The 144,179-nt window shown below is 35.0% G+C and overlaps 1 protein-coding gene across 1 annotated transcript; it reads left to right on the top strand.

The window, feature by feature from the left end:
• The first annotated feature begins 38,320 nt into the window (after positions 1 to 38,320).
• LOC141680674 (uncharacterized) lies at positions 38,321 to 39,127 on the top strand. The gene has a single exon (XM_074486837.1). The coding sequence runs from the start codon at positions 38,321 to 38,323 to the stop codon at positions 39,125 to 39,127; it is 807 nt and encodes a 268-aa protein (XP_074342938.1).
• Positions 39,128 to 144,179: the final 105,052 nt, after the last annotated feature.

The raw sequence follows: 144,179 nt of genomic DNA, 5'->3' as shown, positions 1-144,179 counted from the left end.
GGCACTGTGCAGTGGCTCATCCCGCACTACCCAGCGTCGTCCCTGCTTATGTGATATAACTGACATAATGAGATGTGTAATTATGTGTGTAATGTATGGAAGAAGTTAGGTGGTGGAAAAGGATATACATAAGAATGATGATTGCTTTAAATATTTATATAGATAAATATTTATGTAAATATGGTGGAGTGGTGGTGGGGATATATTGATATACAAGGGTATGCTCAGTTACAAATGAAAATTGTACTACTAGATCCTATCCATTACATGAATAAATCTTTTCGATATCATCGTAGACCTATAATTCTAATGAAACAATTTTCTTGATATGTATACAAGTTTATTTATTAATATTTTTTTATCGGACATAATATTAATATAGTATATTTTGGCCTCATAACTTGTGTTGTGGCCATAAAACATAACTCTGGTTTTGGTTGACAATGTTTGTATTGACATAGTTGGCGGATTAAGAGGATGGGCTATGGTGAAAATGATTGTCTTGTTGAATTTCGAAGCAACCATGGTTCCCTTCCATGTGTCAAACATCCTGCTATAAAGAACATAATTATTCCATATATTAATTTAGTAGTAAATGTATGTTTTGTAAACATAGGTGCAGAGTAACGACAAAATAATATAATTGAGGGTCCTCTGCGAAATTTAAAATTGAACATTTAATCTTTAATTTAATAAGAAATTTAAATAACGGTTTCTAAATAAAATTAAATATTAAAAATACATTATAAACACAAATACATTTCGATATATTCACTTAAAAATATTATTTAACCATTTTTACCACATAATTGTTCGTAAATAAAATTTCTACAACTTGAGTTTGAAAAAACTTTTTTCTATAAGTGCAATTGTAACATGAATAATTATTTAAATTATATATATAATATTAATATTATAAAAGTGAGAAAATCTTTTTAAGAACTTTACTGAATCTAATTCTCCTATTTTATCCAAATTTCATATATTTTTTAAGAAAAATTTGACCTATTTTTTTTAATAACTAAATTTATATTACTATTTAATTTTTAATACGAAAATTCGGAGCCCTGTAATTTCGAAGGGTTGTGTGGTTGCTCATCCCGCGCTACTCCAGTCTCCCCCCTGCTTATATGATATAACTTGTGAGATGTGTAAGTATGTGTGTAATGTGTGGAAGAATTGAAATGGTGGAAGAGAGTATATAATATATATATAAGGGTCGTAGGTGTTTTAAATATTTATATAAATATGATGGGGTGGTGGTGGGGATATATATATATATATATATATATATTATCCCGTAATTTTTTTGAATAATTTTAATAAAAGGATAATAGAAAAAAAGATTAAAATTGAATCAAGATTAGGATTTTAAAATTTGATCTAGACTAATGGATCTAAAATTTGGATAAGATTCTAATATGGATAACTTGTAGGTTAAGATATAGGTTTTTGTATTGTCATAAATACAGCATATTCGTCTTACTTGATTTTATTCATAAAAAACGTAGGCCTTGTTCTCTAAAAAATCAGTAATCTAGTAAAATTCGTAGAAAATTCATCGTAATTCAGAATTTGTTGATTCTGGACTTTTCGGAAAGGTGTTTTCGTTATCTTCAACTTTCGTAATTTGAGTTTTTCAAGAAAATGTAGTTTAGAGGGTCAAAAAGAGTAAATTCAGATCTGATCAGGTTTAGAGATAAGTTTTCGATCGATTTTACTAGTGTTTTCAAATTTTATGTTATGTGTTTATATTTGATTATCAAAATATGGGCTAAATGATGATATATTTGAAAATATTATGTGTTATAATATATGTTTATTGTATATATGTCTAGACAATAATTTTGGATCTCTAATTTATGCTATGGTTTGTGAAAATATCGAATAAGAACTTAGGACCGTAATCACCGGATTATAGTGACAGTTTTCTGAAATTTAGGACCGTTATCATCGGGTTGTAGTGGTCTTGGTTTGGATTATGAGTTTTGAATTATTGTTGATTATGTGTTATTTGTATTGTATGTATCGAATAAGAATAGGAATAGGTATAAAAAAGAGTTTGTTCTGTATATCGTATCGTATAGATTATCGTTATTTATATGTGTATGTGTTAAGTGGCCTGCTAGTTGGATCGATTATTTTCTTGCTGAGCTATATGGCTCATTACTTACAATTTCAAGTTTTGTGTAAGATTCGAGTTGGATAACATTGGAGTTCGAGCACTTAGAATTTGAGTAGATTGACTTTTGGACTTCCGCTTTTAGCTGCGCTTTCGTAATAGTACCTTTGTAATAAGATTTTTGAACAATAAATATATTTATTTTATTTTTGATTTTAAAATTAATTGTCCGGAAGTGAGGACTGTTACAATATATAAAGGTATGCTAGGTACAAATGAAAATGGTATTACTAGCTACTATCCATTACATGAATAAATCTTTTTAATGTCATCGTAGACATTGAACACCTATAATTCTAATAAAACAATTTTCTTGATATGTATGCAAGTTTATTTATCATATTATTTCTTTCTTATTTCTTTCTATGTACATTACTATTCTTATTATGCCTTGTCAATAAAAATTTAATCCTTTTATTTAAAGATTTAATTTTTATGATGTGAAATGTATTTTAGAGTTTGTATTTCATTTCTGCAAATTAATGGGTATGATTGATATCTTTAGAGACTCGACTTTCTTGATTAATCCCCAAATTAATCTCACTTAGGGTAATTTTGATAGACCTAATTGTTGTTCTTTCGAAAGAAATCAGAATATTAGTTGGATTTCTGGTATGTCATCTACTGTGCCAATGAATGTGGAATAGAAGCACCACTTGACTGGGGATTGGATGCCATATTTTTAAATTATTTGTGGTTAACTACTTGACACCACCTAATTACAGACGATAAGTCCAAGAAAGATAATGAAGTATCAAAGCTTATGCTTCCAATACTTAATCTGGGTCTTGGGAAAACTGATAAAAAGTTCAATTAATTAATGAACACCCAATGAACAGTATTTATATTATGTCACACGACAACACTCTCCTACCTTATCACACCAATAGCTTGTATTGATTAGTACTACAGTACTGCTGCTACTCTACTACTGAATGAACAACCCTCTGCTAGGCTGCCACACTTCAACCACAAATGATTATACACCAATATATATTGTATTCATTTCATGTTTCCTATAAATGTAACAATCCTATAGAGAATCATACTCCATAAAAGAGCCTTAAATGTGATATAAGATGCTCAGCAGGTTATACAGCTCATGTGATTTCATGTGTTAGAATTTCAAACTCTTCACCGCCCTAGTAAATATTTCAAACCTAAATACTAAATACTAAACACCAAAATAAAGAAACAAACACACCATGTTGCCTTATTAGAGCAACAAGCACGACATTAGTAACTAAAACCAAGCACCATCCATTCGATCACATATCACCTACCCCCATCCTACTGAATCCTTCCAATCACCTACCCAACCTTATGAAAGATCTTGTGCTACTTGAACTGCTAGCATCTGATATGAACTTCTCTTCTATGAGAGACTTCAAGGGTCACACGTTGTCAAAGAATACATTTCTCCTTAGTTCCTTGTCAAGAAACTTGATATGAATAACAAATTTCATCTGGGACAATGGAACATGGATAAGTTTTATGTCTTTTCGGCTGGATACTCCATTGCAAAGTTGAGTCCTTACACTTGAAAGCTGAACTTCATCCAGGTATTTCTTTTCCAATGCCAACTACACACTTCCTTCGGGCATAGATGCCTGCATCAGTTTAAAAGCAATTTTGAACGATTCTTCTTTCTTATAAAGAAGATCGTTCAATGGTTCCGTAACCATCACTTCAGTTGCTTCTTTGTACGATCCGGCTTGAAGCATGATTATAAAACTATTCTCATTGATGATTGAGGCTCCCAAGCATCCAAAAGAAAGTCCCATTTGATGATTGAAAAAAGATAAATCCTCGGTAAACATGGAATCAGGATTGATAAACAACTCATATGAACAAATGGACCCATCAAATGACGTGTATGGATTTCTATAACAGTGAGCAAAATTAGTTACAGGTTGTTGCCTTCTTAATTCATGTTGAGTTGTTGGAGAAAAATCGAATGTTAAATCTGAGTCTGTGTCTGTACAGATTTGAAGAAATAGTATCTCCGACATCATATTAATATAGCATATTTCGGCCCCATAACGTGTGTTTTCTCCATAAAACATAACTAAAATTTTGGTTGACAAGGTTTGTACTGACATAGTTGGCAGATTGGGAGGATGATCTATGGTGAATATGATTGTTTTGCTGGATTTCGAAGCAACCACGGTTTCCGTCCATGGTTTCAAACATCCTTCTATAAAGACTATAGCTACTCCATTGCGCAATTTAGTAGTGTATGTGGGTTTTGTAAACTTAGGTGATATAACTGACATAGTGAGATGTGTAAGCATGTGTGTAATGTGTAGAAGATGTGGGGTGGTGCAAGAGGCCATATATTGTGAATACAATCTGCGATTAATACATATAAATCAAATAAGTGTGTGCGTGAGTAAACGAAATCAAATAGAGAAAGGAAGAATATAACCAAATGGAAATCCTCGAGTCCAGTTGAAACTGTCTCCTTAAAGCTATTTCACCTCTCACCGTATGTGCGAGTCGATAGCCTCCCAGGATAAAACGAGATATCAGTATAATCGATAGATCGAATATACTCTCAGCGAACTTGAACTAAGCCCGAGAACTATCACCGGAGTATTGGAAAATTTAAGACTAAAGAGACCGAGAATGAAAGAGAGGACTCTTATTCCCTTGACTTAATAAAACTGATGCCCTAAAACTCTATTTATAAAGAGAGGCTTGAAAGAACTTGTTTTTCTTTTCGATGTGGTAAATGGTATTTATAAGAAAAACTAAGGAATAGGTTTGTGCTACTCTCGATGTGGTACAAAACCACTTTTCATATTAAAAGGTAAAACTTTGGAACATCAGTTCTCATTCACCTTTTACTCATTTTGAGCGTGTAAATATGCGTTGGAATCCCCTCGAAGAGGAGAATACGTTCCAATAAATACACACCACTAACACATAATGCGTCTCACTCATATAGAGTCTCAAAATGATTCACAACTTAGTCTAAAATACTAAGTTTGTCCAACAATCCCCCACAAATGAGATTGATGGTCCAGTAGCACGCACCACATAGACAGACAGACGCGGAGCTTGACTTGGTGATAGTTCCGGCGGTCAGATATAGCATACGATAGGTAGAGAATGCTCCTTGAACCTTCGCTCGAATAAGTATATCGACTTTACTGGTAGACAGTATGACGCGATGTCCTTGAACTGTTCGACCGTTTGTGTAAACGATGACATACTCATCACTTTATCTTTCCTGACTCATTCAGTTCTCATGATTATGTCCATTTTGGCCATGGAACATCGTCCTTGTTCTGCAGGAGTTTTTAAAGAATTGTGCCTCGCAATTCTCCTTTGAAGCGGCCCCACTTCTCTCCCACATAGGTGATCTTTATCTTATAGAGTAACCCACATTTACTCAACTGAATTCCATGCGTTCACTCCTGAACTCCATGTATTCATCAAAGATTATTAAAAGCTCAAAGCTTAACCTCGTACCTTACGGGTCTCACTGTTTCCTCATCATAGGAACAGGCCAGGGGTTACCCCCACAGTGATTTGGTCATCATGATTTAGTTGTCCCATTGAACCAAGTTCTTGGGATCTCCAGTCAGGAATGGTTGGGTGTCCACCATGATGCCGTTAAGCAATAGGCTTAAGGCCCATCCCTCTCGATGATTTCTCAACCACTTCTTTTGATAACCTTTTGGTTAGTGGATCCACGATATTATCTTTTGACGGTATATAGTCAATAGTGATAATTCCGGTTGAGATCAATTGTCTAATGGAACTGTGTCGTCGTCGTATATGACGAGACTTTCCATTATACATCGTGCTCTGCGCTCTGCCAATAGCGGATTGACTATCACAATGAATCCCTATTGCAGTTATAGGCTTTGGCCATCTTGGAATATCCTCCAGAAACTGACGTAGATATTCAGCCTCTTCGGCGCATTTATCTAGTGCCACAAACTCAGCTTCCATCGTGGAATGAGTTATCACCGTTTGTTTTGAGGATTTCCATGATATTACCGCTCCAGCTAATGTAAACACATAGCCGCTCGTAGACTTAAGTGCTTTCTTGCTAGATATCCAATTTGCGTCAGTATATCCTTCTAATACTGCTGGGTATCTGCCATAGTGCAGTCCATAGTCTCGAGTTCCCCTCAAGTACCTTAGTACCCTTATGATCGCTTTCCAGTGATCAGCTCCCGGATTACTCGTAAACCTACTCAACTTGCTAATTGAGTATGCAATGTCTGGTCTTGTACAGCTCATGAGGTACATCAGACTACCAATTATCCTCGAGTATTCCAATTGGGAAACAGCTACACCTTTGTTCTTGAATAGGTGCAAAGTCATATCCACAGGTGTCCTAGCTTTCTTAAAGTCATCCTTAAGAAACTTCTCAAGGATCTTGTCAATATAATGTGGTTGACTTAATGCGAGACCCTCTGATGTTCTAGAAATTTGAATTCCCAGAATTACATTTGCTAGTCCCATGTCTTTCATGTCGAATCTTGATTTCAACATGTCCTTGGTAGATTTGATCACTTTATCATTGCTTCCGGCAATAAGTAGATCATCTACATATAGCGTCATCATGACATAGCCACTCTCGTTATCCTTGTAATAGGCACAGCTATCACATTCATTGATTTTGAAGCCATTAGCCAGCACGACCTCGTCAATTTTTTTATGCCATTTCATAGGCGCTTGCTTCAAACCATATAATGATTTCACCAATCTACAAACTTTCCTTTCTTGTCCTAGGACAACAAACCCTTCGGGTTGTTCCATATAGATTTCCTCATCTATGTCCCCATTTAGGAAGGCTGTTTTCACATTCATTTGATGTACAGTTAGATTACGCATTGCAGCAATAGCAAACATCATCCTTATGGACGTTATTCTCGTTACAGGAGAATATGTATCAAAATAATCAAGGCCTTTTTGTTGCTTGTATCCTTTAATCACAAGTCTGGCCTTATACTTATCAATAGTGCCATCAGTTTTCAACTTCTTCTTGAAAACCCACTTGCTCCCTAATAGTTTACAACCAGTTGGCAAGTTCACTAGTTCCCAAGTATGATTCTGCATAGTTGAATCAACTTCATTCTTGATGGCCTCTTTCCACATAGGTCCATCAGGTGAGGTAACCGCCTCCTTATAGGTTTTTGGGTCACCTTCTTCGAGCAAATAGGTCATAAAATCAGACCCATAGGATTTCTCCGTTCGTTGTCTTTTGCTCCTTCTCACTACCCCACATTTTCGTCTTCACTTTCGTCACTCTCATTATCGTCATCTACAGACTCATGAGATCGTTTAGACGTCGTAGGTTGTTGGTTTCCTGGATTACAGGGAAATATCATCTCAAAGAATGAGGCATTCCTTGATTTCATAATGGTATTCTTTTGAATATCAGGAATCTTGGATTCATGAACAAGAAACCGATATGCAGTACTATGTGGAGGATATACGATGAAAATACAATCCACAGTCTTAGGACCTATCTTCACCTTCTTCGGTGTAGGGATCAGTACCTTTGCAAGGCACCCCCACACTTTCAGGTGTTGGTAACTTGGTTTCTTTTTCTTCCACATTTCATAAGGACTTACATCCTTATTCTTGCGCATCATAATATTTAAAATATTATTTGCGCTTAAGATGGCTTCTCCCCACATCGATTGTGGAAGCCCAGAGCTTAACAACATCGCATTCATCATTTCTTTCAGAGTGCGATTCTTCCTTTCAGCCACATCATTTGACTGAGGGGAGTACGGTGCAGTGACCTCATGGATTATACCATGTTGTGAACAGAATTCTCCAAATGGTTCAACATATTCACCTCCACGATCACTTCGTATCGTTTTGATTTTCTCAGTCTGTTGTGTCTCAACTTCTTCCTTATAGATTTTAAATTTATCTATAGCTTCGTCTTTGCTTTTGAACAAATATACATAGCAGTATTTTGTACAATCATCAATGAATGTAATAAAATACTTGTTTCCTCCTCTTGTTGGAGCGAATTTTAAATCACATATATCGCTATGTATTAGGTCTAGCACTTTGGTGTTCCTTTCCACACGTTTAAATGATGATCTCGTTAATTTTACCTCAACACAAGTCTCACACTTATGTTTTGAATCGATAGTAAGTTTAGGTTCTTTTGCACTTAAACGTCGTAAAGTGTCATAATTTACATGTCCTAATCTAGCATGCCATAAATTAGGAGACTCAAGCAAGTAAGCAGAAGAATTCTTCATTTTATTATCGTCCTTAATGGACATTACATTGAGCTTAAAAAGCCCATCGGTTAAATAACCCTTGCCTACAAACATGCCACTCTTAGACAAAATTACTTTATCTGACTCTATTACAATGCGAAAGCCATGCTTACTCAACAGAGAACCAGACACAAGGTTCTTGCGAATATCAGGCACATAAAGTACATTCTTCAAAGTCAGATTCTTCCCAGAGGTCATCTTCAGGATCACCGTGCCTTCACCCTTAATGGTAGAAGTTGCTGAATTCCCCATGTAGAGCTTCTCACCAGCATCGGAAGCTTTGAGGCTAGAGAAAATCGCCTTGTCTGAGCAAACATGCCTAGTAGCACCAGTATCAATCCACCATTCACGTGGATTAGAACCGACCAGGTTCACTTCAGAGACCGTAGCATAGAGGTCTATATCACCCATCTCCTTGGAGATATTCTCTACCATGTTTGCTTCTTTCTTCTTGTTGGGCTTCTTGGGCTTCTTGCAGTCAGAAGACCTATGACCAACTTTATCACAGTTGTAGCACTTCCCCTGAAATTTCGACTTCGAAATCCCTCCTTTGGGTGCCAGCTTTGCCCCTTTACTAGAATTAGTCTTCTTGGGCTTGGAGCTTTGAGCATGCTCCACCATGTTTGCCTTCTCAGTGGCAACATTAACTTTCTTCTCGGACCCTCTGTTGTCTTCTTCAATACGAAGTCTAACAATAAGATCCTCCATAGACATCTCCTTTCGCTTGTGCTTAAGGTAGTTCTTGAAATCTTTCCATCCAGGTGGAAGCTTTTCAATAACAACAGCAACTTGGAAAGACTCACTTATGACCATTCCCTCAGCATGAATGTCATGAATGATCACCTGCAGTTCCTGCACCTGACTGACCACAGTCTTAGAGTCTGCCATCTTATAATCAAGAAAGCGGCCAACAATCCACTTCTTTGCCCCAGCGTCCTCGGTTTTATACTTATGGTCAAGTGACTCCCATAAGACCTTAGTTGTTGGCTTCGCACTGTATACGTTATACAACGAGTCAGACAAACAATTTAACATATAGTTCCGACAGATGTAGTCGGAGTGCTTCCAAGCATCAGCAGCATACACAGTCTGCATGTTACTCTCAGCAGTGAACAACGGTGGTTCTTCCTTAAGGAAACGATCCATATACAACGTGGTCAGATAAAAGTGCATCTTTTGTTGCCAACGTTTGAAGTTCGTTCCGTTGAACTTCTCAGGTTTTTCAGCATATGCAGCAGGCACAGTTGGCATAATAGGTGTAGCAGGCACCACAGGTGGAACAGATGGTACGTGCGTCTGTACTACAGGTGTATGCACACCAGTAGGCACCGCAGGTATGATCGGAGGAGTGAATCCTGCCGATATCTGTCCAAGAGGAACACTAAACTGTCCAATGACAGTGTGTCCCACAGGCACATGTCCCGAAGGCACATGTCCAACAGGCGTTTGACCCCCATCAGATCGTACGATCCGTGCGTTAGGGTTAATCGGCTGCTGGTGAACCCCATCAGATCTAGTGATTTGTGTGTTGGGATCAGCCGTCATGTTCATCGGATCGTTCACAGTTTGGTTCTCCATCGATCTGTTACTCAACAAAACAAGCAGATACAGATGTATCAGTCACATATGTATATAAAAAAAATAGCTTTAAGATTGTGAATACAATCTGTGATTAATACATATAAATCAAATAAGTGTGTGCGTGAGTAAACGAAATCAAACAGATAAAGGAAGAATATAACCAAATGGAAATACTCGAGTCCAGTTGAAACTGTCTCCTTAAAGCTATTTCGCCTCTCACCGTATGTGCGAGTCGATAGCCTCCCAGGATAAAACGAGATATCAGTATAATCGATAGATCGAATATACTCTCAGCGAACTTGAACTAAGCCCGAGAACTATCACCGGAGTATTGGAAAATTTAAGACTAAAGAGACCGAGAATGAAGGAGAGGACTCTTATTCCCTTGACTTAATAAAACTGATGCCCTAAGACTCTATTTATAAAGAGAGGCTTGAAAGGACTTGTTTTTCTTTTCGATGTGGTACATGGTATTTATAAGAAAAACTAAGGAATAGGTTTGTGCTACTCTCGATGTGGTACAAAACCACTTTTCATATTAAAAGGTAAAACTTTGGAACATCAGTTCTCATTCACCTTTTACTCATTTTGAGCGTGTAAATATGCGTTGAAATCCCCTCGAAGAGGAGAATACGTTCCAATAAATACACACCACTAACACATAATGTGTCTCACTCATATAGAGTCTCAAAATGATTCACAACTTAGTCTAAAATACTAAGTTTGTCCAACATATATAAGGGTGGTGGGTGCTTTAAATATTTATATAGATAAATATTTATATAAATATGGTGGGGTGGGGTGGTGGTGAGGATATATTTATATACAACGGTATGCTCAGGTACAAATGAAAATGGTACTACTAGCTACAATCGATTACATATATAAATATTTTTAATATCATCGTAGACATTGAACACCTATAATTGTAATGAAATAATTTTCTTGATATGTATACATGTTTATTTATCATTATTTCTTTCGTATTTCTTTTTCTATACATTACTATTCTTATTATGCTTTGTCAAAAAATATTGAATCTTTGTATTTAAGATTTCATTTTCATGATGTGAAATGTATTTAGATAGACCCAATTGTTGTTATTTTGAAAGAAATCAGAAGGCTAGTTGGATATCTTGTATGTAATCTACTGTGCCAATGAATGAGGAACAAAAGCAACATTTGACTGGGGACTGGAAACCATCTTTGTAAATTGTTCGTGGTTAACTACCTGACGCCACCTAATTATAGACGATAAGTCCAAGAAAGATAATGAATTACCTAAGCTTATGTCTCCAAATCTTTGTCTGGGTCTTGTAAAAACTGATAAAGAGTTCAATCAATGAATGAACACATAATGAACAGTATTTATGTTCTGTCACACGCCAACACTCTCTGACCTTATCACACAAATAACGTCTATTGATTAGTACTAGTGTACAGCTGTTACTTAACTACTGAATAAACAACCCTCTGCCAGGCTGCCACACTTCAACCACAAATAACTATACACAAATATACGTTGTATTCTTTTCATGTTTCCTGTAAATATAACAATCCTCTAGAGAATCATACTTCATAAAAGAGCGCTAGATGTGATATAAGATGCTCTTCAGGCTATACAACTCATGTGATTTCATGTTACATTAGGGAAATATCTTGTAATTATTTTTATCAATAAATAATTATGATTATTATGTGAATTTTGGTGAATTATTTGATGATTGATATTAATATTTGGGTGCTTATGTATGATAAAATTAGGATATTTTAATTTTTAATTATCCAGAATAAAATATAGATAATTTTGGTATTTTTCTGGAAATTTTTGGATTGTTATGTGATTTTTATAAGGATTTATAGAATTAATAATGATTATTTTTACGAAATTATAAAATTACTTTTTCGAATCGGAAATCGTCTCACTTCAACCATTTTTTGCATTTTTACAATCCGAAACTCATCGGAAAACTCCTTCAAAACCTAATCTGATGATTCTGAACACTTTCCGTATTTTGACTTTTTCGATCTGGGGTACGGTTTGACCTGCACGAGTCCCGACGTAAAATTTTCGATACGCTAATCATTTTATAGATCGATAAAACCCGTATTCTCGGAAGGCAAGGTATTATTACCTTATTTTCGTATAAAGTGCTTTACAAGCAGCTCTATTTTGATAATTATCCAAATCTGGTATTAAATTGTATCATTTTTATAATTACATAGCGGCTAAGTAATCTATTTTCGGATCCAATATATAAGTATAATCATGAAATTATTAAATAAATAAAATACTTGATGGTTCGGTCAGCTCTGTATTGCTATATTATTAATTATTTGTGATCGGTTGGATACAAAGATTATTTGTATAATTAATTATTGAGTTGTATGGGTTTGTTTTTGCTTTCAAAAGTGATTTAATTAAAGATTTATTTTCATAAATGTTAAAATTATTTCAAAAATTATTTTTATGCTTTTATAATTTCAATGTTTATTTTTAGGAGTTTGTAAAATTCAGAAATCAATATTTTATTAATTATTTATCTTTAAATGATTTTCTGATTGCATTTAATTATAAAATGAGTATTTAATTTTAGAATTCTTCAAAAATTATGAAAATTTTATTTTATTACTTTTTGATTATTTCTAAGATTTTAAAATTATTCCGGCAATTTTCTGACTTTTATGCACCCGCAAGTTCATTCGTTAAATCATTAATTGCAGAAATGTTACGTATTTCAAAAGTATTTTAAAAAGTTCAAAATTCATGTTTTATTTGCTTCACAATATTTATAAAATTTAGAAATTATTTTCATATATTTTTGAAGAGTTCTCGCACGCAACATGTATCGATAAATTTACGATTTGGTGACCGAAATGGGATAATAACGGGAGTAAGATAAAAAAAACATAAACCTAATTCTACCCCCCCTTCAGTCACCGCCTTCTCCCTCTCCTCTCTCGATTGATTTTTCACTCTCTCTCGTGTCTATGCTCTTTCTCTCTCCCGACTCCCTGTTGTTTTTTCAATTAATCTCTCCTCCTTCTCCTACCTTGTTGTCCCGTTGTTTTTCCCGTGTTCCGCCGCTGTTGATTTTCCCGGCCGCCGCTGCTTCATTTTCCGGTAAGCCGCCGCTGGACTTCGGTTCGGCTTGGTGGTTTATTTGTGTGTATATACGTCTGTGTGTGTAACTCGTGCGTGTCTGTGAATCGTGCATGTGCGTGTGTGTTCCGTATGTTGTGTTGTTGCCGCCTCTCGAATTTTTCCGAAAGGAGTGGTGGCGCGTGTTGCTTGTTGCCGCGTTGCCTGTTACTGTGTTGCTTTCATTTTCTCGATTGTCATGTTCTTCCCAGCCGCGCGTGTGCACGTGGGTCGGGGCTGTGGTGAAATTGCTCCCTGTACTTGTCCTGTAACAAAATAATAATAATATTCGAATGAAAATCATTTGATTATTTAATTGAAAATATTTTTCGTGCGGGATTATAATAATTAATCGGTAAAATTCGCGCAGGACGTCCGATAAACGGAAACCCGCAAAAATTTTACCGTCGTCGGCGATGAGCCTCGGCGAGTCGATGGTGGACAATGATGGTTAATTCTGAGTCCTAAATTATAACTAAATAAAATCAGTTATAAAATTAATTTCGAAACGAAAATAAGATATTATTACTATAAGTCGTACCGGTGGTTGGAATTGCGAATTGTGATTGGGTGTTGTTGTTTTGATTGGATTGACGTCGAATTGTTTCGACGGGTAGGCCGATAAACAAAGGAGACGCTGCCCGAATTTTGAGAAATTAATTCCGAAAATAAGGGAACGTAACCTATAATTATAGGAGACATTGAACGAGGAGATATAATTATATTTTACGAACCTAATTATATGTTGTGACATGATATTTTATAAATAATCAATTACCTTACTATTTTCAAACCAACGAGTATACATACTTTCCCAAAACAAACACCGAACCGAGTTTCAAAGATGTGGACCATAATTGCTATGTGTATTTCAATAATACATATATATATGAGTCGGGTTATGAAATCGTATGGGTAGAAGTAATAGTGATACTATGTTAAGCTTAAACGATTATCTGAATTAGGGTATTTCAACCCTGTAGGTCCTAGTCGGAAGACCCGGTGATTGATATCGGACAAGGAATGATCTAGTGGTTAGTCGTCGAGCTCAGCGAGGTTCCAATCGAAGGACCTGAGTGTTGAGATCGTAGCCAGAATAGGGTAGTGGTTTGACGATAAAGACGAACGTTCAAGGCAATCCAAAAATCAATCAATAATAGTGGTTAAAGCTTATCGAGACAAGTATTCCAAACTTTTCTTGTAACATATTGCAAACACTTCATTCCTATTCTAAGTTCAGAATAGTTAACTTTTTTATATTTCGCTGCAATTACTCTTGATTATGCAAGTTCTTTTCATTATTGTTCATATATTATCAATTGATCTCTTGAGCAAATACCTATTCTTTCGGGTTATTTGCGAACCTTGGATTGGGATATTTTTAAATCAAAATGATTTGACATCAAAATACTCTACGGGCTGGATGGTTACTATGAGGGCCAGTGATGATCTGGATCCAATGGGCCGGGGATGGACCGGACCTTTGGGCCATAGTGCCTGGGTACCCGAATAGATCTATACAGGTGGGTATAAATCTACACTATATCCTGACTGATCAGCAGGGTATGAGTGTGAACTAGTGTTTAGTCTAATTTGTTGTTGATCTTCATTAACGACATTCTCTCTTGAAAAGTTTTATGCTAACAAAATCGGACAAAACCTGATTCAGGAGATGAAGTTGGGAATTACGCGTCATTTCTGATTTTATAATTAAATGATGGTAACGGCCAATTGTTATTCGCTCAACTACCTCAAATAAATGAAAATGTTTATAATTTATTTTGTCCGGGAATTTCCTTTAACTTTGATACCTGGAAATCAGTTATATACTTGCTGGGCAATTTTGGCTCACTCTTGCTTTGTAAATTATTATTTCTTTCAGAAACAAATGAGGGTAAAAGTGAATAGATTTTGATAGACAGCAGAATTTAGAGAGATCTCCGCTGCGAGAAGATGAAGATGTTAGAAAATATGAGACAAGGGAATTAGTACAAAGGTATTTACTTTTGTAGTTTAGTTGTTGTGTCTTGTAGAAGATTAGATTCTTGTTTCACACCATAACCTGTAAACGATCCAGATTGAATGAGGTCATTTGTATATTACCTTATGTTACGTAAAGATTGTTTAGTGACACCAAATCTTGACCCCGGATTTGGGTTGTTACAAGTTGGCATCAGAGCAACAGGTTATTGATCCCTGAAATAAGAATATGTGAGAGTAAGATATGAATGATAGGTCGTATAAGATAGGAAAGACCTAGGCATACTCAGTTTAGGTTTGAATTGAGTGCGAATTAGGATTAGCGGATCCGATATGGATTTAGTAAGATAGGGTATTGCTGAGAAAAGTGTAAGGTGGGCATAGCAACGCTATAAATATTTTGAGTTCTCAGATCCTATAATAATGAGGAATCAACGGCTCGATGGAGACTGGGTATGTTACCCTATTTTTCATATGATTTTAAAGAAAATGTGATTAATTCTTGTGAGAACTTCGTGTAAGGGAACGAGGTGAGTGTTAGTACGATTTAACTTAGAATTAGGTAATAGGACAAGTTCCACGCTGGAGGCAATGAGTTGATGGAAGCTGATGAAGAGCCAAAGTTGCAAGTTTCAAAGGCACCACCGTTGCGAGAAGATTCTTATCACTTATTAGGCGCTGCGCAAGGAATGTACTTTACCATATTAGGTATACTTAAGGCTAGCAAGAAGATGCGACCCTATCTACAGGTAGAATGTCAAATTGCATGTGTGGTTGTAAGTATAACGTCAAGGACGACGACGTGAATATCAAAGACGGTGGCAGACGTCAGCATTGGGTTAGGGTTATGAATAAAATGATATACAACGGTAACTTGAAGTTTCATCGACCAATAAATGCGAAAAGAATCTAAGGAAAAATAGGAAATACACCAAAATGGGGAGACCTGTACATGGGCGTTCCTTTAATTAGATATTTCATTAGCAGATTATAAGAATAGCAAGTAACTTATATAGTAATGACGACCAAATATTTGATTTTCAAAATTTTAAAATGAGTTTTCGAAAAAGATTTTTCTTAATAAAATTTCAGAAGATCTTTGCATAAAATGAGTTTCACAATTTGGTTGTCGAATTACTACTTAAGTTCTTGTTATTATAAATAGAAAATGATCTAAAAGGATAATGGATCTAGCCTCAGTGTTGTTAATTCAGAGGATCAAGTAGCCCTATTAGCAGGAAGAAAGTTTAAAGTTTTTCCGTGAAAGACGAATGTAAACTCTGTTTAATAATATCAACAATTGAATCAACATGTTAAAATATTATTTACCCAATTCATGAGATTATTAAAATTTAACAAGATTCATGATTCAAAAAGACAGAGGATAATTGAAGGGAATGGAAGACTCTTCCAGATAATTGGCGAAGTATAATAGTCCTATCGACGAAGTTGAGACGTTGCATGATCGATTGTTATTTTACGCGGCATAGATGAAACCGGAAGCAATTTATAAATTTCATAAGGACACGATGATGATTGAATTATTAGAGTAGTTAATATGAAAGCATTTCCAGATGAAATTCCAAAATTATGAATTGACCTAAATTATGAATCTGTTATTCGAATGATTCCTGAAGATATACGTAAGTGAAGCGTGGACGGTGATAACAATGTCATTCTTTCCTCTAATACGATGGCATATGTTCTTCTTGATTTTTGAATACGTATGAGCTTCTTTTATTGATAAATTATATGAGGCAAAAATGAAAGAAAATTTATTGTGCTCCTTCCGAATTATTTCTCTTCTCAAAATATTGCTTCCTCATTGAGACAAACAGTGTTGTGATATGACGCTTTGTCGGAATGATGAAGAGTCTGGTGGGACGCCACCTAATCATGTGTTGTATGCCATATAGTGCGAAAGACTGGCCATCTTGAGTACGAATATGGTTGTCTCATTCATATCTAAATCCTCACTCATTCTTCTTCCTTCAATTTATTGACTTACAGATTCTCCCAATTGTTTGTTGCATTGTTATTCCTTATCCAGTTTTTCAATCAAAATCATATACACAAAATTCTCCTCTTGCATAGAGTCTATTCTTTGATGATTTTAAAAGAAATGGAATAGTCTCCTGTAGCAGGTAGAATCACATGTCGAGTATAGGTATGATTGTAAGCCAATAAATGGTGGACATCTGCGAGCAGGGAAGAATGGATACACCGATAACGTGGTCGTGGCAAAGACATCAAGTCAGACAGTTGTTCTTGTTATGAGGATCTCATCAGTACGGTAGATTGCGTTAATGCGATGCACTTCAAATCAGAAGATTTTGATGTGAAATGAATAGTTAGTGAACCGTAATAAATAAGTTAATAAAGAAGTAAAGTTGTGTACTTCAGACAAAGCGAACGAGTGTCGGGATGACAACCGAAGATCAAGGAATTCTAAATAATAACTCAGACAGGAAATTAATAAGTGAAGCATCCCTTCATCGCGGGAATATAATTGTTGTGAGGATTCAGGATCGAAGAAATCTTAAATGCAAACAAATTTCAAACGTGTTCTTCACGAAATTGTGAGGTTCTCTAACTTGAGTAAATAAGTTATGGTGAATTTAATACCTATAACCGGGCCAGTGATGAAAGTTCAATACGGGAACATAAGTGGGGATGAAGTAATGGTGATTCGACTATGAAACCTTTTAAGAAATAATGATCTGATGATTGAGTTTTCACCAGATTGTAATAATGATAATTAAGACCGTGTATGATTATTAAAAGATAAACAAATTAGTTAATGAAATTGAGTATGTATCGTCAAAGATGGAGGATTGGTGTGATTAGTTGAAGGATGCGGTATAATTCTTAAAAGTAACTAATGGAAAGAAATAAGTTAAAAGAATCGCGAAATAAAATTGTTGAAAAATAACAAGATAATTTTAAGTTCATTAATAACATTTAATAATATTAAGAAAGAATTGAGGAAAGGTATGGTGATATTAATCATTGTTAGTTTAAGACCTTAGTCCAATTCAAAAGATATATGCTATGCCAGTTAATAGTACAAGTGTTGATCAAAATGATACATATTGAATTATGGTGAATTGATGAGTTTGGTGGATGGTTTGGTTGGTTGATGGTGTCGGCTTGAGTCCGACTGGTAGTCGATAATATAGGGGAAGTGCTGCCTAAATTTTAAGAAATTACCCTACTTTTAAGGATAAAAAGTATACTTTCATATGTTATTGAGATTCCCAGTGGTACTCCAAATGATTGCGATCTCGATTCTTGAGAAAGATTGTTATGAACAAACCGACTTTATATAATTGGTCTTTGATTCCAGTTAGCTAGTCATCACTTGGTTTAATTGATCAATTAAAAGAATTAATTGATTAACTTTACGAACTAATATTCAGTTATATGGAGATCGATTTCAATTAGATTAAGTCAAATTCTGACATGATTTTCAGATCCGAAATCAAAGCAATTAGCAATTTGGAGGAAGTAATGGAATTAGAAGAAATAGGAAATTTAGTAAAATTAGCGTGATGTTATCGCAGGCATGTGCGCGATTTTATCTGGATGAATAGGCCTTTGTAATAAACAAGAAGAACATTTTCAAGAACTGAAGGTTTAAGACAAAACAAAGAGATTTTATCATCTGTAATAGCGTTCCAGGAAGGACTTGAATGCATATTCATATCGAATGACGATTTAATGGAAGATACTATGAAATACTGGGAAACTCACAAATACAAGTATCCGATGTAAGATAGAGACTGACGAAGTCCGCATGTGAACTCAGGAAAAAGAAATGTTAATCAATTGGGGAAAGCCAAATATGCGATCAGTGATGATTTAAGCGAGGTTAAGAAAATAGCTACCGATGTATTTTGATAATTCTGTTAGTAAGAATTTAAATATTATAAATAAAAGCCTTCCTTCCAGTGTTAACTCCAGAAATGGCTTATCTAATAATGAACATATTAGTATTATCAAGAAAATGACTTTCCTTAAGTTCAAAAGAGATAATGAATAATGAGAATGGAGAACTAGTTAAGAAAAGAAGTGGAATCAAAAAAGATGATAAAGAAATTTTATAAAATAGTCCAGGATATAAGCAAGTTGTGAATGTTAGTTGTGCCAGAACTGATATGAGAATGAAGTGAAACGTTGATAATTGGAGATAAGAATTTCATTCAAAGAATATGCGTAAACCGGGAAGATTAATTAAAGGTATTAGTGGCGAACTGTTAGAGAAGAGCGTTACAATGAATCTCATATCGGAATTTTCTAGAATTAAAATGAAGTCCTGAAGGTTCTAACGGATGATTTACCAAGGTTACCTCAGAGCATGAGGTAAAATTTCTCATTGGTTACTGCACAGAGTCGAGCTAGTGTCAAAAGCCCTGTATCGTATGGCCTAGCAGGGGTTAAGTAATTAGTTAAGAAAACTTCAGGATTATGGGATGAAGGAATAATGAGATAAGGAGTATTTCACGTTATGCACAAATGTGGTCATAGAAAAGAAGAATGGAGGTATGAAGTTACGCATTGATTATCAGAAGTTGTAAGCCTGAGGTCACACTAAAGACCGTGTTTAGAGTAAGGTATGGGTATTATGAGTTCTAATAATATTATATACCCATCGTTCTTGAGGATGAAATGAACATAGTGTATAAGGAGTATTTAGATAGTGTAATTATATTTATTGATAACATCCTTGCCAATTCAAGGACTAAGAAAGACCAAGTTGAACGCCTGAAGATATGCCTGCGAAGGGTTGAAAAGTACCAACTGCGTTCTAAGCTTCAAAGGTATGAATTCTGGTCATAATGGATTATGAGCTACGGTTGTGTGGTTAACTCCCAACCAGGCAAGGTCCATTTAGGAACAGATGTCTTGAGTAGAAAAGAAAGATGAATATCATTAAGATTGTTAGGCAGTTGGTAAAGGAATTGGAAAAGTTAGAATTTGAAGTTCAGGTTTTGATTCAGTTTCTGGGTTATGCTGATACTTACTTTGTTGTTAAATATCAAAGGTGGTATTAATATAGATGATTGATGTTGACTTTAGTATGGGATGTTGTGAGCATCAAAGTTCGTATTGATATCTAATTTGATATGACAACAAAATGAATATTAATACCAAGAGTTCGGTTTTGAATAAAGTTATGATTCATCCCATTCCAAATTAATATAATTTCTTTCAGTTAGTAAAAGATTCTCGCTCGATGAATCTACTCGATAGTGATTAAAAAGGAATTGAGGTATACTATTATGTGGTGAGTTAATTGCATTTGTCGAGATTCTCTTTTTAATTTTAAATTTTAGAATTGACTTAAGAAATTTAGATCCTGAAGATGCCAGGAGTTCAGTATATGATTCACAGATGAATGAAAAGTACAGGAGATCGATTAAGGGTTCCCGAATACGATTGAAAACGGTCATAGGTCAGGCTAATTGAACAGAAAGAGATATGAAAAATAAAGCAGAATAACCAGTGAAAATGGAAGGCATTCATGAGCATGAATTATTAGAATTAGAAAGAAAATAAGATTAGTATAAATTAAGTTAGTCCTTTGAGACAATAAGAACGTAGAAAAATTGTGAATGAGTTGGCCTTGTTGTCACAGGTATAACAAGTTCATAAGACGTGTATATGGATGTAACCCGGAAGAGCAATTTAGCTCCATACGTAAAAAAAATAGAGAATTGAGTCGAAATAGGGCATAGCATTCACCAGGGACTCCGGTGAGCTGTTCTTGATTCATCAACTCTATAATTGTTTAAATGGTTTTGCTTATTTGGTATGCGATTAATATGATAGGATACTTAAATATATAGCAATAACTGTTATATGTAAATTGTTATGGATTGTAAAGAAATTATAAAATCATGTTTTATGATTTATATATCTGTATCTGTGTGCCTTCCCTCTTTAGGGTTATCAAATATAGAAAACGATCCCCAATCAATCTTGTATAAAATCATGTTTTATGATTTATATATCTGTATCTGTGTGTCTTCCCTCTTTAGGGTTATCAAATATAGAAAACGATCCCCAATCAATCTGGTATCAGAGCTAGAAAATAGGCCGAGAAGATGAACAATAAATTACTGCAGCAAATAGTAGTAAAGTTTAAAATTTCGGAATGAATAGTAACCAATGAATTATAACCGATGAATAGTAAAAAACGAAATTTCAATATTAAAATATAATAATTAAATGAGACCTCCAGCAAAAATACTAAGAGATAATAATAAAAGTTATAAGTCTAAAATAATAGCAAATCTATTAATTTATTTTATAGTAGAAAATAAAGAAATAAAACAAATGTGTAAGAAAAATCTATATAGACAGTTAATATATTTATATAAATAAAATAAATAAATATTTGATTTATGGAAGATTATAAGTTAGAATGTATTAAAATGATAGCAGATAAAAACTTTACTTTTAATAAAGATATAAATCAACATATTGAAAGTTGTAAAATAAGTATGCAAATAATAAATTAAAAATTAGATATTATAGCTAGGTTACGAATAATGTTGGAAGAAAGAGATGAAAAAATTAGAAGACTGGAAGAAGAAAATCTTTTAATAAAACGAGAAAAATTTATTAAAGAAACTAATTTAGAAATTCAAATAAAAGACTTAAAAGAAGTATTAACTGAACAATATAAATTAATAAATGATTTAAGGCAAAAAATTAAAAAATGAATTGGATAGATCCAAATGCAATAACTAGAAATAATAGAAAAATAAAAGAATTAATAAAAAATCAAGAAAAATTAGAAATAGAACTAGATAAATTGCAAAAAAGAAAAAATGAAATTGAATGGACAAGAGAAAATAGGGATGAAATAATAAGATGTTATCAACGACTTGGAAATATGATAATAACATTTAGAAATAATAAACTAAGAATACAAGGACTTAAAAGAATAATTTTATCAAGTAATATAACTGGATAATAATATAGTTTGAAAAAATGTCATTAGAAAAATCAAGTGAAAAACAATATGTATATTATCAAATGGATGAATACGAAGAAGGAACATCACAAACTCTAAGTTTTAAACCGGAAATATATAATCAAATCCAAAGTGAAACAGAAGAACTAACAATAAAAAAGATATTCAAAACATCATATTTTGAAAGAAATAAAGAAGTTAGATATATAGCTCAAAAACATGAAAATGTAATAGACATAGATACGATAAATAGAAAAGCAAAAATAAATTTAATAACAGATGGTTTGATAAAAAGAGAACTATTTAAATTAAAACAAAAAGAAGCAAATAAACTAAAAAATATTTATTTTGGAGCAATAGAATTTACAATAAAAGCATATTTTCAGAAAAATATTGATACTCCTATACAGATATATGTACTAGACGATAGAATAATAGGAAATATACAAGATTCATTAATAGCAGTAGTAAAAGGAAACTTAATATATCAGAAATTAAAATTTATAATACAGCCTGATTTTAGCATATCATTAAGAGATGAAAATAAAGAAAGATCTTTAACATTACATTATAAATTAGATGGAATAAAAATGCAAAAGGGAAGTAAAGTAATTAGTATAGAAACTAAAATAGTATATGCTATGACCGGAAACCATCATGTAAAGAAACAAACGGAATTAGGAATAATAGTACCAAAATTATATAATGATATATTAGAAAAAATTGAACATAAAGAAGAATCTCAAATAACAATCCCAGAAGAATTTACAATAGACTTTAGTAATAGACAAATAATTCTAACACAAAGAATTAAACCAATATTGGAAGGATCTAGATTAAGTTTTAGAAGAGAACAAAACCCTATAAAATTAGTTAGATCAATGAGTATGACCAGTAGAAAATTAGATTTAATAAAATTACCGTGTTATGAATGAGATAAATTAAGAATAAAAACAATAATATTTAATGGAATATTTGCCAAAGAAGTCATAACAGAAATAAATACTGGAGCAACAAAAAGTCAAATACATATAACTGAAGTTGACTCAAACAAATGTGAGGAAATAGAACCTCAAATAATAATTGAACCAAATAGTTCGACAGAAACAATAATAACAAAAGGTATAAAATTAAGATTAAAAATTTTAGACTTAGAATATAATATAAGTCTAGGAGTGATAGAAAATGACGTTAGTTATCAACTATTATTAGGAATGGATTTCTTAAATGAAATAAAATATAATATAACAAATGAAGGAATAGAAATAAATGATCAGAATAAATTAAGATTTATAGACAGAATATGAACCCTGAAAAGGAGATAAACGAGAAGAAAGATGAAATAGAAACTATTAATAAGATAATAAAAGAAACATTAATTATGTCTCAAGAAAAAGAACTACAATACTTAAAAGAAAAAGAAAAACTAGAGGAAGAAGTAAAAGAATTAGAGAAAATAAAAGGTAAGAAAAGAAAAACAGGGATAATTGAAGGAGAATGGAGAAAACGAGTTTATAAATATGAATAATACTGAAAACCAAATAAAAGATATTTGGAACGAAATATTTATAAAAGAAAGTTTAAACGCTATATTAAAAAAGATGGAAGAAAATCAAGAAATTAATAGAAAAATAATTAAGGAAGAAATAACAGCGTTAAGGAATATGTCAGAAATCCCAATCTTTAAACAAATATTAGATAAGTTAACCATTATACAAAATAGTTTAGAACAAAATAAAGAAAAGAAAATAATTAAAGACGAAACAGAAGAACCAGAAATAGTACCTATAACAGTAATAGGAAGAACTAAAGAACCTATATTAATAGATATAAGCAAATCGAAACCGAAAATGACTATAGGGGTTAAAAGAGCAATAAATGGTTTAGCAGAACTTCATAAATTAGGAAAATTCTAGAAAAATGTCTATAACAGAACATAGTGCTATAACATTTCTTAAAAAACATGGAAAAGAGTTAATGGAAAAAGAAAGACAAAAATATGAACCTATAAAACAAGAAATAAGAAAAGATGAATTAGAAGAATTAAGAAAAGAAAATGCTAAATTAAAAACTAAAACCAATATAGAATGGTTAAATAAATATAAATTTTATAAAAAAAAATATAAAACCCAAAAGAAAGAATTAAAAGAAACAAAGTTAGAAGTAATAAATGTATTAAAAGAAATAGATAATTTAAGAAATGAGATTAATCAATTAAAGATAGAATTACAAGGAAAGGAAATTATTAAGTCTGACGATAGTGATCCAGAAACGAATAAAGAACAAGGTGAGAGTAGTAATACAAGTGAATCGGATAGTAATCTAGGAGAAGAAGGATTAAATTACTTAGAAGAATCAGATAATGAGGAAAAGGAAATAATAATAAAAGAAAATAAAGAAATATTAGAAGCCCTTGGAAAAACCGTAAATGCAATTATAACAAATGAAGGAAAAAGCGATGAAAGTGATTTAGAAGAAAGAGAAACTTCGCATAAACAAACAAATTATGAAACCGAATCATATAATATAATGGATGAAGATGCATACCCAGAAGAAGAAATAGAAGATTATATAATAACTAAAAATAATATTAAAATGCCAGGAAATATACCTATAGGACAACAAAATGAAGTACAAGATTTCATAGGATCAATAAACCAAGGAATAAATATGAATGGATATTTTCTAGATTTAGATAATGTCTACGACGATCAAGAAATAAGTAGAAGAATAAAAGATTGGAATTTAGGGATGTATATAGCCTTAATGAATTCAAAAAATATAGAAGATCTGGATTATGTTTTTGAACTAATATCAAAACAATTGTAGGAAAAGCAGCATTTTGGTTAGAAAATATTATTTATGAATTAAAAGGACAAGTAAGAACGTATGCTAGCAGCTGGAAAGATACGTTAAACGCATTTGATATATTATTAAAAAGAGAATTTCTAGGAGAAAGATGGTTTGTAGCTCAAGAAAATATAACAGTAGAAAGAAAATTAGAGATAATAATGTATCTAAATAATATGAAATGTTGTAGGATTAGTAAATTACCAGAATATACTATAAGTTTTACTAAATTCTTTTATGAAGCTAAGTTTTTACCTAATGAAAGCTTAGTATATCAACAACTGTATTATGAACATTTACCTTCACCTTATGATACTGAAATAACTAAAGAATATAATAATCTAGAACCTAAGGAAAATACATTAGGAGAAAGAATTAGGTTATTAAGAGCATATTTAACTCGAAAATGTGATGAATATAGAATTCAACAGAGAATTAAAAAGGATAAAAAACAAGGATTAAGAGAAATCTGTAATTTCACAGAGAAAAAATTAATATTTGGATGTGATAATCAAAATTATAAAACTAGAAAGAAATATAGGAAATATAGAAAACCAGATTATAATAATTAAAATGAATATTATAAAAAACAAAATAAAACCTATAGACCTTATAAACCATTTAATCGAAGATTTAAAAGAAGAAAATTTAAAAAATATAGAAATACTCCTGAAAATAGAAAGAGATTTAGATATAAGAGAAAGTTTAGAAAAAGAAATAAAACAAAAATAGCAGATTGTAAATGTTGGAACTGTAATGAAAAAGGACATTATGCAAATAAGTGTCCTAAATTACAACAAAAAGGAGTAAAATACATAGATACTACCGAATTAATAATGAAATTAGAATACATAAGAGAAGATAATAATAACTGGTATGATGAAGAAGTATTCTATATAAGTGAAACAGAACCGGAAGAAATAAATTATATAAATGAAAATGATAGTAATGATGGAAGTTTAACTACTGAATAGAATAAAATGGTAGCTATATATATTGAAGCACATGTAGAATATAAACCTACTAAATATATAAAACAAAAGATATTTATAGATAGCGGAGCAGATATCTGTTTAGCTAAAGAAGAAGTATTTACTCAACACAAATGGAAACGTACTAAAAATAGAATAATAGTAACAGGATTCAATAACCATAAAAAAAAGATAGATATAATAGCAGAAAATGTAAGATTTATATTAGAAAAAACAAGGTTTAGGTTACCTATAATATACCAAGAAAATAATATGAAACAACAAATGTTACTAGGAAATAACTTTTTAGATTCTTTTAAAACTCAAATAATAAAACAAGATAGGATAAGTTTGTTAACACCTTGCGAAAAATGGATAGTATTAAAAAGAATAGTACCTGTAAAATCAATAGAAATAAGTAATATTAAAGCAGAAAGAAAAACTAATTTAGAACTATTAAAATAAAAATATTTAAAAGCCTTAGAAATAAATTTTGGAGAACATCCAATGAAGCTATGGGAAAAAGAAAAAATATACGCTGAAATAAAACTGATAAATCCTAATGATATAATTAGAAACAGACCAATAAGATATAGTCCAACAGATCAAAAGGAGTTAGAAGTTCAAATAAAAGAACTATTAAACTTAGGACTAATACAAGAAAGTAAAAATCCGCATAGTAGCCCAGCGTTTTTAGTAAGAAATCATAATGAAGTAAAAAGAGGAAAAGCTAGAATGGTAATAGATTATCGAGAACTAAATAAAAAGACTATATTTGATGAATATTTTTTACCATATAAAAGAAATTTAATAAACCAAACAAGTAATAAAAAATGGTTTAGTAAATTTGATTGTAAAAGCGGATAATGACAAATAAAATTAACAAAGGAATCTAGATGTTTAACAGCATTTAGCGTTCCACAAGGACATTATGAATGTATAGTACTACCATTTGGATTAAGAACAACCCCACAAATATTCCAAAGAAGAATGGATAAAATATTTAGAGAAATGAATGATTTTATTCTAGTATATATAGATGATATATTAATATTTAGTGACAATTTAACAGATCATTCAAAATATCTAGATATATTTATTCAGACTATTAGAAAATATGGAATCCTATTATCAGAAAAGAAATCAGAAATATTTAAACACAAAATAGAATATTTAGGATATATTATAGATTCTGAAGGAATTCAGTTACAAGAACATATATCAACAAAAATAAAGAATTTTAAAGAAACTTTAGAAAATAAAAAAGAAGTACAACAATTCTTAGGAATAGTAAATTACGCTTCAGATTATATAAAAGACTTACCAAAATTAAGAAAACCTTTACAAGACTTAATAAAGAAAAATAAAACTTTTGAGTGGAAAGAAGATCATACAAATGCAATAAGAGTACTAAAAACAAAGGTAGAAAATTTACCTAAACTACGATTATCCAATGATACTAATCAATTAGAATTATTTACAGATGCTAGTGATATAGGATGGGGAGCAGTATTAGTAGCTTTTGAAAAAGATGATATTGATAAAGAAAACCCTTTAATATGTGGATATGCAGCTCGAACTTGGAAACCCAATGAAAAGAATTATCATATTAATGAAAAGGAATTATTAGCGGTAAAATTAGGAATTAAAAGATTTCATTATCATTTACTACCTGTAAAATTTGTTGTAAGAACAGATAACACTCAAGTAAGATCATTTATATTCAATAAAATTGACCCTTTACCAGAATTAAATAAGAGAAGAAATTGGCAAGCATTCTTTACTTATTATGATTTTATTATTAAAAATATATCAGTTACTAAAAATATTCTTGCAGATTTTCTTAGTAGAGAAAATGGACAGGGATAACAAGAATATTCAACCGATAGAAATGATACTAGAAGAAATCAAGAGGAAGAATGAACAAATTGCAACCTTGACCCAAGAAGTCAATAACCTTATAAAAAATCTTGAAGGAGCTATAAAGCTTACCCAAAATATTACACCCCAAACTTTTGTATCAAGACTAGCTACAACTCCTACAATATCAACCCTTACCCAAACAGAAATATCCAAACCAGAACAACCAAAACCTCAAGTTTCTATATCAGACAAAATTAAATATCCAAAAGAGTATATAGAAGCCTTCGAAAAGATAACAAAATTTTATGACTACAAGTCCAATAATACCATCCTCAGAACTGGAAAGTTTAGTAAATATCCAAGGTATATCTGCAAAGAAGACGCTGATCCTAAAGTGGTAGAAAGCTTATTAATGTTGGGATTTATTGATAAAATAATGGTTGATGAAACATTAAGAAGTATATCAAAACTTCCACCAGTAATAGTTGAAAGCGTTAGTGCAATGATGCAATCATATGGACCAGGAGGAATATATGGAGTGCAGTTATTTGATGCTTGTACCGACTTTGTAGGAAAACCAATAATAATATGTTAGATATTCAAGTATGGAAGGAATACTACTATAGAAGGCGATAATACTAGTCTCAAGTCCCCTATGCCATGCACAATAGAAGGATTTCAAGAATGGATGTCAAATAAAAGAGCAATTGGATTATCAGTTCTAAAATCGAAACTTGAAGATCTTATAAAAGGAAGGAAGGCATGCGTATTAGGAACAAGTACGAAGGGAGACGTAGAAGAAATACTAACATTATATTATAATAATGATGTTTTGAAAACAGATACAAATGATTTAGCGGGTATGCATAACAGGATAACAGGTGGAAGTTACAATCATGCACCAAAAATCAAGGAGTTTTTCAAGGATATTATTACAGGACAAAAAAAGAAGACTGTAGTAGTTTTAAAACCCTTAGTAAAGGAAGGAGCATGTTCTAATCCTTTCGAGTAAGATTGTAAAAACTCATGTTATTTCAACATGTAATATTATAGTAATCTTATGGCCCAAACGAAGTTTGGTGACCATAACATATTAGAAAATGTTTTTACGGCCTAATAAAAATTGGTGACTGTAATATATGATTCTACGACCCAATGAAAATTGGTGACTGTAATATATAATTCTACGGCCCAATGAAAATTGGTGACTGTAATATATGATTCTACGGCCCAATAAAAATTGGTGACTGTTATAAAAATAGCCAAAAAATTATGGAATTCTAGACAAAGACAAAAGACAGCTGACATCAAAAGGAGTGGACGAAATCAAAAGAGAAAGCAGAAAGAAAAAGAAGACAAAAGACAAAAGAAGATAGAAGAAAAGGTGGCAAACGTTGAAAAAGAGAGCAGAAGAAGACAGAAGAAAAAGTGGCAAACGTTGAAAAAGAAGGCAAAAGAAAAGAAAAAGAAGACAAAAGACAAAAGAAGATAGAATAAAAGAAAAAAAAGACAAAAGAAAAAGTGGCAAACGTTGAAAAAGAGGGCAAACGTTGAAAAAGAAGACAAAGGAAAGAAAATGGAATATTATGTCGGGAAAGCATATGATGTAAGAGAAATCTCTCCCTCTATAAAAGAGGAAAATTGTAACAAAAGATTATCAGTATTTTTATCAGTTTAAAAAATCCATCACTTGCTTAGTTGTTTTCTCTCTGGGTTTTCTTATACAAATTTTTTTTCTATATACATTAATGGCAAGTTAAAAACCTCACCTCTGCAATCTATAACAAGATAACATACAATTTATATATATATTTAAGCTGAAATTCATATAGATCAAGTACCTAATAAACATCTACTATTATAATAATTATAAAGATGAAGAAGCAAGGAACGGTAGATAGTCCGTTGAGACGCCTGAAGTTGCAGAGCCCAAGATGACAGGAAAGTCGAAATAGGGCATAACATTCACCAGGGACTCCGGTGAACTGTTCTTGATTCATCAACTCTATAATTATTTAAATGGTTTTGTTTATTTGGTATGCGATTAATATGATAGGATACTTAAATATATAGAAATAACTGTTATATGTAAATTGTTATGGATTGTAGAGAAATTATAAAATCATATTTTATGATTTATATATCTGTATCTGTGTGCCTTAGAATTGAGTCAGGTTGCATGAGCAACTGTTAAATTTTAATGTCGGTAGGAGACCGTTGAATAGTTATTACATGAATGAGTTTTGAGAAATTCTAAGTGAGATACTTGAAAAGCATCATTATCAGTTCCTTAGTATGATTCTGAGAACAGAATCCTTTTAAGGGGGAAGGATGTAACATCCGGGAAATATCGTGTAATTATTTTTATCAATAAATAATTATTATGTGAATTTTGGTGAATTATTTGATGACTGATATTAATATTTGGGTGTTTATGTCTGATCAAATTAGGATATTTTGATTTTTAATTATCCAGAATAAAATATAGATAATTTTGGTATTTTTCTGGAAATTTTTGGATTGTTATTTGATTTTTATAAGGATTTATAGAATTAATAATGATTATTTTTACGTAATTATAAAATTACTTTTTAGAATCGGGAGTCGTCCCACTTCAACCTTTTTTGCATTTTTACAACCCGAAACTCTTCGGAAAACTCCTTCCTGACCTAATCTGATGATTCTGAACACTTTCCGTATTTTGACTTTTTCGATCCGGGGTACGGTTTGACCTGCACGAGTCCCGACGTAAAATTTTCAATACGCTAATCATTTTATAGATCGATAAAACTCGTATTCTCAGAATGCAAGATATTATTACCTTATTTTCGTATAAAGTGCTTTACAAAAAGCTCTGTTTTGATAATTATCCAAATCTGGTATTAAATTTTATCATTTTTATAGTTACTTAGCGGCTAAATAATCTATTTTCGGATCCAATATATAAGTATTATCATGAAATTATTAAATAAATAAAATACTTGATGGTTCGGTCAGCTCTGCATTGCTTTATTATTAATTGTTTGTGATTTTTTGGATACGAAGATTATTTGTATAATTAATTATTAAGTTGTATGAGTTTGTTTTTGCTTTAAAAAGTGATTTAATTAAATATTTATCCTCGTAAATGTTAAAATTGTTTCAAAAACTATTTTTAATTTTAATGTTTATATTTAGGAGTTTGTAAAATTTAGAAATCAATATTTTATCAATTATTTATCTTTAAATGATTTTCTGATTGCATTTAATTGTAAAATGATTATTTAATTTAAGAATACTTCAAAAATTATGAAAATTTTATTTTATTACTTTTTGATTATTTCTGAGTTTTTAAAATTATTCCGGAAATTTTCTGACTTTTATGAACCCGCAAGTTCACTCGTTAAATCATTAATTGCAGAAATGTTGCGTATTTCAAAAATATTTTAAAAAGTTCAAAATTCATGTTTTATTTGGTTCAGAATATTTATAAAATTTAGAAATTATTTTGATATTATTTTGAAGAATTCTCCCACGCAATATGTATCGATAAATTTACGATCTGGTGACCGAAACGGGATAATAACGGGAGTAAGATAAAAAAACATAAACCTAATTCTACCCCCCCTTCAGTCACTGCCTTCTCCCTCTCCTCTCTCGATGAATTTCTCACTCTCTCTCGCGTCTCTGCTCTTTCTCTCTCCCGACTCCATGTTGTTCTTTTCAATTAATCTATCCTCATTATCCTACCTTGTTGTCCCGTTGTTCTTCCCGTGTTCCGCCGCTGTTGCTTTTTCCGGCCGCCACTGCTTCATTTTCCGGTATGCCGCCGCCGGACTTCGGTTCGGCTTGGAGGTTTATTTGTGTGTATATACGTCCGTGTGTGTGTAACTCGTGCGTGTCTGTGAATCGTGCATGTGTGTGTTCAGTGTGTTGTGTTGCTGCCGCCTCTCGGATTTTTCCGAGAGGAGTGGTGGCGCGTGTTGCCTGTTGCCGCGTTGCCTGTTGCCGCGTTGCCTGTTACTGTGTTGCTTTCATTTTCTCGATTATCCTGTTCTTCCCGGCCGCGCGTGTGCGCGTGGGTCAGGGCTGTGGTGAAATTGATCCTTGTACTTGTCCTGTAATAAAATAATAATAATACTCGAATGGAAATTATTTGATTATTTAATTGAAAATATTTTTCATGCGGGATTATAATAATTAATCGGTAAAATTCGCGCAGGACGTCCGATAACCGGAAACCCGTAAAAATTTTACCGCCGTCGGCAATGAGCCTCGGCGAGTCGATGGTGGACAATGATGGTTAATTCTGAGTCCTAAATTATAACTAAATAAAATCAGTTGTAAAATTAATTTCGAAATGAAAATAAGATATTATTACTATAAGTCGTATCGGTGGTTGGAATTGTGAATTGTGATTGGGTGTTGTTATTTTGATTGGATTGACATCGAATTATTTCGACGGGTAGGCCGATAAACAAAGGAGACGCTGCCCGATTTTCGAGAAATTATTTCCGAAAAATAAGGGAATGTAACCTATAATTATCCGAGACATCGAACGAGGAGATATAATTATATTTTACGAACCTAATTATATGTTGTGACACGATATTTTATAAATAATCAATTACCTTACTATTTTCAAACCAACGAGTATACGTACTTTCCGAAAACAAACACCGAACCGAGTTTCAAAGATGTGGACCATAATTGCTATGTGTATTTCAATAATACATATAAATACGAGTCGGGTTATGAAATCGTATGGGTGGAAGTAATAGTGATACTATGTTAAGTTTAAACGATTATCTGAATTAGGGTATTTAAACCCTATAGGTCCTAGTCGGAAGACCCGAGGATTGACATCGGACTAAGAATGATCTAGTGGTTAGTCGTCGAGCTCAGCAAGATTCCAATCGAAGGACCTGGGTGTTGAGATCGTAGCCAAAAATAGGGTAGTGGTTTGACGATAAAGATGAACGTTCAAGGCAATCCAAAAGTCAACCAATAATAGTAGTTAAAGCTTATCGAGGCAAGTATTCCTAACTTTTCTTGTAATATATTGCAAACACTTCATTCCTATTCTAAGTTCAGAATAGTTAACTGTTTTATATTTCGCTGCAATTACTCTTGATTATACAATTCTTTTCATTATTGTTCCTATATTATCAATTAATCTCTTGAGCAAATACCTATTCTTTCGGGTTATTTGCGAACCCTGGATTGGGATATTTTGAAATCAAAATGATTTGACATCAAAATACTCTACGGGCTGGATGGTTACTGTGAGGGCCAGTGATGAGCTGGATCCTATGGGCCGGGGATGGACCGGACCCTTGGGTCATAGTGTCTGGGTACCCGAATGGATCTATACGGGTGGGTATAGATCTACACTATATCCTGGCTGATCAGCAGGGTATGAGTGTGAACTAGTGTTCAGTCTAATTTGTTGTTGATCGCCATTAACGACATTCTCTCTCGAAAAGTTTTATGCTAACAAAACTGGACAAAACCCTGATTCAGGAGATGAAGCTGGGAATTGCGCGTCATTTCTGATTTTATAATTAAAGGCTGGTAACAGCCAATTGTTATTCGCTCAACAACCTCAAATAAATGAAAATATTTATAATTTATTTTGTCCGGGAATTTCCTTTAACTTTTATACCTGGAAATAAGTTATATACTTGCTGGGCAATTTTGACTCACTCTTGCTTTGTAAATTCTTATTTCTTTCAAAAACAAATGAGGGTAAAAGTGAATAGCTTTAATAGACAACAGAATTTAGAGAGATCTCCGCTGTGAGAAGACGAAGATGTTAGAAAATATGAGACAAGGGAATTAGTACAAAGCTATTTACTTTTGTAGTTTAGTTGTTGTGTCTTGTAGAAGATTAGATTCCATTTTCACAGCATAACCTGTAAACGGTCTGGATTGAATGGGGTCAATTATATATTATTTTATGTTATGTAAAGATTGTTTAGTGACACCAAATCTTGACCCCGTATTTGGGCTATTACATTTCATGTTAGCCATGAATGTGTTAGAATTTCAAACTCTTCACCACCGCAATAAATATTACAACTAGTCTCTAGTACATGTTGAATAAATAGGACAAAGGCCGAGGTCAAACATACATGCATGCACTAGCGAACGTGTGAGATATTAAATAATAAAGTTTTATATTTTATTAGAAAATTTAATTTGTTGAATTAAATTAATATGTTTAGTTTACTTGCTAAATTTTAGATATTTATATAAAAAATATTTGGTTAGATTATCAATTTACTAGTTAAAATCTAATCGAAACAAAATCATTATTTTGGTTCTCTTTCCGTTGGTTTTCTTTTATTTTTGATGATTTTTTTTGCATTCAGTTTTGTGATTTTTTTTCATTATGTTTCTACTTGTTTTTACCCCTTATTTTTTTTGTTAAATCTACTGCTTACCCATTGTTGCACCTTAAGAAAAATACAAAATATGCACATGCTATATACTACTAGTAGGGCTGTAAAATGATTCTGGTAGAATCGGACACCATGTGCTCAAGTATCACATCATTTAGTTTTTAGCATGTTTAGATTTGGGTCTACTCTCGTATAATTTGGATACAACCCGATCTCGGGTAAATAAGGTCCGGATCCAAATCAAATATGAGCAGGTATCGTATTTTCTATTTTCAAACCGGATAGTTTATGATTTACCAGATACGAGTCAAATATGATCAACTAATATTAAATATTGTTTTTTTATTTTAACTATTTCTATGATTATCATTTAGTATAAAATAGATATAATACTAAAAAATTAAAATAATCACGAATTAAAACTTATATACATATAAAAAATAGAAATATGTATTTAATTTGTCACAGTTAATGCTCCTATTTTGTGAAAATTTAAACTTATATAAGATACTAAGAATTACAAATGAATATTAACTTATAAATGTAATAGGAATTTTCCTGTGCTTCGCACTCGGTAATTCATGATTTTTTTATTTTGAAAAAGAAAATTTTAAATTTTTTTGTTTTTAATAAGACGATAACAACAATTGTTTCGAAATTAAATGTTAATTTACAGTTAAAACACTTTGTTGGATCTATATTCAGTTTATGTTATCGATTATTTAATATACAAAATTTAGCGGCACTACAAGAAAACATGGTCTTTTCTTACCGAATATTTCCAACCGACCTATTTCTACCGGTCTTTTCCTACCGATTACGAAGTCAAAGGGTCTTTTACTACCGATATAGTGTTAGTAGGAAAAGAAGAGTCATTTATTACCAATGATAGTAGGAAATGGCAGAAGTGTGACCCACTTTGCCATATCATTATTTTCAACACATCTAACACTAACAAAACAACATCGTTTTCATCATTGTATTTCTTACCGCCCGTCTTCGGTTACTTTTGAGTGCATCATTTCCTACCAACCACGGTAGGAATGACAGTATGTTGTATTGGTTGCCACGTTGGAAAGGAGACGACGCCATTTTCATGAGTCATTTCCTCCCGCCTGAATAGCTAATACTATCGTTTACACACGGTCTTATTTCTCCTTATGCTAGCACCTTAGTGCAAGTGAAATGCATCATATTCACATTTACTTGTCTAATCATCATTATGGAACCTGAACTTCATTAATTATTATTAAGAAACGTGTAATTTATCAGTTTATTTATGAAGTTGCTACGCACAATAGTTAATACTTTCATTTTTCTCCATCTTTGCCCAATTGATGATACATCATACAACAATTATAAGGGCTTGAATTTTTTTTAATACCAAGACTACAACGGATGGTACCCTAAACATTACTGATTTTATTTTATTTTAAAATTACTATATCTTGAGCTAAGTTCAACCCGATGTTATGATCGAATGCCTGAGAAAATTTGAAGAGCATTATATGTTTTGATAGATCTACACTTAAATGATAACTAAAGTATATGTTTTGATAGATCTATACTTAAATGATAACTAGCCTATGCACTGTTATTTTAAATAACTGTAATTATATTATTTTATTTTAATATTTTAATAATTAAATTATTTATATTTTATTAATTTGTCTATTTTAATATTTTAACATAATCAATAGTGGTAATCATCTTTAGTTTGATTTTTGCCTTGTTTTAACCTTCAGTTGTACGCATTATTTTGTTTTAGCCTAAAACACATTTTATAGACAAAATCCAAGTAATTTTATTGAAATTTAATATAATTTGTTGAAGTTCATATATTTTTTATATTTTTAGCTCTAATAAAGTATATATTTTTTTAGTTGGTCTATTTTTTTAAAAAAAATTATCTTGGATCAACTATATAAATTTATTTTAGCTCAGATGAACATTATATATTATTTTGTGTGTATCTGACCCATTCATACAAATTAACGAATAAACTCCGGCTTTCTTTTAATAAAATAATATTGTCTCGAGTTTCATTTTTATAAAATAATATGGAAATTGTAGACATTGAAGACAGCTTGTATTATATAAGACCTTTATATCAACTAAATCCAAATAATTATATTTAGTTTATCTTTAATTATATTTTAGTTCAGGTTGAATATTATTTAGTTTTGGCGTGGATGGGTAATATGTATATAATTTGTTTTAAGTGGATGTCATTATATCAACGAATTAGTTGTATTTAGTTTTAGCCCGAATGGCGACGACTGCTATATATTATTTTAAACTACACATGTAGTATTTATTATTGTGTTTTATCCCGATACAACAAATACAACTAACTATATTTAGTTGTATTTTATTTTCTTTCGTCCCGGGCTATCATACCGATTATTCTAATCTTAACCTTATTTTAGATCGGTTCAATAGTCACTACAACAAATTTGGCAATTTGTGATGAAATTTTTACATTGAAATCGTCGCAATTAGTTCAATTACGATGGAAATATTTTTTTCATTTTTGCTCAAATCTTAAGTTCAGATTTTCGTCATAAATACAAATTTCATCACAAGTACACATTTCGTCACAAGTTACACAATTTGTCGTCACAAGTTACATATTTCATCACAAGCTAAATATCGTTGGAATTGGTTTTTACGACGAAAATATTGTCAATTAACAAATGGATCCACCTACAGAAGCTAGCCATATTTAATTACAAGAATATATTATTAAAAAATAATGAACAATCATCACAAGTAATCCAGAAATTCCGTCATAAGTTTGTTTCTCCCGAAGCGCATCATTTTTTTGCTTTTTCTAGTTCCCAAACATTTTTTGCCTCATTATTAAGTCAAAAAACTGTCCAAATAACACATTTCAATTTGCATACAATCGTAGCACATCAAATTTTAAAATATCATAGCTTACATAAATCCGGTGCCAGTCTATTTAAATTAAAACAATAACTCTACCTTAGTTTTCCCATTGCACATGAATATACCCAGTAATCTGATCAGTGTCGGTTATTGATTCTCCATGTATAGTACCATGGCGGGAATTTAAATAAGCAGGATCATGATCATAGGTTAAAACAACAGGATTCATTTGCATGTGTCTCTGGATGACTCTTTATATATTGTCCTGCTACTATAATGGATGTCCTGAAAAATATTCCTTTTTGACTATTTGATGCAGGTCATTGATTTTGCTACAAAAGTGGAAGAAAAGAGCCGCTTTAGGCATAACCAGCAAAATTAGGGCTTCCAACACGTGGCCGTGCATACAATGAATTTAACTAATACATATATGTATGCTCATTAAACTAATGCATACATGTGTGTTCATTAAACAAATTTAGGCTTCTTTTATTCCACTTTTGCATATATTTATTAGTTAAATTCATTGTGTATAAATGTTTTTCTTGACCTTTAGGTTTGAACAAGAGACAAAATTACCAACCCTTATACTTCCTTTTTTTATTCAGTTTTCCAGTTTAATCTCTTTGTTGGTTTATTTTATCATACAATTATACTACTAGGGACAATTTTCATCTCTTTTTCTTTTTGCTCTGTGGGTCATTAATTGGCTTTGATCAGAAATGTAGACTTGGAAAACAACCCCACAAGGAATTTAGTGATCAATCGATTAAAGATGGTGAGAGAGGTGACTCTTTTGTATTAGTTAATAATTTTTTTAGTGCAATGAAATTAAATATAACAATAAAAAAAACTCTGAGGAATTAAAAAATTAGTTATGACGGAAATATCTTTTCTCAATTATATATACTCTAAGCAGTTGTGCCAAATTGTTTAAGATAACTTTTTCCTAAAATTAAATAAAAAGACAAGGTAGAAACATATAGAATTGCATACATGATATATAAAATTTATAGTGCATATGATCGACTTACTCATTCATGATATGAGCCATCAATCCGAAGAAGGATGCAGAATTCCTCTGGAGATTTAAAGCGGCTTCTGCAATGTAAAAATAAATAAACATATGATTACTTCCCTCCAAGTATATTTTTCTCTCCTTGAGTTGTGAGAGTTTGTGATTCTTTCTCTCCATCTCTTTTCAGTTTTGTGAGAGGCTATTGTAAAAATGGCAACGTCAAGTAACATTGATGTTCTGATGTCTGATCTAGACATAGCAAATGAAGAAGACGAGGAATTGGTTCTAGATATTGAGTGTGAGGAAGCTGAGAATAGATTTGAGTTGTGTCTGGTTGGGAAGTTTCTGACGGAGAAAAATCTGAACTTGAGGGCGATGAGATCTAAGATGGCGGACCTTTGGAAACCAGCTATGGGGATTACTATCAAGTCTTTGACGCATGGGTTGTTTCTATTTCAGTTTTATCATAAGAATGACATGGATTGGATGGTGAAAAATGGTTCGTGGTCGTTTGACAATGCAACATTGGTGACGAATACAAGTCCAGCCGGAGGGGATCCTACTAAGGTATCTCTTAATGAAGTCGAGTTTTGGGTCCAAATTTATGACCTTCCTAGTGGTTATATGGCAGAGCCTGTAGGGGAACAGTTAGGCAACTTCTTTGGTTCATTCGTTTCTTATGATTTGAGTAATAATGAGAGCATTTGGAGGGAGTACATGAGACTCAGGATTAAGGTGGATGTTAGAAGGCCATTGAAGAGGAAGAAGAAAATCTGCAAAAAGGATAAGACTGAAGTTATTGTGAATTGTAAGTACGAGAAGCTGGGCGAGTTCTGTTTTGTATGTGGGTTGTTGACTCATACGGAGCGTTCCTGTAAGAAGAAGATCAATGGGGAGGCAGATAGCAGCGGTCGTGAGTGGGGATCGTGGCTCCGTGCTCCGCCACGAAGACAGGGTTCTCAGGTGAGGAGAAATGGCTGCGTGATGAGCGGGACGAAGGGCGGGGCGACAAATTAGGAAGGGATAGTAATCAGGAATTTGAATTTCGAATGCCAACAAAAACAACGGGATCACAGCAACAGAAGGATAAGGAAGTGGCTTTGAGTGAGAGTTTTAAGGGATCTGTTACTCAGATTGGTAGTAATAAAAACGGAAAGGAGGGAAATGTAAATTTAAAATTTATTGCTGGGCCTACTGAGGAGGAATTGGATGGGCTGGACTTAGAGGAGAGGAAAAGGAAAAGAATTGGGCTGAGTGATAGAATGGATGTCGAGGGCATTGTTAATGCAACACAATCAGACGCTGGGCTTTCTAAAATTGATTGTTCAGAATCTTCTACTACTTTTTTGGCTAAGCTTGCGAAGCAAGCTAGCCATCCACAATGAATTGCTTAGGATGGAACTGTAGAGGACTGGGGAGTTCTCGTACAGTTTGAGCTTTGAACGATCTCGTTAGAGGTCGTAAACCCGATATGCTATTTTTAAGTGAGACAATTTCTGTTGCAAGTAAGATTGAAGAGCTTCGAATTAAGTTTGGTTTTGCTCAAGGTTTTTCAGTTGATAGAGTAGGTAGGAGCGGTGGGCTGGCAGTTTTTTGGAGGAATAATGTTGATTGTAGTATCACTGGGTACTCGCAAAATCATATAGATTTAGTTTTTAATGAGAATAATGTTGCTTGTTGGAGGCTTACTCTCTATTACGGTTTTCCAGAACGTGCAAGAAGGAGGGAAGTGTGGGACATGCTTATTCGTTTGTCGAGAGTTTCCAATCTTCCTTGGTGTGTAATGGGGGATTTTAATGATCTGATGTATGATGTAGACAAGAAAGGAAATCATCCTCATCCAAAGGTTCTCATGAAGGGTTTTTGGAAAGCTATAGAAGAAAGCTTGTTATCTGAGTTGGATTTGACTGGTGGTTTGTTTACCTGGGAGAAGGGCAGGGGTACAGGAGATTGGGTTCAGGAGCGTCTTGACAGAGCATTTGCTACGAGGAATTGGTGGACGAAATTCCCTCTGTGTAAGCTAGCAGTTATTACGACACCTGTGTCGGATCATGATGCCATTTTCTTAGACTTCATAAAGGTAGCAGTGCCTAAGAAAGTTTTCAGATTTAAATTTGAAAATACATGGCTCAAGGAGCCAAGTTTTATTAGGGAGGTTGCAGGATATTGGGAGAGTATTCCAACATCTCATCTTTTGCCTAAGTTGAATTCGGTGTCAAGATATATGGAGAAGTGGGGGAGAAACTTTTTTAATAAATTTAAAGAGAAAGTGCGACAACAGAAAGCCATCTTGGAGGATCTGAAAGGAAAAAATGATGATTTTAGTGTGAAGCAATATGTGTTGGAAAGGAATAAATTAAACGAAATCTTACTGCACGAGGAACTCTATTGGAAGCAAAGGGCTAAACTGTTTTGGCTTAAAGAAGGGGACGATAATACGAAGTTCTTTCATGCTCATGCCTCTGCACGTAAGAAGAACAACAGGGTGAGTTTTCTTATGACAGGGGAGGGGGATAGAGTGGAAAGTGATGCTGGTATGTGTAATGTAGTACAAGAGTATTTTAGTAGCATTTTTGCAGACAACAATCGGGTAAATCTGAGTGCAACAGTTGCAAGTCCGCGAGTAATCTCAGATGAACAGAACCAGAGTTTAATTGCAGATGTGACATTTGAGGAATTTACAGAAGCTGTTCATCAAATGCACCCAAACAAGGCCAGTGGTCCGGACGGTTTGAATCCAGCTTTTTATCAAAAATTTTGGAATGTAATGGGGAAAGAGGAGTTTGATTGCTGTAGGAATTGGCTCAAAGGTAATTCTTTTCCAGCTGATTTAAATCATACTAACGTTGTGTTAATCCCGAAGAAAGAGAATGCATGTCATATGAAAGATTTACGTCCGATAGCTCTATGTAATGTGCTTTATAAGATTGTGGCGAAAGTCTTGGCTAATAGACTAAAGAGTGTTTTACCAGGCCTTATATCGGAGAATCAATCTGCTTTTGTTCCAAATCATAGCATAACTGATAATGTCATAGTTGCGTTTGAAGTAGTGCATCATATGAAAAGGAGTCAAGGTGGTAGGGATGGTGAGGTTGCTCTAAAATTAGACATTAGTAAAGCCTATGACAAGGTTAGTTGGGGGTATTTGAAGCAGCGTATGCAGGCTCTTGGCTTCTGTAATGAGTGGATTAACTGGATAATGAGATGCGTTTCTACGATTTCGTATGAGATCTGCTTTAATGGTTTGACTGTAGGTCCTATCAATCCTAAGAGGGGTCTTCGCCAGGGCGATCCCCTTTCCCCCTATCTTTTTTTGTTCTGTGTCAAAGGGTTGTCGAACCTGTTGGATGAGGCTACAGAGGAGGGAAGGCTTCATGGTTGTAAAATCATTCTAACTGCCCCTGAAGTGTCTCATTTGTTTTTTGCTGATGACTCGTGTCTGTTTTTTAAAGCAACGATTGAAGAAGCTTCCTGTATAAAAGCTATTATGGAAAAGTATGCTGAAATGTCAGGACAAGAGATTAATTATCAGAAGTCTGGGGTGATGTTTAGCTCTAATGTCCGTCGAGACAAGCAGTTACAACTTTCTGCAGTGCTGGGAGTTCAGAATGATATAGCAAATAGTCATTACTTGGGACTTCCGTCTTTAGTTGGGAGATCCAAAAAGAGAGTCTTTGGGTATGTCAAGGACAGAGTGGTAAAACGTATTCAAGGTTGGAATGCTAAAACGATTTCACGGGCAGGGAAAGCGATTTTAATTAGGAATGTGGCCCAAACAATTCCAGCTTATAGCATGACTTGCTTTCTTCTTCCTAAAACTCTATCCCAAGAAATTGAAAGACTGTTTAATGGTTATTGGTGGAAGTCGGGATCGTCGCAAAGTAAAGGAGTCAGTTGGCTATCGTGGGAGGGTATGAGTATGTCAAAGAGTCGAGGTGGTATGGGGTTTAAGAGTTTACAAGGTTTTAACATCGCTTTGTTGGGGAAACAGATTTGGAAGTGTATTGAACAGCCTGACATGCTAGTTGCTCGTATTCTAAAAGCAAGATATTTCTCAGGAGATCATATCTTAAATGCAGTAAAGGGGCAGGGTTCCAGTTTCATTTGGCAAGGGTTGTGGCAAGCTAAGGAAGAGTTGTGCAAAGGGTATAGGTGGGTAGTTGGAGACGGCCAAAGAATTATAGCTACGAAGGATCCTTGGCTGGCAAAGAAGATGGATTTTAAAGTTGATGATAATAGGAGGTATATTGATTGCAGTGAGTATGTTTCTTCATTGTTCTATCCTGGTACTAAAGTCTGGGACTCGAGTAAGATACATGAGTTATTCGATAGTGGTGATGCTAAATCTATTCTGGCAACCTCTGTGCCACAATGATTAGTTGAAGATAGAATAGTATGGTCCATGTCTAAAGATGGAATATACGATGTGAAGACTGGATATCATTTTTGGTATAATCGAAATGTTGGAGACTCTGTATGTCCTAGATCAGGTGGTTGGAATAAGCTATGGAGACTCAGTGTGCCGCACAAGGTGAAAATCTTTATGTGGAGGTTTTGTAGGAACAACATCCCAGTGCGTAATCATCTCAGACATAAGGGTGTGCCTGTTACGATCATATGCCCTATGTGCAATGTGGATGTCGAGCATCTACTCCATGTTTTTTTCGAGTGCACGTTTGCAAAGAATTGTTGGAATGCTGCAGGTATTTCTTATGACATGTCTCAGGTTTTCTATGCTCCGGAGTGGCTTTTAAGCATGCTAGAAGTGTCGAATCAGAGTGAAAATATTAAAATGGCTACAGTACTATGGGGTATCTGGTTTTGGCGTAACAAGAAAGTATGGGAGGACAAGATAGTGACTGCGTATATAGCTATGGAGTTAAGTTTCAACAACATTAACGATTGGAGAAAGGCAAGGGTGAAGGATAAACCCATCTCTGCTGTCAACAGTAGGACTAGTGTGACTAATGTTCGAAGGTGGTGCCCTCCTCCTCATGGTGTCTTAAAGGTAAATGTGGATGCCTTTGTATATCATGAGGCGGAATTGTTCGGTGTAGAAATGGTATTGAGGGACCATAATGGGGCGTTCATAGAAGCCAAGGTCATGGCATTACCTTGTCCGTCGACTGTGCTGGAGGCTGAGAGTATAGGAGTGAGAGAGGCCCTGTCATGGGTTATGCAGAAAGGTGTCGGAAATGTTATCATCGAATCTGATTCTGTTCTTGCTGTTCGAGCTATTCAGGGAAGGAAAAGCTATATGTTGGAAGTAGGACATGTGGTGGATCATTGCAAATGGCTCATACAGTCGTATCCTGGTTTAGTTGTTAATCATATTCGCAAGCAAGCGAACAAGGTGGCTCATAGTCTAGCTAGATTTCCTTGTTCTTGTAATTGCTTCCATGTTTTTATGTCTCCTCCACCTCAATTGTTGGAGACCATTATGTCTGATCTTTCTAATAAATGAAGAAGTATTTTGATTTCAAAAAAAATAAATAAACATATGATTAATTATATAATGGTTTTCTTACATAATATATAATTTGTATGACAAATTGAATTAATTGATGGCTGGCCTACAGACTACAGTAAAGACTTCATCATGGTTCAGATATAATGGTTTCCTAGAACTTTAGGAAAATATGAATCAATATGACTAATTGACTATATATTATCTTGCTGCACACTTCTATAATTACCTTTAGTGAAACTTAGTGGCAATAATACTTGCATGTTATTATAAACTGGAAATAAGAGAAAAGAATACCTGAGATTTCAGGACATTGTCCATATCCGAGAGGTTTTCCTTGTAAGTGTTTGCAAAGTCAGAGATATGCGGATCATTAGATAAATGATTTTGTTATGCAAGACATTCCATAAGATAACAAGACTTAGTCACATTGACAGTCCTAAGAATTAGTTGACTTGCAATAGTTTATGCATTTTGTAATTATGTTCCTTGAGTTTGTAATATTAATTATAAGACTAGACTGAAATATTTTTCTATGAATATCCATCAAGCTAAGAAATAAAGCTCTAGAAGAAGATCAACCTTGATCATTTCTCATAATAAAGATAAAGCTTGAAGAAGAATAATGTTCTAAATTGAAAAATGTTCTAAGTCAAATGTCGACAAGTCACAGATCAAGGATTATAGAGAAGTCATAGCGAGAAGTAAATTTGGCTTATAGAGATGTCATTCTACTTGTAGATATGTCACTTTACTTGTCTAGAATTCATTCTACTTGCTCACTTTACTTATAGAGAAGTCATTCTACTTGTAAAGATGTCACTTTACTTGTAAAGATGTCACTGTACTTGTCGAGAAGTGGAGATATCGATAAGTCAAATACATGTAGAGAAGTGGTGATATCGACAAGTTAAAAATATGTAGAAATGCAGAGATAGCTACAAGTCATTCTACATACATCTCTATACAATTTGGAGTTCTCGATAACAGCTTCAATTATAGAATGCATCTATCATGAAGATTTAAATTTATTGATCAACAAATCATTTTATCAGTAAAATAAGAAGTCTACAAATATAGCGTGAAGAGTGCAAAGATCATGGGTTAAGATGAACTGGACAAAGGAGTAGAAGGCTTGAAAGATTGTCTGCAGATTTGCAGAACCTAGAATAGAAATGGGCAAAATGACTTTAGAAAATATGTTAGTCTATTTGAGTGTAATCTCTCTAAACTGTGCATGTTAATCTATAAAACAGGACACGGGTCCTTTGTCTAGAAGTAACAAAACAGATCTAGATTTTCTTTGTACTCTCTCTAGAAGAAGCTATGTTCTTAACGTTCAAGAACTTAGATTAATAGCACAACCCGAATGATTTTAGAAATAAAATCAAGTAAGTTTTGATAATTTTTATCCATTCTTTACCAGTTTACTTGTTTATCACTACAACCTACCTAGTTGTTTAAGTTCAACATAAAAGCCAAATACCTAACTTGATATTTCGAGATAACTTAACTTGTTAAAAAGTAAAATCAAGAATCACACATTCACTCCTCGCTGTGTGTATTTCATACCTAACAAGTGGTATCAGAGCTAAATCTGAAAGTAAACAGATTAGATCTTGAAAGTATGAATACACAAAAGATTAGCAGCATCAAGATACCTATCTTTGATAAGGAAAACTACACACTCTGATAAGATGATAAATGACTTGCAATTACAGGACAAGTTTTATGATATTGATGAGTTAAACTTGAAGTTCTTTCTTACTCTTACTGATCACTTAGAAAAGGGAATTTCTGCACGAAGAGAAGGAAGCGATCTAGGAAGAATCTCATTGGAAATTCTATATGGAAGTCTGAAAACCTATGAACTTGAGATGTTACAGAGAAAGTCACTAAAGCTAAATCAAGGGCATGTAGTTGATGTGTCAAATGCCTTTATAGCTAATGATTGTAAAATGACTAAAGATGTAAGTGAATCTAAAATCCAAGTTCCAAATCTAAATGAATAAAAACTCAAAGAATCTCAAAAGAAAGTTATCTTGGAAGCGGAAGAGGATGAATTCTACACACTTGAAGAGTTGGATGATTTGGATAATTCTATGGCCTATCTGGCAAGTAAATTCTCCAACATAAGGGTCAAGAAGCCTAGATTATTTAGGGGAAAAGTTCAGATCTCCTACAACAATGTGTGAAAAGGAAAATCTCAGATGAACATCTCAAACACTACTAACAAAGGTGGTTACAAATCAGAATCTGTTGACAGATCTAAAATTAGATGTTATAACTGTGCATTTATTTATAAATACAATAAGTTAAAAATTTTAAATTATGTATAAAATTAGCTTAGAAAGTATATATATACTTAAACTCATATGGCGGTGTTAATAAAATTTCTAGCATGAATTTAGACGTGTGTTAAAATGAAAGTGTGTGTGTGTGTGTGCGTCTGTTAGAAAGGTAGAAACGTATAAGAGTTATATACATGTATACTTAGATTAGATTAAGGTTTATATGAATGTAACTGTGTAAAGGCCATGACCTTTCAATTAGGGTTATAACTATTCAGACTTATCACTATGATGTAGGTGTGTGTTACAATAAAGGTGTGTCGGTTAGAAAGGTTGAGAAGTAAGAGTTATTTGTATGTATATTATATTAGATTAGGGTTTATACGAATGTAAGTGAGTAAGGTCATGGCATTTCAATTATGGTGATAACTCCTCAAACTTATGATGTCATAATCATAATTCAAGATTTAATGACTGAATATTATGTATATTTTTAAGATATATATCTTTAAAAATGACTCCTCTAATATTTATTTTTATAGTCATAAAAAATAAATCAGGGAAAAAATATAATACATATGGACAAATATAATAAGTGATGCATTTTGATCCAAAGATCTCTAACTGTTAGTACTATACATAATGCTAAGGTGGAGAATGAGAGAGTATAAAAGGAGGTCTCAAGTTATTTTAGTCCACAAGATTTTATTTTTCAGTTGTATTCAATTTATTCTTAATTAGTTCAATCATAATATAGATATGCATGCATATATCCCCCTCTCATTCAAGATTGGATAAGGTTAATGACATATACGATATAGAAAAATTATTATATTAGCCTAGAATTCTTCAAATTATATTCCAGAAATCATATAGTAAATAATAAATTTATAAATTTCTTTATTACTTACTGCTAATATATACTAGCCAGCTGGTGTGATAAAGTAAGTGAATGGCTGGTATGACAGGGCAGAACTTAGATATGCACAAAAAAATCGAATCTAAGAATCACGTGCGATCCGATCCGAATTTTTTTTAACAAAAATTCGATCCGAAAAAAGCACGGCTTGGTCCGATCCGGCCCGCGGACCTTAACGGGCGTAATATTCTTCACGAAAATTTGGCCCAGCCAGATCCGGTAAAATCCTGGATTTAAGCCCGATCCGGTCAATAGCCTAGTCCAATCTGGTCAATAGCCCTGCACGATCCGGATAAAAGTTCGGCCCGAGCCGATAAAAGCCCGAATTTTATTGTAATTTTTAGTAGATATTTGAATAAAATTTTGGATAAATTATGTATATCTAAATGTGTTTTAAATTAAAATATAATTTCAAATAAAAATCCAAAATTTCTAATGAAATATTTAGGTAACCGGTATGTACACGTACAGATCCTTCATTTATATGTGGACGCCATATTAAGAACAAATTAATGACATATCCTTCTAAATTCTAAATTATTCTAATGTAAATTATGATTAATATGTTCTAAATATAATTAAGAGTGTGTACGTATAAATAAAAGCCCAAACTTTTGAATATAAATAAAAAATGCGAAAATTGTACATTTTTCTAAAAACTAAAATTATTAATATTAAAATTACTCGAAAAAAATCGGCGGCCCGGCCTGCCCGATCCATGGGCCTAAACGAGTCTAGTTATTTTGGACGAAAACCGGCCCAACCCCTTCGATTTTTAAAAAAGCTCGGGCCGGCCCAGATTTTTCAAATCCCGATCCTATTTTCGTGCATCTAATAACTATTTATTGTGTATTTAACATTTATTGATTGATCATTAACTTTATATAAATACCTAAAAGTTTATGATATTAATAATATTATTTTAAGTACTCATCAAAAACTTAACAAACAGATTTTGTAGTATACTCCCTCCGTCCTAATATATCTGTCATGTTTAATTTTTTGTGGTCAAATTGACCCAATTCTGACCGAAACTTCATAGAGTGTATGATCGAAAAAAATTATAAAATTTATATCATTAAAAAATATATGTATTCTACTTTAATATGTATTTTGAAGTTTTTTAAAATAATGAAAGATTGATGTTTAATTTACGGTCAAAGTGAGTCAATTTGACCACAAAAGATCAAATATGACAAATAAATTGGGATGGAGGGAGTATATAAAATTCCCTTAAATATAATGTGGATGGGCAAATAAGTATTAATTCGTTTTACCATTTTTTCATACACTTTATTAATGATAAATTACCTTGTATATATGCATACCAAGAAAATTGTTACATATGAATTATAAGTGTTCAATGTCTACCGTGACACCGAAACAATTTATCCATGTAATGGATAGTAGTAGTATCATTTTCATTTGTACTTAACATACCCTTAATTAATTCAATCAGCACTATATAGATTACAGTAAATTTATTTATAAATATTTAAACACCCACTACCACCCTTATTTTATATAGAGTCAAGTACAATTTGTGTACTCGTAGTTTGGATGTCAGACCACTTGGGATACTGAAATTCAAAAACTACCACATGTTATACCAGATTTTGAAAATTTTAATAGTTTATTGTTTTCCGTCAAGTCCATCCAACTTTGTTAGTTATGTCAAGGGTAAATGTGGAAGTTTATTATTCCAACGGGGTTTTGAGCTATAAGTACATTACACAGCCCCAATTTATTATTGCACATCTTTGAAAGCTCTAATTACCAAATTGTGTCACCCATAAACATAGAATGTCTCGCACATATGAGAAACTCGATGTAATCCTGGATCTTGCTTGTTTCTGTGATTAGATGTCTGTTACGAAGACTCAATGGTTTGGGCCAAATCCTGGGAGGCGATTTAGGGTTTGTCACAACAATAAGTGCGGGTACCATGAGTGGGTTGACAAAGAACCACTTGGACCTCGTATATTGAAGATAATCAGAGAGATTCAAGAGCAAGCACTGGACATGGAGGGAATGTTAAGTCAGAAGATTGGTCGTTATGTGGAAAGGCGTGAAGCTAAGATGCTTAAAATAAAGAAGAAGCTGGAGGAATTAGTTGCGGGAATGTTCATGCTCGTTGGTCTGATGATGAACATAGATGTCAACATCATGAATGATGTGACTGCTGCTGATATTTAGGACTATGATGAGCTTGATGTGTGAATCTTTGTGTTAGGAATATGTTTTGTGAACCTTCGTTTAGTTTATGTAATGTTTATGTTCCTTTTGACAATATCTGTAGTTTTTTTAAGGTTGTACGGACGATTGTAAGAGTACTCTGGTTGTAATCACTGTTTGGAGTTTATGAAATCTGATGTATGGACAAGACTATGATTATTATTATATATCACTTTGCTTTGCTTGGTAACTAAAAAATTCACAACATTCCTAAAAAAGGTTGAACAGATTATAGAAAAAGATAAAGTACATTCAAAGATGACAAATCAGTTGGTCATAAATGTTGATCACAAAAGTGACATAAGTTACTTAAACTTAGACCAAAGATATAAGATGACAAACATAAAAGATGATAAACACAGTATGTGCCAAAGACAAAAGATGAACAAGTTCCAACCAATACTATATTGTCTAAATTTTCCAAACTGGATTATCTCTTTGGCTTGCATTTCTCTTTTCTTGCTTCAATATTTTCCTGCTTGTGGTAGTGACCTTGTCACAGATGTTACATGACTTGGCTGGATTTCATGAGGATTATTCTTCACCTTAGTTTGAAGCTTCTGCTTCCTGAACACCCCAACTTGACTATTATCATTAACTCTAGGTACTTGTTGCTGAGGTGCATTTGGTGGAACCTCATGAGCCTATTGTTCCTGAGGTTGAGGTGTTGCATTAGGTTTCTCAGAAACTTTGTCCTTCTTTGCATTCTTCTTCTTGGTTTGTACCACTTTCTCACATTTATTGGCAATGTCAGATTGTTAGATAATGAGTACAACACAGGGGGGTTGAATGTGCTTTGGATTATTTCTAAGCTTTTTAAACTGTTATGGATGTGGTGAATAAAGTAATCTAACTTGTAGAGATAAAGTGTTTCAACAGAAATAATAAAACATGCACATGAACACACTATCTTCAAAACTAACTAAATTTTATATTAAAATCAAGTATGTCTTGCTACAAATTTCTGGGTTCTTTTTTGATAAAGAATTCAACTTCTTTCTTGAGAGAGTTACAAGATTTTTAGATCTATTTTTGTTACTACTAAAACAAAGCATTCAGTGTTTACTTTATAAAATAGTAAACACGGGTTTTACACAGCATGTAATAGCATGTACTAAACCCTACTTTAAGTTAACTAAACTTTCTATTTCAGGCTTAGTGAATCTTTATAAATCGTGCATGTCCGTGACTTTACTTTGTCAGTTAATCTTGGCCTTTGATCTTGTACTCTTCAAGCTGCTTTTTATAGACTTTTCAAATCAGTGATTGATTTGTTTGTTGATTGATAATCTTGGATATTTAACTGGTCTGTATTTTGTACTTTGAGTTTTACATCGAGATCTCTAGTTTGAACTATAGAGAACTGACATCTCGATAAGTTTAATGACTTATCGAGGTCTCTTAGTTCTCTACAAATGTTTTGACTTATCGGGGTCTCTGAGTTCTTGAATGTGAACTTGACTTATCGAGATCTGAGTTATCGAATATGAACTTGACTTATCGAGATTTCTGAGTTCTCGAATGAGCTTGGCTTGTCGAGGTCTCCAAGTCTTTGCATGTAGAATTAACTTGTCGATATCTCTAATCTTCATATCTTCATTTTAGCTTATCGATATCTCTGAGTTCTCGAATGCAGAAATGACTTGTCAATGGCTTTAATCTTCATATCTTCATTTTGGCTTGTCGATATCTCCGAGACTTCTCTAGAAGCTATTTTTGACTTGTCGATAAGTCATTCTGGAGTTCTCGAATGATTTCTCTATAAGACTTGATATGTGACTTATAGATTTCTTGATTTGGAATGTTTTTCTCAAAATAGATTTATTCAACTCCAAGCTTCTTTACACTTTCTATGAGGCATGATCTTCTTCTAGAGTTTATTCTTAGGCTTGAGACTGTTTACATAAAAATACTCCGGTCTAATCTATTTACACTTTTACAGACTCAAGTAATATAATACAAAATACAAACATAGATTACCTTACAACTTACTTAGGGCTGTCAATTTGACTTAGTCTTGTTATAGTACAGGCATGTCTTGCACAACAATCTCCCCCAATTTTTGAGAAGATTGCTTATCACAAATTTATGCATGGTAACAAGACTAACCCCAGGCTATAATGAATAATAAAACTTTACACAGCAAATTGACAAAAATACAACTTTTATACAATAGGCGATTCCTTGAGTTTGACATGTACATACATCAGACAAATGTTTCATCTCTTGTTTCTTTTCTAATGAGGTCCTTAAACTCTACAAGTATTTCCATTTCTTCTATGATTGGTGTCCCTCTTAGAGCTTCTATAAGTTTGAGTTTTTCTGCTAATGGATAACTGTACAAGAAACCAAACCTAATTCTTGATAATGTGCCAACTTTGAAGTTAAGATATTGTCCATCCTTAGTAATTCTGCTCATCCTATTTGCCTTGAGATCTTCATATTTTTGAATATACATCTCTATCTCCTCAATATACTTTCTTTTCCTCTCCTCACTTCCAGCCTTTTCTCTTGCGCTTCTTTCTTCCCTATGTACCAACCATTTAGACAAAATAGATCTTCATGCCTTAGTTGCAATTCCGTTGTCCTTCAGTAAGCTTATCACCCTTTTGAGTTCTGTAGGTGAAAATCTGTCCATTAATTTGCTGCCAAGAAATGTGAAGGTTCCATCCTGATAGTAGATTCTTACTTCTCTTAATGTTACAACCCAAACTCTGACCATTTCTTCAGCTAATTGTTGAAATTAGTTTTCACTGAGATGCATCAGTTCAGAGGTAGAAAATTACTTTAATTGAAACAGTTCCAGATGGCCCTCTCAGTAACTTGCATTGTCTTTTGTTTTCTCCCAACAGATTTATAATGAATTTTGGTTGGTGGCTTGACAAAAGGTAGGTTTTAGATTTTCTTTAGAGATGTTTGGCTTGAGGTGATTGGTATTTTCAGTAAGGAGTTAGCAGTTTATTTGTACAAGAACTTTGGCTTTGAGGTTTGAGGTGGTTCGGTATTTGAGTTTGTTGGCTTAGAAGGTTTAGCTTGGTTGACTTGGATATTTAGGGTTTGTTGTTGTGGTTCTGAGCCATCTTACATTTTCTTATTTCTTCTTTCATCCCCTTTCTTCTTCTCGGCTTCCTTCCTCTTCTCATCTCCTTTCATCTCATCCCGATTCTTCATTTTGCTACCAGTTGCTTTAGAGGATTGATTTGGATTTGATCCAGAAGGTGGTTTTTCATCTTGCTTCTGCTCATCATCATCCTTGTCATCCTTTAAGTTGTATTGTAAGTTTGGCAACATGGTATCAGCATTCACAAGGTACCTTTTAGGATTCTGATCATCTCTTCATCTTCAGTTTTCTTGTGCTTTTTGCATTTCAGATCATATTGAAGTGTCATAATCAGCCTCATGTTTCCTCTTACACAATTCTTAGGAATATTGAAGATTTTGCATTTCGTGGACTGAGAACAGATGAAGGCCACACCTTTGTTGGGATAGAGATAGGCTTCAGGAAAAGCATCTATTTGAGCCTTCTTGAGTTCACGTAGCATTTGTGTGTCCTCTGGAATGACTGTATGAACTTTGTCAATCACAACATCCAGCTCAGATGCTCTCAATTTTTGAATATTGGAGAGAGACACCTGTAAACATCTGTTCAGTCCACAATCATTCACATTTGCTATGATCCTTTTCTCCAGAAAGTTATCAACTTTGACAATCACCACTCTAACAAAGTTGATATTATTGTCCAATGCTCTTTTATAAATGATGTAGTTATTTTGGAGATACACCCTTAAAACTGACAGGAGTTCATTGAATTCTTTATCCTGACAGGGTCCTTCTGCAGCCTTGAAAAGTCTGTATTTCCCCACATCTTTTGATAATTGAGCTTTTGAAGAGTTTTGACCAGTCTAAGTAGTTGATGTCAATTTTCTAGGCTCCTTTAATTTACCAGCATCCCTGGATTGTTGAATCCTAGCTTCTATATCCCCCTTAGTCTTGGGAACATGCATGAGTAGGGGAGTTTGTATTTCTGGACTTACGGTCTCAGGAAGTGTAGGCAATGGAATATTAAGCTTTCCCATGATAGCTCCCAAAGCCACATAATTTTACATTTGTATATGCTTGTGGGAGTCCACCAGGGTCTATATGTCTACTTGTTGACTCTGCACTAGAGTAGTAAGAGCTTGCACTTGAGCTGTGAGTGAGTCATTGGAGGACTGCAAAGTTGAAACTTGTTCTTAAAGAGCTTGAATTAGTAAATTTGTGGATGTAGAAGCAGGTTGTTGAGAACTTGAGGGAATAGATGCACCAATGGTGTCTTGGACAGCTTGCTTGATTCCTTCCATAAGTAAGTAAAAAGAAGGCTCATACCTACTTTGATGAAGCTTGTTTAATTTGGCTTTTGTATCATTGGAGTTGAATATATGCTGTTGAACCACCTCATGCAAAGTTGTGAAGGACTGTCTGATATTTTTGACATCCTTTTCTACAGTAGTCAAATCAACTATGGCCATTTGATCAGCAAAATATTGGAATTAAGAGGTGATTGTGACTTGAGAAGGAATAATCTCATCCATCTTTTCTCTTACCAGCTTCCTTATCTTGTCTTCATGACCAGTCAATTTAATTTATATTGCTTTACCAAACAGGTTAAAAGCTTTGAGTTGAGCCTTGTGAACTTCATTGACTGCATCATAGACTTCTCCAGGAGTTAAGGCCTTTGCATTGCTTCCCAATATGGTCAAATAATCTTCCCTGAATTTTGCCAAATCAACTTCCATCTCAAGACTGCAGTCTTTGTTCAGCCAAGCATCACAGTTGCCATCATGTTTAGTATCATTAAAAATTTTAGATTGTTGTTCTTGGACCTCTCTCTGATATGAGAGCATGATGGCTTGATAATCTTAGTTAGACATATCTGAAGTTAGCAGCTGTTGAGAGATTTGAGCAAGTCCAGAAAACTGATCAACTAGAAGATCATCTATAGTTGTTGATTGAGCTTCAGCTGCCTGTAACCATTGGGAGATGAGGTGTAGTTGTTGTGGTTGAGAAGTGGATGGTTGATCTGATGGATTAGAACCACCTATGACTAAGGTCACAGTTTGACTCACAGAATGTATTGTGATTTTGACAGTTTGTTATTCCTCACTTGTGGTGGGAACCTCCAGTTGAATTAGAGGGGAGTTAGCTAGGTTATCGTCATGTACTCTAGCCTCAAACCCTTTCTCATTTTACAGTGAGCTTGCACTTGAATGTGCTAAACTTGCCTCCCCTATAGTGGGATCATTGGCAATTGTCTCCTAGCTACAATTATGAGTGCAATTTCAGCTAGATTGTGAGGGGTTCCTGTAACAGGAACCTTCAATTGAATTGGAGAGGATTTAGATAGCTCCCCCTCAGGAGTACTACCCTCAAACCTTACAGCTTGTGAAGGCTGATTTGCATATAAAGGTGCATCAGTAACTATCATGGGGTCTTTAGTAAAAACTGATGGATCCCCCATGTTTGTGATGGTGTCATCAGGTCTACCCCAGCTAGTAGCCTCTCCCCATCTAGATTTAATGTTTGGGTGGTGAGCACAGTTTTTTGAACCATGTCACTTGAAGTTGGCAACATTTGAGGATTAGATTCAAGTATTTGTCCATAAGATGAAGAAATTTTAGAAATCAGATTTTGAATCTCAGATTGGAGTGTTGGCAGCTCCCCCTGAATAAAGAGGGAGCTCCACGTGATGTGCTCTCCTTGTGTGTGCCATCCTTATGTCTACTTTCATATACTTGAATTTGTTCAAGTGATGTTTGTGCATACTCATTACAGGGTGCACTACGAAAAGTGCTCTTTCAATAGAGACGCCATGTTGAGAGGATGCCCCTAGAGTCTTTTTTTGTCCCTCTTTTACAACTACATCCTTTTGAGAGGATGTAGAGATGGCTTGAGTGGTCATCTCTAAGTTTTTAGCCTTCTTTGGTTTCTTTTTGACCAAGGGTGACTCAGTTTCTATTTGTTCCTCACCACTCTCATTTATGATTTTCAGGTTTGCCTGTTTTCTCTTCTTTTTACTCACTTCACCCTTTTGAGAGGATGAAGTGGTTGACTTCGTAGCTTCTAGTGGTACAGAATAAGTGGTCTCAGCTTGGGAAGGCCCCTGTTGGTTGTCATGTGCTTGTACTTCCACAAAGACAGGAGCCATAGTTGTACTAGATTCAACATTTGACCACATGTCAGGCATGAGGTAAGGGTAAGTCTTAAACCTCTCCATCACGAATGTAGTGATTTTGAGACTTACAGTTACCTTGTTCTTTGTAGTAAGTAAGCCAAATATAATTTTGGACACTTGCTTATAATTGCCTATTTTTGTGCTATTTATACTATTTAGTAAACAAATGTCTGATACTTTTTGATTTAAAGTAGACATTATAAATCTAGGAAAGAAAATTTCCTTACCTCTTGCAGCTAGGGGCATTGTGAGCCTGGTGGCAAGTTCTTCCACGATCAATAAACCAACATTCAAGCGTCTGTTGTGGGCTATGGAGAACACCAGCTTTTGCAACACACTTGATATGTTATCATATCATGTCTTTCTGCAGGTGAAGGCCCTCACTGTAGAATCAAACAAGAAGGACCATTCTTTCCTCAAGTTTGTTTTGTTCAGACTTGCTAGGTTGATTCTTCCATCATAGTTAATGAAATCCATGAGCTCAGCTAGCTCATCCTGTGTTGACATCTCCGCCAGATTTTTGATTGGAAGACCCAAATCTACATTTATATCTAACTCTTTGAACTCAATTTGTTGGCCTCCAATTCAGCAAGTCGCCATTATAGATACAGAGTTGTCATGCATAATTGTCCTTACTACAGCTGTTGTCCAGAACTATGCAGGACATCCAAGTACAGTATTGGGTTAGCAGTTAAAGCACCTGCAAGATACGATTCAGACAAAAACTTGACAAAACCCTTGAAATAATCAGGGGCCTGATTAGCATCAGTAAAAGCTAGGTAGTTCGTTCCATTTTTGGGGATATCAGCTCTAACATTGTTGAGTTCCATTGTTGTTGAGTAAGAAAGAATGGGGAATAAAAATGAGAGAGAAAGAGCTTGAAACGAGGGAGGAATTGGTTTGGATTTGAAAATTAGGTCACTTAGCGTTCTCAAAGGCATAAAGAGTTGTATATGACTTGTCGAGAACTCAAAATAAACGTTTAAAATTTATTCATCGAGAAGTCATATTAAAGAATAAATACATATCGATATATCATTTTTCAGACTCTTATCGAGAACTAGAAAATGACTTATCGAGATGTCAAATAAATATCCAATTTATCCTAAATGGACTGAATTGTTTCTAATTTTTATTTGAATAAATCAAAATAAAATCAGAATGATTTTGTCAAAAGTATTTTACTAAAATAATTTATTAAATTAAATTATCTCAATTCTGAGTTATTTATAAGTCTAAAATTGTACTTGTAGAGAACTCTATAAGTTAACACTTATAGAGAACTCTACAATGACTTATCGATAAGTTATAATGAAGCTTATCGAGAAGTCAGAAAATTGACTTATCGAGAACACACTCGAGAAGTCTTAAAATAACTTGTCGATAAGTCAATTAGACTTATCGAGAACTCAGTTCTCTATACTTTTGATTACTTTGATTCTGCCTTGTGCTAATTTTACATATTGAAAATGCAAATCAACATTTAGGCAGTTTTCTTAGAATTTGAAAATTCCAAGCTAAATTAAAATAAAATGAAAATTAAATATGCAGAGAAATCCGAAATATTTATAGTTCATATTTTAGTTAATTACCAATTAATCAAATTAATTTTGATTTATTAGAAATTAATCTGCTGCAAAATATTAGCTGAGTTCTTGGATTCAGGATGAAGAATTAAGCATTCCAATTTCATCTACAAGTCTAGTGAAAGTAGCTTCATCCAAAGGTTTAGTAAAAATGTCAGCTAATTATTTTTCTGTTGGAACAAAAATGAGCTCAATGGTACCATTTGTAGCATGTTCTTTGATAAAATGGTACCTTACATCAATGTGCTTTGTTCTAGAATGATTAACCAGATTAGCTACAATAGATATAGCACTAGTATTGTCACACATAATTGGAATTTTGTGTAACACTAGGCCATAATCCATTAGCTGATTTCTAATCCAAAGCACTAGAGCACAGCAACTTCCAGCAGCTATGTATTCAGCTTCAGCTGTGGAAGTTGACATAGATTATTGTTTCTTGCTATACCAGGATACAAGTCTTTGTCCAAGAAACTGACAGCTTCCACTAGTGCTCTTTCTGTCAACCCTACATCCACCAAAATCTGCATATATATATCCAACAGCTTCAAAACCAGTTTCTTTAGGATATCATAATCCCAAGTTTGGAGTCCCCTTCAAGTATCTAAAAATACTCTTCACAACCATCAAATGTGATTCCTTTGTATTGGATTGAAATCTTGCACAAAGACATGTAGCAAACATGATGTCTGGCCCACTTGCAGTTAAGTACAGCAAAGATCCAATCATTCCTCTATAGCTTGAGATATCTACACTCTTGCCCTTTTTATCTTCATCCAACTTTGTAGCTGTAGAAATAGGTGTATATGCAGGTGAACAATCAACCATACCAAACTTTTTCAATAAATCTTTGACATACTTAGTTTGGCTGATGAAGATTCCATCACTTCTTTGACTGACTTGAAGTCCAAGAAAGCAACTCAATTCCCCCATCATACTCATTTCATATTCACTCTGCATAAGTTTGGAGAATCTTCGACATAGCTTTTCATTAGTAGAACCAAAGATAATATCATCCACATAAATCTGAACTAGGATCATATCATCACCATACTTCTTGTAGAAGAGAGGCTTGTCAATAGTATCTCTAGTGAATCCATGCTTAATCAAAAATTCTGACAGTGTATCATACCAAGCTCTAGGTGCTTCTTTTAGTCCATAGAGAGCCTTTAATAACTTGTATACAAAATTTGGAAATTCTGGATCTTCAAAGTCAGGTGGTTGTTGCACATAAACTTCTTCTTCCAACTCACCATTGACGAAGGCACTCTTCACATAGTCAAATGCAAGAAAGATCCTAATTGCTTCAAATCTTGCAACAGGAGTAAAGGTCTCATCATAGTCAATTCCTTTCTCTTGTGAGTAGCCTTTTGTAACCAACCTTGCTTTGTTTCTGGTGACAATTCCATGTTCATCCATTTTATTCCTGAACACCCACTTTATTTCAATTATACTTATATTCTTTGGTGCAGGAACCAATTTCCAAACTTTATTTCTTTCAGACTGACTCTTCTTACATAGCAGATATCCAATTAGGATCAAGAAGGGCTTCCTCAGTTTTCTTAGGCTCAACTTGAGACAGAAAACATGCATGAAGACATTCATTTGCAGTTGCACTTCTAGTCCTCACTCCATCATTGGGATCACCAATACTTTCATCTGCACTGTGACTCCTATGCCATTTCCTTGTGTGAGTTTTTTTACTTGTGTTTTCTGCTTCTTCTTCATCATTAGCATGACTTTCATAATTTTCTCATCTTTCTCCCCTTGAGTTTGTGCTATCAAATTCAGGTGTTTTAGATGAGCTTCCATTCTCACGATTCACTTGATCTATTGACTCTTCATCAATTCTGTGATTTGTGTTGACTTCGGCTTCATCCTCAGAATCACTATCAATTTTGAGATTTTCAAATTGTAGGGCATCACTTCATTTTCACTAAGGCATTCCAAGCTTGGATATTTGTCATCATCAAAAGTAACATTTGTGCTCTCCATATTTTTTTCTAATCAATTACATAAACTTTGTATGCAATTCTTTCCAATGAATATCCCAGAAAAATTGCTTCAAAAATCATAGAGTCAAATTTTCCCACATATTCAGAGTTGTCCTTCAAAATATAGCACTTGCTTCTTAACACATGAAGATGTTTCACAGTAGGCTCTCTTTTAGACAAGATTGAGTAGGGTGACTTTCCAAGATTCTTGTTAATGATATATCTATTTTGAGTGTAGCATGCAGTGTTCACGTCTTCTTCCCAAAAACTTGTTGGCAGTTTTGCATCTTGCAGCATTGTTCTAGCAGCCTCTACTAGTGTTCTGTTCTTTCTCTCAACTACCCCATTTTACTGAGGTGTTCTAGCAGCTGAGAATTCTTGAACAATATCCTTATCTTTGCAGAATTCAGTTAAGGTTGCATTCCTGAATTCTGTTCCATTATCACTCCTCAATCTTTTCACACAATTATTATCTTCATCCTGCTTCTCAATCTTCTTGATGTGTTCAATTATGATGTGTGGAGTCTCATCTTTAGATTGCAGAAATTCTACCCATGTATATCTTGAGTAGTCATCCACTATCACAACTGCATATCTCTTTGTTAAGTCCCGAATTGTCGTAGAAGGGGGGTTGAATACGATAATCACTAAATTAAATATTATTTCGAATCTTTAGCGGATATAAGATTTAGTGCTCGGTTAGTGGTTTCATGTTCTTGAGAGGAATAGTGTTCGGAACGATAAAAACAAGGAACACAAGATATTCAGGGAAATATATATTCGTATATTAATCCTCGAGGGGTGTTGCTACACTCCGGTAAATAAATTTACCGGCTACAATCTAAGAACAATAAAGTTCCTAGCTCCTACAAAGATTTACAAATCAAATCCTATACAATGATCTAGCTTTTGTTTGTCTAAGGATTTAATTACCGGATAACGATTATAATGCCCCTATGAATATACAAGAGTTAAATCGGGCATTATAACGTTTCTCCGGTGAGAAGTTAAACGGATATCAATGTGCCGAGCTTCTCTGTATTCTCTTTGTTTCTTGTTTTCATCACCTCCCGTGAGAGAGAAGATGAACAGAACTCAGAACTTCTTGATTCTGCTTCAAAGTGTAGACTTATATCAATTCAATTGGACAGGTGGCATTTATGTGTCTAAACTAACTCTTGAATTGCTTCAAATGAATCAATGAATATAACTCTCCTATGGCGATCAGGGCAAGCTTTTATGGCGACTAAGCTCTGTGGCGACCAGGTAGCCCCTGTGCCTTCTTCTGTGGTGACTAAGTTCTATGGCAACACTTCTGTGGCGACCAAGTTCTGTGGCGACACTTCTGTGGCGACCAAATTCTGTGGCGACACTTCTGTGATGACCAGATAGTCTAATTCTATGGCGACTAGGAGCTCTATGGCGACCAAGCAACAACAATTTTCTTTTTTGGCGACTAGAGGCTCTATGGCGACCAAGCAACAACAGTTTGCTTCTGTGGTGACTAGAGACTCTATAGCGACCAAGGACACTGTCTACTTCTGTGGCGACTAGAGCTTCTATGACGACCAAGGAGGAAGAGTGTTCTGACTTAGAGTATTCTTGCTTTTGCCAAAACATTCTTCATTGTATCAACATTTTCTTCTGTAACTGAATCAAAATACTTTCTTGAATAATGATGTTTGGTGCACTGGTCTGGTTCACAAACAGCTAGCATTGAGAGAACCTAATTCAATTTGTCTTGTGTTCTGAGTTGATACAGATTGGTTGAATATCCATTGTTTTTAACACTGACTGTCAATAAACAAATGTACTTTCACTGCAATCCTTTCTGGTACTTTAGACAACATCTTCATTGCTATTACAATCTTGAATACTTCATTCACTGTTCTTCACCGATGTTTGAACATATAAATGAACTCCAGTTAGTGAGTATAACTTCAAGACCGTAATTGTTTTCTTTAACCTCTGTCTATCCCATGTCTTCAATTCTTCAGATTCCTATGCTTCATACACTGTCTATCTTCAATCAATGCCAATACACTGAAATCTTCTGGTAGCACTTCTACACCGAATCTTCATCATTTCTGAAACCCTAAAAGTCTTTAACCTTTATTCTTCACTGAGGCATGAACATATTAATGAACTTCTTTCAGTGACCTGTAAACATACTTACAGCCTTCTTCTAATCTTCTGATTTTTTGTATTTTTCTTGTCTTCATTCTTCCTGATTTCTAGTGTAGATGTAGTTTTATTAACCTGTCTTGTTCTAGTATTTTGATCGTGTTGAGTTATCACGTAACTGTTCATACAGCTACGCAGTCTCACCAACACTCTTTCTTGAAATTGATAGGACATTAACTGGTCCAAATAAGTCTATGTGAATAAGTTACAAAGGTGCACTTATAAAATTCACAATTTTACTCTTGTGACTTGATCTTTTTGTTTTTCCTTTTTAACAAGCATTACAGACTTCATCTTAAGCAAACTCCAGGTTAGGCATGTCTGTCACTAGCTCCTTTTTGACTAGTGTATTGATTGCCTTGAAGTTCAAGTGAGATAGCTTCTTATGCCATAGCTTGCCTTGCTCTACAGATGCCTTGGTGTAGAAGCAACAAATTCCATCCTCATTTATTGAGTTTAAGTCTGCAATAAATAAGCTTCCCTTCCTTGCTCCTTTCAGAGCAACTTCACCAGTCTTTTTGCTGATAAAAGTGCATTCTCCGTGTTCAAATGATACCTTGAATCCTTTGTCTGCAAATTGACTAACACTAAGGAGATTCACTTCAAGACTAGCTACCAGTGCTACATCTTCAATGACAGCATTTCCAGAAATCAATTTTCCATATCCCATTGTGAAACCTTTGTTGTTGTCTCCAAAAATCACTAATGGGCCAGCCTTCTCCTCAAGTTGTGATAGCAGGGCCATATCAGCTGTCATATGTCTTGAGTATCCACTGTCTATGATCCATATGACTTTCTTCTATTTGCCCTGCACTTAATGAGGATTAAGTGTGTTTAGCAACACAAGCAGTGTTGGGTACTTTCTTCTTGTTAACAAAATGAGCATAACTAGAATGAGTTGTTTCAGAAAGAATAGTGTTCATTGACTGTTGTGCACTTTCCCTTTTTGATGTAGACCCAATTTTTACTTCTTTGAGATCTACTCTCAACTTGTGGCAACTTTTCATCACTTTCAAGTTGCAAGGGATGCAATAAACTTATCACAGAATGAGTAGGGATCATTTGCATTTACTTCATTGTACTTGCATGTTCCTTCTACTGGCTTGCTAATAACCTTTTTACAAAGTTGAGTTAGATGATTTATTGAGCCACATTTTTGACACTGTTTCCTTGGAGCATCTGCAACAAATTCAAAGTTGTTTCTTTTGTTTATCCCAATTTTCCCATTTCTATTCTTCTTCTTCTTTCTTGCATCTTCAGTCTTTACTCCCTTGACATGTGTCTTGGAATCTTGGTTGACCATGGGCTTCTTTTCAACTTTGAAAGTTGGAGTTGTTTCTTCATTTTTCTTTTCATTGTCTTCATCAATAATTTCTTGCTTTATTATCAACTCTTCTTCACTGAAATCTACTTCACATGCTTTGAACATAGGTGAGCCAACCTTTCTCAGCATAGATGGGACATCTTAATATTCAGTTGCTTTTCCTTTACCACCTACAACTTTCTTGTTGTTATTCAAAGCATCATAATCAAGACCAATAGCTATGTTAGCACATGGCTTGTTTTTCTCATGGTACTGACCAATCAGCTCAGATGCATTCCTGAAAGACTTTAACTTTACTTCATTCTTTTCCAGCTTCTCCCTCAACACAGTTTCAATTTTAGCAGCACACTTTAGCTTGTTTTTCAGATATTCATTTTCTTGCTTGACTGACTCAAGCTCCACAAGCAATAGATCCAGCCTTTGCTTCTCACTCTCAAGTTTCTCATTGGATTTTGTTAGCCTATTGACTTCCCCAGTAGCTGCTACCAAACTAGTGTGTATATGAAACATCTCCACACTCATCTTTTTCACAGTCTCCTTATATTGACTAACACTTAAATCAATAGGGGTTAGAGTTGGTACCTTTGATTTTGAAGTGGATGCTTCTCCATGCTCAAAGGCCATTAGTGCATAGTTTCCAACTTCTTCATCCTCATCATCATTATCAGTGTCATCCCAACTCTTTCCTTCTGCAATATAGGCTTTTCCAGACTGCTTCTTCAAGAGAGCTTCATACTTTGCTTCCAGTTCCAAGTAAGCTTTATCCTTCTTCACCTTTTTGGGCTTTCTGCATTTAGTAGCAAAATGACCCAACTCATCATAATTGAAGCACTTAATCTTTGATCTGTCTACAGATCCAGTTTTGTAGCCACATTTGCTAGCTGAATTGTACTGAGCTTTGGGTTTCCAATTATTGTTGTTGGAAGATTATCCATTGCTTTTTAAAAACCTTGGCTTCTTGATTCTTATGTTGGAAAATTTCCTAGCCAAGTAATCCATGGATTGATCCATTTCATCTAGCTCATCCAGGGTGTAATATTCATCTTCCTCCAGTCCTTGTACAACTTGCTTCTGAGGTCCTTTGTTCTTTTATTTCATAGCTTGAATAGTTGGAACTTGATCTTCTTGCTCATCTTCACTTTCTTCTCTATCATTTACAATCAAAGCACTGGAACCATCAACAACATATCCATGATATGCTTTCAATGACTTTCTTTGCAGCATCTCAAGTTCATAAGTTTTCAAGATTCCATATAGAACTTCCAAAGTCATTCTGCTTAGATCTCTTCCTTCTCTAATAGCTATTATTTTCTGTTCAATATGGTCAGGAAGAGCTAGCAGAAACTTTAGGTTAACTTCCTCAGCTTTATAATATTTATCATGTAGCCGCAAGTCATTTATCAATTTATTGAAACTCTCAAAAACTTCAGTAATTCCTTCTTTTGGTTTAGCCATAAACCCCTCATATTGAGAAACCAGAATCCTCCTTTGGTTTGACCTAAATTCCTCTGTTCCTTCACACAGGATCTATATCTTCTCCCAGATCTGTTTGGTTGTGTCACAGTTGATAATGTTATTGTACATTACATTGTCAAGTAACTCTATTAAAATTAGCTGCAAACCACTATCCAGGGAGACTTTTTCCTTTTCAGGTTTAGTGTATTCTAAAGGATCTTTAGGAGCATAATGTGCTGGAATGACCATGTCTCCATCTGTAGATTCCTCAACTCTTACCATGGGAGTGAAAGGCCCATTCTTGAGGATCTGAATATATAGTGGGTTGGCCATCCTTATGAACAACATCATTTTCTTTTTCCATAATATGTAGTTAGATCTGTCAAAGGTAGGGATTTTGATACTGCTGAGCTTTTGTGTATTCATTCCTCCAAGATATTTAATCTGTTTGCTTTCAAATTTTTCTCTGATACCACTTGTTAGATAATGAATACAACACAGGGGGTGAATGTGTTTTGGATTATTTTTAAACTGTTATGGATGTGGTGAACAAAGTAATCTAACTTGTAGATATAAAGTGTTTCAACAGAAATATAAAACATGCACATGAACACACTATCTTCAAAACTCACTTAATTTTATATTAAAATCAAGTATGTCTTGCTACAAATTTCTGGGTTCTTTGTTGATAAAGAATTCAACTTCTTTCTTGTGAGAGTTACAAGATTTTTAGATATATTTTTGTTACTACTAAAACAAAGCATCCAGTGTTTACTTAATAAAATAGTAAACACAGGTTTTACACAGCATGTAACCTACTTTAAGTTAACTAAACTTTCTATTTCAGGCTTAGTGAATCTTTACAAATTGTGCATGTATGTGACTTTACTTTATCAATTAATTTTGGCCTTTGATCTTGTACTCTTCAAGCTGCTTTTGTAGACTTTTCAAATCAGTGATTGATTTGTTTGTTGATTGATAATCTTGGATATTTAACTGGTCTGCATTTTGTACTTTGAGTTTTACATCGAGATCTCAAGTTTGAACTATAGAGAACTGACATCTTGATAGGTATAATGACTTATCGTGATCTCTTAGTTCTCTACAAGTGTTTTGACTTATCAGGGTCTCTGAGTTCTCGAATGTGAACTTGACTTATCGAGATCTCTGAGTTCTCAAATATGAACTTGACTTATCAAAATCTCTGAGTTCTCGAATGAGCTTGGCTTGTCGAGGTCTCCAATTCTTTGCATATAGAATTAACTTGTCGATATCTCTAATCTTCATATCTTCATTTTGTCTTATCGATATATCTGAGTTTTCTAATACAGAAATGACTTGTCGATGTCTTCAATCTTCATATCTTCATTTCGGCTTGTTGATATCTCTAAGACTTCTCTATAAGATGTTTTTGACTTGTCGATAAGTCATTTCGGAGTTCTCGAATGACTTCTCTATAAGACTTGATACGTGACTTGTAGATTTCTTGACTTAGAATGTTTTCTCAAAACAAATTTATTCAACTTCAAGCTTCTTCACACTTTCTCTGATGCATGATCTTCATGATCTTCTTCCAGAGTTTATTCTTAGGCTTGAGACTGTTTACAGAAAAATAATCCAGTGTAATCTATTTACACTTTTACAGACTCAAGTAATATAATACAAAATGCAAACATAGATTACCATACAACTTACTTAGGGCTGTCAATTTGACTTAGTCTTATTATAGTATAGACATGTTTTGCACAACACATATGCCTATAAAAATAAATAATGTAACTATCAGATATCTTATATTACAGATCAAGTATACATATAAGGAAAAAGTTAGATAGGTTATGCTAGCTTTGCATGTCCTTCTGTTCTGACTATACCAATAACAATGTCAGTTGCATTGTTTCTTTTCTTTTTAGGTCTACTTGTTTGAGGTTTGACCTCTAGGGGAAGTGATTTTGGATAGGGTATCTATTTCCACTATTCCTTACCCCAAATAGGCTCTACAATATACTTGTAACACTCAAGAAACATGTCCTTGTTATAACATTTATGAATTAAACTTTCAAAAATTTTCTTGCTCCATGCTATACATGCACAAGCATGATAGTATGGTATCCCTGATAACTTCCACTTCCTACATGCACATTTATGTGCTTCCAAATCAACGACCATTTCATACCCACGTGTAGTCATTGTTACCAAATATCTTGCACCACCACTCCATATGACATGACACCCTTTACTTTGGTCAATTGCCCTGTATTCAGAATAGAATACATATTAACATGGAAATTTGAGATTTAGGGTTCAGTAGTGAAGGTGTTAGTGGTCTTTACTTAGTTAGCCTTCTCATTGTATTAGGACAGATTGGATTCAAGGTATAGTTGTTGAACATTTTGTCCATTCTTTGTTGTATCTTTCTCATGATATCTTTGTGAATAACTTTAAGCATATAAATTATAAGGAGGTCCCTATAATTTCTTATGGAACTGTTAAAAACCTCGCAATGATTATTGACAAAGATATCACTTTTACAAGTTATCCTAAATGAACTCCTTGTTCATTGTGAACTGGGCTTCTCTGATAGCCACCCATAACATTTCTTTGACAGCTGTAGGAATGATGCATATTAGTGGCAGACATAGGCTGCATTCTACATTATGTGCAATACAAAATACATTTTAGTGGCAGACATATGGTGCATTATATACGGGAGTAGGATTAAATAAATACATGACATTTTTAAGTTCTTCCATGTGCTTGTTAAAGGTGTAATCTGTTGTTGCCCTAGAACCAACCATGTACACATTCTCACACCAATTATAACGACTCGTGTATTTTTGAATTATTTAAATATGTGATTATAGAAATTATTAAATAAATAAATTATGTGTATTGGTTTTGACTGCTATGTGTTGTTTGATTATTATCTATGTGTGATGTATGGTGTACCGGGTTGTCCGCGTGATTAATTATGGAGTCGTATTGAATTTTTTTCAATTTCAAAAGCGGATTTAGTGCAAATTTAATTGCATAAATATTTGGAATATCTTTAAAAAAAATTTATGGTTTTATAATTACAATAATTATTTTTGGGATTTTATAAAATTTAGAAATCAATATTTTATCAATTATTTAACCCTGTATGATTTTCTGATTACATTTATTTGTAAAATCTGTATTTAATTCCAGAATTTTTCAAAAATTATGAAACTCATATTTATTTAAGTTTGGAATATTCCGAGAATTTTGAAATTATTTTGGTAATTTGTGGAATTAATTTTAACCGTGCGTTGTTTCGTTTTATTGATAAAAGCGGGTATAAGTGACATTTCAAAAATTGTGTTAAAATTATGAAAATTACATTTTTATTTACTTCAGGATATTTATAATATTATAAGATTATTTTTGTGATTTTCCGAATTTATTTTAAGTACAGCTCAGTTCGTTAGTTGTGAAATGCGGATACAAACTGCATTTTGAAAAATATTTTAAAATTTCAAAATTTATATTTTTGTAAACTCCGGGATATTTATGACATTTTAAAACTATTTTCTTATTTTTCGGAGGCTGTTTTATTCGCACCTTGTTTCGTTAATTTCGAATTTCGGGGCAAAATAGACTTTTAAATCTTCGTAATTATCCCAAATGTAATGTGTCAGTTTTATAGACTATGTATTACCACGTGTTTCTTGCTGGTATTTTACAGAAAATAAATAAAACAAACACACACAGCCCTTCCTCTGTATCTCTCTCGATCATATATGTCTCTCCCTCTCGTTCCCTCAATTTCTCTATTTTGTCTCCCCTCTTCCTGTTCCTTTTCTATTGTTTTGTCCTGCTTCGCCTTGTTCCATTCCGATGGCTACAATTTTTCGGGTGAGTTCAGCCGGTTGTGTCTGGAGGTCCTTTCAATTTATGTCCCTGTTCTCAGAATTATAAGTATATATGTATCTATCCGTGTGTATATATGTGAAGTGTGTGTGTGTGTGTTTAAGTGTGTGTGCTGGTGGCTTCGTTATTCATTTCCGGTTACCCCTGTATTTTCCGGGTTGTTGTCGTGTTGTGTTCTGCGCGCTTGATTGTACGCGTATTGTGTTTCTCTGATTTGGGATTTCATTTATTTATTTATCTTATCTCGGCAGGAATTATGCGAGTGATTTTTGTGAAATAAAAATAATTTCCGTGTGAGAAATATAATAATTTATCGATAAATGTAATTTTTAAAATTTTAGAACAATTTTCGAAGTGCACTTTATACCCGCTTTTTAACAATTAAGCGAAACGACGCGCGGATGAAATTAATCCCGAAAATTCCCGAAATAATTTTAAAATTCTCAGAATGTTCCAAACTTAGATAAATATGAGTTTCATAATTTTTAAAGAATTTTAGAATTAAATATGGATTTTACAAATAAAAGCAATTAGAAAAATCATTTAAGGATAAATAATTAATAAAATATTGATTTCTCCATTTCATAAAATCCTAAAAATAATTATTATAATTATAAAACCATAAAAACAATTTTAGAGACACTTCAAATATTTATACAAATAAATTTGCATTAAATCCACTTTTAAAGGTGAAACAATTCAATACCATTCTTTAATTAATCGCGCGGACAACCCAGTACACCATAAATCACACATAGATAATAATCAGACAACACATAGCGGTCAAAACTAATACACATATTTTATTTATCTAATAGTTCCATAATTACATATTTAAATAATTCAAAAATACGCGAGTCGTTATAAAAATTGTGTCGCTTATAATCAACCAACAAATCCTTCCCATTTTGTCATGCTTATGTCATCCACTTATGTCATCTTGTTACACTTGTCTTCCTCTTGTTGGTGTGATGACATCATCACCCACTAACCTCCTTGATTAACTTCTAATTTCTTGGCTAATGACCGCTGATCTGTTATACGGTTCGCTTAACTTTCGTTCTCGTTTATTGTTTGAGGGATCATACTCGGGATCTTATTACTTGGGTTCCCTTAACCTTTCTCAATACATTATATTCCTTTTATGATCCTCTCTTATAATCCTTGAATTTAAATCCTTTTTATCATGTTACCTAATACTCAATTCTTTCGGTATCTGGTGGATTTTCGGGAAAAATCAAAGTGTTCGAATTTGGATTCTGACGATTTTACATACACTTATATATACCATATAGAGTACTAATAATATCTTAGAATAACAATCAAAGAACCTCTACAAAGTGTGGCATGAAAAGTTTTTTTATTCAGCATAATCAGCAAAATTACTATTCATAAGGGTTACAAAAAGTTCAAATTTTATGGGGTTATTACATGCCTACTCAAGAAGAGCTAGCTGAGTTCATGGACTACATTAACTACAGTGAGAAGATCAATCTGGACAGCTTGAACAAGAAGCATTTGAGAAGGGAATGGTCATTCCTGTTTGACTCAATTGTGAAGGCTTTCTCCTATCAAAAGACATGCTATGACAACATCTCAAGTGTGGTCCATGTTAGGCCCTAAATCAACTGTATATGGGGGGGGGTGAATACAGTTAATACAATCAACTCGACAAAGCTTCAACAGAATCAACAATTTTTATATTAACAGATAAAAACTGTTTACAAATGTACTCTCTCGAAAGGATGAACAATTATCCTTGAGAGCTGCTAAGTTATGCGAAAGATATAACAATGTTGTAATACATATAGCATGAACCTAATATGTGCTTTATATAGTGCACAACTACATAATGTATAAGGAATCCTATTCTATTTGTAACACCCCCAGATCCGGGGTCGGGGATCCGGGTCGTCACGGTCTTTCTTTCCACAATATCACTTAACTTAATTAATAAAAAAATAACCTCATGTTGTGACCCCACAATGACACACACCACAACCCGTTATAGTCTCAGAGATGAAATTGAAATAAGTACAAGTCCTTGAATCCACAATTTAAAAGTTATTACAACCCAAAATGATTACTTGATAAGTTTACAGTTAATTGCCATTATCTGCCACAAGTTATAATTATACAATATTTGGTTCCCAAAAGTAGAATGCCTGTCCTACCAATAGATCTACCTCTGCAGCTATAGCAGCTACAACATCAACGGGAAGACGCGGGACGCTTCCCACGCGCTTGCGCTGGGTCTGGTTGAGTCTGGCCATCTTTCCTAACTGTTTTTGTGTGATGAAGAAATGAAGCAAGAGTGAGCATTACAGCTCGCAAGATAATATATAGTGTAAACAATAATGCAAGTATCTAAATGGATAACTTACTAGAATCCTTTATCAAGTGTAAGGTAATTACTTACTGGATATAAGCTTAAAGGAAGATGAATTTACCAATTACTTCAATATACTTATACCATTTTTAGAAATCTACTTGAACTACCACTGTTCAAAGTATAATAAGTTTCAAAAGTTCGTCCCATAGATGAGACCACAAGTTAAGACTTGAATAGATTCAATCTTTGAATTAATTTTTAAAGGAAATGAAGTTATGAGATACTTCATTCAATGGAAACACCATTATAACTATTTGACCCTTGTCGATGCTTCGACAATCACCCATTCGTAGCCTTTCGATCGAAATGCTCCGGCTAGTGTTGCAGAAATATCCAACTGGATGATGAACTCATTACGGGAGTTTGTCGTGCCAGGAAGACCACTTACGATGATCAGCCGCAGTAGTGCAACCCCACCATTTTCTACATGTAGAGGAGAACCTCTCGGATTTACTTGTCAACCGAACACTGGACTCCTTAGGAATGGACCGTCTTAGCGGAACTTCCGGGCCATTTGGGCCAATATAATAAGGCTGGGCCAGTGCCACTCGACCACTTACGCCACTCCTAGTTCAGATGAAATCCATGACTCTGAAACGTAAAGCTCGTCCCCACTTTCCCCAAGTAGAAACTTGTTTATACGGCTCCACCAAGAAGTCGTATCTAGCTGGAAAGGAAAACTCACCGATATTTCCCAGGCGATGCCTGTTAATGGATTAACTTGTTCCAAGAATTTTACTTCCCGAGTGTTGGGTAAGTAATCAAAAACTCTTTTATCAGAATAACAACCTTGTTGCGAATATAAAATACACCACAGAGCCGGATCCCTCAGGTTTGGAGCGAGTATTTAAATCCCCTTCGAAAGGAGGATCTTAAATATAGAAATGAGTTTTGGGATCCGCCCTAACCTTTAAAATCATTTTGAAGACTCGAAAACATTTTTAAGAATGTTTGGAGTGATGCTGATTTAATAAAATAAATCAGTCCCAATATATTAGAAAATATCTGAATATTATTATTTAAATAATATTCCCATAAAGAATAATCTTTATAAAAATAATTGAAGTAGAAGTTGTAAAATTTATACTTGAAATGAATATTAAATAACCAAAGATATACTTATACGAAAGTAATATCTTTATTTGAATAATCAAAAGTGAGTTTGATTATCGACACATTATTCTTTAATAAAGTAAAGAATATTAATTAGTAAATGATCGGAGTCATAAGTCGTCGAATGAATATTCAAAATAATATTCATTAATAAAATAAACGGAGTCATAAGCCCTCGAATGAATATTCAAAATAATATTCATTAATAAAATAAACGGAGTCATAAGCCCTCGAATGAATATTCAAAATAATATTCATTAATAAAATAAAGTTATCGAATAAACCTTATTCGATTCATAGTTTTGAAAAATATATATATATATATAAATATATATAATATACTTGGGAACATCGACTCCCGGTTTTAGAAAAATGTTCACCTTTGTGTCCCCTATACTAAGGGTATACGCAACTACTGTTTATCTCTAGCATAGGTATTATGCAACTTATAAGCAATTGAATCAACAATATATATCAAGATTATGAAACAGACATGCATATATACCATATCACAAGCTCCAATATATCGCAAGATTTGCTAATTAACCACCATGCATCTATCACAAGATAATGCATATACATATGTATACATCATAACAACAGTATAACGGGTAGAAAACTTGCCTGAGCAACTGGGGGTGATAAATGGGTTGGGACAAGTCTGGTAACCTATAAACAACATATAAGTTGGAATTAAACCAAAGTCGCTTATGAATCTATACTTTAACCAATTAGACCCTAACGTTCGCTTTTGCGCTTAACGATTCACTTAAGTCACTCTAGTACCCTCGGCTCCACCATTTTTAATAAATTAACCATTAAGGGTTTTAAGGCGATTCTTTCACGAGTGCCTTACCAACTGCATAATACACTTCACATAAATGTTTCATACTCCAATTAGTCCTTTAAGGTCTTTAACCTATGTTTCAAAGTAAGGCGATTGGTAATGGTTCGTTCGCGAAATGCCGTTACTTAAAATGGTCGTTTCTCCTAAACCGTATATCGGATTCAAACGAACCACATATCAAAACGAAGCTCGTAACATGAACTATCTAATCATGGCAATGGTCAAAACCTAACAGTGAGTTCTCGGGTCCTGATGTTAAGAGCAAAAACAGTCTAAAGTAAATCGGACATTACGACGGCTATGTTTACGCGATTACCAATTTTTATTCTACTCCAAATCAACCACAAACCAACCACAATTCAACCATACAACCAAACTCCATCCATACCTCACTACCACAGCCCCAACACCTCAAGTTTTTCCAATTTATATTAATCTCAAACATGAACTAAAACTATTCTTAAGTTCTTTAACTAATAACCAAGATTTACAACTCCAAAAACATCACAAAACCAACTAATCTCTACATACACAACAATCAAGCCTCTTATGAACTATAATACTCATGCTAAGCTCTTAACATTCAATAACAAAGCTAGGTTAAGAGATTATACCTTCCTTGTGAGTAGGAGTAACTAATTAGCTTGGAATCACCCTTGAAAGTCCTTATCCAAGCTTAATCTAAACAAAAACTCAAGAACAAAAATTGAAGTTCCTAAAAAACACTATTCACCCTCTTCTTCCATGAATTTTAGGAAGAGATTGTGAATGAATTTGAAGCTCAAACTTATAGGATAGCTATATCTATGCATAATGAGTATTAGATAATTACCTCACTAATTAACAAGGCTTGGATCTTGGATTTTGGATTTTTCTTCTTGAAAAAAAGAGAAAGGCCGAGAGCTTTCTTGAAGAAAATGAAGTCAACTTTGTGTTTTTGTGATTTTGTGATTTGTTTTGCTTGGTTGCTTGCTTTTATTTTGATTTATTACTTTTAACCATGGTGAATTTTGTGTGGTTCTTAATCAACCAACAACACACTTCTCTTTGGTCATGCTTAGGTCATCATGTTATGTCATCCTCCCACACTTGTCCTCTTCTTATTGGTTTGATGACATCATCCTCACTAACCTCTTTGATTAGCTTCTAATTACTTGGCTAATGACCGCTGATCTGTTATACAGTTCATTTAACTTTCGTTTTTGTTTATCGTTTGAGGGATCATACCCGGGATCTTATTACTTAGGTTTCCTTAACCTTTCTCAATACATTATATTCCTTTTATGATCCTCTCTTATAATCCTTAAATTTAAATCCTTTTTATCCTGTTACCTTATACTCAATTCTTTCGGTATCTGGTGGATTTTCGGGAAAAATTAAAGTGTTTGAATTTGGATTCTGACGATCTTTACATACAGTTATATATCATATAGAGTGCTAATAAGATCTCAGAATAACAATAAAAGAACCCCTACATAGTGTGGCATGAAAAAATTTCATATTCAGCAATATCAGCAAAAACACTATTCATAAGGGTTACAAAAAAGTTCAAAATTTTGGGGTTATTACAGTCTCCCCTCCTTTAAAGGATTCCATCCCGGAATCAAATAGAAAACAAATGGGGGTACGTTTCTAGCATTGCGCTCTCTAGTTCCCAAGTGGATTCTTCCACATTATGATTCTGCCATAGCACTCTGACTAGCTTGATTACTTTGTTCCGAAGCACCTGCTCCTTCTTATCCATAATCTTTACTGGTCTTTCCACGTAAGTCAGATCTGGTTGCATATCCAGCTGCTCGTACTCCAGAATGTGCCTAGCATCCTAATGATACTTCCTTAGCATTGACACATGGAACACATTATGAACTTGTTGTAGGTTCGGGGGTAAGGCTAGCTCGTAAGCCAACTTCCCAATCCGTCTTAGTATCTCAAAAGGTCCAATGTATCTTGGGCTTAGTTTCCCTTTCTTTCCGAACCTCATTAATCCCTTCCAAGGGGATACTTTTAGTAGTACTAAGTCCCCTACTTCATACTCCTTGTCCTTTCACTCTGCCCATCCGTCTGGGGATGGTAAGCGGTACTCATATTTAACTTGGTCCCCGCACATTCTTGAAAGCTCCTCCAAAATCTGGAGTTGAACCTAGGGTCTCGGTCTGAGACAATGGACGCTGGGACTCCATGTCGCGTCACTATTTCCTTAAGGTAAATGTCCACCAGTCTATCGACTGTGTATCTCTCATTGATAGCAATGAAATAGGCTGACTTTGTCAGTCGGTCTATAATCACCCATATGGCATCATGGTTGGCTTTCGTCCTTGGTAAACCGACAACAAAATCCATGGCTATCTGTTCCCATTTCCATTCGGGAATCTCCAGGGGTCGTAAAAGTCCACTGGGTCTCTGGTGCTCTGCCTTTACTCTTACATCCCTCTTCATGTTGGGCCACCAGTAATACTCCTTCAAATCCCTATACATCTTGGTGCTTCCCGGGTGAATGGAATACCTTGAACTATGGCTGTCATCCAAAATCTCGTCTTTAAGCACTTGAACGTTCGGAACCCAAATCCGGTAGGAGTACCTCATTATCCCTTTATCATCTTTCTTAGTATGGATCTCTTCTCCAGTCATTGACTCTTTGCCTTCATTCATTACTTTCTCTTGGCACAATCTGATCTTTTCCAATAACTCTGGCTGCATCGAGATCTCAAACAGTTTTTCAGTTCCGGTTCCGGTTACCTTTACTTCTATTTCCATTCTCTCGAAATCCTTTATCAATTCCTCCGAAGTCATTATCATTTTGAGTCTTTCCTTCCTGCTAAGGGCGTCATCCACCACATTGGCTTTCCCTGGATGATAGAGAATCTCACAATCATAGTCCTTGATTAGTTCTGACCATCTCCTCTGGCGCATATTGAGCTCTTTCTGCGTAAATATGTACTTGAGGCTCTTATGGTCTGTAAAAATCTCGCACTTCTCTCCATACAAGTAGTGCCTCCAAATTTTTAAGGCAAAAACTATTGCCGGAAGCTCAAGGTCATGAGTAGGATATCTAATCTCGTATTCCTTCAGTTATCTCGACGCATACGCAATCACCTTACCGTGCTGCATAAGCACACACCCTAATCCTTTGTGCGACGCGTCACTATATATCACAAAATCTCCTTTTCCGTCTGGCAATGCCAACACCGGGGCCGTTACCAACCTTTTCTTTAATTCCTGAAAACTGTTCTCGCATTTTTCCGTCCATTCAAACTTCTCTGTCTTACGAGTAAGTCGTGTCAAAGGGGCTGCGATCTTCGCAAAGTCCTGTACAAATCTACGATAGTAGCCGGCCAATCCTATGAAACTTCTTACCTCTGTGGGTGTGGTTGGCCTTTCCCAATTTGAGACCGCCTCTATCTTGGAGGGGTCGACCAATACTCCTTCTTTATTGATCACATGTCCTAAAAACTATACTTCATTCCGCCAGAAATCACACTTCGAGAATTTGGCATATAATTGTTCCTCTCTGAGTATTCCTAGAGCTATCCTTAAATGCTCTGCATGTTCTGCCTCAGTCCTTGAGTAGATTAAAATATCATCGATAAAAACTATCACACACTTGTCCAAGAACTTCTTAAATACTCTGTTCATTAAATCCATGAAAGCTGCTGGGGCGTTGGTTAATCCAAAGGACATTACCAAGAACTCATATTGCCCATACCTGGTACGGAATGCGGTCTTGGGAATATCTTCGGGTTTAATCTTTAGCTGGTGATATCCAGTTCTCAGGTCAATCTTGGAAAAATAAACAGCATCCTTTAGCTGGTCGAACATATCATCTATTCTAGGTAACGGGTACCTGTTCTTTATGGTTAGCTTGTTCAACTCTCGGTAGTCGATGCACAGCCTCATGCTCCCATCCTTCTTCTTAACAAATAACACTGGTGCTCCCCACGGAGACACAATGGGTCTTATCATACCCTTATCCAAGAGTTCCCGCAATTGAGTAGCTAATTCCTTCATTTCTAACGGGGCTAACCGGTAAGGTGCTTTTGAAACTGGCACCGTCCCTGGGGCCAACTCAATAGCAAATTCAATCACTCTATTGGGTGGTAATCCCGGAAGGTCTTGTGGGAATACATCTTCAAATTCCTTGACTACCAGAATATCTTGTAAGTTGGGCAGCTCCTTCTGCGTGTCCACCACATAGGCTAGGTAAGCTTCATTTCCTTTTCGTAGCATCCTTCTGGCCTGGGCCATAGTCAAAAATTTCTGCGTCTACCTCTTTCCTCTAAATATGACTTCTTTCTTTCCTGGGATATTCAACTTAACTTTCTTCCCCTTACAGTCTATCTGAGCATCATTGCTAGATAGCCAGTCCATTCCTAAGATTACATCAAACTCCCCTAATTTAAAAGGAATCAGATCAATACTAAAAGATTGTTCCCCTATGCCTAACTCACAGGCGGGGTGAATCTGGTTAACAGGAATAACTTCATGATTGGCTATTTCTACTTGTAAGGGTTCTATCAAGGGTTCAACCTTAAGTCTTAATTTACGCGCAAAGTCCTTTCATATAAAAGATTTAGTTGCTCCCGAATCAAATAAAACGTTTGCACTGACTGAATTTAGAGAAAGGGTACCTGCTATCACATCTGAGTCTTTCATAGCATCCTGGACTGTCATGTTGAAAGTCCTCGCAGTCGGTGGCTTATTAGAAGCAGCTCTGCTTGCTCCTGAAGCTGCTGGTTTGTTCATTGGGCATTCCCTCTTCCAATGACCCGGGCGTCCACACTGATGACAAATGGTGGTTAGAATGACGGCAGGGGCTGATGAAGGGCATTTGTGAGAATAGTGGCCCACTTGTCCACACTTAAAGCAGGTTACTGGCTTTCCCTTACACTCCCCAGAATGCATCCTTCCACAAGTATTACAGGCTGGCAATGGGGGTCGAGACTGGTTGGAATAGGACATTCTTGACTTCTGGCCGCTCTGGCTCACATTCACACTCATTGGCCGCTTAAACCCAGTGTTCTTTCCCGGTAGGGACACTGCTCCTCGATTAAATCTAGTTGGGAAGCTCCTTCATGCGGAACCTCCACCCATGCTCATACTTTTCCTCTTTATTCCCTTCTTCTCTCTTTCTTTCTGCATCTGTTCACTTCCGGCTTCCACAATTGTTGCCTTTTGCACCAGAGTGGCATAATCAGTAAGCTCAAGGATTGCCACCCTATTCTGAATCCACGGTTTCAGTCCCTGCTGAAACCTCCTAGCTCTCTTTTCCTCGGTGCTCACAAACTCCGGAACAAACCTTGATAACTCAGTAAATTTCGCTTCGTACTCTGCTACAGATAAGTTATTCTGCTTTAGCTCCAAGAACTTGAGCTCCATCTGGTTTTTCATAAACCTGGGGAAATATTTTCCCAGAAACAACTGACCGAATCTCTCCCAGGTTATAATAGCATCTGTCTCCATGTTTTTCTTGGCCTCCCACCAGTAGTTAGCCTCTCCTTTCAGAAGGTAGGTAGCAAATACAGTCTTCTGTGCCTCATCGGTACTCAGAATCTCAAAGGATTTCTCCATTTCCTTTAACCATGCCCTTGCCTCAACTGGGTCGGCTGATCCGTGGAACTCAGGGGGCTTAAGGGACTTGAAAGCCCTGAAGGAGTTTGCCACATCATTGTTATTTCCTTGAGGGGGTGGGTTGGGTTGACGTTCCAAGTTCTGCCTTAGTAGTTGCATGAACTGTCCTATGGGATCCATGCCTGGGTTTGGTACTGGTTGCTCAACCTCAGTTTCTCCTTCTTCAGCCTCTATCTCAAATCCCTCAACATCATATGTTTCCTCCTCCTCTTCATACAGGGAGTCATCCTGTTCAACATAATCCTCATCTTCCTCTTCACTGTGTTCTTGGTTCCTATCGTCCTGGTTATGGCTTCCCTGGTCCACAGATCCAGGGTTCGCCCTAGTTCCAATCTTTCTTGGCGGCATGATACTGATAATTTTTTTTTTGGGAAATTCAATGTTAGGTCACAATCATACACAAAATTGTGCCTTGCACAGTTCTATAATTGGGAGAATGTATCTCGCAATTCTATAATTCAACGTTAGGTCACAATCATACACAAAATTGTGCCTTGCACAGTTCTATAATGGGGAGAATGTATCTCGCAATTCTATTATTTTATGACAGTTCTAATAAGAAGTGCAGTAATAAAAATAGTGATCTCGGCACTAAGGAACTGAACTGAAAGGAAACAAATATATACATAATGCGAGAAATACATAGTTTGATCTGGTCAAAAGTACAACAGTGTTACAGCCATCTGCCCAAAAGTGATACACAAGAGTCTACCTGTCTAGTCAGAAAAAGGGATGCTATATACAAGTCAACTATCCCGGAAAATTGGCTCTTACTATGGCCTCGACTAACTAGACAACTAGACTATCCCATCATCGGTCCTGAATCACACACCGGAGCGGGTCAGCTCCCATACCCTTTCCATCGCACGGCGGAAGATATAGTCGGCCTGCCGCCTGGAGATCCTACCATGCCTGTCCCTCTGGAGCGATCGGAGTCTCGCTCGGGACGTGAGCTCTATCCCCGCCAGCTCCCTCCTCAAGGATCGGGGTATAGTAGCCCTAGTCTCATAAGCTCGGGCATGCCTACCCGCCCTCTCTGCATCCAACTCCTTCCTGACCTCATCCAGCCAGGCCTCAGCAACAGCCACTCGGGTACTCAGTACATCCTGAACATAGCCGTGAGCTAACAAAGACTGCCTATGGGCAGGGTTGAGAGGTGGTGAATCCGAAGCCGCTGGGGGTGCCTCCTCGGTCTGCCTAGGTTTGGGAGTATGGGTCTCTGAGCTGTCATCATAGGGGCTCCAAGATAGGGGTGGAGGGGTAGGAGCTCTGACCACCGGGAGTGAGGGTAAAGGGGTACCAGTATACTCCACTATAACTCCGACATGTTCCTCAGCTACTGGGACCTCATCCGGGTCCTCCTCATCTGAAATAGCAACAACCTCTGTCTCTGACTCCTCTGAGGGGTCCTCCTCATCCTCCTCCATCTCAGGCTCCTCCTGATCCTCGGCATCTAGCAGTGCCTCATCATGCTCACGCTCGAACATCTCAGGGTCCTCTATCTCATGTGCCTACACATTAAACGAGCTAAGTTACTATCATGATACTTATAAGGGTTCCCGTAAGGGTTTTAACACTACTAGAAAAAGTAGAATAGACATCGCCTCTTAGACATCGGTTGCTGTTGGCACCAATGTAAAAAGTATTTTTTACATCGGTTTTAATCAAGCGGTGTCTTTGTGTTATATAAACATCGATTATTTATACCAACTGATGTTATATGTCTGTTTTAAAATTTTAATCCAGCACGCCTCCCCCATTTCCCCCTTAGCCAAATAATTGATTCCCTCTTTAAAATTCCCCCGTTTTTGCCTTGAAAAAATTTCAATCCTTATCTCCCTCCCCCTCTTTTCAATTTTTCACTTAAAATTAAAAATTAAAAACACATATACATACTCTCATCTCTAAAAACATAAACATAAAATCAAATAAATCAAAAACTCTCGTCTCTCTCTGCCCGACTGAAGATCTACTCGACTGAAGAACAACTCCATCCCTCTCGCTCAACTGAAGTAAAAGTATCGCTCTTTCTTTCCTCGACTGCTCTCTCTGTGCTCTCTTTGTGCTCTCTTTGCGGTGGAGGTCAAAGCTTTTATTGGGTAAATTTTTAAACCCTAATTTGTTAATAACTGAGTAATTGTTTGAATTGAGTATGTTAAAGTTTTATTTAGATGAGTAATTGTTTAAATTATTTATGTAGGTGATACATTATAAAAAATATATTAATGGGTTGTACTTCTCGCTAATCTTATTATGGTGCTACAAGTCACAAGATGAGATGAAACTCATGGACATTGATAGTGAACATCTTGGAATACCAGAAGTTGGGTTTGCAAGGGTCTGTAAAGATCTCTTTTGGGCTTCTTCTAATTCTTACATATCTAACTGGCACACTTCTCCTCAGCTCTTCCCTAATCTTGTTAATCCTAAAAATAATGTTTCTTATAATGTTTGTAGCAACTTCTTTATTACAAAAGACTTCTATGTATTTGTTTACACATACTATTTATGTTTGTTATCCCCGCTAGTTTTTATGTATATTTATGATTAGTTAGTAAAGTTGTGGTTTTCGAAAAGCCGAAAAATAGAACCAGGAAAGAGTGTTATCAAATACTTGTGTTGATTGGTCTGCCCTTCTAATTAATTGGAAAATAGACGGTTAGTACACATGTCCCCTGTCTCGACGGAGCTGCTTTATAGATTAATGATCTTTTTTTGTGTTTACTTGATATAGCACCATCGATCTTGTAAATTCTTGGACTCATGTTTTTGTGTTTGCTAACTTTTTGGTACTCAATATTGTGTTATATCATTTTTTATAATGATTTTGGTGCATTATCATGTCGACATTTACAACTTTACTAACAATACATGGGGCGGAAGGTTTGATATGCCAAAAGAAAAAATGGCACATTCGCATCTTGGTATGCTAACAGATGGAATATACATTTATGCTGTCTTCCAATATCGAGGGCCTACATCACATAATCTTGTGTTGGATACTCAGATGAATCAATGGTAGATCTGCCTTCTTTACCAGTTCCCATGTATGTTTAGTAAACTGAGCTAACATAACTTTATTAGTGTTTATTGGGCAATTGATGTGTCTGATGCTGGTGATCTGGAGAATGAACTTAGTAGTAAGCAGGTTAGCTTTGTGGATGTGATGAGTTTGATGGTTGCCACTGATTGGGCTAACCAGTTGGTTATGGCTGATCTTGCTATTGCTGGGCAGGTATGCTTTTTATTTACAGACAATCTGATATCAATTTCATAATTATTAGTAATTGTTGAGTCTGGAGTTGATTTGGATCATAACATATTCTTGGATACTCTAATGTAATTCACAGCCTGATTATTGACTGTAATTCACAGTCATAAAATTTACCAGAAAGAGGAAAATGGAAAAAGACAATAAGGATCTGTAAAAGCTCAAAAGTTACTCTGATCTAGGCCTAAAATTGAGAAGTACTTGAGCTCCTATGTACTTTATGGATTGCTTGGTAACATTATGGCGTAAATACTAGGAACTATTCTCAGTTCCATGATGAGCATGATACTGACAATTGTAATTGTTGCCTGCAGTTGGATAAAGCTGCTTCTTCCCTTTTGAATCGAAGGATTCCATTGTGATTGCGAAAGTAAATGCAGAAAAATATACACGTCTGGCTTCTAAATACGAAATCGAGTATGCTTCCTTGGCTTCATATTCTTGTTATACACCAAAAGTAACCCAATGTAGGTGTTTGGTACTGGCTACTGAGTGAATCTTTGTGCTAAATATAATAAAGGAAAGGCAGCTATCTTTTAAAAGACAGAGAAGAGGAAAATGTTCATTTTATGAAGAAGTTTCACCCAGGAAGAAAGGTATGTGAAGTTTTTCGATTATCAGAAGATAATTGCTTTTGCAGTGATGACTTTTATCACATTTGCTGAGACATGCTTCCAGGAATTTGGTGACAGGGTTAAACACCAGATGACCTTCAATGAGCCCTATACTTTTTCCATTCAAGGCTATGATTTAGTGCTTGAGGCACCGAGAAGATGTTAAATTATTAGCTATTTATACTGCAAGGATGGAAATTCTGCAAATGAGCCTTATGTTGTAGGTCACAATGTTCTACTTGCTCATGGAACTGCAACATATATTTATAAAAAAATGTACAAGGTAAATATAGTTGTTTACAATTTTTTGCTGCTATGGTAAGTTCATTCTGCTTGACATAATATATATAGTGCAATGTTTTTTCTCTCTTTGGTGACAGTCTTCTGCATGTATCAAGATGCCTAAGGAGAGAAGAGATTGTGCCACATCACAGTCAAGAACATCCTTGTTTCCATGTGGACCGAGCCCATATTTTGGAAATATTCCATGGCGAAGCTTCCGTAGTTTAGTTGGCAAATGATATGTGGGTAATCAGTTGTCATTTATTACATAGATGTATGAATTGTATTATAGGCATAGCTATGGGAATTACAAGTTTTCGATTTTTCATCGTTGTAGGACTTGATCGATTTGATTTGGTAATGATCATTGGAGTTTGATTTTAATAGTTTCTTCTTTTGACAAGTTTTTTGGCATTCATTTTTTTAAAATGTGCACCATTTATATTAATGAAAAATGATGTTATTTTAACATAATACATCAGTTTTGGTTGAACATTCACATCGGTAATACCGATTAAAACCGATGTTAAATACTACAATAAAAAAAATCTTAAAACAGAAAACCGATGTTATTAAGCTTTATAGACATCGGTTTGTCATCAATAGATATCGGTTTAAAATAAAGAAACGATGTCAAAAGTTATGTTTATATCGGTTTATCTTGAAAACCGTTGTTACTGGTATTAGTAACATTAGTTTAATGGGTAAATGAAAATATTTTGCCTATTTCATGTATGCTTAAATTGATAAAAATATCATATTATGATAATATGTGAAGATTAGATATGAATTAGAAATTTAACATCTTTAAAAACTGATGTTATACGTCTTCTTTAACAGCAGTTTAAAACCGATGTTAAATGGGGGGTCTTTAACATCACCCACGAAGACATCGGATTTTTTTGTTCATAGACATCAGTTTTTAGCCGATGTCTATTCTACTTTTTCTAGTAGTGTAACTGTCAGTGCTACTTTAAGTAGTCCGACTATGAACTTGGAAAGAGTTCTTATTATCTTTGTGAGTTGATTATTATATCGTCGCATCATCTCTGAGGTTTATAACGCTTAGCTATGATACCATTTCTGTAACACCCCCAGATCCGGGGTCGGGGATCCGGGTCGTCATGGTCTTTTTTTCCACAATATCACTTAACTTAAATAATAAAAAAATAACTCATGCTGTGACACCACACTAACACACACCACAACCCATTATAGTTTCAGAGATGAAATTGAAATAAGTACAAGTCCTTGAATCCACAATTTAAAAGTTATTACAACCCAAAATGATTACTTGATAAGTTTATAGTTAATTGCCATTATCTGCCACAAGTTATAATTATACAATATTTGGTTCCCAAAAGTAGAATGCCTGTTTTACCAATAGATCTACCTCTGCAGCTATAGCAACTACAACATCAACGGGAAGACGCGGAACGCTTCCCACGCGCTTGCGCTGGGTCTGCTTGAGTCTGGCCATCTTTCCTAACTGTTGTTGTGTGATGAAGAAATGAAGCAAGAGTGAGCATGTTAGATATATTTGATAATGTTATGGCTAATATGTTTTATGTTTAGCTTTCAGATCTTACGTGAACAGGATAAATCAGTACTTAACTGTTGATCAGTACTTATACTGGAAGTCAGGACTTAAGGATATCAGTACTTATATTATCAGGAGATAATCATCAGAAGATAGATATCAGAACTTAAGTGCTGAAGGACAATCAGATAAGGACAGTAGCTGATTAAAGGAAAGAAGATCGAGATAAACATAAGAAGAGATATGCATGAAGAAGGAATTCCGTGAAGAATGGAATACTTGGAAGAAAAGATATCTGATTGATATATTTTAGGAAGCAGAATTATATTCCATATCAATTAGTGATTATCTTGTAACTGTGTAGTATATAAACACAGGCATAGGGTTTACACTATAAGTGTTATCATTATCGAAGTTATTATTATATATAACCCTAGCAGCTCTCGTGATATTTGTTCATCACTGAGAGGTAACAGTTCCATACTGTAACAGAGTTTATTGTTTCAATAAAGTTTGTTTTCTGTTACTTAAGTTCTTAAAGTTCGATTTGAGTGTACTATACACTGTATTCACCCCCTCTACAGTGTGTGTGTGACCTAACAATTGGTATCAGAGCCTATCTGTTAACTTACATACAGTTAAAGATCCAAACAGAATCATGTCGAACACAGAAACTCCAACTAAGCCTACCACAACTGAGGAACCACCAAAGACACTAATTCAGAGTCGGTATGAGACCATCAGAGTCCCCATACTGAGACCATCTGAATATCCCATATGGAAGGTAAGGATGAACATGTTCCTGGAAGCAACAGATCCAGAATACCTGGATAGAATCAAGGAAGGTCCTCACAAACCAACCAAACTCGCAGTTGCAGTTGCAGGTGAAGTAGCAATGACCGTACCAAAGGAGAAGAGTGATTATACTGCTGAAGACATAGCATCAATTGCTAAGGATGCTAAGGTACGACACTTACTGCATAGTGCCATTGATAATGTAATGTCAAACAGGGTAATCAACTGCAAGACTGCTAAGAAGATATGGGATGCTCTGGAAACAAGATGTCAGGGAACTGACACAATTAAGAAGAACATGAAGACAATACTCACTCAAGAGTATGAACACTTTGACTCAAAGACTAATGAGTCATTGAATGATTTATATGATAGATTTGTCAAACTTTTGAATGATTTGTCATTGGTTGATAAAGAGTATGATCTTGAAGATTCAAACCTTAAGTTCCTGTTAGCTCTTCCTGAATGCTGGGATTTGAAGGCAACGACAATAAGAGACAACTACAATCTTGATGAAACAACTCTTGACGAAATCTATGGAATGCTCAAGACTCATGAGCTGGAGATGGAACAAAGAAGCAAGAGGAAAGGAGGAAAGTCAAGGACAGTCGCTCTTAAGGCTGAAGAAGAATTCCCCAAGGCAGCTTCCTCAAAGAAGGACAAGGGTAAAGCTCTTTTCATAAAGTCTGATACTGAGTCATCAAGTTCTGAGAGTGATGATGACTCAGATTCTGAAAGCTTGCCTGAGACCGATGTTGATGAGGAGATGATGAAGCTGTGTGCTCTTATGGTGAAAGGAATCACCAAGATTGCATACAGGAAGTTCAGGAAGGGAAAGAAGTTTTCCAGAAAAAGCATAAGTTCTGATAAGAAGAATTTCAGAAGATCTGAAGGCAGAGGAGGAAAGTCTGACAGAGGAGATTACACCAATGTTAAATGCTATAATTGTGGTGAGAAAGGCCACATATCTCCTGACTGCAAGAAGGTAAAGGGTGACAGAGGCAAGGCTCTTGTCACAAAGCAGAAAAGCTGGACAGACACTTCAGACTCTGAAAGTGAGGAGAACTATGCATTGATGGCAAATGCTGATAAAGAAAGTGCTGAAAGCAGTTCTGAAGCTGCTGAAACAAAGGTACCTCAGACTACTTATGCTTTTCATACTGATGATATTAATGAGTTGAGAAGATATCTTAAAACCATGTTTGTTAGTTATAGAGATCAAACCTTAACATGTGAAAGATTAACTTCTGAAAATCTTGTTTTTAAGAAAAGAAATGATTTCTTAGAAAAAGAGTTAGTTATATTCCATCAAACTCAGAAGGATAGAGATGATGCTTTTTATGTTAGGGATGAAGTGCTAAAAATGAATGAATCTCTAAAAACTGAGTTAGAAAAGGAAAGAGAGATAATCAGGACTTGGACTAACTCTGGTAGAACAACTCAAAATTTGCTAAGTAGTGAAAATTGGAAAGAGGGCTTAGGTTATGGAGAGAATAAGAATGATAAAGGAACTGAAGAAATTAAGCCTGTTGTTAAGCAAAAGCCAAAGTTAAAACCTGTTAAGTTTGTAACTGTAAAGTCTGATAATGAGAAATCAGAAGTTAAAGAGGAATTAACTTCTGACAAACTAAAACAGGAAAAGACAGCTGAAGTAAACATAGGCTTAATGACAAAGAAGCAGCTTAAGCATAAGCTGAAAGATGTCAAGAATGTAAACAAGGTAAAATCACCTAGGAAAAATAGGAATGGAAAGGAAGGTGTGAATAAAAGCAATGATTATAAACCTGTTCCTGATGCTCCTAGGAAAAAATGTCATAACTGTGGAAGTTCTAACCATCTGGCTTCTTTTTGCAGGAAAAATAAGAATATTAACTCCTTACCTTCAAAATCAGGAGTTAAGAGTCAGTCAGTTAGATACAAACCACAAAATCCTTGTTTTCATTGTGGTAGTTTATGGCATTCCATTTATACTTGTAAGGAATATCATAGTTTGTACTATGATTATTATCAAATAAAACTTTCTTTGAAGAAAGTTTCCATTGTTCCTTCTAGTGTAAATTCTGATTCAAAGTCTGATAATGTAAATTCTGATAAGAAAAATGTTAACATAAACTCTGATGCTAAATCCGCTGCAAATGTTAAAAACTTAATAAGGCCAAAGGATCCAAGCAAGTCTGGGTCCTTAAAACTAATTATTAGTGGTCTTTGTGATTGCAGGGCAACAGGAAAAATATTCTAGTTCTGGACAGTGGATGTTCAGGTCATATGACTGGAAATAAGGCCCTGCTATCAGACTTTATGGAGAAAGCTGGCCCAAGTGTTTCTTATGGAGATGGCAACATTGGAAAAATATTGGGATGTGGCAATATCAATCTTGGGAATGTCATCATTAAAGAAGTAGCTCTGGTCTCAGGACTTAAACACAACCTACTGAGTATAAGTCAAATCTGTGACAGAGGTTATCATGTTGATTTCTTTGAAGAACACTGTGAAGTTGTGAGTAAATCTAAAGGTAAAGTTGTTCTGAAAGGATACAGACGTGGTAACATTTATGAAGCTAAGCTTTCAACAAGTACTGATGGCTCTGCAATCTGTCTATTAAGTAGAGCATCAATTGAAGAAAGCTGGAATTGGCATAAGAAACTCTCTCATTTAAATTTCAACAATATAAATGAACTGGTCAAGAAAGATCTTGTGAGAGGATTGCCAAACACAGTATTTGCTCCTGATGGTCTTTGTGATTCATGTCAGAAAGCCAAACAAAGAAAATCTTCATTCAAGAGCAAGACTGAATCATCAATTCTTGAGCCTTATCATCTTATACATGTTGATCTATTTGGTCCAGTAAATGTCATGTCTATTGCAAAGAAGAAGTATGCGTTGGTCATAGTGGATGAGTTCACCAGATACACATGGGTGTATTTCTTGCACACAAAAAGTGAAACTGCATCTATCTTGATTGATCATGTCAAACAGCTGGATAAAATGGTCACAGATTCTGTGAAAATTTTAAGGAGTGATAATGGCACTGAGTTCAAGAATTTGATAATGGAAGAGTTCTGCAAAAGCCATGGAATAAAGCAGGAATTTTCTGCTCCTGGAACTCCACAGCAAAATGGAGTTGTTGAAAGGAAGAATAGAACTCTCGTTGAAGCTGCACGTACAATGCTTGAAGAAGCAAAGCTTCCAACCTATTTCTGGGCTGAAGCTGTGCAGACTGCTTGTTTTACTCAAAATGCAACACTCATTAACAAGCATGGAAAAACACCATATGAGATGGTGAAGAAAAAGAAGCCAAATCTGAAATATTTTCATGTATTTGGATGCAAGTGTTTAGTTCTCAAGACTCATCCTGAACAGCTATCAAAGTTTGATCTAAAAGCTGATGAAGGAATCTTTGTTGGATATCCACTTTCCACAAAAACCTTCAGAGTCTATAATTTGAGAACAAAAGTGGTCATGGAATCTATCAATGTCTCTTTTGATGACAAGAAGATCACAGGTCTTAAAGATTTCATTGACCATGATCAGCTGAGATTTGAAAATGAAGACTCATATTCTGATACTGAAAATCCTGACAGTCTAAGTCCTGATACTGCAAACTCTGATGGATTAAACTCTGATGTTATTGAAACTGTGGTGACTACGTTAAATGAAGTTGCCCCTATGCAAGGGGAGCATACTTAAAATCCTACCACATCTCAAGAAACATTCGAACATGCATCTGGCTCTTCAAGTTCTGATTCGTCATGGGGGAGCATCCAGTTCTAGAGAAAACCTTCCATCTGCAAGGAAGTGGACAAAATCACATACACCTGATTTGATAATTGGAAATCCTGATACAGGTGTCAGAACTAGAACAGGTACTTTAAATGAGTGTCTTTACAATTCTTTTCTCTCTCAGACTGAACCAAAGAAAGTGGAAGAAGCTCTTCGAGATGCTGATTGGGTGCAAACAATGCAGGAAGAGTTGAATGAATTTGAAAGAAACAAAGTCTGGACCCTAGTACCAAGACCAAAGAATAGATCTGTTGTTGGTACAAAGTGGGTATTCAGAAACAAAACTGACAGTGATGGCATAATTACAAGGAATAAGGTAAGGCTGGTTGCAAAAGGATATTCTCAATAGGAGGGAATTGATTATGATGAAACATTTGCACCAGTTGCTAGGTTAGAAGCCATAAGGATATTTTTGGCTTATGCTGCTCACAAAAAGTTTACTGTCTTTCAAATGGATGTGAAAAGTGCTTTTCTCAATGGAGAATTGGAGGAAGAGGTATATGTTGAACAACCTCCAGGTTTTGTAGATACCAAACATCCAGATTATGTCTACAGACTTGACAAAGCACTTTATGGACTTAAGCAAGCTCCTAGAGCATGGTATGAGACTTTAGCTCAGTTTCTTCTGGAAAGTGGATTCAACAGAGGGACAATAGACAAAACACTGTTCTACCTCAACCATGGAAAGGACTTACTTCTGGTCCAGATTTATGTTGATGATATCATTTTTGGATCTACAAATGCTAAACTTTGCAAGAAGTTTGCCAAACTTATGCAGTCAAGATATCAGATGAGTATGATGGGGGAACTTAGCTACTTTCTGGGCCTTCAAGTCAAGCAGAATGAAGAAGGCACTTTTATTTGTCAAACCAAGTACACCAGAAACTTGCTAAAGAAATTTGGAATGCAAGATTGTTCAAGTGCATCCACTCCAATGGCCACTGCAACAAAACTGGATAAGGATACCGGTAAATCAGTAGATATTACTGACTACAGAGGTATGATTGGCTCTCTACTCTATCTAACTGCTAGTAGACCTGATATCATGTATGCTACCTGTCTTTGTGCAAGATTTCAAGCAGATCCAAGAGAACCTCACTTAACAGCTGTAAAAAGAATCTTTAAGTATCTTAAAGGAACAGCTGCTCTGGGATTATGGTATCCTAGAGAATCAGATTTTAAACTAATAGGTTACTCAGATGCAGATTTTGCAGGTTGCAAAATTGACAGGAAAAGCACAAGTGGAAGCTGCCAATTTCTTGGAGGCAGATTGGTTTCTTGGTACAGCAAGAAACAAAAGTCAATTTCCACATCAACTGCAGAAGCAGAGTATATTGCTGCAGGAAGCTGTTGTGCACAGATTCTTTGGATGAAGAATCAGTTACTCGATTATGGGTTAACATATTTCAAAATCCCTATTTACTGTGATAATCAAAGTGCTATTGCTATGACAGGTTATCCAGTTCAACACTCAATGACAAAGCACATCAGCATCAGGTACCACTTCATCAGGGAACATGTAGATGAAGGTACAGTGGAATTGCATTTTGTTCCCACAGATCAACAGTTGGCAGATATCTTCACAAAACCATTATGTGAAGCTACTTTTACAAGATTGGTAAATGAACTTGGAATGGTTTCAGGTTCCTTCTCTAAATCTGCTTAGACTTGTTCTGTGTTATCAGACTTTATGCTCAGTATTTACAGAATTCATCTCATTGTGTATTCTGTGCTTAATTGATAAATGTCTTTAAGTACTGACTGTTGTCTGTTATATGTTTCTAAACTCTGATAAGTGATATGTCTGTTCTAGTACCTATTCAATCCTATGAGGATAACTGTGCTAGATACTGACCTAGTAGTCTTCAATAAACAAATGATTCCATGGAAGAAGTAATTATTTCAGTGGAAATCTTATGACACTAGCAAATTCTGATAACTGAGCTTAGTTAAGTTCACTTTGTATATCTTATTACTAAGTCACAAATTAGAATAATGCTACTCATCTGTTAAGTTCTGATACTAGTAAAACTGCTGAATGTACTAAGTGCTGATATACCTCTCTTATCAAAAGCAAAAACAAAAAGATCCAAGATTAAAATCAGGTACTCCTTTGAGATCTAGAGTAAAAATGTGGAAGGGACGACCCAAGTGCATTGCTGGTATTAAGTAAATATGCATCAGAAAAGCAAAATATTTTCTTGGTGACTTTTCACACTCTATGATTACTAGAGAAATACTCTGAAAATAGCATAAATTCTGATAAACAGTCGTGACTCACTTACACTGAGAAGCCACTGTAAAATAGAATTTCAAAAGATGCATAAAATTAGCACAAAATAGTTGAGGTGGACTCAAGCATAAACTCATTCTTCAGTCGGTTTCAGGACAATGACAGATCTTTAGCAAAATTTTAGTTATGCCTTATTTCTAAGATGTACTGCAGTGAATCAGACTTTACTCTTTGTCTATTTTTAGCTTAATGCACACACTAATCACTCCATCTGAATGATGAAAATTTCTGTGGTGGTCTATGTTATTTTAGATTAAACAGTCAATGTGTCATTATTGCACAAATTCTGAGGACAAGTTCTAAGTTACACGTTCTGATGATTAAGTACTGACGTCCATAACTCAGAACTTGTATGAATATTTACTAAGATAGGCATTCCTTTTTCGAGTTAAGAAATTATGTTCTGATGACTGTTAAGTTCTGGTATAGGTCTAAGTTCTGATTTCTCAGTCTAATCCTTTACTTGGCTTATCTTTGAATAAAATTTGATAACAGTCTCAGTTTGTACTCGAATATGTTGAAGTGGAAGATTAATAGTCACTGTGATTAGGATTAATGGTATTTGTACTTGAACAGACCACTGTTTCTTGTGTTTTGTGCGGTCTAGACCATGCTTCCTCTTTCCAATGACTGTTATTCTTTTTCAAAGTCTAGGGAGACGAGGTAGAATTAATTCTACCTGTCAGCATTAAATATCTTTGCGTCTTTTGGCATTCTCTTGCCTATATAAGCAACCACTTCACATCAGTCTTTCCATCACATTCTTCTCACACACTTATCCTCCTTCTTCTATCAAAAACACAATGGTTTGATACAACATGTTTTTGAACAACGAAACCTTCACAATGGAGCTAAGTTGTGCCGATTGGTAGCAGGAGTGGCATGTAACAGCCATTCCTGAGGAGATCTGGGATTCTGTCCCACAGGAGGTGCTAACTCACCTCCTATTCTTCTATATGGACTACCATCGCCATCTGGAGCGATTGGAGGAGGAAAGGCGGGAAGCTATCCGTCAGCAAGAGCGAATAATACGACTCGCCATCTTGTTCGTCGAAGATAGGAAGAGGAAGATGACTTAATCTCGTCTTCTTCCTGTTCTTCTTCATACTCAGCTTTGTCAGGCTTCTTAGCTAGGACTAAAGCTGTTGACGTTAGGATTAGAAGCTTAGAGAAAATCTTGTATAAGTATTGATGTAATTTCCATTTCATAAATGTATTGACTTGATATATTAATGAAAACTATTTTTACTTCAAGATTGTGTCTCTGAGTTATTTTATCTTGTGTTGATAAATCCTGATTGATATTCTGATGACCATTTAAATTGTGCCTTTAGTTAAGTTCTGATTCTCTGTCAGCACTTATTCATCGAAATTATCTCGGTCATTTTTAACATGATTTATTTTCAGAATATTAATGTTGCAGTGACAAATAATTCAATCAGTGATAACGGGTTAAAATTTGAATTGTTTCCCTTGATAAATGGAACAGTTTTTCCTTGAAACTCGGCAAATGGGTAAGTAATGATTACTGTTTTCTCGAGCCCAGTAACTATCCGTTATTACTGCATGTCTGACAGGTGTCCAACGGTAATATTTTTTTTGTATAAGTATAGCAGAGAGAAGATTTCTTTAATCTTTTTAATTTCTTCATCTTTTATCTCTCTTCTTACTTTTACTCTCCTTCACTTTACTATTTCCGTTGTTTTCATACAGATATTATATCAAACACCTATCAGGCATACTTAATTCTCAATTTTTTTTCACATGGCACCAAAGGATTTAATCATTGATGGAGCAAAGTTTGTTCCAAACAACTATGCTGCAATTCTTGATCATGCTGAAGCTCCATCTGAATTGCACTTTGTGCAAGATCTTCTTGCACATATGAGGTTGGGTACGCCTTAACTCAGCCTGAATTATTTTCAAGTCAACAAGTTCTGAGGTTCTGGAGGACTGGCATTTTTGATGATGGTGGTAACCGTGGAACTCCCAGTATTATCTTCCAAGTGGGTGATTCATCTTTTGTAGTCACTCCTGGTACAGTACGCAGGGCTTTACATCTTCCCGAGGATTGTACTTTCTCAGTTCCAGAGGACTCAGCCCTTCGGGAGTTAATGGCTGAATTGGGATATGAAAAGAGTCTGATGAAACTTGGACAGTTGAAACGGGCTAATATCAAAAGAGAATGGAGTTTCTTCTTTGATTGCATCACCAAAGCTTTTGGGAACAAATGTTCAAATTTTGATGCTATCCCAATTCTGAGTCAGCACATAGGGTATGCTATTATCCATCAAACTCATTTTGATTTTGCAACTGGAATAATTGGTTTTATTGGGGATAGGATGACAGAAAATAGAGATGTTGTTTATTTTGCTAGATTATGTCAACTTATTTACACTTACTGTACTGATGAACCCCAGTTAGTCAGCACTCAAACCCCACCTTTTAAGGTTGCAAAAAAGGTACTTTAAGGACCTGATAAATGCTGACACAAAGAAATCAATGGTGAGACAATTACAGATCCCTCAGTCTGTGAAACAGATTCTGGTAAATGCTGATCCTGCTACTTACAAATCTGTTTACTCAAATGTTCAACCAACTCACCATAACCAAAATCCATCAACCTCAGTACCTACCTCTCATTCTACTCAACCTACCCTCAGAACTTATCTCAAATCTTATCTCTCCACTTCACAGACTGCTCAACCTTCTTCTTCAGCACCTACTGTGAAGCCTACATCCTCTAAGCCAAAGAGAACAAAGACTGTTCCTCAAACAGCTCAAAAGAGGAGGAGATTTACTTTGAGAGATGAATCAGATTCTGAGGAACAAATTCCTTCTTCAGAACCTGTGGTGGTTGAAGCTGAGAAAGCAACTTCTCAGAAGGATTCTGACATTGGGGGTTCTAGGCTTCTCAAGAGGCTTAGACGTATGATAGTTCTTGAAACTCCCAAGGAATCCAAATCAACAAGGAAGTACAAGAAACAGAGGGCACAAAGGCCAGTTTCAGATGATGAGGAGGAAGCAGCTAAGGAAGGGGATCAGGAATCTCTGATCTCACAAGGCAAGGAATTTGCTCCAGTCACTTCTTCTCCATCAACTCCATCTCAGGAAGCTGTATCTGACAAGGCTAATTCACCTTCTGTGTCTCTTGTTGATCCAGGCACAAGTGCTGAAATTGATATTCAGAACCTGGTTGTGCCTGAAATACTTTTCTTAGAAGCTCCAACAACAAATAATACCTCTACAACACCTGTTATTGATGCTGTTCAAACTCCAGAGTTATCAACAACACCTTCTCTACATCAAGATGCTGATGATCAGATTTTAGGTGAGCATCAGGATATGGCTGTTGATCAGAACTTAGTATCAGATCAGTAATTAGAGGATGTTGAAGCCTCCATTGCTACTCACACTGTTGTCTTATCAGAAGATACTGATTCTTTAAGTTCTGATGCTGCAAATGTTGGAGATACTGGTGAGGCTGCTACAACTGTAGATGCTGATGAAGCAGGTCCTTCAGGACATACTCCTCCACTAACTCTTCCTAAGTCTGAACTGGTAAAGGAGTTTGTTATCAGGGATGCACCAGTACCTTGGAGTGAAACTCCTGCAGGTCAGGAGTGGACTAAGGAATGGAACTCAGTTTCATGTGTTCCAAATGCTTTACATCTTGCTGAGCACTTGACTAAAGCTGATGAAATGTTAAATTCTGATGATTTTAAAACCCAACTTAGAGTCACTGCATTGAGTACTAAACATCTACAAGGTCTTCATTCCAACACTCATGCAGAGCTACACAAGATTCAGGAGAACTTTATCAAACAGGAACAAGTTTGGAAAATTGAAAAGAAAAAGTTCTTCCAACCTACCATTGACAGGGTTGCTTATATTGAGAAAACTCAAGAGAAGCAACAAGCTCAGATTGATCAAATTCTGACAAATCAAGCTTCTCAGCAATCCCAACTTACTGAAATCCAGACCTCAGTGGAACTACTTATCTCTCTTTTATTACCTGCTGATGCCAAAAAGGGGGAGAAGGTAATTAAGTCCAAATGCAAAACCAACAAGACACTGCAAGGAAAGGATGATGGAAAAGATGACCAAGGAACCTCTGGAATGGGTAGTGGTCATAGTCAAGGTAGAAGGTTTACATCAAGACAAGCTAGTCACAGAACAAGTTCTGATACTGGGAAAAGAATAAGTTCTGCTGCTGGTAAAAGGATAAGTTCTGATGAACTTCTAGATCTTGATGAGGAAATGTCAAGACAGTTATTTCTTCAAGAAAATCCAGGGATGGACTTGGAAAGTTTAAAGGAAGAAGAAGCCAGACTTAAATCAGAGAAAGTCACATCTAAATCTGAAGCTTCTGGTAAAAAGTTACTTCCAAAACCTAAAGGCATTGTGATCAAAGAAAGGATACATACTGAAGCAACTTTGGCTAGATCACAACCAAAGATAGATCCAAGATCCAAGGGTAAAGAAAAGGTTGGTGAACCTATCAAGCCTTATGTACCTCCTGAGGAAGAAGAAATTACTGATGGAAAAGATGATATTGCTCTGACTACAAGAAAAGTTCTTAAAACAACCTCTGACATGGCTCAAGTTGTTCAGAGTCAAGAAATTGTAAGTTCTGATATTCAGAAGAAGCAAGTAACCTCTGACAGTGCTCAAGTTAACTTGATATCAGAAAATAGATCTAAAACACTCCTACCAGGATTCACTAAAGCAAAACAGACTCAATCTTTGAAGACTACTGCAAGTGGTTTTGAAGCAAGAGTAGTTACTGGAAAGGAAGCTAGAGATAAAACTGGATTGGGAAGTGCTGATGAAAGAAGAGTACACAACACTACCAATGATCCAACTTCCTTGAGTGAACCAGGTATTGGAGCAACTCCTGAGAGATTGAATCAACTGGAATCTGTACAAATGGTTTACCATACCTACTTGAAAGAATACATCATGTTGTATTTCATGACAGATGGTAGGGTTTATCATATAAGACAAAATGCTATTCCTTTGAAGTATTTTGAAGAATTGGAGCATGTACTTTTCTTACTTCAAGTGGATGACAGAATAACAGAGACTGCTGCAAACTACTTAAAAGAACAGATTCAGAGATAGAAAAGGCTTTATTCTGTTAAGTCTGACAACTTATATGTTCCAAAGTACAGAGATCACAATGGTGATATTGTTGATATGAAGCCCAATACTGCACAGATCAGAACGTATCTTGGTATTAAGGGACTTGAATTCAATCTTGAATCTGACAAAGCTTATGTCATAAGACTAGATCAGGAGTTAAAAAAAGCAAAGATTAATGATCTCAGAGCTGCAATCTTTCAAACTGGTGAAGATACTGTAGAGCTTAAAGGTGTTAAAAGGAGAATGATTGAAGAACTAAGATATGCTGAGAAATGTTTGTTGAAGAACTATCTCAGAACAACTCCTGACATCAGAGAGATCAGAGAATGAAGAAGCCAAGTCGAAGATCTACAACTGCTTAAATTATGATATTTATACAGATTGAAGTTGTTATCAGAAGTTGAAATTGGTAAAAACTTTAAGGACTATAAGTTGTAGTTATCTAGTCTATTTCTCATGCATTTGTACTTAATGTTTTTGACATCATCAAATATCTGTTAAACTTATATATTTTGTTAATTTACAAGTTGAGGGAGATTGTTAGATATATTTGATAATGTTATGGCTAATATGTTTTATGTTTAGCTTTCAGATCTTACGTGAACAGGATAAATCAGTACTTAACTGTTGATCAGTACTTATACTGGAAGTCAGGACTTAAGGATATCAGTACTTATATTATCAGGAGATAATCATCAGAAGATAGATATCAGAACTTAAGTGCTGAAGGACAATCAGATAAGGACAGTAGCTGATTAAAGGAAAGAAGATCGAGATAAACATAAGAAGAGATATGCATGAAGAAGGAATTCCGTGAAGAATGGAATACTTGGAAGAAAAGATATCTGATTGATATATTTTAGGAAGCAGAATTATATTCCATATCAATTAGCGATTATCTTGTAACTGTGTAGTATATAAATACAGGCATAGGGTTTACACTATAAGTGTTATCATTATCGAAGTTATTATTATATATAACCCTAGCAGCTCTCGTGATATTTGTTCATCACTGAGAGGTAACAGTTCCATACTGTAACAGAGTTTATTGTTTCAATAAAGTTTGTTTTCTGTTACTTAAGTTCTTAAAGTTCGATTTGAGTGTACTATACACTGTATTCACCCCCTCTACAGTGTGTGTGTGACCTAACAGAGCATTACAGCTCGTAAGATAATATATAGTGTAAACAATAATGCAAGTATCTAAATGGATAACTTACTAGAATCCTTTATCAAGTGTAAGGTAATTACTTACTGGATATAAGCTTAAAGGAAGATGAATTTACCAATTACTTCACTATACTTATACCATTTTTAGAAATCTACTTGAACTACCACTGTTCAAAGTATAATAAGTTTCAAAAGTTCGTCCCATAGATGAGACCACAAGTTAAGACTTGAATAGATTCAATCTTTGAATTAATTTTTAAAGGAAATGAAGTTATGAGATACTTCATTCAATGGAAACACCATTATAACTGTTTGACCCTTGTCAATGCTTCGGCAATCACCCATTCGTAGCCTTTCGATCGAAATGCTCCGGGTAGTGTTGCAGAAATATCCAACTGGATGATGAACTCATTACGGGAGTTTGTCGCGCCAGGAAGACCACTTACGATGATCAGTCGCAGTAGTGCAACCTCACCATTTTCTACATGTAGAGGAGAACCTGGCGGATTTACTTGTCAACCGAACACTGGACTCCTAAGGAATGGACCGTCTTAGCGGAACTTCCGGGCCATTTGGGCCAATATATTAAGGCTGGGTCGGCGCCACTCGACCACTTACGCCACTCGTAGTTCAGATGAAATCCATGACTCTGAAACGTAAAGCTCGTCCCCACTTTCCCCAAGTAGAAACTTGTTGATATGGCTCCACCAAGAAGTCGTATCTAGTTGGAAAGGAAAAGTCACCGATATTTCCCAGACGATGCCTGTTAATGGATTAACTTGTTCCAAGAATTTTACTTCCCGAGTGTTGGGTAAGTAATCAAAAACTCTTTTATCAGAATAGCAACCTTGTTGCGAATATAAAATACACCACAGAGCCGGATCCCTCAGGTTTGGAGCGTATATTTAAATCCTCTTCGAAAGGAGGATCTTAAATATAGAAATGAGTTTTGGGATCCGCCCTAACCTTTAAAATCATTTTGAAGACTCGAAAACATTTTTAAGAATGTTTGGAGTGATGCTGATTTAATAAAATAAATCAGTCCCAATATATTAGAAAATATCTGAATATTATTATTTAAATAATATTACCATAAAGAATAATCTTTATAAAAATAATTGAAGTAGAAGTTGTAAAACTTATACTTGAAATGAATATTAAATAACCAAAGATATACTTATACGAAAGTAATATCTTTATTTGAATAATCAAAAGTGAGTTTGATTATCGACACATTATTCTTTAATAAAGTAAAGAATATTAATTAGTAAATAATCGGAGTCATAAGTCCTCGAATGAATATTCAAAATAATATTCATTAATAAAATAAACGGAGTCATAAGCCTTCGAATGAATATTCAAAATAAAATTCATTAATAAAATAAACGGAGTCATAAGCCCTCGAATGAATATTCAAAATAATATTCATTAATAAAATAAAGTTATCAAATAAACCTTATTCGATTCATAGTTTTAAAAACTATATCTATATATATATAAATATATATAATATACTCGGGAACATCGACTCCCGGTTTTAGAAAAATGTTCACCTTTGGGTCCCCTATACTAAGGGTATACACAACTACTGCATATCTCTAGCATAGGTATTATGCAACTTATAAGCAATTGCATCAACAATATATATCAAGATTACGAAACAGACATGCATATATACCATATCACATGCTCCAATATATCGCAAGATTTTATAATTAACCATCATGCATCTATCACAAGATAATGCATATACATATGTATACATCACAACAACAGTTTAACGGTTAGAAAACTTGCCTGAGCAACTGGGGTGATAAATGGCTTGGGAGGAGTATGGTAACCTATAAACAACATATAAGTTGGAATTAAACCAAAGTCGCTTATGAATCTATACTTTAACCAATTAGACCCTAACGTTCGCTTTTGCGCTTAACGATTCACTTAAGTCGCTCGAGTACCCTCGGCTCCACCATTTTTAATAAATTAACCATTAAGGGTTTTAAGGCGATTCTTTCGCGAGTACCTTACCAACTGCATAATACACTTCACATAAATGTTTCATACTCCAATTAGTCCTTTAAGGTCTTTAACCTATGTTTCAAAGTAAGGCGATTGGTAATGGTTCATTCGCGAAATACCGTTACTTAAAACGGTCGTTTCTCCTAAACCGTATATCGGATTCAAACGAACCACATATCAAAACGAAGCTCGTAACATGAACTATCTAATCATGGCAATGGTCAAAGCCTAACAGTGAGTTCTCGGGTCCTGATGTTAAGAGCAAAAACAGTCTAAAGTAAATCGGACATTACGACGGCTATGTTTACGCGATTACCAATTTTTATTCTACTCCAAATCAACCACAAACCAACACAATTCAACCATACAACCAAACTCCATCCATACCTCACTACCACAGCCCCAACACCTCAAGTTTTTCCAATTTATATTAATCTCAAACATGAAATAAAACTATTCTTAACTTCTTTAACTAATAACCAAGATTTACAACTCCAAAAACATCACAAAACCAACTAATCTCTACATACACAACAATCAAGCCTCTTATGAACTATAATACTCATGCTAAGCTCTTAACATTAAATAACAAAGCTAGGTTAAGAGATTTTACCTTCCTTGTGAGTAGGAGTAACTAATTAGCTTGGAATCACCCTTGAAAGTCCTTATCCAAGCTTAATCTAAACAAAAACTCAATAACAAAAATTTAAGTTCTTGAAAAACACTATTCACCCTCTTCTTCCATGAATTTTAGGAAGAGATTGTGAATGAATTTGAAGCTCAAACTTATAGGATAGCTATATCTATGCATAAGGAGTATTAGATAATTACCTCACTAATTAACAAGGCTTGGATCTTGGATTTTGGATTTTTCTTGTTGAAAAAAAGAGAAAGGCCGAGAGCTTTCTTGAAGAAAATGAAGTCAACTTTGTGTTTTTGTGATTTTGTGATTTGTTTTGCTTGGTTGCTTGCTTTTGTTTTGATTTATTACTTTTAACCATGGTGAATTTTGTGTGGTTCTTAATCAACCAACAACACACTTCTCTTTGGTCATGCTTAGGTCATCATGTTATGTCATCCTCCCACACTTGTCCTCTTCTTATTGGTTTGATGACATCATCCTCACTAACCTCTTTGATTAGCTTCTAATTACTTGGCTAATGACCGCTGATCTGTTATACGGTTCGCTTAACTTTCGTTTTCGTTTATCGTTTGAGGGATCATACCCGGGATCTTATTACTTGGGTTTCCTTAACCTTTCTCAATACATTATATTCCTTTTATGATCCTATCTTATAATCCTTGAATTTAAATCCTTTTTATCCTGTTACCTTATACTCAATTCTTTCGGTATCTGGTGGATTTTCGGGAAAAATCAAAGTGTTTGAATTTGGATTCTGACGATCTTTACATACACTTATATATCATATATAGTGCTAATAAGATCTCAGAATAACAATAAAAGAACCCCTACATAGTGTGGCATGAAAAGTTTTCTTATTCAGCAATATCAGCAAAAATACTATTCTTAAGGGTTACAAAAAAGTTCAAAATTTTGGGGTTATTACACTATTAACAACAAGGAAACCTAATACAATGCTTATGAGATAAAGTCCTTCACCGCCTTGAGTTTCTGTTTCCTTTTCCTTATCGAAGATCAACTGATGTGACAGATACTGATTACATCATCCGTTGACATCATCATCCGTCGATATCATCATCCGTTGATATAAGTTCTGATATGAACTTCTGATAGTTTCTGCTTGATATCATCAATTGCTCCTAACAATCTCCCCCAACTTGTTCATTATGGAAATATGGACAAGTTCCATTTGATGATGTCAAAACTATCTAAATGCAGGAATCAAGTATGCATATTTAATCTTGGTTCAGTGAATATCACACTTTACTCTTTATTCTAAACTGCTTCTTTAACTTGAGCAGTATCATAGGTTAATTTTAGTTCATCAACCCAGTCAGCTCCATAAATCTTCCTTCTTTGGTGAGCTTGGCTGATTTCTTCTTCTTCATATTTTTATTCAGTATCATAAGCTTGAACTACTGTATAGATTGGATCTATCAGCATTTGAGATTTAGTTTCCTTAGATACCGATTTCTTCTTTGCAACAGCTTTGGCTTTAGGCTTTGAAATCTTTGACTGTTCTCCTATCTTTACTTTTCCTTTAAGCTTCTTGTCAGCAATTACAATAACTTGTGATCTGAGAGATCTTTCATCTTCTGCCTGACTGATTTCCCTTATAACTATACCTCTGGTTGGTTTGTTCAAAGGATCATCTTCATAAAGTACTTGAGAAATAACAACAATATCAGCATTTTCTGTCTTCATGGAATTCTTGAAGTCTTCCTCCATTATCCTTAGTTGTTCAAGATCAACTTCAGGATTTTCTCTTGAAAAGATTCTTCTACTCACCTCAGAGTCAAATAATTAAATCCTTGGATCCTTGTAGAACATAGTTGTCTTTCTTCCTTTTACTTTTAGAGTTTGAAGATATTGACTTGCTTCAGCACCAACTTCTATCTCCAGAATACCTTGGTCTTCATCAGCAGCAGTTGTGACTTGTGAAGATTGTTGCATATTTGTAGTCACAGTCAAATCTTCTACTCTTCTTTTATTCCTCTTACTCCAACTAGCTTTTCACCTCTTCTCCTTTCATTATCCTTCTTGTAATAACCCCAAATTTTGGAATTTTTAAAACACTGATGAATAGTAACTTTTTGCTGATGATGCTGATTAAGGAAAATTATCAGACCACACTATATAGGAGTACTGTTATGGAAATTCTAAGATCGTATCAATATTCCATAAAGTTAATGAGTGTATGTAAAGGTCGTTAGAATTCGAATCCGGACACTTTGATTTTTCCCGAAAATCCATCAGATACCGAAAGAATTGAGTATAAGGTAACATAATTAAAAGGATTTAAATTCAAGGATGATAAGAGAGGATTATAAAAGGAATATAAAATATTGACAAAGGTTCAAGGAAGCCCAAGTAATAAGATCCCGGATATGATCCCTCAACCGATTAACAAGAACGAGAGTTAAGCGAACCGTAAAACAAATAAGCAACCAATGATCAAGCTTATACAAGTAACCAACGGATTAACAAAATAATTAAGCACTAATCAAAGAGATTAGAGGAGGATGACATCATCAAACCATAAAGGAAAGACATGTGGCTTGGAGGTGAGGTCATCCAAGTGATGTCATCAATTTACTAAAGCAAATCTAGATATTTAGCAAGAGTTAATCTCCACCAAGTATTCATCTTCACAAATACCAAGATCAAAAGCAACCAAGCAAACACATTCTTCTTCCCCCCATCTCTTTGCTCTCGGCTTTTGAATAAAAGCAAGAAAGAAAAATTTCCAAACCCAAGCTCCACTTAGTCATAATTCAAGAGGTTTGTTTCTTTAGCTTCTATAAGTCATAACTTAGATGAGCCATAAGTTTCAGCTCAAGATTCCATGTTTATCTAAGCTAATGAATTCATCAAAGTTGTTAGGTCCCGAATTATCGTAAAGGGGGGGGGGGTTGAATACGATAATCACTAAATTAAAAATTCTTTCGAATCTTTAGCGGATAAAATATTTAGTGCTCGGTTAGTGGTTTCGTGTTCTTGAGAGGAATAGTGTTTGGAACGATAAAAACAAGGAACACAAGATATTCGGGGAAATATATATTCGTATATAAATCCTCAAGGGTGTTGCTACACTCCAGTAAATAAATTAACCGGCTACAATCTAAGAGCAACAAAGTTCCTAGCTACTACAAAGATTTACAAACAAATCCTATACAATGATCTAGCTTTTGTTTATACTAGGATTTAATTACTGGGTAACGATTATAATGCCCCTATGAATATACAAGAATTAAAATGGGCATTATAACGTTACTCCGGTGAGAAGTTAAACGGATATACAAAAAGTTTGAGCTTCTCTGTAAATCAATGCTTCCATTTTCACTTCTCTTTTGGGAGAGAGGATGAACAGAAAAAATGAATGGCTCTATCTCTTCTGCTGCAGAGTGTAGACTTTATCCAATAAAATGTGTGACTGAGGATTCTGTAGCGACAGGTGTACAGGGTGGAGTAGTTTTGCTCTTTGGCAACCAGGGAGGCACAGCTCTGCTCTGTGGCGACAACTATCCTACTAGTACATACAAAATTTGATTCCCATAATTCTAACACCCCTGTGGCGACAGGAGTGGGAGGGAGTAAATGTGTGGCGACCATGTTATATTATTATTACTACAAGTACAAACTTGTACTTAAACCAACTTAACAAAAACAACAAACGACTTGTACACGTTTGTTTACTATTCCTTTTATTTCTTTTGCTTTTGCTTTTCCATTTTTTTTGTTTTCTTTTTGTTTTTATTTTCTTTTTATTTTTGTTTTTGTTTTTGTATTTATTTTCCTTTTTTTTGTTTTTCTTTTCTTTTTCTTTTCTTTTTGTTTTTCCTTTTTAAGTTTAAAATGAAACTAAATTAATTTATAAAATTAACTTAAATATAACTTAAATAAATAAACTAATTTAGATTTATAAAATAAACTTATAAGTTTATAAGATAAATCATTTTAAGTTTATTAAATAAATTATATTAAATTCCATTAAATAAATTTATTTAATTTAACAATTAAACTTTGAGCTTCGCTAGGCCCCTGAGTTGTTGAGTTGTATACCCTACGCACCTCTTCTCGTACTTTAACAGATAAACGTTCAGTCCAAGTACATTCCTCAACTTAACAATCATTCTATAAATAATACCCAGATTCCTTTCACGAACTGTTGACGCTTAGTGTAACTGGTCTGGTTCACAAACCACTAACCCCGATTCAGGTCTTCGTATTATAGCCTTGATTACATTTTAAGCTTGCCTCAACTTTATCACTTCAGACACTGACTTTCAATAAACAACTGTACTTTCACTGGAATCCTTTCTGGTACTTTAGACAACGTCTTCTTTAACCTCTGTCTATACCCTGTCTTCAATTCTCCAGATTCCTATGCTTCGAACACTGTCTATCTTCAATCAATGCCAATACACTGAAATCTTCCGGTAGCACTTGTATACTGAATCTTCAACATTTTTGAAACCCTGAAAGTCTTTAACCTTTGTTCTTCACTGAGGCATGATCATATTAATGAACTTCTTTTAGTGACATGTAGACAGACTTCAGGCCTTCTTCTAATCTTCTGATTCTTTGTATTTGTCTTGTCTTCATTCTTCCTGATTTCTTGTGTAGATGTAGTATTATTAACCTGTCCTATTCTAGTGTTGTTATCATGTTGAGTTATCACGTAACTGTTCATACAACTACGCAGTCTCACCAACAATTTCCCCCTATTTGATTGTTAAACCTAACAAACAAATTAAATAGAGAGGATAACTCAACTAACACCTAGAAAAAGTAATGTATCAGGACTTGTAAATAATGCTACTGGTTTTCTGGATCAAATACTGCATTTCCAGATTTCTTGAGTAACTGAAATGGAAGATGCTTGTTCCTTTGGCACTGAACTGATCTTCAAGTAGTTTCATCTTCATTTCCTTGGTTTTTCAAATCTCTGCCAGATAATACTTCTCAGTCTTGAAGTAATCATCAGCAGCTTCTTTTGTACAACCACATTTCCTATTGAGAAGCGCATATCTCTCTTGCTTCTCCCCCTATGAGAATCAACTGCTTAAAGGAGATCACCTTCGTCTACCACCTCTCCCGTACAATAGGATCCGCAGATAAGAACTAATGATATTCCACTTTTGGAAAATAGCTTCTCCCCTTATGAAAAATAGTGATGAACCAATCCACTTCTTCTGATGTTATGTGATGTACATGTGCTTTACCTTTTTCTTTCCTCCCCTGCTATTTCTCCCCCTTAGTTGAGGAATCCTCCAAACTATTATATAAGCTTTTATCTCCCCCTTAGAGAAGGAATGTATGCTATCGTCTGAAGGAGTTCTCATATTTCACTTGGTTGGAAAAGAAATAACAACTCAGAGTCTGATCAACCATGTTCCTTTAAATTCTCCAAAATGGCTTCACTGTTGATCATCATGTTCACCAATCTTCCCAACTCCTTATACCTCCCAAATGTGAGATCACCAATTGTTATGTCCCAACTGGTTAGGTCTCGAAGTATTCTAATCCAATTTGTAAATGTTAGGTTCCTAAGAGTTAGGTTCCAATTATAAACAGATTCGAGACCCGAAGTATCAAGAACCATGTTTAGGGATAGGGAATGGGATATGGTGTTTCTCTTTCTTCCTCACTGTGAGTGTGTGATTCTATTTTGTGTACCTCACAAGTGTTTCACTCTTCTCTCCACTCGTGTTTACACTCATTCTCACAAGTGTATCACTCTTCTCTCCACTCGTGTTTACACTCATTCTCACAAGTGTATCACTCCTCTCATAGCTCCAAAATCCAGCTATACCTGCAAGAAAAATCACCTTAGCCATCCTTAAGGAGGTCACGGGTGGTGTAATGGGAGTTCGCAAATCCCCATCCTTGTTAGACTCGTCAGATAAATCTGAGTCATAATCTACAAGTTGCTAGTTTCCCTTTGAGGGTTCCAGATTTGAACTCTGGGAAGGTAAACAATGATCCAAAGAATTTAGCATAAAGATCAAAGTTCCCTTCTAATGTCTGTGAAGACATTTCCTTGTGACTCATCAGGTAATATCTGAATCATTGTCAACAAGTTGCCGATCTGCACCTATGTCAGATCCACTATCCGCAGATGCATCTAGGGGATTTAAGCCTGGGGAGGTAGACACTGACCACTGACATATGACTATTGGATCAGTATCCTCTCCTAACACCTGTAAAGGCAATTGGTCCATTAAAGAACCTTGAACAATCGAATCTAACCATAAAATGGTCGAAACTCTTTTTTTCGTCAACTCTTCCTTTTTTTGTATAACCTATCCTTGTGCATCAAAAGTTGATTATGTTTGAGGTGGTGATACTACATCGGATACCTTGGCCGACAGGCAAATTTCAATAGACACACCCTGTTGAGAGGATGAATCTAGTAACTATTTTGTGCCTTATCAGCCATTACATCTTTTTGAGAAGATGTATGGGGGCTAGAAGTTCTCTCAATTTAAATACTACTCATCTTTGTAGGAGACGGAGTTGCTGGGTTGACATTAGAACCTTCCTTATGTGATGCACTAAGGCACTTTCTCCCTCACGCTCATTCATACTTCATTTTAGTGGTAAGAGAGTGTTGGTTGGTTCTGTTTCTGTGTTTGTCTTTACAGTCTGGGATAAAAGTTGTGGGTTTTCAACCTCATGACTATCAAATGAAAGAGGGCCATTGGAGGCTGAACCTATATCATAGAACATATGGTAATGTAGAGATAAAATGCATTTTAGATCTATAATGAATGAAAATTATGCATTTAATCTTTTGAGAGAAATAATATACAATAGTGATTTCACACAGATTTTAATGAAATAAGCAATCACCATTGTAGAAAGAAGTTTGATTTTCTCCTAAAACTGTTCGAGTGCATAAGTCTATTTTATGCCTAAAAAGATAAATGATTTGATAAAACACAGACTGATGACCTAGCAGTATTAAGAAGAGAAAGAAGGATTTTGTCTTTTAATATGAATGAGTTTTTGTAAAAGCATTGATCACTTAGGGTAAAGTCTAAGCAATTCTCATTCACGTCAATAGCTCCATAATCTATCTTTATAAAATTATTACCAACGACATTGTTTATTGATAAATAATCTTAATAAGACTGACTATGCTGCTAATTTCAAATTGTAGTGAATCTGTCAGATATAGCAACTCGTATAAATTCACTAGAACTTAAAATCGCATAATTATCTACAACCAAATATTAACAATATATCATTGTCCGATACTTGTCAAGTACTTTAGATACCAATAATTATGTTGTATTATACTTTAATATAATGTAAATTATGAAACTGATATGACATGAAATTGTCTAACATCATAATTCAAATATATTAAAACAAGATATCGATGAATTAAATACCAATTATCTATCAACTAGATATTAGCATTCAATATCATATATCAAACAATTGTTAACTCCTACCAACTGTAATATCTCAAACAATATTGGTTCGATAAATAAAGCAACATTAACCAACATTGACTTGTTTGCAATCTTAGAAAAATATTCTAAGTTCCATATACTTTGATTTATTGAGTATTGCATCTATTTTCAAAGTGTTTAGGAATTTGCAAATAATTATAAAAATTATTCTAACTTGATAACATATGGTTACTTCTAATAAATCAATCAAACATTTTAACCATAGTTGTACTTAAGAAAAAATTTTACACTTTGTATATTAGTATAAGTGACTGAAAATAAGCATTGATTACTTAGAGGAGTTCTAAGTAATGTCACAAATACTAATACTTCACAATTAGTTCATAGTTAAACTCTTAACTAAAGATCATTAACTGCTATAAGTCAAAAAATTACACACAACTAATCATGCTACAATCATATTCCAATTTCAGTGAATTCTTGATATATAAGCATTGATAAATTCACTAAAACCAAAATCTCATAATTAACTTATAACACATAAGTTACAATCAATATACTAGATATAAATTGTTGACAGATTTAGTTATAATCAATCGTGCTGCTTATTTATTTTAAGTTAGTTTGAATTATGGAGCAAATAAAATCATGAATTGCTTCAAATTCCATAATCCAAACAACCCAAAATAAATATTAAATAAAAAAATACTAAATATCTATGAGTTAGTTACCAGCACTTAAATATACATAATTATCCTTGAGTAAGTACCAATAGGATATATGACTTATATACATGGCAATCACTCTCTGGATGATTAGTAATTTTAGAAATACTTTCTAAGCATATAAAATATTGAGAGTTTTATACACATAACTTAGAAAATACTGCAACTTTCAATATTAGTGATTTTAGAAATAAACATTGATTACTTAGAACAAAAAAAATTCTAAATAATATCACTAATACTAAAAGTATCATAATTATTCGTACGTGATACAAATAACTATGTTGCATATGATTTTAATATAATTTAAATTATGAGACTGATATGGAATGGAATTCTCTACAGTCATAATTTAAAACAATTAAAATATTATTCAAACTTAATGCTATAATACTTAACTACCACACATGTATCTGACATTGTAATCATGATAATCAAGATAGTAGCACTAAGTACGAGGTACTGGATTGCTGATAAATTCACAAGTCCTTTAAAATTGAAGTTTTAATACTTGTGAACTTATATTAAGAATTCCTTACAGATGGGATTTCCAACTAATATGCAATGAATGGTATCCCGCACTTACAAACCAGTCTTGAAAAATTAACTTTAATAAGTGATTTAATAAGTTTTTCTACAAGTGACTCTTTGACTAAAAGGCATGCTCTCGAAATAAATGATACCTGGTGTGAAGGTGTCTTGTTATAGAGTGTTCCACAGAGTTGTTGGATTTGAAGTTGTTTCTCATCATAACAAGAAATCAATCTTCTTCCATGAAGTTGACAGCTTCTTGAGATGCTTCTCCTGTCACTTAGGTTGACAGCTTCAGAGATGCTTCTCTTGTCTTTCTTACAACATGCATAATATGTATCTATATAGCCAAACATGTTAAGCATAATATCTTTAGGGTCCTTTACTCCAGGAGTTGGTAGTCCCTTAAGATATCTAATAATCTTATTAATAGCTATAAGATTGGATTCTCTAGGATCCACTTGGAACCTTGCACATTGGTATCTTGAGAACATTACATGTTGTCTATTAGCATTTGAGTAAAAGAGTGAGTTCGTCATACCTCTATAGCTTGTCATTTTTACCTGAGTTTCACCGATCAAGCTTTAGTGGTTTCTGTTGGTAAGTAGTCTTGGCATGTTCAGAATCTTCCAAATTTTGCATCTTCAGAAGATCCTTATACTTACTTGAATTGCCATCATCCTTTTGGTTTACTTGTGCTCCTAAAAGAATTGTTCTTTTGGCTGGCTTGAGCTCCTAAAAGAATTATCCTAATGGCTTGCGTGAAGTAATTCCAAAAAGAATTGTAACATTTCTAACATGCTCCTCCATACCTACTCTGCAATTACTTAGCAAATAATCTTGCACAACTTTTTGTTAGTAGACCAACATATAACATTATCATTATATTAGAGCATATATATAACATTGTGTTTGTGCCTAGTGATAAGAGAGTTATTAACATGACGACTCTACTAGTTCACATTAAATTGTAACTTCAGTTAGAGTGCCACACCATGTCCTTGACGATTGCTTGAGTGGTATACTAGTTCATACCAACCTGAAGTGAGTTTGTGAAGAAGAGATATACAGAGTCCAATAGATCTGCAACTGCAAAGTCCATGAACTGTGGTGCATTGACTTCCTCTTTTAACTCACCAACCAGGAGTGCACTTGTACACATCTACTAGAGTCCAATTCCAAGTGTAATGTGTATCTGGTGCTTGATATGTCATAATATCCTCAAGTCTCGTCACTGGTGCTATCTGTTAGATACTGCTTCCTGATAATAACCTAGTATTCAGTTTGGCTTTGTCCCTCATAACAATGCCATTTTCATCCAGTATGACTTCTGGTTATCCTAGTACCAATTATAAAGTTGTCATTTGGTTTGGATACTAGCTTCCCTATAATCTGCTTGCTGACTGATTGAGTTCATCTTGCTTTGCAATCACCCAACCAATCTAGATCTATCAGAGCTTCTGTAACTTTCTTAGTTTCTTCATCAGATAGAAAACTAGAGAATTAATTATTCATTCTCAGTAGCCCTGCTAATCATTACTCCACCATCTGGATCACTTAAGAACTAAACTCTGGGAATGATATTGATATCAAACCCTTTGTCTCAGCAGATATATTCTTGTAGTGTCCTCTGATTTTCAATGTGGTGTTGTGTCTGACTAGTTGATCCTTCTTTTGCTCCCCCTAAGCTGTTGCTGGGATTTCCTGAAAATCCTTACCTTTGCTGACTGGCTTCATTGAAATAATGAGTTTTATTATACACTGCCATTCCACTGCTTGGATATGAATCATCAATACCATCAATTTCACCTTTAACAGCTTGGAGCATGGAGTTGTTGAACTGTGCACTTAGACTGTCTATCACCTTCTGTTGATGAACCACAAATGCCCTGTAGGTTGTATACTCCACTGAGTAGCCATGGAAAATATCCTAACTAGTCTTAGCTTCAAATGCCAAGATCTTCAAACAACTGAAAACTTTTCATTGTTTGCTTCTGTAAAACATTCTCTCATAACACTTTCAGGTTATCCAGTGTTTGCTCCTGTTGGCCATTAACTCATTAGTGGTCTTCATGTATACATCCAGATTAAGGCTTGATTTTACTTGTTGTAAATTGTATTGACTCCTTTAGCCCTTTGGTATTTAGAAAGTCTTGATTAGCTTGATATTTCCCTTGTAGCTTTAATCAAGTTCCGGTTCTTCCTTTGTACCACTCCATTCTGACACGGAGCTTCCAGTGCTAAATATGTCTCAAAATATTCTTGATGTTACAGATATTAATCATAACTGCTTCTTCAATTCAGTCCCATTATCTGATCACAAGATCATTTCTTTTACAGTTGCTTCCAGCTTGATCTTCTTTGATGTGATCAATCACCATCTGTGATGTCTTGTCTTGAGAACACACGAACAACAACTTTGTGTTAAGAGTAGTCATCAATCATCACTAAGGTATATCTTTACTTTGATATGATGTTTTCTTTGACTTCTCTTCCTGACATGCCTCACATTTATCATCTTCTGAATTCCAGATGAGGCAGTCCTCTCACTAACCACTTTTCACAAAAGAGTTCCTTGAGTTGATATTCAAGGGTGAGAGCTTCTAATGCCATAACTAAACTTTTGTCAGATGAAGCTTTACAGTAGAAACCATTGACTTCACCTTTTCAGAGTTTCCAGTCTAGCCACGAACATTTCCTTTCCTTACTCTAAGAAGAGCAAGCTTCTCAACCTTTCTGCTTCAGATGAGATGCTAATCCTTCATTGAATTGACATTTTTTCCTTTGATGCGGAACTGTCTGATAAGAGGATTTGTGCCTTGATTCTCCAGCAAGGAAGTTGCTTCAACTGTTATCAGTGACTCTAATGATTAGTTATTATCAGTGATAGCAATTATTGAATCCATGATGACATCCCTTTTCTGTATAGTTTGTCCCGTAATGAAAACCTTTGTTGTCATCTCCAAAGATTACTGACGAAATAGATTTTGTTGATCACATTTGATTGTGAGGCTCTTTCTTTGATCATATGCCTTGAGTATGAATTACCAATAATATATATATAAATCAAATAACCTGTTATGTCCTGCACTCACAAATGGATTAACAGTTCTTGGTACCCAACATATCAGTTTGGGTCCATATGGATTAGAGATATAATTATTAACAGAGATAACAACAGCTGCAACCTTATCATGCTGATTCTTATCTTTGACTGATCATTTTCTCCATTTCAATACCCTTGACAAATCTGTCTCTAGGCTAGGGGAAAAATGGTTCCAACCTTACATAAGGAGGACTAGCAATCTTTGCCCTATAGTAATCCTAAACATGCTTTTTCTATAATTAATGCAAGTACTAAGAGATGCATTCATGGCATTGAAATAGGCAAGCATTGTATTAAGAATACATGGCATTCATTCAGAAACATTACGCATAAGAATTAAGCAAGACAGGCATGATATGGAACAAACAGAATTAACAAATAAATCACTAATTCTATCTAGTCCAATCCCGTTGAAGAATCTCATCTAGCTGTCTCAATCCAATTATAAACTAACACATCTTAACAAACAATTCAGATCAAATGGATAAATCACATTGTAATAGGATACAAAAGATAAGTATAAACAAAGGTCTTAAAGTTTTGACTGGCTGCTTCCCTAAGAAAATTTTCCACCTTTGTCTCAACCCATCAACTGAATCCCTACTCATCCTTCTTTGTCAAGCTTCTTGTTCTGTTGTAGCAAAACCCCTGATAGTTACTTGACACATATTGCTTATCAAACCTGTAGCTATCAAATCTTGTTTATGTCCCAACCTTAGTCTGTAACCACCTCTTGAACTGAATATGTATGAATCTCTGCTTCGGAATAGATAGGCTTGATCCTTGGATATAGTTTATGTACTCCTTGTGAATCTGATGCGACTAAACTTCCCTGACGAGTGAAACACTGCCCTGACGTCCAGTCCCTCAAGTACTTCTACCTGAGCTACCTCTGATTCAACTATCAATAACTCTTACATTCTGTCCAGAGGTTCCAACTTTATTGCATGTAACTTAGATGTTTGTTTGTCCACACTATTCTCTCCGACCTCCACAATTTCTATCTGTATGATCTCATTGATTCCCGGATAAATATAGAATTGGTATAAACCACTGTGTGACTGTATAATCTGGAATCATAGAGTTGTCTTAAAATCTCCGAGAAAAATTGTACCCGCAGAAAATTCATTCAATTCCTGCGTCTGAAAACCCAGTGGTATCCTATGGAGTAAGCCTTTGAGGAAGATCCACAGTTTTCGTCTGTAGGTCTTGAAATCAATTTTGTTGGAGTAAGAAAACCATTATCTTCAATTTCCGTATTCGGGAATTTTCCGTCTGAATAGTACATGGTCTTCGTTTTCTTCAAAAGATTAAAATCCACTTTAAAAGCCCGGAGGAATCCTGAGTCTACCAATCATTTGAGTACCCTTAATTTAATATTTAAGAGAAATTTAAATTTCCAATATTTTTAATTTTCTTAGAAGATAAATTAATCAAAAATAAATTTTTACATAAAATTTAATTTTCAAGAATTTCAGATTTTCTTAAAAATTAAATAAAATGTAAATTATTATTTAAGAAAAATTTAAATTTAAGAATTTTAAATTTTATGAAAAAATAAATAAATCATAAATAAAAAATTATGGGGTTACAGAAATTGTTAAGTGCTAAGTTGTCTGGCGACCACAAGTGTATAGCGACTCCTCTGCTTCCCTGTATTAATCCTGTGGCGATCAGAGTATCACCTGTCCTGTACAAGCCTATGGCGACTCAAAACTGTATGGCGACAAGGGACAACTAGCAGCTTCCAAACCATTTTATTTCCTCGCACGTGCGTACACAGCTGGTTGTAGACGTGCGTCTTCCCAACTAGGCCTGTCAATGGACCGGGTTTGGATCGGATCGGCCTAAATCCATATCCATATCCATTTATATTTTCGGATTCGGATCAGATCGGCTCCGAATTTTTTATAGGCCGATCCATATCCGGATCCGTTCGGATCACGGATTTCGGATCGGATATCCGCTCCATTTATGTATATTAATTTTTTTTAACTTCAATTATTACAAAATCTTTTTAAAATTGACAATTTCAAAAGATATTAAAATACAAGTAGAATATAACGAAGTCCAAAGATAAATTACGAACTAAAATTCGCTTTTTGAAACAAACATACTATTGGGTTGTACAGTATTTTAATTCTAACAATGAAAAAAATTGATCCTGCAAAATAAAAGTGTTATATGAATTGAGAGTTGGGTTATGCGACTCTAAAATGTAAAAGAACTGGGGTTATAGAAATGGACTAGACTATAGAGATCGAACTGAACGAAATATAGATAATGAGACTTGACTCGAGGATAATGGGACTTGACTCGAGGATAACGGGACTTGACTCGGAAATAAAAGTGTTATATATATGAATTGAGACTTGGGTTATGTAGTTTTAAAAGATAAAAGAACCAGGATTATAGAAATGTACTAGACTATAGAGACTAAACCGAACGAAATATAGATTATGGGACTTTACTCGAGGATAATACGTTTAAAATTAGAATTATTAAAAAATATTTTTATTACATTATATATATATATATAAACCGGATCGGGTTATTAACGGATCAGATCGACCTAAATCCATATCCGCTCCATTTATATTCTGATTTTTCTTATCGGATCGGATCTCGGATCGGATTTTTAATAAGTCGATCCATATCCACTAAAATGGTCTCGGATCGGATCGGGTCGGATCGGATTTTCGCTCCATTGACAGGCCTATTCCAAACAGCCGAGACCAGACCAATTTTATCTGCCTTTGTTTCACTTAAATTGGCAGCTTCCTATTTTGTTTAAAATCCTTTGTAAAGCTACAAATCTTTTTTTTTGTTAACTTAAACAAAGAAATGGCAAAACAAAACCAAGCCAATTGCTGGACAACTTGCTACCAAACCAACTTGTTCATTTAACTTGTATCTACTAGAAATGGCAGCTAAATATTCGAACAAAACTGGCAGCCTGAGTCTCACAAAACCGAATGGACAAACTGGCAGCCAGAATAATAAATTTAAATTAGAAAATTTATTTACTAAAATTTAAATAGTAAATAAATTTAGTTAAATTTAAAAAATAAATTTATTTTAATTAAGTTCATAAATAAACTTATTTGAATTAAATTTATAAAATAAATTTTCTAAATCAAATTTACTAAATAAATTTATATAAATAAAAAATTTAATAAAATAAATTATTATTAAGGATCCTGATTTGTGTATCAATCAGTCTGCTCTGATACCAATTGTTAGGTCCCGAATTATCGTAGAAGGGGGGTTGAATATGATAATCACTAAATTAAAAAAAAATTGAATTTTTAGCGGATAAAATATTTAGTGCTCGGTTAGTGGTTTCGTGTTCTTGAGAGGAATAGTGTTTGGAACGATAAAAATAAGGAACACAAGATATTCGGGGAAATATATATTCGTATAGAAATCCTCGAGGGTTTTGCTACACTCCGGTAAATAAATTAACCGGCTACAATCTAAGAACAACAAAGTTCCTAGCTATTACAAAGATTTACAAATCAAATCCTATACAATGATCTAACTTTTATTGTACTAGAATTTAATTAACGGGTAATGATTATAATACCCCTATGAATATACAAGAATTAAAATGAGCATTAAAACGTTACTCTAGTGAGAAGTTAAACGGATATACAAAAAGCTTGAACTTCTCTGTAAATCAATGCTACCATTTTCACTTCTCTTTTGGGAGAGAAGATGAACAGAAAAATGAAAGGCTTTATCTCTTCTACTGCAGAGTGTAGACTTTATCCAATAAAATGTGTGGCTGAGGATTCTATGGAGACAGGTGTACAGGGTGGAGTAATTTTGCTCTTTGGCAACCAGGGAGGAACAACTCTGCTCTGTGGCGACAACTATCCTACTAGTACATACAAAATTTGATTACTATAATTCTAACAACCCTGTGGACACATGAGTGGGAGGGAGTAAATGTGTGGCGACCATGTTATATTATTATTACTACAAGTACAAACTTGTACTTAAACCAACTTAAGAAAAACAACAAACGACTTGTACACGTTTGTTTACTATTCCTTTTATTTCTTTTACTTTTGCTTTTCTTTTTTTTTGTTTTCTTTTTCTTTTTCTTTTTCTTTTTGTTTTCTTTTTCTTTTTATTTTTCTTTTCCTTTTTTTATTTTATTTTTCTTTTCTTTTCTTTTTCTTTTCTTTTTATTTTTCCTTTTTAAGTTTAAACTGAAACTAAATTAATTTATAAAATTAACTTAAATATAACTTAAATAAATAAACTAATTTAGATTTATAAAATAAACTTATTTAAAGTTTATAAGATAAATCATTTTAAGTTTATTAAATAAATTATATTAAAATCCATTAAAAAAATTTATTTAATTTAACAATTAAACTTTGAGCTTCGCCAGTCCCCTGAGCTGTTGAGCTGTATACCCTGCGCACCTCTTCTCGTACTTTAACAGATAAACGTTCAATCCAAGTACGTTCCTCAACTTAACAATCCTTCTATAAATAATACCCAGATTCCTTTCACGAGCTGTTGACGCCTAATGCAACTGGTCTGGTTCACAGACGACTTACCTCGATTCAGGTCTTCGTATTATAGCCTTGATTATATTGTTAACTTGCCTCAACTTTATCGCTTCAGACACTGACTGTCAATAAACAACTGTACTTTCACTGAAATCCTTTCTGGTACTTTAGACAATGTCTTCATTAACCTCTGTCTATACCCTGTCTTCAATTCTCCAGATTCCTATGCTTCGAACACTGGCTATCTTCAATCAATGCCAATACACTGAAATCTTCCGGTAGCACTTGTATACTGAATCTTCAACAATTCTGAAACCCTGAAAGTATTTAACCTTTGTTCTTCACTGAGGCATGATCATATTAATGAACTTCTTTCAGTGACATGTAGACAGACTTCAGGCCTTCTTCTAATTTTCTGAATCTTTGTATTTGCCATGTCTTTATTCTTCCTGATTTCTCGTGTAGACATATTATTATTAACCTGTCCTGTTCTAGTGTTGTTATCGTGTTGAGTTATCACGTAACTGTTCATACAGCTACGCAGTCTCACCAATAAAAGTTCTTGATGAATAACATCTTCAAGAAACTAAATTTGTGTTTTCTTGATTGTTTGTGAGATCCAAGCTTCCTAGGGCCATATAAGCACTCCTTGAAACTTCTAAGTGAATCCCCACTCTCCAAGGAAGGTATAAAGCCCTTGAACTCTTAGAAACCAATTAGTTTAATGTGGTTTTAAACATATTATGATAGTTTTGGGAGTATGCTAAGAATTGGTATGATTATGATATAATTTGGATGAGTTATTCTTGGTTATTGTCATTAGTTAGTCAAGTTAATGCTTAATGATTAAAGTTATGAATCTTGAATGTTTAACCTAGAAATTGGTGGATTAGGTTATGGTAAAATGTTGGTGGTTGAATGATCTTGTATTTTGGTTGAATGATGGTGGAATGGTGTTGATTGGTGGTGGTTTGGTATTGAATTGATTTGGTAAAATTTGGGAATCGCTAAGTTATAGCCGTCGTAATGCCCAATTTTCCTTAGACTATTTTGTGCATGACTTTTGCACCCGAACACTCACTGCCCTGAACTAACCATTACCATTCTTAGAAATTTTATGATTCAAGCTTCATTTTGATATGTCGTTCGCTTAGATCCGATTTACGGTTTAGGAGACAAGACTATTTTAAGTTACGGTGTTTCGCGAATGAACCTTTACTCCTCGCCTAACTTTGAAACCTTGATTAAGGCTCTTAAAAGACTAATTGGATTAAGAAACAATTATGTAAGATTAATTGGTCAGTTGGTAGAGTACTCGTGAAAGAGTCGCCTTAAAATTCATAGCAAATTAATTTATTAAAATTGGTGGAGCCGAGGGTGCGCGAGCGATTAACGCAAATCGTTAAGCGTATAAGCGAACGTTAGGGTCTAAGTGGATAATGTAATAACCCCAATTTTTGAGAAATTTTGAAACCCTTATGAATAGTGTTTTTGCTGAACGAGAAAACTTTTCATGCCACGCTATGTAGGGGTTCTGTTATTGATCTTATGGGATATTATTAGTACTCTATGTGGTATATAAGTGTATGTAAAGATCGTCAGAATCCAATTCCGAACACTTTGATTTTTCCCGGAAATCCACAAGATACGGAGAGAATTGAGTATAAGGTAACAGGATAAAAAGGATTTAAATTAAAGGATTATAGGAGAGGATCATAGAAGGAATACAATATATTGAGAAAGGTTAAGGGAACCTAAGTAATAAGATCCCGGGTATGATCCCTCAAACGATAAACAAGAACAAAAGATAAGCGAACCGTAAAACAAATAAGTGACCAAGAGACAAGCTTGTACAAGAAGCCAGGGACTGTGACATCATCAAACCACAAGGTGTGGACAAGTGGGAGCATTATGACATGTGCAAGGTGACATAAGCATGACATGGGAAGGAAGGAGGTGTGGTGGCTTTGTAACCACACAAATTCAAGGGCAAGAAGGTAATTGACTAAAACAAGCACAAAAACCAAGCAACCAAGCCAAGAAAAATCATTTCATCAAAAATCAAAAAGCAACCAAGGCTTTGTTCTTGAAGCTCTTGGCTTTTTACTATTCATTAGGAAAGAATTTTCAAAAATTCAAGATCCAAGCTTCCTAAATTGGTGAGTAAATTCCCTAATCATCTTCATGCTTAGTTAGGGCTATACCATGAGTTTAAGCCATCAATTCCTTCTCAATCTTCTCCATTTAATCAAAGAAGAAGACTATGAATAGTGTTTTCAAGTTTTTTTACTTGAAGTTTTCTTGTTTTTCTTGAAGATCCAAGCTTTCCTAAGACTTCTCAAAGCTTCTTAAGGCTTCCTAGCTCATCCCACCACTTCAAGGAAGGTATACCATCTCCAAACCCTAGATCCCTATGTATTATAAGATGATTTTAATTGGTAGGATGATATTGTAGCTTGTTGTTGTGATTTAGAGTTTGGGATTTGGAATGGTAGTGAAATGGAATGGTAAATGTTGTGGTTTTGATTAAAAGAACTTAAGTATGGTTAAACTAAGCTTAGGCATAAGTATAAATGATTAAATTGAATTGGTTGGGGTTGTTATGATGTGATAAGGATGGATGTTGGTTGTATGTTGGATTTGAGGTTGGTTTGTGGTTGGTTTTGTATGGTTTAAAATTTGGAAATCGCGTAAACATAGCCGTCGTAACGTCCGATTTTCTTTGGACTGTTTTTGTGCATAGCATTAGGACCCGAGAACCCCCTGCTAGATTATGACCACTGCCATGTTTAGATAGCTCATGTTACGAGCTTCGTTTTGATATGTAGTTCGTTCGATTCCGATGCACGGTTTAGGAGAAACGACCGTTTCAAGTAACGGCGTTTCACGAACGAAACTTTTTCCCTCGCCTTACTTGAAATGTAGGTTAAAGACCAAAAAGGGTTAATTAATGTATGAAACATTTATGGTAAGTGTGTTAGGCAGTTGGTAAGACATTTGCGAAGGAATCGCTTTAAAACTCGTAAAGGTTAAATTATTAAAAATGGTGGAGCCGCGGGTACCCGAGTGACTTAAGCAAATCAGTGAGCGCAAATCAAGCGTTAGAGTCTAAGTTAGTTAAAGTATAGATTTACAAGTGATTTTGGTTTAATTACAACTTACTTGTTGTTTATAGGATATCAGACTCGTCCCGAGCCTTTCTCACCCCCAAGTCGCTCAGGCAAGTTTTCTACCAGTTATAACTGTTGTTGTGATGTATATATGTATTTGCATTATCTTGCGATAGATGCATGTTGGTTGATTAGCAAATGTTGCAATATATTGAAGCATGCTTCTATGGTATATATATGCATGCGTGTTTCGTATTCTTTCCATATATATCTGTTGATTCAGTTGATAATACCTATGCTAGAGGATAGCGGTAATTTGCATATACCCTTAGTATAGGGACCCAAAGGTGGAAATATTTTCTAAAACCGGGAGTCGAGGATCCCGAGTAGATTTTGTATATATGGATATAATATATATATATATATATACTTATATATATATATGGTCATAGTTTTCAAAACTATTAATTGAATAAGGTTTATTCGATAACTTTAACTTTATATTATTTATTGAATATTATTTTGAATATTCATTCGAGGACTTATGACTCCTTTTATTTTATTAATGAATATTATTTGAATATTCATTCGAGGACTTATGACTCAGTTTATATTATTTAATGAATATTATTTGAATATTCATTTGAGGATCTATGACTCCGATTATTTGCTGAGATATATTCTGTATTTTATTAAAGAATAATGTTTCGATAATCAAACTTATTTTCGATTATTCAAATGAAGATAATACTTTCATATAAGTATATCTTTGGTTATTTAATACTCGTTTCAAGTATAAATTTTAATACTTCTACTTCAATTATTTTTATAAAGATTATTCTTTATGGGAATATTATTTAATTAATAATATTCAGTCATTTTCTAAATATTCTGGGGACTGATTTACTTCATTAAATCAGCTTTACTCCAAACACTCTATAAAGTGTTTTCGAGTCTTCAAAATGATTTTTAAAAGTTAGAGCGGATCCCAAAACTCATTTTTATATTTAAGATCTTCCTTTTTAAGGGGATTTAAATACTCGCTTAAAACCTGAGGGATCCGGCTCTGTGGTGTATTTTATATTCGCAACAAGGTTGCAGTTTTGGTAAATGAATTGATTACTTACCCAACGTTCGGGAAGTAAGTCCATCTATTGAGTCGGCATAAGCAACATGGGCTCAGTGGGCGTCCATGATAGTGTAAGTGGCTTAGTGGGAGTCCATCAAATGCATAAGTGGCTGAGTGGCAGTCCAGCATAGGTCCTAATACGGCCAGAGTGATGACCAGTGGGGAATTCGTCCATCTACTAGTAGAAAAGGTTACTTATGGGTATCTTTGCCTGATCAGCAAGATATCTGATTTATGCCAAAATTCTTTTCCTTTCCAAAATTCATTGGATGTTTCAAACTCTGTTCATACTTTACATAACAGAGGTTCCAGGAAATGATTTAGAGATATATATATGTGGATATATATATATCGGGACTAAATAAAGTATCTCATAACTTTTTCATTCAATAATATTTCAAAGATTGAATCTATTCAAGTCTTAACTTGTGGTCTCATCTATGGGATGTTTTTCTTAAAACTTATAATACTTTGAACGGTGGTAGTTCAAGTAGCTTTATAAATGATATAAGTGTAGTCAAGTATTTGGTAACTTCATCTTTTAAACTTATATCTAATTAATAATTGTCTTATGTATGACAAAGATTTTCAGAAAAACGTTGAGACAAGGTTAGATATATGAGATCACCTTGCAACGATATTTTTTTTTATACAGTTATACACTGGGACTTTGTGTATATTATGCATGGAAGAGGACTTCCAAGATTTTGAAAAGTATATATGTATATATATATATTGAATATTTTGCGACTTCATCGCATTAAGATATCAACTTGGTTCATTTCTTTTGACCAAGACTTTCATGAGTACTAAGAGAAGGCTCATATACTATTAATCATTATACATATTATTTTGGTGGGCTTGCTGCTCACCCTTGCCTTCTTCTTTCATCACACAACAACAGATAGAAAGGATGAACAGGACCAAGCTCCCGATTCGCAAGCGATTAGGAGACGTTCCGCAGTTTTCTAGAAGCATTGATGTCGCCGTAGCTGAGGTAGGAACTACCAATAGGCTAGGCTTTCAACTTCTAATGTACCAGATTTATGTATAATTATGAATTGTAATAATGGCAAAGAAATGTAAATTTATTCAGAAAACCTTTTAAGGTGTATTGGCAGATAATTGTGGAATAAAATGACTTGTGGTTATTTTTGGATGTTCATCTCTGAGACTATAACGTATGGTGTGTGTGTTTATTGTGGGGTCACAGTACAGAGTAGTTGAGTAATTATTAAGATTGGGTGTTATTAAGGGAAATGGAACTCGTGACAACCCGGATCCCCGACCCCGGATTTGGGGGTGTTACAGAAATGGTATCAGAGCCAAGCGTTATAAACCTCAGAGATGATGGGGCGTTAAGATAATAAGTTCACTAAGATAATAAGAACTCTTGCCAAGTTCATAGTCGGGCTACCTAACGTAGCACTGACAGATAAAACCCTTACGGGAACCCTTATAAGTATCGTGATAGTAACATAGTTCGTTCTCATATAGGGCAGCGGAGCACTGAACCTTGAGGTTCAGGAGCATCAGCATGAGGATGTTTTATTACAAGTTGGAGATCAAATTGTGAATCCGATGGAGTACCCTAATGAGGGACCGGATGACGTTCAGATAGAGAATGCTGCGGTTGAGGATGTTATTCCGGAAAGGATTGTGGCTGAGGAGGATCCTGATGAGAATGAAGAGAGGACCGCTGAGGAACAGATGACATTAGTCAGGGCGATTACCAGAGCAAGAATGGCCGCGAGGGTGGCACTAGAGGATGAAGAGTTACCAAGGGCACAAAGGTTAATGAGGGCAGAAGGAGTGGGGCCTTCCACGACCCCAATTATACCAGTATCAGACCCTCTTCCAGAGGCTCCTGTAGACATCCATGAGGTTCCACCAATTCCTGTCCCATCCCCTGTACAGAGCCCAGCACATACTGAGGAAATGCCACCTTTATCCCCTGCACCATTGTCACCTGATACCGTGCTTGGTTATCCATTTGGATCTCCTGGGTCTGCACCACCTGCACCCCATGGACTGCTAGATGCTACCACTCAGGCTTCTCTTATCGCTGATTATCATATGACTTTGGGTGGCCTGTCAGAGGCCCGGAATGTTAGGAGTGATCTGTTGGATCGACTTACTGCACCAAGGATTGAGGGTGGGATACTTCCGGCAGGATTAGCGTATAGCATGGAAAGGATTGAGGCTACCACCCGTGTTACAGCTAGGGGCCATCTTGAGGGTCAGGTTGATCCAGCTCTACTTGCGACTATCTTAGACCTCATCACCTCTGTGATGGAGCAGGTTAGGGATGTCGTGCGTGCTCGCATCTCTTAATCCATGGTAGTGTGCAGAGCCAGAGCAATCAAATAAGGGTTTCATGTAGCACCGCTTTTGGAGGATTAGCCTAAGTTATGAATGATTAGTTTTAATGACGAGATGACTATCTATGGTAGTACTTTTGGGATAGGAGCGATAAGTTCATATGATGTAATCCTCTTTAATATGTTCAGTTGTTGTACCCTCGAACAAATGGTTATGTATATATTCGTTAATTTCAGTTCAGATCAGTTTGATTGTGATAAATCACATTGTTAATTGCTCTATTAACACTTAAGAGAATGTCATGAAGTTTATCGAACTTAAGAATTCATAATTTGCAATCGTACAAGGACTAAACGAGGGGAAGACTTAAGCAAAGTAAGTAAGACAAATATCCGGAGATTCTCAAAAATCTTCCAAGTAATATGCCCCCACAAGGACAAAGATTAAGCGCAAACCTGGAACGTGATAATCAGGGAGGTTGCAATTAAGATATAAAGAACCCGGAATATAATAAAGTGGAAAATGAAGGTTTTAAATTAAAAGATGACTCCAATTATGGGGAGTAGGAAGAAATATTTAGACTAAGAAAGCAAAAGTTGAGCGAGATAAGGAGACCCGAGACGGTACTCCTATACGGAAATTCATGAACCTATCTAAACAGAACTTATATTTTATTCCCAACCACCACCTTGAGGAAACAATGTGGTGTGAAATTCTTTCAGAACCTCTAAGTCGCTAAGCTCTTAGAGTTCCAAGGAACAAGCTGGCCCAGTCGAGGCAAGAGCCTGGCTAAAGGAAATATAGGAATCATTTGAGATTCTAAATGATTGACGAATCACAAAAGACTATTTTTATCACTTACCCTCCCAAGAGAGAGACCACCCGCTGGTGAAAGGCCAAGGAAGGCACGGACCAAGAGATTATAATAAACTGATTAAAGTTCAGGCAATTGTTTTCGGGAAAGTAATTCCCAAGGTTATGGAATAGTGTAAAAGCTTTAGAGCCAGAACAAAGGCAGACGAGTATGACGAATTATGAATCTAAGTTGTAAAAGTTATCAAGGTTCGTTCTGAAGACACGAATCCAGAATGACGGGATGTTTGAAATCAATGCTTATGTTGTGTTGGTTCATGAAATAACGATAAGAGAAAGGAATATAAAGGCAACAGAGTTTGAGGAATGATAAGGGAATTGGGTATGAGGAAACCCTAAAGACTCGTAGCAATAGAAATAGATAAATATGCATTCGTCAGGATGAGGGTGATTCACTATGAGTTAAAATTGATGGGTGAAGGCATAAGAGATGCATATATTTTATCCCCTTTAAGTTGGGAGGATTCGAGGAAACATTGAGATAGTTCGAAGGATAAATAGTGAGACGCGGATAGACTGAGGAGACAAGGAAGTAAGAAATTAGGAAAATTGGATGAAGGAAGTGACCTTCAAGAATGTGAAGTGTAAGACCGGTGGCATGATACCCAGGAAGGGAGACGCCAGGTATGAAAGATATCCCAACATTGAGATGACTGTTGAGATAAACAACAAAAGTAAATAAGGATTTATTAAGAAGAAGTTCACGTTGAACACGACCAATATCTTCCAGATCATCCATGTGATCATTACCAAATCAGGAAAGAAAAGCGGATAACCATTTTTATCTTTTGGAGGCCATGTGGATTGACCTTAACTTGAATAAGGATGCTATTGTGAAATTCGGTATAGACTATCGAGGTGGAAATGATTGAATAAGATACCCTTATCAGGGATATATGACTTTATTTATCCATGGAAGGATGCTTGTACCTTTTTAAAGGTGGAATTAAGGATAGAACATCGATAACTTAAAACGAATCCTAGGGGAATGCATAAAGGTTGGCATTTCACCCTTAATAGGGATAGTATGAGTTTTGACAGTATGAATTGGAAAGGGTTAAGGTAATAATAACCTTTAAGGATCAGTGGAGAAATTTTTCAGAAGTAAATAGACAATGGTTCTAGTATCAGTAAATGGTATTTGATATGCCCTGTATATAGGGAATACAGGAGGAACAATTGAAGGATAACCTTAGAGGTTTTACAAGGAGAAAGGAAATATTCAAAATTCTCAAGAATAAAAATGTTGATAAAGGAAATATGACATAATTATAATGTTGCCAAGTGGGGCACGTGTTAAACCACGAGAAAGTATGGATCGAACCAGTAATGGTCGAAATTATTCAGGGCAATTAGGACTTAAGATAAAAGATGTTCTAATTATGATTGAGAGTCAGTCATGACAGTGATTAACCTCTAAAGACTGAGGCAACAACTTATGGAAAAATGGTGATTTTTTTTTTACTTATCAGATGTTAAGGAAAACATCTTCACATAAGCTGTGATTGAAATGAGGTAGAAAATTTAGTTGAAGGTGGTTAAAAGACATTGATTATAAGGAACTATTACTATCAGGGAAGGCCAAAGAGGTGGCCAACACTTTAACGGTAAGAGGATAATTATAGGCGCGTGTGCCAAAAGAATATAGTGATGATGGTTAAAAATGTGAAGGTTGAATTATGGTTAGGAAGATTGTCATTCCTTCTGATGACTGTGCAATACCCAGCCGTAATAGTAGTTGGTAAAGGTTTAATTCGTGTAATCGCCATGAACGGGCTATCTATCTTAGAAGGTCCTATCTTGAGATAAGCCAGGACCATGTTTCAAAAAGGGCTAGATAAACCCTTGAGTTAATTCTTCTATTTAGGGCGTATGATTAAGAATGGTATTAACCTGCTATCGTTGCTTTGATTGAAACTCTTCTGCACTTTTATCTGCTTCATGTCATGTATGTATGTCAGGATCAGGAGTGTTCTTCATGAATCAGGAATGGTGATTATGTTACCTCCTTAGAAGGATTTGATACGAGATGTATGGACTCCGTATGGTTAGCTATTAAGACTTCATGGAAAATGAATGAGTACAGTAGGTCAGTGGTGGACCATAGTAAGGTAGCAATGATTCTGCGAGTAATGAGCTGTTTACAACCGTGAGAGTTGTATTGAATGGGTGTTGAGATTGAGTACCACTAATCGGGTCGTGGTAGTGTAGAAGTTATCATTGATAGACTAATTAAGTAGAGTATCTACCTAGTGAATTATTATTCTTTCTTATCAATAGAGAGTCGTATTATTATACGAGGAAGGTTGCGGTGCAAGCATAGAATTCAAGTAACGATGATGTCTAGAATGAGATCCCAGATTCGATGTTCGATGTCGAGGGAGTTTCAAAGGTAATTGTGTATAAGCTCAAGGAAGAGCCTGGGTCCATAGAATGATGGACGGGATAGCGAAAATATTTAAGCACGTGAAATGCGATGCTATAATACTTGATGTTGATATAAATACATATATGTTTTGTTCTTCTATGACAAACCTCTATAGTTCAGAGGTAGATTCCAAGCCAGATATTTTGTGGCAGTATATTTTTTTTTTCATATATACAATTCTCTTCAGTTCGTTCTTTTCTCTTCTTTTCATTTCATGTAAGCTGAGAAGAACAACCCTTCCAGAAGGGGAGGTATTGCCGAATGACTATCTATCTTTGTGATAGAAGCCTAGTAGGATACCACATGTTGTTTAATTGCTTGTCAAGTACTAAAGGCTGGCCACCTTCTGTACTAACTATGCGATATAACAAGTGTTCATGATCATAGTGATCTCTCAACAAATTCCTTTACTTCTATATGATTAATCAAACTTTGGAAAATAGAAATAACTGAAAAAGGAGTAATAAAGTGGTGGTAGTATGCGGAATGGGAACACATTCGTGATACTAAGGTTGACGTGGTTATTAAAAGGTTATAGAACGCTAACGAGCAAAAGTATAACCCGTATAATATTAGGAACGGAAGGTAGTAGCGATTACGAACTGGAAAAGAATAGGTATTGAGAAGCAAAAGTTCTAATGATAAAAGCTATAATGAGAGTCTATGCAATAGACTTGAAAGAATTTGGAATGATCACTTAATTCGGATTGAGTTATCTTACGACAATAGATCATATGTCATTATCGAGATGTCGCCTTATGAGATCCTTGAGGGAAGAAAATGTCGATCTCCCTTATGTTAGGATGAAGTTGTAGAGCGCAAGATGCTCGGACCCGCAGTAGTCCAAAGGACCAAGGATATGATAGATCTAATCAGAGGACGGCTGGTAGTAGCCCAAGATGGACATGATAAATGTGTTGATTTGACACGAAAGGATAAAGAGTATGAAATAGGGGACCTAGTAATGTTATAGGTATCCCTTGGAAAGGATTGATGAGGTTCGGAAAGAAAGGAAAGCTAAGTCTACAATTTGTTGGACCCTTGGATATATTAAGACGTTTAGGAAGTTAGCATATGAGCTAGCCCTACCCCCGAACCTGTAGCAAGTTCATAACTTGTTTCACGTATCAATGTTAAGGAAGTATAATTCAGATGCCAGATAAATAGAGGCATATGAGCGCATAGATATGCAACCCGACGTAACCTATATGGAGTAACCAGAAAGGGTTATAGAGTGAAAAGGAACAAGTGCTTAGGAGAAGGAGTATCAAACTAGGAAGAGTTTGGTGGTAGAACCACAATGTAGAAAATTGACTCGAGAGTTAGAAAGTGTAATGCTAAGAAAGTATCCCCATTTGTTTTCTATCTGATTCCGGGACGGAATCCTTTTAAGGAGGGGAGACTGTAATAACCCCAATTTTTGAGAAATTTTGAAACCCTTATGAATAGTGTTTTTGCTGAACGAGAAAACTTTTCATGCCACGCTATGTAGGGGTTCTGTTATTGATCTTATGGGATATTATTAGTACTCTATGTGGTATATAAGTGTATGTAAAGATCGTCAGAATCCAATTCCGAACACTTTGATTTTTCCCGGAAATCCACAAGATACGGAGAGAATTGAGTATAAGGTAACAGGATAAAAAGGATTTAAATTAAAGGATTATAGGAGAGGATCATAGAAGGAATACAATATATTGAGAAAGGTTAAGGGAACCTAAGTAATAAGATCCCGGGTATGATCCCTCAAACGATAAACAAGAACGAAAGATAAGCGAACCGTAAAACAAATAAGTGACCAAGAGACAAGCTTGTACAAGAAGCCAGGGACTGTGACATCATCAAACCACAAGGTGTGGACAAGTGGGAGCATTATGACATGTGCAAGGTGACATAAGCATGACATGGGAAGGAAGGAGGTGTGGTGGCTTTGTAACCACACAAATTCAAGGGCAAGAAGGTAATTGACTAAAACAAGCACAAAAACCAAGCAACCAAGCCAAGAAAAATCATTTCATCAAAAATCAAAAAGCAACCAAGGCTTTGTTCTTGAAGCTCTCGGCTTTTTACTATTCATTAGGCAAGAATTTTCAAAAATTCAAGATCCAAGCTTCCTAAATTGGTGAGTAAATTCCCTAATCATCTTCATGCTTAGTTAGGGCTATACCATGAGTTTAAGCCATCAATTCCTTCTCAATCTTCTCCATTTAATCAAAGAAGAAGACTATGAATAGTGTTTTCAAGTTTTTTTACTTGAAGTTTTCTTGTTTTTCTTGAAGATCCAAGCTTTCCTAAGACTTCTCAAAGCTTCTTAAGGCTTCCTAGCTCATCCCACCACTTCAAGGAAGGTATACCATCTCCAAACCCTAGATCCCTATGTATTATAAGATGATTTTAATTGGTAGGATGATATTGTAGCTTGTTGTTGTGATTTAGAGTTTGGGATTTGGAATGGTAGTGAAATGGAATGGTAAATGTTGTGGTTTTGATTAAAAGAACTTAAGTATGGTTAAACTAAGCTTAGGCATAAGTATAAATGATTAAATTGAATTGGTTGGGGTTGTTATGATGTGATAAGGATGGATGTTGGTTGTATGTTGGATTTGAGGTTGGTTTGTGGTTGGTTTTGTATGGTTTAAAATTTGGAAATCGCGTAAACATAGCCGTCGTAACGTCCGATTTTCTTTGGACTGTTTTTGTGCATAGCATTAGGACCCGAGAACCCCCTGCTAGATTATGACCACTGCCATGTTTAGATAGCTCATGTTACGAGCTTCGTTTTGATATGTAGTTCGTTCGATTCCGATGCACGGTTTAGGAGAAACGACCATTTCAAGTAACAGCGTTTCGCGAACGAAACTTTTTCCCTCGCCTTACTTGAAATGTAGGTTAAAGACCAAAAAGGGTTAATTAATGTATGAAACATTTATGGTAAGTGTGTTAGGCAGTTGGTAAGACATTCGCGAAGGAATCGCTTTAAAACTCGTAAAGGTTAAATTATTAAAAATGGTGGAGCCGCGGGTACCCGAGTGACTTAAGCAAATCAGTGAGCGCAAATCAAGCGTTAGAGTCTAAGTTAGTTAAAGTATAGATTTACAAGTGATTTTGGTTTAATTCCAACTTACTTGTTGTTTATAGGATATCAGACTCGTCCCGAGCCTTTCTCACCCCCAAGTCGCTCAGGCAAGTTTTCTACCAGTTATAACTGTTGTTGTGATGTATATATGTATTTGCATTATCTTGCGATAGATGCATGTTGGTTGATTAGCAAATGTTGCAATATATTGAAGCATGCTGCTATGGTATATATATGCATGCCTGTTTCGTATTCTTTCCATATATATCTGTTGATTCAGCTGATAATACCTATGCTAGAGGATAGCGGTAATTTGCATATACCCTTAGTATAGGGACCCAAAGGTGGAAATATTTTCTAAAACCGGGAGTCGAGGATCCCGAGTAGATTTTGTATATATGGATATAATATATATATATATATATATACTTATATATATATATATATGGTCATAGTTTTCAAAACTATTAATTGAATAAGGTTTATTCGATAACTTTAACTTTATATTATTTATTGAATATTATTTTGAATATTCATTCGAGGACTTATGACTCCTTTTATTTTATTAATGAATATTATTTGAATATTCATTCGAGGACTTATGACTCAGTTTATATTATTTAATGAATATTATTTGAATATTCATTTGAGGATCTATGACTCCGATTATTTGCTGAGATATATTCTGTATTTTATTAAAGAATAATGTTTCGATAATCAAACTTATTTTCGATTATTCAAATGAAGATAATACTTTCATATAAGTATATCTTTGGTTATTTAATACTCGTTTCAAGTATAAATTTTAATACTTCTACTTCAATTATTTTTATAAAGATTATTCTTTATGGGAATATTATTTAATTAATAATATTCAGTCATTTTCTAAATATTCTGGGGACTGATTTACTTCATTAAATCAGCTTTACTCCAAACACTCTATAAAGTGTTTTCGAGTCTTCAAAATGATTTTTAAAAGTTAGAGCGGATCCCAAAACTCATTTTTATATTTAAGATCTTCCTTTTTAAGGGGATTTAAATACTCGCTTAAAACCTGAGGGATCCGGCTCTGTGGTGTATTTTATATTCGCAACAAGGTTGCAGTTTTGGTAAATGAATTGATTACTTACCCAACGTTCGGGAAGTAAGTCCATCTATTGAGTCGGCATAAGCAACATGGGCTCAGTGGGCGTCCATGATAGTGTAAGTGGCTCAGTGGGAGTCCATCAAATGCATAAGTGGCTGAGTGGCAGTCCAGCATAGGTCCTAATGCGGCCAGGGTGATGACCAGTGGGGAATTCGTCCATCTACTAGTAGAAAAGGTTACTTATGGGTATCTTTGCCTGATCAGCAAGATATCTGGTTTATGCCAAAATTCTTTTCCTTTCCAAAATTCATTGGATGTTTCAAACTCTGTTCATACTTTACATAACAGAGGTTCCAGGAAATGATTTAGAGATATATATATGTGGATATATATATATCGGGACTAAATAAAGTATCTCATAACTTTTTCATTCAATAATATTTCAAAGATTGAATCTATTCAAGTCTTAACTTGTGGTCTCATCTATGGGATGTTTTTCTTAAAACTTATAATACTTTGAACGGTGGTAGTTCAAGTAGCTTTATAAATGATATAAGTGTAGTCAAGTATTTGGTAACTTCATCTTTTAAACTTATATCTAATTAATAATTGTCTTATGTATGACAAAGATTTTCAGAAAAACGTTGAGACAAGGTTAGATATATGAGATCACCTTGCAACGATATTTTTTTTTATACAGTTATACACTGGGACTTTGTGTATATTATGCATGGAAGAGGACTTCCAAGATTTTGAAAAGTATATATGTATATATATATATACTGAATATTTTGCGACTTCATCGCATTAAGATATCAACTTGGTTCATTTCTTTTGACCAAGACTTTCATGAGTACTAAGAGAAGGCTCATATACTATTAATCATTATACATATTATTTTGGTGGGCTTGCTGCTCACCCTTGCCTTCTTCTTTCATCACACAACAACAGATAGAAAGGATGAACAGGACCAAGCTCCCGATTCGCAAGCGATTAGGAGACGTTCCGCAGTTTTCTAGAAGCATTGATGTCGCCGTAGCTGAGGTAGGAACTACCAATAGGCTAGGCTTTCAACTTCTAATGTACCAGATTTATGTATAATTATGAATTGTAATAATGGCAAAGAAATGTAAATTTATTCAGAAAACCTTTTAAGGTGTATTGGCAGATAATTGTGGAATAAAATGACTTGTGGTTATTTTTGGATGTTCATCTCTGAGACTATAACGTATGGTGTGTGTGTTTATTGTGGGGTCATAGTACAGAGTAGTTGAGTAATTATTAAGATTGGGTGTTATTAAGGGAAATGGAACTTGTGACAACCCGGATCCCCGACCCCGAATTTGGGGGTGTTACAGATAAAGTCTAGTTTCTTAAGCGACCATGGTTTAATTATGGATTATGTTGTTGTTCATAGGTTACTGGACCCACTATAAGCTTAAGTCTACCCCGGAACGCTCAGACAAGTTTTCTACCTGTTATACTTGTTGTGAATATGTTGTGAACTTGATGATTTCATTAACAAAACACCGTAGTAGATTTTACTTAATGAAAAATGTAGCACTCGACGAATAAAGAATATAGTCCCGATGGATGACTCAATATAGTCCCGACGGATGATGACTTATTATCCATCGAGTGAGTAGCTTGTGTAATGATGAGTCTGTAGCACATTTCTACATACACCTTGTTTAGATTCTGTAGTAGCATATAAGTCATGTTGACTTTAATTAGATATGCAGAATAAGTTGATTAATTATACATAGATGATGTCTTGTAATTCTGTATAAATGAAATGAAGTCAAGTGCCAAATAGCTACCCGACGGATAAACAACAATGCTACTCGATGGATGATTAACAAGGCAACCCGACGGATTATCATGTACCCGACGGATAATCAATTCAAACATCTGTTGACAGTGACAACACAGTCACATGCGTCGAGTGTATGCAAAAGGAATGTGGAAGCCTATTCAACTGGGTTTTTGAGAACAAAGAAGCATTTCCATTTCCATGCTATTATGAAGATATTCAAAGATAATAGAATAGAGTAATGAAGCAACATAGTATTAGACTTGATAGGTTTTTGTTTTATTATCTTGTCTTATTACTGTGTAATCTTGGTGATATATAAACCAAGAGTAGCAATTAGAACAATAAGAAGACTAAGCAAGAAAATTCTCCGAGAAACATTTGTAAGCTGTATTCTCAGCATTTCTCTGTAAGTTTAGTTGTTCTCATTTATAAGCAGCTGTGAGCTACTCAAGCTTCACAGAGTTCTCTCGATATATATAAATATAAATATATATATATATATATATATATATCTGGTGGATATATTCAAATCCACCAGAAAGTTTTAAAGACTTGTGTTTTTATTACTTTGTGTTTTTATTTATATTCAACTTGTTTTTCCGCACTTTGCAAATCAAAACACTGTTATATATATATTTTAAGTTAGAACATTTTATATTTTTGAAAAAGGTTCAAGAATTCCATTCAACCCCCCTTCTATAATTCTTGTTGCATTGTTAGGGACTAACAGTTGGTATCAGAGCAAGCTCTTGAAGAACAAAGAGTTTAAAGATCACAACAAATAGCAAGATGAACAAGAAGGATGTTGGAGTCAAGATTCCTTTTCTGGACAAAGATAATTACCATCACTGGAAGGTAATGATGCATCTTCATTTACTTTCTCAAGATGAGGGCTATGTAGATTGCATAGAGAGAGGCCCTCATGTACCAATGAGAGCTACAACTGGAAATGAGCCATCAGTCCCCAAGCCAAGGCATGAATGGTCAGATCCTGATATTGAACAAGTCAGGAAGGACAAGAAGGCCATGAATATTCTGTTCAATGGAGTTGATGGTGATATGTTTGACAACATCATCAATTGTAAAACTACCAAGGAAGTTTGGGATACAATACAGATTATCTGTGATGGCACTGAACAAGTCAGGGAAAATAAGATGCAGCTGCTAATTCAGTAATATGAGCACTTTCATAGTGAAGATAGTGAGTCTCTCACTGACATTTTTAGTAGGTTTCAAAAACTACTAAATGCTCTAAAGTTGCATGGGAGAGTCTATCAGACAAAAAACTCCAATCTTAAGTTCCTTAGATCTCTTCCAAAGGAATGGAAACCAATGACAGTCTCATTAAGAAACTCTCAAGATTACAAGGAGTTTATTTTGGAGAGACTGTATGGCATCCTGAAAACTTATGAGCTTAAAATAGAGCAAGATGAGAGGATGGAGAGATGAAAGAACAAAGGAGGGTCCATTGCACTAATTTCTGAGTTAGAGAAAGAGAAGGAGATGAAGATAGAAGCTGTTGAGTCAACTTCAAAGGTCTGTGAAAACAAGGGCAAGGGGCTGGTAGCAGAAAATAAAGATTCTTTGAGCCAAGATGATATGGATGACATTGATGAACATCTAGCATTTCTTTCTAGAAGATTTTCCAAGTTCAAGTTCAAGAAGAACTTTGGAGAAGCTAATCCAAATAGAAACATGGTGGATAAATCAAAATTCAAATGTTTCAAATGTGGCTTAGCAGGGCACTTTGCCAGCGAGTGTAGAAAGTCAGATTCCAGCAAGAAGAAGTTTGAGCCTGTGGATTATAAACATAAATATTTTGAGTTGCTCAAATAAAAGGAAAGGGATTTCATTACACAAGAAAATTACTGGGTAGCAGATGGTCTGGATGAGGATGAGAATGTCAGCTATGTTAATCTAGCCCTAATGGCCAAGTCTGATGAAACAGAGACAAGTTCTTCAAGTAATCAGGTAATCACCACTAACCTAGAACATTTATCTAAAGCTGAGTGTAATGATGCAATAAATGACATGTCTACAGAATTATATCATTTGCGTGTAACACTTAAGTCTCTAACTAAGGAAAATGTTAAAATCAAAGAAAACAATTTGTTTTTAAGTGAGAGGAATAATGTGCTAGAATCTCAGTTCATTGAATTTAAAAAATTGAGAATTGAGTGTAAAATTGCTAAGGATGAATTAACTGAGTCCTTGAAGAAAGAAGAGATCTTGAAGAAGCAGCTTGAACGAGAACATGAGGTGATTAAGGCATGGAAAACATCTAGAGATGTTCATGCTCAAATCACCAAAGTTTAAGGTATTGAGTCCTTTTGTGATGCAATCTGGAAGAAGAATAAGGAGAAGCTGGAATCCAATTTGGTTAAAGGATTGCTAACAGATGTGGACTCGATGGTTAATGAGAGTCATCCGTCGGATAACCAAAAGGATTATCCGTCGAGTGGCATAAATCCTCATCCGTCAGCTGTGAGCAAACCTGTGAGTAAAGCCAAACTTGCCAAGTTAAAAGAAAAGTATGGATCAGTTTCCAAAAACTTCATTTCAGGAGAATCTAGTCAAGTGAAGAAGGAGAAGAAAGCGAATGTTGGTCATCTGTCTATCAAGCAATTGAATGACAGACTAGAAAAGATTGAGGATAAAACAGAGGCCAAAAAGAAAAACAATAGAAATCGTAAAATAGGGATTAACAAGCATAACAACTACGCACCTGATAAGTATGCTCCAAAAAAAATCTGTGTTAAATGTGGTAGTGTAAATCATCTATCTGTTAATTGCAAAACTGCCATGCCTACTTCCAAATCTGTGCCACCTCCCTTTCCCAACATGAATGCCATGCCTTCTATGCCTATGAATGCTATGTCTGCATAGAATATGAATGCACAATTTGCTAATATGACATTTGCACCTAATCCTTATTATGCTGTATTTAGTATGCCTCAAATGCCATTTAGCATGCCCTACTGGAATAACATGTTTACTAATAGCATGCCATTTCCTGTTAATCAAAATGTGCATGATAATTCTGTTGTAATGAATGGTTTCAAAGGTTCAACTCAAATGACTAAGGATGAATCTGATATCCCCAAGTCAAATGAGATAAAGCCTAAGAAACAGAAAAAGAAAGCTAACAAGATAAGACCCAAGGAAACTTGGGTACCAAAATCAACTTGATTTGATTTTAATGTATGCAGGGAAACAGAAAGAATCTATGGTACTTGGATAGTGGTTGTTCAAGACACATGACTGGTGATTCTACCCTGCTCACAGAGTTCAAGGAGAGAGCTGGCCCAAGTATCAGTTTTGGAGATGACAACAAGGGTTATACTGTGGGATATGGCTTGATTTCAAAAGACAATGTCATCATTGAGGAGGTTGCTTTAGTGGATGGTCTCAAGCACAATTTATTGAGTAGCAACCAACTATGTGACAAAGGCAATTCAGTAACCTTTAACTCAGAAGCCTGTGTTGTGACAAACAAAAGGAGCAACAAAGTGGTTCTCACTGGAGTGAGAAAAGGAAATGTGTACCTAGCTAACTTCAGCTCATCAAATGCAGAATCTATTATTTGTCTACTCAGTAAAGCAAGTCAAGATAAAAGTTGGCTATGGCACAAGAAGCTATCCCATCTAAACTTCAAGACCATGAATGAAATTGTAAAGAAAGAACTAGTTAGAGGCATTCCTCAAGTGGAGTTTTCAAAGGATGGACTATGTGATGCTTGCCAAAAGGGAAAGCAAATTAAAGCATCATTCAGAAAGAAGCTTGATTCAACAATTGAAGAACCTTTGCAACAGCTACACATGGATTTGTTTGGACCAGTCAATGTGTTGTCCATCTCAAGGAAAAGATTTTGCCTAGTAATTGTAGATGATTTCTCAAAGTTCTCTTGGATATATTTCCTTAAGTCCAAAGATAAGGCTAGTGAAATCATCATCAATCACATAAGGCAAGTCAACAATCATCCTGATTTCAAAGTTAGAAGAATCAGGAGTGACAATGGAACTGAGTTCAAGAATTCTGTCATGAGAGTATTTTGTGAAAAAAATGGGATTTTGCATGAGTTTTCAGCAACAAGAACTCCACAACAAAATGGAGTAGTAGAAAGAAAGAACAGATCACTTGTTGAAGCTAGAAGAACAATGCTTGAAGAGTCCAAGTTACCAACATATTACTGGGCTGAAGCTGTAGATACTACATGCTACACTCAGAATATTTCTCTAGTTAATCAAGCAAAATGCATGAATCCCTATCAATTGTTTAAGAACAAGAAGCTAACTCTAAATTTTCTTCATGTCTTTGGCTACAAATGTTATATCTTAAGAAATCAAACTGATCAGAATGGGAAGTTTGATGCTAAAGCAGATGAAGGAATTTTTATTGGATATGTTGTTGGTAAAGTATATAGAGTCTACAATCTAAGAACCAACATTGTTGTGGAATCAATACATGTTGTGTTTGATGATAAAAAGATTGAAAGACTACAAGATGGAGATTACCATGAGAGCCTCAAATTTGACAATGTGGAGATGGTTAGTGATGACAGTGATGATGAAAGTGATCAAGAAACAGTATCAAAGGATAATGCAGAAAAATCCACTATCAATGAAGCACAAATTCAATATCTGTCGAGTTGCATAATGCTTCATCCGACGGGAGACAATCTGCTTTATCCGTCGGGAGACAACCAGCTTCATCCGTCGGTACTCTAAATTCACCATCCGTCGGGTCATCAAAAGAAGCTGGAGGTCAGAATAGATCACTTAAAGAAAGTTCCCCTTTCTCAAATCAAAGATCCATTAACTTAGGGGGAGTTTCTAATAATCAAAACTCAATAACACATCAAGACAACAATGAGGCCTCTTCATCTAGAGCTAATCTACCTCAACAAAGGAAATGGACAAAGGATCACCCCTTTGAGCTCATCATTGGTGATGTATCTTCTAGATTTCAAACAAGGAGAGCAACTCAAGAAGAATGTCTGTATAGAAGCTTCCTCTCTAAGGAAGAACCAAAGAAGGTAGAATAAGCTTTGTTGGATCCTGATTGGATTTTAGCTATGCAGGAGGAGCTAAACCAATTTGAAAGGAATAAGGTATGGAAGCTGGTACCCAAGCCTAAAGGAAAGAATCCAATAGACACCAAATGGGTATTCAGAAACAAGATGGATGAAAATGGCATAGTAGTCAGGAACAAAGCTGGATTGGTTGCTAAGGGCTATTTCAACAAGAAGGAATAGATTTTGATGAAACATTTGCTCCTGTTGCAAGACTTGAAGCTATCAGAATCTTCTTAGCCTATGCAGCCCATGCCAATTTCAAGGTGTATCAAATGGATGTCAAAGGTGCCTTTCTGAATGGAGATTTGGAGGAGGAAGTCTATGTCAGTCAGCCTCCTGGTTTTGAAGATCCAAATTTTCCAAAATATCTCTACTATCTTTTGAAAGCACTTTATGGACTGAAGCAAGCACCTAGAGCCTGGTATGACACCTTGTCAAAGTTTCTTTTAGAGAATCACTTCACTAGAGGTACTGTAGACAAAACTTTATTCTTTAGAAATGTTAATGGCTCTAGTATACTTGTTCAAATTTATGTAGATGACATTATTTTTGGCTCTACAGATGAAAAACTTTGCAAAAAGTTTGCCAAATTGATGCAAAGTAAGTATGAAATGAGCATGATGGGAGAACTAACTTACTTTCTTGGTTTACAAGTTAAGAAAGTTAGTGATGGAATATTCATTAGTCAAACTAAATATATTTATGATCTCTTGAAGAAGTTTGATCTAATGGATTGCACATCTGTAAAAACTCCCATGGCCACTGTAACTAAGCTTAAATTAAACACTACTGAAAAGTCTGTGGATATTTCAAGTTATAGAGGCATGGTTGGCTCACTTCTATACTTAACAGCTAGTAGGCCAGATATAATGTTTGCTACATGTCTTTGTGCTAGATTTCAGGCTGATCCTAGAGAATCTCACTTAGTAGCTATTAAGAGAATTTTCAGATATCTCAAGGGAACACCAAAACTTGGCATTTGGTACCCTAGAGATTCTGGTTTTGATCTAACTGGTTACTTAGATGCAGATTATGTAGGTTTTAGAATTGATAGAAAAAGTACAACAAGAACTTGTCAATTTCTAAGAAACAAGCTTGTGTCCTGGTTCAGTAAAAAACAAAATTCAGTTTCTACTTCTACAGGTGAAGCTGAGTATATTGCTGCTGTGCATAGATTTTGTGGATGAAAAACCAATTGCTAGACTATGGTCTGCAAGTTGAAAGGAATCCTATTTTCTGTGATAACACAAGTGCAATTTCCATCACTGAAAATCCAGTACAGCATTCAAGAACAAATCACATAGACATCAAGTACCACTTCATAAGGGAACATGTAATGAATGGTACTATGGAACTACATTTTGTTCCAAGTGAAAAGCAACTTGCAGATATTTTTACCAAGCCACTGGATGAATCCACCTTTTCAAGATTGGTAAGTGAGTTAGGTATGCTAAATTACTCTTGAATCTTTATAAGATATTTTGCAAGTTGAATTGCAGCCAGAAATTTAATTAATTTTTCAGTCTTGGATGAAATTTTGGGTAAGTCAAAATTTACATCTCGACGGATGATCATTATCCATCGAGTTTGATCATCCGTCGGTATACATTTTGTTAATAAAATCAATTATTTTTCTGGAATATTTTATGACTCGACGGAGAACTATTTATTCTCATCCGTCGAATTGTCTGAATCCTAGCCGTTAATTTCCTGAACATTATCCATCGAGTATACTTACAGTTTGTAAGTATAACACGACGGATAATTGATGGAATTTTTACAGTCAATTTTTTAAACGACTATTTTGGGCAATTCTTATTGGTTACTTTATTTTACTTTATTATTTTTGACAGTTATTTTTGAGATAGTATAAAAGCATAATTCATTTTCATTGCTTTTCTTTTATCATTCTCAAATTATCTGCTCTAATTTCTTTCTTTCTCAAAAGTAATTATCATCTCTCTCTCTATAATTTTAACTCTATAATAATGGCACCAGTCATCAAGATCATGTCTCAAACTGGATTTATCTATGAGAAGAACAACTTCACTGCTCTTGTGAACAAGAGGATTCCACAGTCTGACGACTACCACAAAATGATGGATTTTGTGAAGAACTGCAAACTTAACTATGCCATGCTGGAATCATCCACCATGTACTGTGAGGTTGTTGAAGAAATGTGGACGACTGCAACATACAACTCAGTTGATAAGACTATCACTTTCACTATTAAAGGTAAGGAATTCTGTGTTAATAGTGACATTATTAAAGCATGTTTCAAGATTCCTGATAATACTGTAACTTTACCACACACAGACACTGACATTGTTAATATGCTTAACTCCACGGGCTATGCACTCTCTACTTCTAAATTAAGTGAAATTAGGAGGTTGGGTCTTAGGAAGGAATGGAGTTATCTGTGTGATGTAGTTACTAAGGTCTTTTCTGGTAAAATTAGTAATTTTGACTATGTCAATATCTCTATGCTTAACATGCTTTATATGCTAGTTACTGATAAATTTTTCAACTTTAGTGATCTTGTCATATTTAAGTTGGGGTTTAAGTTAGGGGAGTTAAATAAGAGGGGTAAAAATGTTTAGTATGCTAGATTCTTAATGATGATTGCTAACCACTTCTCTGAGGATATTGTGCTTGAGAACCCAACCAAAAAATTAGATTGTTGGGTTCAAGAAAGGAGAATTATTATAGATTTGAACTGGGAAAACCATCACAAAGAGTTGCTACTCTTCTATTTTTCTGTTATGGAGGCACCTCAGGTAAGTGAGGTAAGTTCATCTGTCTCTATTCTTCCAGTCTCACACACTTCTTTGCATTCTAGTGTAGCAATGGCAACTGTGTCATTGACCCAACAGTTGCCTACCTAAGCTGCCAAATCTAAAATTTCAAAAACCAAGACAAAGAAAGCCCCCTCTGGTGTCTCTCAAAAGATGCAAGTTGTAAAATCCACCAAACCAAAAGAGGGGAGTGTGAAGGTGGGTAAGAAAGCTGAGGGACAGGGTGAACATCAAAGAAACCCTAAGGATAAGGTTGGAGAGGTGAGTGTTTCCCAGCCTAGCCACACTGCAGTTTTCCAACAAACTGCAGTGTAATAAGGACATAAGTTCATTGCTAGTTGCATCCTCCCAAAAGGATGTGACTATCGAACAAAGCTCTCAGCCAAGAGCACAGGCTAAAAGGGTAAGGGACACAAGCTCACCCCAAACCTATACTAGAAAGAAGAAACCAAAGACCCTTGGGGATGCACAGGGTTCACACACTGTGCAAACTGTGCTAAAGACACAGTCACTGCACCTTCTCAAAGTCAGTTTGATGTGGCTCCAATAAATGTGGAGTCACAACCAAAATTTTTAATAATAGAAGCACCTGAAACACCTAAATCTCCCACACAATTAGATGTGGATATGATAAACACATCACTTCCAAATTCTCCATCTTTGACTCTCTTGGAGAAGCCAAAAATCCAAGCAAGTGAGCATCATCTTCTAGATGATTTATTGGCTCACTTGCCATTTCTTTCTGAAACTGTTGAGACATCTGTGCCAAAACTCTCATCAATCTGCACAGAGTACATAATAGTTTCCACTCCAAACACATTCATTTCTACTCACTCGATGGATATTGTTCATCCATCGGGTAGTGATTGTATCCCGACGGATAAGCTTAACAGCAGTTATCCGTCGGATAGTCAAACTGCTAACCCGACGGATATCCCTTATCTATCGAGTGTCTCTACATAACTTTTAATTTCATCAATTATCACAAGTATAGAAGACTTAGTGTAGTGCAATCACTTCTAGGCTTGATGGAAGGGAGTGAAATGAGTGAGAGTCTGGGTTGCTCCCAGGAAAAAGGAGAGGAAAAGAGTGACCAAATGCAATCCAGTTCTTCAGGATTGGAAAAAGTGAGTGTGAGGAGTCCCACCTTAGATGGTGAAGGTGAGGGTGTGAGGGTGGGGAGCCAAGGTGAGACCTTGATGCAACAAAAGAGAGATTAAGAGAGAAATGCAAGTATAGGAGTGATAAGGGTGGAAACCATTGCAAGTGAGTCAATGAGTGCCAATGATGCAGAAAGGAAAAGGCTATTTCAGCAAGAATATCAAGCTGTTATAGATTCCATTTCCCTAGATGTTGAGGCATTTACTCACCCTGTGACAGCTTATCAAACTCTAGCTGTACAGGGCAATGAGGAGGCTGAAAGATTGCTGAATTTGGTGCATACAACACAATCTTTACAAAGAGCAAAGGATGCAATCACTGTTATACCTTCCAACATTGGCAGTGATTTGGAACTGGATGAGACTTCTTTTGGGGATGATGGTGGTGATGATGAGGATTATAGCATGGCCATAGGGGGAGATGCAGATACTCCTGCCTGGATGCTCACAAAAGAATGCTCCTACTCACATCTCCAATCAACACTTTTCAAACTGATTCATGACACACAAGTAGCTATTCAGGCATCTTTCAATGCTAGCACAAAGCAACTACTCAAAGCACATCTTGAAACACTCCAGCTGCATAAGATTCAAGCCCTCCAACACAGTCAGAGTGTGGATGCCATCAAGCAGGAAATTTCTGAAGTCAAGCAGGATGTTATAGAAAGGATGGATACTAGACTCCCTGACCACCATGACTGAAATTGCTCACAAACTAAGGAAGGAGGCTGATCTAAACAGAAAAGTTGAGGCCATGGACACAAGACTATCTACTGTAGAAAAGTCAATGGCCAAGATACTAGACAATCAAGAAGCTCAAACTGCATTACTCCAACAATTGATGGCAACTCAACTCCCTCCCACACAACTTGATGATAACAAAAAGGGGGAAAAAGGACCAAGTGAGGGGGAGAAACAGCTTAACATTCAATTTAGTAAAGTAATTGTGCCTACAATTACTTTCACCAAGCCACCAACAACACACAATATTGATCTCATAAATGAAGCAGCAGCCACATTGAGAGCAGCTGAGAAGAAACAGCTGAGTCCAATCAACTGGGAGAAAATTGATGAAGATATACAAAAGAAATTTGGGTTAGTAAAGGAGCCAGAAAAATCAGCCATTCATCACTCTCAAGTCAGGCAAATATCTGTGAATGAAATGAGCATAAAGAATCTGAAAAAAGGATAACCATCCTGCATCAAATCTCCAAAGGCTAAGCTAATTTTGAAGCCAAGGGTGAATTATCCAAAATCTTCACTAAAGAACCCCTTGGACACAGTGTATGAGACACCAAAGCCTGATGAAAAGAAACTGTTGGCCAGGTCCATAGCATTCTACAAGGATCCAGCTGATTCAGCATTGAAAAGAAGAATTGCTAAAGTTTTTAGGAATGGTAAAGAAATTTGTGTAGTAGCTGGACACCCTCAATTTGCTGAAGCAAAGAGAGAAGAAAAGGCAAGATTGAAGCAAGAAAAGAAGCAAGTTGCTCTAGATGCTAAAAGGGTCAAACAAAAGAAGGAGCAAGCTGCTATCTTGGCCAAGTTACAAGCTGTGAAACCAACACAACAAGTTTCTGCACAACCATCTGAAATAGTTGAATTTCAAGATAAAGTAATGCAAAATGAACCTCCACACACAAAGAAGCCAAGGTACAAGCAAATAATAAAGAGAAAGTTGGATTTCAGTGATGAGGAGATGGAAGGGTACTTTCTCAAAGAGTCTATTTCTACAATAACTCAAACATCCATGCCCTCTGTGGCACAAGAAAAATTCAAGATAGATCCAACCAAGAATTTTTATGGTGAACCTATCATTCCTAAGGATGAGCCAATAGACTGGGATAGTCTACCAATACTTGAACTCAATCTACCTCACTTCATGAAGCCAAAGAAGACAAAGACAAGAGCAGTCAAGAAAGTGAAGCCATCAACTCTCAGATCCAAGTCTCTAACCAAAGCTCAAACCAAAGTCAACAAGGGAGACATCATGTACATCTGTGATATCAAGGAATTCTCAGATTTAAACCTCTATCTAGATGAACTGGAAGAAGTTAGAGGGATTGATGCTTACAGGAATCTACCTGAAAGGTTAGTATTCAAGTACAAAGGAGGAAAAGAGATTCAATGGCCACTTCACAGGATCCTTCAAGAAAGCCAATCTGTGCTGATAAAGGTTTATTCATCCTTCAAGAAGAACTTTGGATTCAATGTGACAGCTAGAAGACTTGTTTCTAAAGAAGATTGAAGAACTGAGGAGTATTAGAGCTAAAGATGCACTCCCAAAGACTCTAACAATTCCTTACACAGGGAGTAGAGTGCATCTAAGGCCCTACTGGCTGATGGAGTTCATGGATGACAAAGGAGTTAGAAGATTCTTCAGATTAAAAGACCAATTGAGCATCTCTAGCAATGAGACTCTTTTGGAAGTACAAGAAATGTTGAATCTCTCAGAATCTGATGAACTAGAATTCCACAGACAGCTCCAAAATCAGATAGAAGAAAACAACAGAAAGCTTGGAAAGAGATCCAGATCTTAAAGGAAATAGATTAATCTGCTCAGGCTAGAGGAGCACCTTGAAAATGACTGTGAGCAAAACTTTGTACATTTTGTTATTTGAAACACTTAATAGTTTTATCTACCTCCATTTAAATTTGTATTTTTAGGGTGTTCTGTTATTATTAAGTTTCTCTTAATTTATGGCTACAATTCTAGTAGACATAAATTAGGGGAGATTGTTGTGAATATGTTATGAACTTGATAATTTCATTAACAAAACACCTTAGTAGATTTTACTTAGTGAAAAATGTAGCACTCAACGGATAAGGAATATAGTCCCGACGGATGACTCAATATAGTCCCGACGGATGATGACTTATTATCCATCGAGTGAGTAGCTTGTGTAATAATGAGTCTGTAGCATATTTCTGCATACACCTTGTTTAGATTCTGTAGTAGCATATAAATCATGTTGACTTTAATTAGATATGCAGAATAGGTTGATTAATTGTACATAAATGATGTCTTGTAATTCTGTATAAATGAAATGAAGTCAAGTGCCAAATAGCTACATGACGGATAAACAACAATACTACTCGACAGATGATCAACAAAATAACCCGACGGATGATCATGTACCCGACGGATAATCAATTCAAACATCTGTTGACAGTGACAACACAGTCACCTGCATCGAGTGTATGTAAAAGGAATGTGGAAGCCTATTCAACTGGGTTTTTGAGAACAAAGAAGCATTGTTATTTCCATGCTATTATGAAGATATTCAAAGATGCTGGAATAGAGTAATGAACCAGCATAGTATTAGACTTGATAGGTTTTTGTTTTATTATCTTGTCTTATTACTGTGTAATCTTGGTGATATATAAACCAAGAGTAGCAATTAGAACAATAAGAAGACTAAACAAGAAAATTCTCAGAGAAACATTTGTAAGCTCTATACTCAGCATTTCTCTGTAAGTTTAGTTGTTCTCATTTGTAAGCAGCTGTGAGCTACTCAAGCTTCATAGAGTTCTCTCGATATATATATATATATACATATATATATATATATATCTGGTGGATACACTCAAATCCACCAGAAGGTTTTAAAAACTTGTGTTTTTATTACTTTGTGTTTTGATTTATATTCAACTTGTTTTTCTGCACTTTGCAAATCAAAACACTGTTATATAAATATTTTAAGTTAGAACATTTTATATTTTTGAAAAAGGTTCAATAATTCCATTCAACTTCCCTTCTATAATTCTTGTTGCATTGTTAGGGACTAACAATACTGTTGT

This window comes from Apium graveolens, chromosome 8, assembly GCF_009905375.1.
Source record: "Apium graveolens cultivar Ventura chromosome 8, ASM990537v1, whole genome shotgun sequence".
Taxonomy (NCBI): Eukaryota; Viridiplantae; Streptophyta; class Magnoliopsida; order Apiales; family Apiaceae; genus Apium; species Apium graveolens.
Note: the sequence above shows the minus strand (reverse complement) of the source record. Positions and strands in the feature narration are given on the sequence as shown.

What these genes read in the sequence shown, in the direction of transcription:
- LOC141680674 (XM_074486837.1), top strand. Translation starts at nt 38,321, where the DNA reads ATGGCAACGTCAAGTAACATTGATGTTCTGATGTCTGATCTAGACATA.